The 113,138-nt window shown below is 39.5% G+C and overlaps 4 protein-coding genes across 4 annotated transcripts; 1 reads left to right on the top strand and 3 right to left on the bottom strand.

Moving 5' to 3' along the window:
* The first annotated feature begins 21,253 nt into the window (after nucleotides 1-21,253).
* LOC147609537 (uncharacterized) lies at nucleotides 21,254-21,750 on the top strand. Its single transcript, XM_086787619.1, has one exon. The coding sequence runs from the start codon at nucleotides 21,378-21,380 to the stop codon at nucleotides 21,600-21,602; it is 225 nt and encodes a 74-aa protein (XP_086643745.1). The 5' UTR covers nucleotides 21,254-21,377; the 3' UTR covers nucleotides 21,603-21,750.
* A 30,002-nt stretch (nucleotides 21,751-51,752) lies between these two features.
* PSBX (photosystem II subunit X) lies at nucleotides 51,753-54,327 on the bottom strand. Its single transcript, XM_086787564.1, has 2 exons — nucleotides 54,048-54,327; nucleotides 51,753-52,091 (listed from the first exon to the last, which is right to left on the bottom strand). Exons 1-2 carry the CDS (start codon nucleotides 54,215-54,217, stop codon nucleotides 51,875-51,877), a joined length of 387 nt encoding a protein of 128 aa, XP_086643690.1. The 5' UTR covers nucleotides 54,218-54,327; the 3' UTR covers nucleotides 51,753-51,874.
* Nucleotides 54,328-70,581: 16,254 nt separating this feature from the next.
* LOC147609535 (large ribosomal subunit protein eL6-like) lies at nucleotides 70,582-72,464 on the bottom strand. The gene is made up of 4 exons (XM_086787398.1): nucleotides 72,149-72,464; nucleotides 71,228-71,334; nucleotides 70,975-71,153; nucleotides 70,582-70,872 (listed from the first exon to the last, which is right to left on the bottom strand). Exons 1-4 carry the CDS (start codon nucleotides 72,397-72,399, stop codon nucleotides 70,717-70,719), a joined length of 693 nt encoding a protein of 230 aa, XP_086643524.1. The 5' UTR covers nucleotides 72,400-72,464; the 3' UTR covers nucleotides 70,582-70,716.
* A 7,294-nt stretch (nucleotides 72,465-79,758) lies between these two features.
* Nucleotides 79,759-82,925, bottom strand: LOC147609534 (uncharacterized). The gene is made up of 5 exons (XM_086787859.1): nucleotides 82,642-82,925; nucleotides 82,013-82,153; nucleotides 80,698-80,766; nucleotides 80,420-80,604; nucleotides 79,759-80,305 (listed from the first exon to the last, which is right to left on the bottom strand). Exons 1-5 carry the CDS (start codon nucleotides 82,816-82,818, stop codon nucleotides 80,143-80,145), a joined length of 735 nt encoding a protein of 244 aa, XP_086643985.1. The 5' UTR covers nucleotides 82,819-82,925; the 3' UTR covers nucleotides 79,759-80,142.
* Between the last annotated feature and the right edge of the window lie 30,213 nt (nucleotides 82,926-113,138).

Raw genomic sequence — 113,138 nt, 5'->3', positions numbered from 1 at the left:
CTCGATATGCTAGTGCTTATAATGTCGTATCGTGCCATGTGTTTAATAATTCCATAATTTACTAGGGTGCTTTGGGAGGTAGAAAGGTGGATAAGGGATAATGTCTACATTTACTTCAGAGAGTTGAAAAGTCCTAGAAAATCTCAGCAACTATAGTTATGGCTAGTTATGCAATTGTATGCAGGGTTGGCTTGAAATATTTTTAAGCCCTATGTTTTAGGGAGCGTGTATGTGAGCTTAAAAAATTAGTCAAGAGTTTCTGCCTAAATGTATTTACTTAAAACCTAGCAATGGTGGCTTGATTGGCATCAACATAGAACAAATGCACTTTTGCTTGGGGTGTAAGAGGATACGACGTGTGGTATACAAGAGAACACTCACAAGACGTAGGATCTTTCCTAGCATAAAACTTTAAAACATGCATTGCACAATTACAGAGATAGAGAAGGAATATTGTATTATTGAAATGATGCAGAATATGTCAAAGCCCACACCCGTGTGCTCTTGCGAAGGGTATCAATGCTCCACCCATATTTTTGTATTGTCCAGGCACCCCGCCTAACTCGTGCTTGTATGGCCTTCCATTATGAGGAGTAGCCATGGTTGGGTAGCTCGGGTTCTCGACATTCTTGTATTCAAATGGGAAGATGGCGTAGGATGCCAGATGGTTTAGAGATGGCTTAGACTCAGCACATTGCCAAATAGGCTACATGCTACACTGGACCGTTCTCTCATAACTATATGCACATGGAGTGGGTAGACTTTACACTTAGATACCTTGTCCTTAACATTGCATGGCCCAAACAAGACCTAAGATGAGCTCGGATTTCATCTTTATGGACCGAGTCACCGTGGTGGTGGCACCAACTATGATCCTAGATCTACACGTTTGTCATAGTTACCCCATGTATAAGAATACACTCTGAACCCCTTCTCCATACATAAGTTATCACTATGAGTTTACTCCCCAGCTTCTATTGGCATAGAGCCTCCATCTTAGCAATTATTGATCAGCCATCAAAGCTCCCTTCATAGGAGCACATTGGTGTGGAGCTTTGTCATCTATTGTATCACTTCAGTAATATAGTATTTCTTTTGTGTTATTGTGCAATTTGCGTTTTAAAGTTTTGTGCTTTGAAAGAACCTACTTCTTGTGAATATTCTCTTGTATACGCAGCATGTTGTACCCTCTTACAAGGTATTAGAGCTCTGGCTCAATTTTAAACTTCTTTGTTAATTGTTGTGTAGCAGTCCCTTAGAGAACACCACACCACTATATTCAGTGCTCATGGAAAGCATAAGGACACCAATTATTCTCTTTGAAAATTCAAACTTAAGGTTATTTTTTCCTCCTGTGAGGTTTGGGACACCGTTGGTGTTGTTCACACCACATCAACAAGGAATGCAGTCTTAGTGATGACCTTGTCTAAAAGCTTGGAGACGAAGGGATTTAGATGCTCCATAGGTATAGAAGCATGGGCTTTGTTGTAGAGCCAATACGAGACCACAATTCCCTCAAGGATTCCGAATCTTGAAAATCATCTTCAACAAGAGAAGTTGAATGAAGGGAAAATGGTGGAGGTGTTTTCCTCAGTAGAATCAAAGATTTTCGTGAAGAGACAATCGGCATGAGGGTGGTCTCGCCAAATCTCGCTTGTCTCATTGTCCAAGGGTATTGTTGCCTAAGTATGATAGTTTTGTTACATCTTTGAATGTTGGTGTCAAGCCTACTCCTATCATATTTGAGGAGTTCATCTCGGGATGAGGAGATGAGGATGCAGAGTCTTAATGGTGTCAACTAGGCTTTCTCTGCTAACACAAAGAAGAAAGGTAATGATTCTAACTCTTCAAATCTGAAGAAAAAGGTTCAATGCTTTTATTGTAACAAGAAAGAGCACATAGCCAAAGAATGCAGGAAAAAGTAATCATAGCCAAGAATGGCACTCTAGGAACTAAGCAATAATCTAATCATAATGCTAAAATAGAGTTGTTTGTTGCCATTGAAGAAGTGTGCATGAGACAACTAATGTTGTAACACATGATGATTCTTAGATCATCGACAGTGGAGCTTCTAAGCATATGTGTTTTTCCAAACCCAATCATTATTTTATTTCTCAACCAATTGTAAGGATTAGTATTCCTTTCTAAAGGCATGTGGGAGATAACATCATGATGGTAGTGAGAAATGATGTGAAGTGTTCAATAAAAAGTTCAGGTACAATTTTACTTATGTTTAAAGAAGGTTGTGCAAAAGGTATTTTAAATAGTATTTGAGTTAAGAGAAACCTCCTTTGTGGCTTGACAATCATGCAGGGTGAAATGCGGGTTCACTTAAACAAGCATAGCACAAGCATTTTTGATGGAGATGATAGATAAGGTCATTGCAAAGGGCATTCGAAGGAACAACTTGATACCTAAATCCTTTTAAGTTGAGGCAATTAACACATATGTGTGTATTCTTAATAAATAAAAGTGCAACAAAGGTTGCCAAAGAGAGGAGTGCAACAAAGGCCGTCAAAGGTATGGCTCTAGTATGGGTCTACTCAAGTAAGAAACCTTCAACTACATACTTGAAGGTATTCGGATGTGAATGTTAGTACATGTTCTAGATGCTGTGAGGACCAAATTGGATGTCAAAAGCCAGAAATGCATTACAACATGGAGTCGAAGGGATATCGACTCTAAGGCTGTCAAGCAAAGAAGATCATAGAGAGATGTGATGTGGTAATCCATGAACAACCACTCCGAGTGGAGGAGGAGCTTCCTTCTTCTTTATCATGCAACAAGAAAATTACCAAAGCAACACAACCTCCACATGTAGCACGGGCTCCCTCGCATTCTAATGGAGGGTAGTCGGTTCCATTTTCTATGGACATGGATTTTGAAGATGAAGAACAAGAGCACGATCTGCCACAAAGAGGTAAGCCATTCCTTGAGTGGTACATACAAATTTTAGATGGATAAAAACCTCCAGCCATCGAGGATGCGCCTCAAAATGTTCGTAGATCCAGAAGGTTAGAGGAGCGAAACAGGGTTATGAAGAATCTTGTGAATTTTGCTCTTATGACAAGGTTCAGGGGTAGTATGATATTTCATCTCTGCAATCAAGCACTAGTCCAATTTAAGTAAGCATACATCCAGAAGGTCATCATCAGTTATGGTGGTAGAATCGCCATTAGGAATTTGTGACGTGATCTGCTAAAACATGTTGCGATTTGTTATTACAGGACCATGGTACATGGAGATTAGATTATTTTCATAAAATTAAATAATAAAAGAAATTAACCAAAAACATCATAGCATAAATCAAAAACATGAAAGATCAAAGAACATAAAAATCAAAGAACACAAGACTGGGTGCAATCTCCTCCTCGACGTGTGGCTCCACTCCCACACGCGGTATTTAAATCATATTAATAAATTTAGCCTTTGGAGCCATTAATAGCATAGCTTTTCCAAAATTGGGCTTTTTACAAAATTGAACCTTAGTACAATGCTTTTTAAAGCATCTCATAAAAAATAAACCTTGCCCAATATATGTACAATGGACCAAACCATACAAAATTAAATATTTAGCACACATGTGCTTAGCTAGATAATCTCGTCCGATGTCCACCTTAGTTGTCTGGAACTCATGATCTATACTCACCATAGCCCGCAATGCTAGATCACAATTACTTTGGAATCACTCACAAAAATAATTATAACAAATAGAAATCATTCATTACCATGCTTCACACATGAATAAGGCATCACATAATTATTTGGATTCACTCTCATGATATTTTTTTTTGAAAAAATCCCACTCCCGTGATGGTCCTCCCGGTACCATGACGGGAGAGATTTTTCAGAATATTTTATCATGGGAGTGAATCCACATAATTATGTGTGAATATAATAATGAGATCTGTCCACATGCCACGGCTCAATCCACCATCCATGTGTAACACCTAAATCGGTACCCTCACACTGTGCAACACCTAAGTCGGTACCCTTGCACACCTCATCACCTAAACTCATAAACATAAACCATGTCAGTAAAAATGAATTGACATTGCATCAATCAATCCTAATGCATTCATGAGAAATAGGCATCATCATAAAAATATAAATCAAATACCAAAATGTCACCAAATACACGTGGGAGTCCACCCACACATGGAAATCCATCTATTACTGACTAGTAAAAATACTCGGGCGTCCCTGTCAAATAATAAATAAACATGACTATCATCCATTAAATAACATGGATCATAACACGATCCCTTTCTTACCTTTCTTACATTGACCATAAAGTTAAATTCCAGAAGTAAAAAAAGGAGCCATTGTGTAGTTCTTTTCATGGTGCAAGGCTTGTTGACAAGATACATCATCTGCTTGTGGTCCACGAAGAACATAAACTTGTTAGCTAATAATATTCAGACTTTTTCACAACAAAAACCATGGCCAACCTCTTTTAATTGTTGTTTTATAGTTCATTTCTGCATGATTAAGTTGCACGCTAGCAAAACAAATAAGGTAATCCAGCTTGTATTCCCTTGGTCACCAGCACACATCTTAATGAAAAAATTTGAAGCGTCAATGGGCACATGAAAGATTAGGTTCTAGTGGGAGGTCTTAGAATGGGTGCACTTGCCAAGGAACTCTTCAATTTATCATCCCCCCTGTCATTCTTCAGTCTATTCAAAGACTATCAATAGTCTATACACAATAATCTAGTAATTTTCACATAAAATATGATAAATCATTAAAAGTACTCGACCTGTCCCATAAAATGTTATACTCCCTTTTGTAATTTATGGGTAGGGATAGTTCCAAAATTATTTTAACTTAGCTCCCATTCGTGGTGGATATCCCATTTTTGGAAGAACTCCATCCTTTACTCAAAATTGACATTTCAATGGGTTTAAGGATATTCGATAAGTCAATACCTTAGAAACACATTTTTAAGAAGGCAAGTTGATCTTTTTATTTGAAATGAGCACATAAGTCATCTATGAATACTTTCAACCATTTTTGTAGATAATCCTTGAATGTTGTACACATTAGCCACCATTGAAATATTTTTGGAGTATTTGTTACTCCAAAGGGCATAACCCTATAAAGGTAAATGTGCCTCCAATAGTCATAAATACAATCTTATGTTGATCTTCAGAAGCAATACACACTTGATTGTAACCTAAGAAAGCATCCATGAAGCTGTAAGCTTCATCTCTTTGATGACTCTTTCCAACATGTGTTTTGTGTAAGGTAAGGGGTAGTGGTCCTTGCATATGGATATTGAAATTCTGTAAGTCCATACACACCCTTAGCTTACCATTCTTCTTGGACATGATGATAATTGGGTGATACCCACTTAGTATACTTAACTTCATAGATGAATCTGCCAATTTTCTTCTTTACAATGGTGAATATTTAGGATTCATTTGGTAGGGTCTTTGGTCTTGAACTTTGATGAGATAGGAATCTCATGGTACAAACATGACATTTAGTAGGGTCTTTGGTCCTGAACTTTTGATGATACACATGATTATACACATGCTCCAGTCACAAAGTAGCCACATATATTGCTGTGCTTTTAGCTGTAAAACCTTGGGATAATCCATCCCCCAAACCTAAGAGGATAGATACAAACCCTAGTATAATCTCCTAAACCTTGGGATAATCCCCCAAACTTGAGAGCATAGACATGAAACACTGGGATAAGTCCTCAAACCCGAGAGCATACCTATGAAAATGCTGGGATTATCTCCCAAACCTCAGAGTAGGGAGCAAAGTTTGCAAGAAATACATGACAATTATTATTATGCAAATTCTACTTAAAATTTTCAAGCCAACAATTATGAAAGTTATGTAACAATAAAATAAATGATTTGTGATTAGTTAGGGTTTCTCTTCATCGATTATGTCTTGAATCAAATCCATACATGCTAATGAGCCTATGTCAAGATCCATGGTGCTAATATCAACAAAAAGGTCCATTCCACTATTGGTATCACCTTCCTCCACATACGAGCATCTTCTGATGTCGTCTTTTGATGCGTTTACTTCATCATCTTGGATGTGGGAACCATCTAATTGATTGGTAGCATTTCATGTTCTCTTGCTTCTTCCGCATCCACAACTCTTCCGCATCCACAACTCTCGTCCATGAGCTCCTCAACCTCCTTATTTCGAAATATCATTCTTGATCGGGGAGCAATTTGTATGACATACCACATTACTAGTATCTTCTAATGTCATCTTTTAGTATATTTGCTTTATCATCTTGGATGTTAGGAACCATCTACTTGATTGTTATATTTGGTGGTATCTCATGTTCTTCTACATCTGCATCTGTTATGGGCTACCACACCTCTAAGAAGGAACTCAATGTTAGGAACCATCTACTTGATTGTTATAATTGGTGGTATCTCATGTTCTTCTACATCTGCATCTGTTATGGGCTACCACACCTCTAAGAAGGAACTCAATGCATTCACCTTTGGAGCAATAGAACACAACTATCGTAGGGCACTTACCAATGCTTCGAGCTCATGTCCCTTGAGGTCTCCAAGCTCACTTGAGAAGCTGCAATTCTCTAAGCTCCACCTCCACGCTGTCATCGTAGAGTCGCTCACACCACCACACACAAGGCAATCACTCTCTCTCACTCCTCCACACAAGCATATAAGCATACAAGTATAGAGAAGGTACTCTCTCTCTCAAGACAAAAGTAAGAACTCTCATAGCACAAAGGGGGATTGTGTCCATTTATTATATGAGAAAATGCCTTATATACAATTGGCCCTTATTCACACTTGGGCGCCTAAAACTTACTTAACTAAGGCCTTGGGTGGCCAATATCTCATAATGTACAACTTTTATAGTGCCTTTGCATGACACTTATTAATGTCCTCAAATGGAGGAGCATATTTGCTAATCCAAAATGGGATTAACATTCCCCCATACACCTGTTTGTTGGTTTTGTCCCTCGAACCTGTCATCGAGGTCTAAAGACCTGGTCGCCAAACTCGTGAGGATAGAAGTTCCGGCGTGATTGAAGCTTTTTGAGGGTTCTTCTGAATGTAGCGTGTGATCTCCAGAGCCCGGTGTCAACCATATCTTTGAATGTTACATGCATGTATGCAGGTAGACACCTTAGGGACGATGATAATACAACATCATGCCTCTATCACTAGGTCCTTGATTTATGTTAAATTGTAGTTGATCCGCATCATATCCATCATATCTTTCTTTAGGTTGATCTATGAGGACCACGATCAATTTCAGAAATCGAACACTGGAGATAATTTTCGGGTCTGGAATGCGGCGCCATCATGCATGTATCCAAGTTACCAATTGCTTCCTAAGTTTGCTCTCTTATATCTGTAATGTTGCTGGCAAGAATAAAGGAAAGTTGTAGAAGACGTGAATCCCTTTGCTTTGCCTCTTGGAACTCCAATGGTGTCCACCTTCTTTTCACTGGCATATACAAAGGGTCCACTCTCTGTGGTGTTGGTGGTGCACACAGATACTAATAACTATATTTTGGAATGGTAAGATACTCTTTTCTCCATGCTGGCTGTATACCAAAATCTTCCAGTTTAGGGTTGGCATCATCTGTGGACAATGGTTGTATATCCCCCTCGTGTATGGACTGGATTTGCTTTTCTCCACTTGCTGTGTGGAAGCAGTAACTGATCATGAATGTAACAATTTTGATTTCAAGTAGATCTGCCAAGTGTGGGTTTGCCAGCTTTGTATGTCGTGCCACATTTGACCATAATATGTCCTTTCCAGCCAAGGGTAATAACTCTTCTAATTCTAGCTTTGGTGCTCGGAGAGAGTATGGTACATATGGCTGCTTCATTGGAGTAACATCCGAATAGGCACGAGTAGGTTCAAAAGGTGTTATTTGCATTAACACTTTGAACATTAACTTTGGCTTGAGTAGAGGATTCTCTGCTCTGATTAAACCCTCGTACTTTGCAGCAGACAAAGACTCAAGAATAGAATTATCAATAAATGGCTCAAAAGTATCTTGGGGTAGAGTGTGACTAACCACTTGAGTTGGCCGTAGTGGAGACGGGTCGGGTGCCGGCAACTCCTCAGGGGTGAGAGTGTTAGTGGGAAAATCTAAAGGTTAAGAAGTCTAGAAAATATATAGTCAGCCTGGGATTTGTTGTAGGAGGACCACTTGGGTATGGATTAAGTAATTTACTTACAACATTTGAATATACAGGGTGAGTTGGATTAGGTGATGAACTTAATGCTTCTTCTTGACCCTCTCCGGAACTAGGGGGTGGGTGGCTGGGTTTGTTGAGATTCATAAATTCTTGTAGCTCAGTGATATCCTCCAGACATATGTTAGGATATTCAATATGTATTTTATCAAAATTATAAAGTACGGTGGTCAACATGGCTTCTAGATGTTTGTGGATATTCTGATATAGTTTAACAATGCCAAAAGGATGATATAGTGTAGAATCACAAAGATTTAAATGTTGGTGAGTATTATATACTTCTAACCACCCATGGATTATGATCCACTGGTAACTGTGAGCTACAACCTCGTAATCGGCCGGTGTATCAGGAATATCATTTGGAACAAACATATTTAATTTGTCGACACTGTTGTCCAAGATGTTTGAGTTTTGTAGCACCCGACACCAGCTACAAAGATTGAGCACAATGGGGTGCAATGGATAGAAGAAAATATCCTTAGAATTAGTCAGCACTAGGTCCCCCCCGAAAAATCCCCATGGTTACAGTAGGGTTAGCATCACGCTCTGTATTTTGTTTAATAAGTGTTAATTCTCCTAGGCTCAAATCATCGGATAGATTGATATCATATTGTAGTAAAGAGAGTGTTAGTGTAGACAAAAAGAGAGTCAAAGTTTGAGGAGGGGCTCGAGGAGTTACTGGTAAACGAACCAACCTCCGAGGCTCGCTCAAGGAGTAGTTGCAACTTGTCAGTTGGCTCTTGTCTTTGGCTGTGTTCCTAGATTGCCCCGCCAAATCCTGTCTGTGAGAATCCTTGGTGATGAGAAGATGTGATATATTGGTTTCTTGCACCATTCTTGTGGCATCCAATTCTTCAAATCGTCATGTTGCTACCTCTGTGTTTGTTTGGCTGCAACTTCCATTCCTTGAGCCTCTGCAATCTTTTGAAGTCTTTCCGTTACCAAGGCTTGACTAGCTTAGAGCTGTTGTGTAATCTTTAACATTGCTTCTTTGTGTGTATCCATCATTTTTTGCATTTCCAAGTTTTTGGTGTTGATGGTTTCATTTAGTGCTCGTACTTTTTCTGCATTTGCTTTATTGCTTTGTTCTCTTTCTTGTTGGAGTTGGGGCACTCTTTGTTCGGCATCCTTAAGGGTTGTGGATAGTAATTTCATGTTGCCTTGTAGTTCTTCTTCCTTAGCCTGGAAGGTATTTTGGAACTCTTGTAGCTGTTTACCCCCTGTATGGTTGCTTGTTCCTTGTTATGTGCCACTTCTCTTTGAATCTGCTCCTTTGCATGTTCCAGTTGCGCTTTCAAGTCTGTATTTTCCTTGATTCTTTGTACCAAGGTTTGGTTGAGAACAAGATTATTATTTTCAAGTGTTTGATATCTTACTTCCTGCTCCTTGGCAACCTTTAAGCTTTTTAGGATCTGTTGCTTTTAGATGCTCTTGGAGTGTTTGAACTTGATTGGTTGCATCCTAGACCTGCTGCCACAGTGTTGTATTTCTATCATGAAGCATATGAGTTGTCAGGAGATGGCATCGCCACACTCTCTGCTCTTGTTCCCACAGAGAAGCACTTGTTTTCGTTGCTCCTTCAAGTCTCGAGTGTGGCAACGGACCGTCCAAGCGTTCCACAGCCTCATGAAGGAATTTGTCATAATCCGTGTTATGAAGGAAGGACGTCTCTGGAATCCCCTCTACATCATCCAAACGTTGTCTCTTGTTGGGGCTTGGTGTCTCTTCAATTCTTTGTTGCTTGCTCTTCGGGGAGTCCTTCTTGGAGTGATGTGGCTTCTTCATGGCTTTGGTGCTCTACTTCTAGCAATTTTTCCTGTTGAGTCTGTTTATGCAGCTCAACGGAAGCTGGTGTATCTGACATTGTTGAATTCTTAAGAGGGGAAAGGTTTTTGAAAATCAATTATGCCGGATTTGGAGGGGGGTTTGATGATGTGTTTGTGCAGTCGTCCCTTTTGGAGGTGATGATAAGCTAAGACTTGCTGCTTCCTATTGCCCCAGTACTTCCTGGTAAGATGCTATTTCCTGGGCTAGCTCGACCTCTATTCTTTGTGTTTCCTTTGCAACGTCAGGCATAATTCCTCTCATCTTCCTTTCAGTTTTCTTCTTTCTGCCTTTCTTGAGCTCCTTCTTGAGCTCCTTCATGATTTCCTTTGTGACAATTAATAATGCTTTTCCTTCCTACATTTCTTCAGAGTAAGTGGTGGTGGTGCTATCTGTATTGCCAGTTGCATCTGTTCTTTCGGTTTTGGATCTGGAAGAAGAGGTCGCTGAGCTATGTGATTCAACACCTTTGTCATCAAGTATCGGTTGCATACCTTTGACTGGTGTGCTTTTAGATAATTCTCCATTTCTCTATGGGTGTAATATGCCAAATCATCTTCTCTTTTTTCATGTACTTTGGCTATCCTATTAACGAAAACCCTGTTGTACATATCTACTAGCTTTACTTGCATTATGAGTGACATTGCTCTGCATGCCTTTTCTGTCACCTCATCCCTGATGTTGTCATACTCAGCCCCGTTGGAGTTGTAAGAACTTTTCTTCAGCATAGCATCCAAGGGCATCTTTTTGTAATTATGAGAGTGTATCTTAAGAGATGGTGGTAATTGTAGGGCCTCCCATATCAAATCTTATGAGATTAAAACCTGTTTTGTGGTTCCATCGGCTTTAGTTACCTTTCCCCTCTTAGTGGCCTTGTCGTATGACTACACAACTCTGTATCAATGGTTCGGGGGAGACATTTTGCCATCTACCCTAGGCCAACTTTCTCTAGTTTGTCCTTGCCTTATGTATCCTCCAAAATCTGCAATCACTCAGGGCTGTGGTATTGCAGAGCTATCTTTCCATAAGCAGTGTGGACTTCTTTGCTTATGATGGAGCCATGGAATGCCTATGAATACTGATCCAAATAGCTCAATTTCGGGGCCCTTGTGGGTCTTTGCCTTTTGCTAACTGGTGATCTAGTTGCATTGGCTTGTGTCACAGCCAAAGTCTCTTCGGCTTCCGGGTCAAAGATAGCTGAGGTTGACATCTATAAGAATGAGAAGAAGGTCATTTTGGTGACTGGCGAGAGCATGTGACATGCCTTGTTGTTTTCTCTTCTTCTCCTTCCTCTTTTTTTTTTTTGGAAGTGTATGCAAGGTTATATTTGATGAGAAGTGTGTTAGTGGTGTGAGAAAATAAGGAGGTATGAATTTCTAGGCGAGAAGGTGCACATCGTGATAGTGCAGGTTAATGTACTATGAGATGATAGGATACAAAACCCGTGAGGTGGGTAAACACCGTGAAAGTGCAGGGTGTAAAGCCGTGAGATGTTTTTCTGTGAGTTAGCTAAGACCATGAAATTTTAGGCTTTTTGTTAGACGGGGTAAAACCGTGAAACTACCTAAAACCATGAGACAATATAGACCCATGAAATGTTATTTTTGTGAAAGTGCAGGGTCCAATCCTGTGAAACAATTTCTCGTGAAAGTGTAGGTCTCGTGAAACATTTTTCCGTGAAAGTGTAGGGTTCGATCCAGTGAAGCATTTTTCTGTGAAAGTGCAGGGTTTGATCTCGTGAAATAATTTTTGCTTATACCCTATTTAAGAGTTAATTGGTGAGTGTAGTTAATGAAGTGGTAGGTCAAGGGAACAAAAGACTCATATGCAGTAATCAGTTTTTGTGAAAATATAGTACTGTGAGAGTGTAGGGTGTGATTTACCAACGTGATTGCGGGGTTTTGTAAAACGATGAGAATGTAGGCTTTTGTAGATACGGGGAGCAATCAAACACACCTATGCAATTAAATAAACTCTTGTATTTGTGTGAATTTTTGATCATGCAATTTATGCTCAAGAAGAAAAGAACTGGAAAAAAACGAAAAAAGAAAATTCAAAGGCAAGGTACAAGTTCCCACCTCAACTTGGATATGTCGATTTTGTAGGCAGATAATCAAACGGGAATAGAAAGCGTGGAGATGTAAGCTTGGGGATCACATGCATAATAGAGAATGACGAATGCATAATGCACGAAAAGGGAAAGAAAATTGATTTTATGGTGCGACCGTCGAACTAGGCGGTTGCCTTAATGAAGTATGCCACATGGCTTTCCATGATTGGTCGAAGAAAATGTGACTGTTTCATGGCCATTGGGAATCGGTTCACGTCGTGAATTGTTTGGATTGTTTCACAGCGTGAACTATTTGTAACCAGTTCACAACGTAAACCATTTTGAACCAGTTCATGGCATGAACCATTTTGAACCAGTTCATGATGCGTACCATTTTGTGTCGAGTGTGTGCAAGGTTGATACCCTACATTCCTTTCATGATCAAACACTCAATCATGTATTCAAAGGTTGGCTAGATGAAGTGAATGATCTCTCTTTACCCTTTTTAACCTTGTATCCATTTTTGAGTAATGGATACCTTTGTACTTCCATTTCTTTATTGCCATGGAAGCCAAGGTGGTACTTTGGCACTTCTGGGCATTTGTTGTTTGCAATCGTTTTAACTCCGTGTAAGAGTGCTTGATCTTTCCCTCCATCCAACTAAAGAGTGCTTCTACTGAATCTTGTTGATTGGGATTTGTATTTGTGTCCATTTGTTGCACCTTTTCCTTCTTCTTCTAACATTGCCTAGCTCCTCTATTGTGGTGGTGGGTACAAGTAGCGGGTTTGTTATCTTTAGTTCATCCTATTGAATTGGCTTCTTTCTCCAGACCAATGTTTGTGCATTCCTAGCATTTTTTAAAACCAAGATTTGGCTTTGGTTGCTCTTACTGTCCTTTTCTTTGTTTCTAATGGTATTTGCACAACGATGGGCTTTGGGTGGGATTTGGGAACCCATATTGTTGTATTGCCCTGGTAATATCCTTTTGCGAACACATTGCTTTACGGGTACCTTGTGGAGTGCGGTTTTGTTTGGAATACTGCCAGCTTAACTTTGAAGACCATTTCTGTCCCTTGTCTGATTTTAAAACTTTTTTCCCTGATTCCTTATTTACTCCCTTCGCATCATTGTATAGCTGCTTTCCAAATTGACCCTTAGGCACCCACTTTGAGTACCTCGTGACTTTGGTTGTTTTTTACATATGGATTGTGGGGTTGATGCCTTTTCTGGTACATGAGCTGCTGTTACCGTGCTTGGTGTTTCCATATCCTCAATCATGGCTTGCTTCTCTTTGTTTATTGGGCTCCATAAGGGCATGTAAATGACATTATTGCCCTTGTTCAGTTGTGTCGTTCTATTTTTTCATTTGATATTACAGCAGTTATACTGGCGTAACATGATCATTTCCTCCTCCATAGATCTTGCAGGCATAACAAACACCTTCCCAACCAAGGGATTATTTCTCATGGAAACATTAACACTTAGAAATCCCTCAGCTTTCATAGTTGTCAAGTGCACACTTCGTATTTGTGCATTGGTGGCCTTAAGGTGTGGTTTGTCTAGAGCTACCCATGTCTCATATGAGACCAGATTATGACTTGATCCCGTATCTATCAATGAAATGCTTGTCGTATGACTTTTACTTGTAGAGACTTCGACCCTAAGCCATGCTCGCTCAATGTCCAGTTCATCCTCATCATCAAGGAGGGTTAGTGAAGCCATGTTCACATGCAATACCCTCTTCTGGAGTATTTGTTTGGCCTTGGCCTCTCTTGCCTTAGCTTCTTCCTGAGCTTGCTTAATTTTTTCTTTTGCGAGCTCCTTCTGTTGTTTTAAAAGATGCTCTTGCATGAGCATCTCTTGGGTCAGTGGTCCAAAATATTTTTTTAAGCTTGCTCCCATTGATGTAACCCTCCATTGTTTCAATTCTAACCGACCCTTGAGGTGTGATTTCAAACACTCAAAAAGGTCTTAATCCTCTGTGCTTGAGTTTCTTTTTTCTGGTGCTTCCTACACCACACATGAGGACAAGGTCCCTCGTTTCTAGTTCCTTTTGTTTCAAGTTATTGTCAAACCAACGTTTTCTTCATAATTTTTTGACCATAAGATCATGTGATGCAATTAGTCGAGTTTCATCAAGTTTCTCTAAGTTAATTAGCCTTTCAGCTAATGCATTCTCAGTCAATTGTTCTTGCACTGCAATTCTCAGACTTGGAACTAGATACTCCATAGGCATTACCGCTTCAACACCATAAGCTAGACGGAAGGGAGTATATCCTGTCACTACCTTATACGATGTTTGATATGCCCATAGAGCTGCCGTTAGCTTATGTTCCCAATCCGTTTGACTTGCTTCTAATGTTTTTGTCAAGATAGTACACAAAATCTTGTTTGTACTCTCCGCTTGACCATTAGCCAAGGGATGACTTCCAGTGGACTACAAGGAATTTGGCAAGTAAGTGATCAATTACATCATTAATGAAGTGTGAACCACACTCACTGACTAACCCTAATGGGCAGTCGAATCTCGAAATGATTTGTTCATATAAGAACTTAGCTGTTGTTTGTATCATTAATGAAGTGTGAACCACACTCACTGACTAACCCTAATGGGCAGTCGAATCTCGAAATGATTTGTTCATATAAGAACTTAGCTATTGTTTGTGCATCAGCTCGCTTAGAAGCTCTGGCCTCTACCCATTTCATGAAATAGTATGTGGCCACGATCACATATGGGTAGTTGGACTAATAGGTCCAACAAAATCAATTCCCCATTTCTCAAAAGTTTGTCTTACAACAATAACAGGGGTGAGTGGCATCCTGTCCCTTTGTTGCGGAATAGCAAATCGCTGGACACTCTTTGCACCTTTTAACAAACTCTATGGCATTCCCGAACAATTTAGGCCACCATAGTCCTGCTGCTTGAAGCACCTTGCAAGCTGTAATCTCCCTAGCAAAATGTCCTCCAGCTATCCCTGAGTGTGCTTCATCTAATATTGTGACGAATTTCTCTTCCTGCACACGCATCTCCATGGCCAACCCTTCTCATTTTGTGGTGGTATAATTCACCTTTGCATCATTCAATTGGCGACTAGCGAGACAGACTGGGTAGTCCAACACTAGGCTACGCTAATACGCATCCAATAGCAAAGTTCGATGCATCGATGTGCACATGAAATATAAGGTCCCAATTATGTGGTCTCAGAATTGGTGCACTGGCCAGTGCTTGCTTCAATCTATCATATGCTTCCAGTTAGTCTTCACTCCATTCAAAGACAATGAGTAGCTTATATAATGGTATGGCAATTTTAGCATAACATATTATGAAGCGGCGATAATACCCAACATGGCCCATGAATCTCTACACACCTTTGTAATTAGTGGGTGGGGGCAATTCCAAGATCAACCTGACCTTGCTGTCGTCAGTGAATATACCGTTCTTAGAGATAATGTGTCCCAATATCACACTGTGCTTGACCCAAAATTGGCACTTTAAAAGGTTTAAGGATATACAATACAATTGACATTGCTCAAATACGTTTCTCAATCAAGCAAAATGGTCTATCCATCGAGAGTGTGCACACAGATCGTCAATGAGAATACCTCTAATCACTTTTGCAAGTAGTCCTTGAAGGCTATGCACATTAATCGTTTAAATGTTGCTGGGGCATTGGTGAGCCCGAAATCCATGACTTTATAAGCAACAAACGTCCCCCACATTGTATTGAACGCTATCTATGTGGGTCTTCAGGCGCTATAGACACCTGATTGTAGCCTGAAAATACATCTAAGAAGCTGTAAGCTTCTTCACCAGAGCTACTCTCTCCAAAACATGTTTTGTATAAAGCAATGGGTAATGGTCCTTCTTAGTAGCTGCGTTGACCTTTTTGAGATTGGCAAAGACCCTAAGTTTCCCATTCTTCTTTGGCACTATTACGATTGGTGACAACAAATCTGTATGTTCTATCTCGTAGATGAAATCCACATATTTATGATTCATCTGGTATGGTTTCTACTTGGTCGGTCTTGATCCATCCATGATTAGGATCGTGTGAGTTCCAGGTGAAACAATCCTTAAACTCCTTAAGGAGAGCAACAAGCTCCTTTTCTTCAGCCCCCGCAGTCAAGTCCTTAGCGATATAAACAGGTTTGGTTTCCTCCCTTGGTTTTGCAATATCAATTTCCTTAACTTCAGGTGGGCCATCCTAAGATGTGGATAACCCATCTTCCTTAACTCTTTTTGCCATCAATCAGACCACCTTTCGTTCGTCCAATTGTGTTTGTTTTGAAATGGTCTGGTACTGAAAGCAGGTTTGGTTTATCCTCATCCTCACTTTTTGTTTTAGCCATCACCTTCTTAGTCTCTCGCTTGGCTTCTACCAAAGCTTTGTTTCGTTTTTGACGCCCAGCTTTCGTAAGCTTATGCGTTTTTGGTTCTCGAAGGGTGATTTCCTCCCTATGTTTCCCTTCAAGGGATATCTTGCTCAATTCCTCACCCTAATTCTTGTGTACCTTAGTAGCTTCGAGGTATCTCAGCTCCGTAGTAAGAGGAATATCAATATCCACAGTATGTAGATCTTCATAAGGCTCAAGATCTGCAAACTGCATTTCATCACAGGGAGGTCCAAAGGGAGGCTGAGGTTCTCCAGACGCATCCACCACTCTTGGGTTTGCTGCCATGTTTTTCATTCCAACCTCTTGAAACTCGTTCGGCAATTCTTTCATTGTTGCAGTGACTCGTTGTTGAATAAAACGAACTTGAACTGGATCTAGCTCAACAGCAACAACATTTCTTCCTTTTTTAAGAGCACTAATAGTGGTTGTTCCTTAAAAAAAAGAATCAACATGGTAAAGCTCACTTAAATGAGCAATATAAAATATGTAAAAAGTTAAGGTTGCATGATTACCTGTCCTCGCAAAAAGATCCATGATCCACTCTCCTTTTAAAGATAAAAGCTCAATTAAATCCATCATCAAAAGTTATGGTTTTTGATAAGGATTCATGATCTCATTTGAATCACCAGAAAGATCCCTAAGCTTTCGACACACGCCTGGTCTCAAAAATATTTGTTCGGTTAGGTTTCGAAGCAAAATTAAAATTTCATTTACTGTTCAAACCCATAGGAGACTAGAAACCAATGGTAGTAAACTTGGCAGCAAAAGAAAGTCTATCAAGCTTATAGCTTTTGATGTTAGGCTTTGTCCTACAAAAGAAAACGTTAGGCTTTAACTTAAGCTTTTATAACTTGCAAAAGAATCCTTGAAATTTAACATACCATATGCATAGCTGATGGACCATTTGATTGTCAAGGAATGCTTTCTCTGCAAGCAGAGATTTGATCATGAGCATGAAAATTACTAGTGCCCATGATTCAGCCGTTGTGACCTTCTTGAAAGCATCGATGACTCTTTTATATGCACTTACACCATACTTTACTTCGTTGTGTATTGAGTGTGGTGCCTTAAATCCATACAGAGCATCAGCAAAACAATGGCTAAAGTAAAATGTTGTGCAATCACAAACGATTCCATGTTCTCTACCTTGCCTTCATGAACAAAATATTGAACTGGTTCTGCAGACACATCATCAGAAATAAAAATATTTGCCTCTTGAATGGTCTCCAAAGTTTGTGCCTCTTCTAATCTCTTCCGCTTTACCCTTGTGCGACTCAAATGTTGCTCAAACTCTTGAGGAATGCTCTTTATGGGAGCATGAGGTGCTCGAGACTTGTTAAAATGAAAATAAGTAAACATTAAATGTATTCTAGAATACACATTGACTGGATTACAAAAATCAAAATCAAAATTTTAAAATATTTGATCTAAATTTTTACAAAACCTTCAAAAACACTCAAATAAAAAAAAATCTATTCAAATATGTAGTTTACTTACCGCATTTTTGAAAAGATAAATGAAACGCTCTAAGGAGCTTGGCTGACTAGTGATGGGATGAAACATTTGAACCTCGTTCCAATCCTTGCAATTAAGTTTTTCAATCATGTACAAGAAAGTCTTTTGCCTATTTCAAAAAAACACAAAATGAAAAAATAACTTTAGATCAAATAAAATAAGTAGATTTAAAAAGAAGAATTAGCAATGTAGTGTTCTAATTCCTTTGCCATTTCATCGAGTGTCAAAGAACCTCCTTTCACTCATGCCAAGATGGGTATGATAATATTTTTCTCTCGTATTCCTTGCATTGCTCGCCAATTTGTGATACGCATTTCTTTAGGAATTGGCTTCAAAGTGTCCTCATTCCCTGTGCCTTTGCCCTTTTGACTTTCAGGTGGGAGATTTACTTTTTGCCCTTTGATTTCACCTTCCTCCCAAAGCTTGAAAACGTCTTCTTGTAGATCCCATATCTCTCCATCATGAAAGGCCAACTGAAAGAAATTGTCATGACTTCGAACATTTGTTTTTCCAGAGCGTCCAGCTTTGCTTGACTTCTTTGTGACAAGGCCAACTTGCTCACAAAACTTGATTTTGAAAGCTTCATCAACTTTATGACCTTGCTGAATATGATTGATCCACTCGTTGTGAAAAAATCTTATCTTTTGTAAGAAAGACATGGATAGTCGCATCTCAGAATCAATGTTGTGATCAAGGGCAAGTAGCTTTGCATCATCATCACTTAACCCAGCATAGACCCATGCTAGGACTGTCTTATAGCTCTCTACATGAGGATACTCAGCACATAACTCTTTTTTAGCACAATGAGAGAGTGAGTTTTCCCCAAGACAAAGTATTTGTATTGATTGATTTTTGATCTCTCAAAACTCTCTTTGTTAACACAAGAAGACTTATCCACAAGAACAAGAAGGGGTAAAACATTTGTTGTTGGTTTCTCCTTCATCATCACTTTAAGATTACTCACATGTCCAGGGACAATGGTTTGAACTTCTAGTGGTCTCTTATTTGAAACAGGATCCAGATCTGGCCTTCCCGCACACTCTGTTTTTTACACACAAAACAAGGGATTATTTTGCTAATCAGTGATTAATCAATACTAATCACTATATTTTAGTACAATTGAGGGTTTAAGTTTACCATTGGATATCTAATACAGATCCCTACCACTTCAGATTACTATTCCGAGATGATTTGATACTCCAACCATTCAGTACAGATTTGTTACCCTTGGCTTTATGTAATTTTTGGTGAATTTATGCTGATAAATCTGTTGTGATCATCACCTAAACACCAGATTGAGTTGTATAAGGGTAGACACTACCCTTGAATCTTGAATTAGATCAAGAGGTAAGAACCCCTTGACATCATCATGAGCACGGCACAAGAGATAGCTAAATTTAATGGGAAGCAGTTTTATACATGGCAAATAAAAACCATGTATTTGCTCATGAGGAAAAATCTATGGGGGCTAGTTGAGGGAAGAGATGAATGCCCAGAGGTGATTGGGAAAAATGAGTGGAAGAGCAGGAATGAGAAAGCATTAGGACTCGTCGCACTTAGTTTAAATGATGAAATCATTCACCACATCACATGGATACAAAGGGCAAAAGATGCATGGGATGAACTCAATAAATTATTTGGCACTCAAGCAAAAAATTCAAAGATAAATCTGCTAATGCAATTCTACAAACTTGATATAAAGGAAAGTGAACCTTTATTCACACACTTGAACAAATACAAAAGCATTAAGCAACAACTGGCAGCCATTGGTAAGAAGGTAGAGGATGATGAGGCACTAGCAGTGCTTCTGAAGAGTGTGGACAAAGGTGAATATGAAAATATCGTGGCAACCTTAAAGAATGTACCTGAATTGAAGCTGCATGAGATAGAAGGAGCTCTACTAGAGCAAGAGACCAAGGTCAAAGAGAAGAAATGGGTGGACTCAACAGCTGGAGAGGAAAAAGCATTCTTCACCCGAGGAGGATTCTCACGAGGACGAGGACGAGGAAGAGGCAAAGGAGGAGGAAGGACCTTCACTTGCCACAATTGTGGGAAGCCAGGACACATGGCAAGAGACTGCTACAGCCAGTGGAGAAGGAACTTCATCGGCAAACTTCATGGAAGTGGAGTCAGATCATCTTTTCTAAGAGAGAGAAACCCCACAACCCAATGTAACTAGCCCCAACAGAGTAAAACCACCTTTGAGCCACCGATGATGTAGGCCATGTGGTAGATGTATGTGTGAGCATTTTAGTCAAGGTCACGGGCACTTGTAGTAAGCCTTGGACATATAGAGAGAGAGAGTGTCAAGGACTATGAGTTTAGGGACTTGAGGCACTGGTCTCGGGCTACCAAGTAAGAGGGAAACTTGGTATAGGGTCCAAGTGTGCTAGGATTATTCACTTGAGGGGAGGTGTTGAAATATACAAGTGAATGGGTGTGTGCGGGAACAAGCCCTTAGCAAGAGGAACAAGCCCTTAGCAAGAGGCTATAAAAGAGAATCTGTAAATGAGTGAGAAGCAGTGAAAAGGCGAGAGGTATCTACTGGGAGAGAATAAAGGGTAGCATGAGAAGATTTAGGATGTGTGGAGATATTCTGGGAAAAGTGAAGAGGTGGAGAGAATCAAGCAAAAGAGGTGGAGTGAATCAAGGAGAGATCAGTGGGATTAGATGCTTGGCATCTTGTGGATGTAAACTCTATAAATTGAGGCATTGGCCTAATGAGAATTTGCTGATTTTTGAGTATCCATGCCTACATTAAGCTATCAGTTAATTGCTCACTAATCTCGTCTTAATCATCGTGTAATCTCTTTGTTAATGATGTTGATTCTTGCATTTGATCCACCATAGCTCATCACTTTGCTTGTATTTTAACAATCTTGTCTTTTACGTATTCCATGCGAGACTAGAAAAAGAACAGCGTAGCACATGTCATTGTGACGACGATTGGTGCAACCCAGACCTTGTTGCCCCTGCATAGATGTACTATTCTTGAGGGGCATTCCACGCCCACCGCCCCATTTGCTCCTAAGGGCGTTCGCTGGGTGGGACAGGACGGCCGAGAAAGCTTCAATCAATGTGTGTGGAATGTGTGGTATGGTTGGGTGTGTGCGGGTCTCTAATCATCAATGGAGGAAGATGATGTGTTGTTGGGATGGGCATGAAGGCCGGACGGACGGCAAGGATACTGTCCGCCGCTATAGTGTGAAGCGCCCGTGACAACATCAAGGCAGTAAAGGGAGTAGGGAAGCCATACAGCTGTGTAAAGTCTGTCTGTTTTTTGATGCGCAAACGGTCTGTGGTTTTTCAGCAGATCAAACCCTAGTCGGCTCTGCCGCAGCCTCGGCTCCGATCAAACCGAGCCAACATGCCGTGGGTTCCGACGTGCATCGAGTGCGGAGTGAACGACAACCCGTGCCGCTGCAAGATCTTCGGGCCTTCGCTGGGGCTGGTGGCGCTCATCGTGGTGGCCGTGTTCGCTTGGCCCATCGGCGCCATCATCTACCTCTGCCAGCAGAGTAAGGGCAAGCAGATCATGGGCCACCCCGTCGATGTGGTCTACCCGGCCGTCAATGGCGCCATCCCCATCTGATGATGATACCAAATAGCTTTGTAAGATGGGCTTTCTTTTCTAAGTGATGAGATGACCTTGTGTGCCTTGACCTGTTTTTTTCTATCATGTTTGATTTTAGGTTTAATATTGGTTTGGATTTTCACATGGTTCAATATATATATTCTAAGGTATCGATTCTTTAATGATGCTAGGATTTTTTGTAGTCTCTGATTGCTTTTGGTGCCCTCGTCTTAGATTAATTTTGTTTTGATCAAAGCCTTTAATACGGTTGTAGAGCTTTTTTTGTAAGCCCTATCTATATGGTTTAAGCTTAAACAATTTTTGGTTTGTAAAAGCAATCAAGAAGCATTTAAAAAAATTAGTTTTATAGGTTTAATACCTTGTATGTAAAGACCTATCAGCTTTTATTTTACACCTTTTGCTCATATTTCAAAAAGATCTCATTGCTGCCATTTTGAATGCTCATGCACCGTCCTTGTCAGTGCACAAATTGAGATTTTCGGTAGGTACAATTGTTTGGTTAATTGCTAATGGTAGAGAAAGCAAACCCAAGAGCCGAGTAGTTATCCTTGCACATAGGAAAAAAATACTTGGATGTGATGTTTACATGTGAGTTGTTCATGTGTCTCCTTCTATTTTTGGTATGTTTGCACTGGGAAAAGTGTAGATTTGATTTGCATACAAAAATGTGTTCTTTTATTACCACCACATGCTCATATTTCGAAAAGCTATCATTAAAGATATTGTCTTGAATGTTGCATTGTCCTTGTCAACACGCAGAGATTGAGAGTTTAAGTAGGTAGAGTTGTCTTGTCAACCGACAATGGTAGAGAAAGCAAACCCAAGAGCCAAGTAGTTACCCTTGCATCCACCATATTGCTTCATCGGGTCTTTGAATTTGCTTATTTTTTGTGCTCTTTCTCGCACCTTGTTGTTTGTTGTTGTCGTGTTTGCGAGCATGAAGAGACCTACTAAACCAGTCAACTTTGCCCATCCACAACCCCTCATCTCTATGGTCAATCCACAATATTCGAACAATGGTTGCAAAAAATAGGTATGAAGAAATTTTACAGAGCTACCGTTGAAGTAGTGCAAGATTACCTCAAGAGCATATGCTACTATTTATAAGCAATTAGATAGAGGATTTAAGAGGGTTAAGAAGGAAAAAAAGGTTCTCTCTCAAATCGTGTAGGATAAGCATGGCAATTATTGAATAGCTCATTGGTGAGTCTATGCATCTATGCCAAACACATACAAATAAGTCAGAGATTATATCAAAATTTAACAATTGTGTTATATGTATGTAAGGTGCAAAGTGCAATGATCAAGTTTTATAACATGACAGCTCAAGAATGTGGTTGTATACTAAAGTTTGTATTAAAATTTGATGAATGTGAGATTGTCAAAGGACAAAAGTTTGAGAGGGCAACTTTGATCCTTAATGAATAGAGCCTTAGGAACAGATATTACAAAAGAGAAATTTGATTATTTTGGTATTCAATAAAAAAATGAGATATAGTGGCTTGCCACTTTCGAAATTCTAAAACAAGACCATGAAGTATTAAAGGCTTTCTTTTAGTATACCAAATGTGGTCAAACATCAGATAAGGTCAAAAGTCTTAGAAGTAGATGAATTTGGTGAATATACAATATATAGTTGTATCTTACATGGGATTTGAAAGCTCTTAAGTGTATGTTTGGTGCATCATGTAGATCCAATGGAGAATTTGCATGTTTCCCCACATACCCTTTTTAAGGTGTGAAAGTAAGGGACCTATTGTATAAAATTTAGAAAAATGTCAAAGAATGGAAAGAAAAAATGGATTTCAAAGACGAAAAAGGAGGGTGTCCCAACTCGTAACCATGCAAAACGGTCTACTTGGATTCAAAGTGTGATCCTATTCTAAAGATATTCTTAATAAGGGTTCACTTGTTCACTTTACATACCATGGTAAGGAAAAAAGTTGTTATATTAATGTGTGTTTTGTCTATAGGATGCGTCCAGAGAGTGATGCTCAAGAGACATGCAAGAGAGTAGAAGAGGTTTTGCCAAACATTGGGTTACAGAGAGGTCAAGAGACACATGCAAGAAAGTAGAAGAGGTTTTGTTAGACATTGGGTTACATAGAGGCCAAGTAAAAATAAAAAGGATGAAAAAATGTCACGGGCAAGTGAAAACTTATCTTGCAAGCCATGCTTTGGTGGTGCAAAGGTGTGAAAATTTCTTTCTCCATCACGAAATAAAAAGGGAGATATTGGTGAAGCAACGAGAGAAGTACAATGCATGGAAAAAGTTGCATATGGTTGTTCTTGACAAGAGCAATGGAGGAAAGACTCGGATGACAAAGGCAAACGTACGGATAGCACTTGACCAGTTGTCGAATTTTTTACAATGGACGATGCACTGAATTTCAAGAACGTTATTAGAAGCTTGGGGTCATAGTAGTATCATCAACTACATGATAAGAGTTTTTCAAATTTGTATAAAACTATATCTAAAAGTACTTTTAAAAAAAAGTATTAAAGTACTTATGATATGGACCTTACTTTGTAGCATTGTTACATGCGAGGTATACTCTCTCTATGGTACATTGGGGACACTTAGTGTGTCATTATTTAGCTTAGTATCATTGGTGATTCTATCTTATATTTGATGTTGAATATATACTTGTGGAGAGTGAGGTTGTTATGTTTGTGCTTATACTATACATGTGAGAGTTGATTTGTGGACTAAGTGCAAACATGTTGAGTAATCCCAATTTAATTGTGACCTGACATTGTGGATTGTATGAGTATAGGATATGAGTACAAGGATGACAATGATGGTGGACACTAAATGTGAACTCTTGACCATGTGCTTGTATTATTTTTGGCTTAGTGCATATGTGTGAATCATTTTGGAATTTAGTTAGGCCTATTTGTTGGATGACTTGCAGATTTAGGGTTAGGATTTGCAACATCAAAGCACACACACACAGTGATAGTCTTAGAAGAGAGAGAGAGAGAGAGAGAGAGAGAGAGAGAGAGAGAGAGAGAGAGAGAGAGAGAGAGGCATATATGATAGGAAAATATACCTAAGAATAAAAGATAAAGTATACCTCATAAGTGGATAAGAGGGTGTACACATGTATGGGAAAAAAAACCTCCTAGTGAGGAAAAAGTACTCCGACAGACTAAGTGTGTTCACACACATCACTCCAATGATATAAATGTCTACAAAACCCTCTAGACTGATGATGTGAACATGTATAGGGATATGGTTGATCAATCTCCAAAGAGCCTTCATGAATAAATTTGCCATGTTATCATGTGTAGACACATAGATCAAGTTGATCTCTCCTGTAGAGAGCCTCTCCTTTGTTGAGATAGTGATAGTGCACCACCTCAATGTCCTTAGTATCAACTGCTAATGCTCCAGTAGATACAAGTGGAGAACATGTATCCAACACTCAAATTAGCCAAAAGGCATTTTGTCACGTAGGCTGTAACGCCTGTGACCGACGGCAGACCGGATGGCCATGTCCGGGGTTCAGTGGGAGAGGACGCCCATGCGGAGTCATGGGCGGCCAGGCTAGTGTGGACGGCGGCAGGCCACACACTATATAGCCTGGGGGATGAGGGGCAATCCTCATTCTTCCTCTATGGCTGGGTGGTGAGCCAGAGGCCGTCCCCTCTTGTGGTAATGCCCGTAGCGGCGTTACGGGAATGTAACACTGGTATCAGAGCGTGGTTCGATGGGATTGTCAGAGCCCGCGCGTGACCGGGGGACCGGAGCCCACTCGATGGTTTTCGACCATTCGTCTCCTTATCCTTATCTCGAATGGAGGGTGTGGAGGGAGGCAGCCATGGAAGAATGGAAGGGAAGAATTCACTCTCTCTCTCTCTCTCTCCCCCCGTCACACACACGAAGGAGCATCGCAGGTAAGCAAAATTTTTGTTTGCTTTCTTTTTGTTTTCTGCGTTGAATGGCTATGAATGCTGCGAAAACCTCTCCGTTGAATGCTTGCGAATTGAAACCTGTGTAGAGGTGGGGGGGGGGGGGGGGGGGGGGGCGTAGACCAACCCCACGAAATTTAAAAAAAACGGGAGTGTGTGGGGGGGGACGAAGACCACCAGCCCACGACCCGTGCTGAAGGGGGGAGGTGGGGGGGGGCGAAGAGCAGCCCCACAGCCCTACGCTTTGCAACGTTTGTATAAGCTTTGAAGCTTGGGTGTGGAGGAAGCGACACCAGCCCACGACCTGTAAAAGCAACGCAGGTGGGGGCGTAGAACCCAGGAATGCGGCTGGTGGCGAAGACCACGTCGAGTGGGTGGGAGCGAAAGCTGACCCTCTTTGAAAGGGGGGAAGCGTAGCAGCAGACTCCTTCTGCACCGTCGAAGACCACTTCGAGCGTGTGGGGGCGTAGAGCCCAGGCGTGCGGCGCGGCGGGGCGACGGCCAGCTAGGCCGGCCAGCCAGCCAACCAGGCGGCGGCGGTGCCGGCGCCGGCCAGCCAACGCCGGCCAGCCAGGGGCAACGGCAGCCAAGCCAGGGACCGGCCCGCCATCAGCAGCAGCCAACCAGCGCTGCAACGGCCAGAAAAAAAAAAGAAAAAAGGGTTAAAAAACCTATATATTTTTTTAAATATTTTTTTATTGTTCATTTTTATGAAATTAAAAATGAGAAAATTTCAAACGAATCCTCTCTTGGATGGGGAGGAAAGATCCGGCAAGGCACAGCCTCTCGACAATTTTTATTTTTTTTTGAAGACTCTGGGAGCGTAGCCTCACCAGATTTCAGTTTACACTTTTGCGAATGTCGTCTTGCTAGAGTCAAAGTTTTTGTTCGGACAAATTTGTGTTTGTTCTGTAGTGACAAACAAATGTGTTCTTCTGTAGACACACCCCACGAAACAAACCCAACACGGCCGTCGCGCCGTGTGGCCATAGTGCCCGCTTTCCACGAAAGAGACCCACCTCACATGGCCGTAGCGCCGCGTGCTAAGAGAGCGACAAATCCCACGGCCGTAGTGCCAAGTCCTTCGAGAGGGAGCCGTTCTATGGCCGTTGTGCCTAGTGAACACGTCTATGGCCGTAGCGCCTCGAGAATAACACATGTGGTGATCACACATTTGGTTCGGAGAGACTAAATTTAAGCTGAGCATACACTTAGTATTGACCATCAAAGTCACGTAGTTTGGCTATAGTGTAAATCTGAAACCGCGGTGTGTTTAACTCGGGCTAAGAGGACCAGCAATGGCGCAGTTGTGCCAAAATTAGACGAAGTGCTTATCACGAGAAATCAAGGTAAGCCTAATTGAGCCGTAGTGCTCATAACCCTTCACAATCTTTTAACAGTTGCTAGAAGATTGTGATAAACTTTGGCAAATGGGAACCTTGTACAAGCGTAGTCTTGATGTGGTTATGCCTTGTGTCCAAACAAGTTGCTTACTGTTTGTAGAAACAAAAGGCTTTGGCCCGTAGAGGCAAGCTGGCCCTTGTTAAAAGTAACAAAAAAGTGTCACTACTTGGGCCTCGAGATTAGTGACTAGTTTTATTTAGTCACGTACATTGCCTGGTAAAAGTAATCCCTAAGGTGTGTATTACTTGGGATTAAGGGGCTAGTAGTGCTGCTAGCAGTACTCAATTGAATGGTTTATCTAGGAGTACTAATCTGAAGGATTAGCATACGCCTAGATAATAATAGCAGATTTAGGATTGAGATGTAATGCTCAATGCCCTTATAGAAGTGATCGAAGAGAACTGTTCTTAAACTCACTAGCATGGTTTTCTCTTCTTTTTATTGCCATGCGTCGACATCCCACTGCTCGAGAGTTTGTGGTGATCTTTCGAGGGGGGAAAGAGCCTTTTTATATGTCACATCAATTGGTTTGGTGGTAATTTGATGGTATGGGACATCAAGTTCTCACGGAATCGATTGTAGTCTCGGTGGAATGGGACGCCAAGGCTTGTGCATGTAACTTGACTCTTTGGCAGGTTTGTATGTACACTTGTCTGTAGTGATAAAGTGTGCAAGATAAAATTTGAACTTTGAAAATTACCAAATATAGCCATAAGTTGGGATAAAACCCAGTTACAGAGTTCGGAGAAGCTCTAGGTAGCAAGACCATGATGGTGTGCTAGTGCTAACAGAGTGATTTAGTTCCGGAGTGATCTAAATCTAGAGGTTAGTAGTAAGACTAGTTTGGTTGGATAGTTTCATGCATGGGGGACGCCCTATAGCATTTTGCAAGTGTAGTCTTGCCTATGTTCAACATAAATGTGCGTTTGTGAGCACATTTTAGTTGCTACCATATGAATTTGGGAAATATATTACTTTCCTACATAAGCAATTGTAATATTGCATGATAGGCTATTTTGCTTACAAAGTTCATGTGCGTGTAAACCCTATAAGCCGTATGACCCCTGGGAAATGAGTGGAGCATTTCTAGGATTTAATAAGGTTTTACATGGCAATAGTGCGTAGTATCTCACTCCAGATGAGCCTGGTTGTTGTTAGTATCGGATCCGACATATGAAGTGTACATAAACTCGGGCTAAGTTAGGATAGGAGGCTAAGCCGGAGAGCTTAGTGGTAAATCCTACTGTATCTGGTGAGTTTTGACTTAACCGGAGTGTTAAGAAGTAAACTCAAAGTCTGGGGCTGAACTGGAGTGTTCGGAGGCAGACATATCTTTTGTTAAATCGGAGAATTTAGCAAAAGATGAGCTTGGGGTGAACCATGGTACCCAGGAAAAAAGCTCTTCACACTAAAATAGTGCACAATAATTTTAGAGTGATAAAATCCATCGCATGAATGTTTTACAACTTTCCATAGATGATAGATGAAGACCATGTACTTTACGGAGTTAAAGTACCTAGGTGGTGACTTCGGCACCCATTTTTTGTAGGAAGTCACCAATGGTGTGGTTAGGTCAGCCGAGACTCCACAAGACCTATGCACTAGTTTTTAAGTTGACCTCTATGATAAGGACGTCCAAAAATTCGTGTTGTAATACCAGAAATTGTACTGCAATGTGCAATGGAGGGGTCAATTTGTGTAGTCACTTCTTAGCACAGGTGACTTAAGCATCTTGTTATAGATGGTTGTATATGGTACTCCCACTCGGGGGAGGTACGCCATTGGGTACGGAGTTACTCACTGACTAGTATGGAGCTACTAGTGTGATGATAGTGGGTACGTAGTTACTCACTACTAATACATAACTGCTAATAACATTAAGATCCTCGAGTGAAAGATACTCTAGATCAACATTTTAAATTACCGAACCACAATCCATGAGTATCGAGGTACTCATAAATATGTTGACGTTGCTCAAATCAAGGGACCGATTTGTTCGATGGTATGGAATAAGCAAGGAGAATGGAGTAACTTAAAAGTTACACATCACTAGTCCTAGTGAGTTGTCAAGGTCATCCATAGTTTGATGATCCCTTCTACCTATAACATTCAATTTTGCAAGCCCTGGCATTTAATCCGTAGTGATTATGAGTTTGGTGTGAGATATGGTTATGAAGTTCTTACAAGAGTACTCGTTTATTTGCTTGTCATTGGTTATAGCTTGGTAGAGATTGCCACCTGTGATGGGTAGGTAGCTTTGCCGCTATAATGAGGAGGCAGCAAATAATGTTCTCATAGTTATACTTCATACCAACACCAAACAGGGATAGGATGAAATTCCTAAGTTCATCATCACGAAGTACTGTGATGTTTGCATTTATATTGAATGTATGATGTAATGAAACATTGGACTTGTGTAATTACCATCAATTATCTAGCAACCTATGGCTTCGTAGCAGCAAGCTCAGTCATTATCTCTGGATTGATAATGTGGTTATTTGTAGTTTGGAATTTTCTTGATAGATGGTACAACCCACCCACATTATTCATAAGTGTGTAACCGCTTATGAAGGGTAATAATATGCAACAATGAAGCACTTTGTTACAAGTGTGAAACCACTGATCTGTTGCAAAACAGTTTATCAATAGTACCACCATATGTGCGTAGACACTATACCACATCTTCGGTGCAAGATGTTTAAAAGTTTCTTGGAAGGACTCAAGAATAAAAATATATTTAACACGGTCTAGATTTGTTCTTGGACCTATGACACTAGCGCGTAGTCCGCTTGAGAGTAGAGTTTTTGAGGACAAAAACATTTCTTGAGGGATATCCTCAAATATCACATAAACTGGAATAGTTGTGTGAGTCCAGACAATACTTGAAAGGATGTGTCTGGTAATAGCAACAAAGAGTTGTAAGTGATTGGATGTAACTCCAGACACCCGTAGTGGTGCAAAATCTTTATCAAACATCTCCACATACTATATGGTCCCCGCATATATAGTATGGCATAAGAGATAGGAAGTTTGATTGTTATATTTGAAGGGAAATCTTCAAAACTTACATTTACTCTGAGTTAGAGTAGAGTTTAACCATCCGTAGATTGATGGTAGTTAGAAACTCAACAAGATTCTAGAGCATATGCTTGTGCAAAGAGGTTACTCTAAGAGAGAAAGTATCTCTCAGCTTTGGAACTGATCCTTGTGATGCATGATTAGATTGGCTCTAGTTTATTTCTCCTATGGCCGTAGAGCTTTCCAACGAGAAGTTTTAACAAGTTGGTGATGCAACATGGTAGTGTAGTCTACAAATATCTAGTAGCATAGTCTAAGAACTTGCGCTACTAGAGTGCTCTCCAGTACATTAGCTTCTGTGCTAATGACATGATGCAAAATAAGGGATGAAATTTGCCTTAAGGTTTTGGTTGAAATACCAAATCATGGTTTGTGTGAGCATGATCCTGTCTTTACAGAGGTCTGGCGTGCTGTACGCGTACGCACTTTGTCACAGTCGCGCCCACCTTCCTCGCGCCGACACGTAATGCTAGTCCGGAGAGACTGGCCGTAGTAGGTGCGGCGGGTAGCGAAGCGAGAGTTAGTCCGGAGAGGCTAGCTGAGTCTTCGGGGTATAGTTATGATAGTCCAAGTGCGGGTCATCCTGGGATTTAGAAGACCTATGCACTATTAAAAAGACAGTTTTATTGGCCTGGTTTATTTAAGAACGCCCAAACTTATGTGCTAAAATGCAGTAAGTACCAGGTCAATAAACATGAACGTCTTAAGGTTGGAGGACTACTCCGTCCACTGGAGATTCCTCAAGGGAAATGGGAAGCATTTCCATGGATTTCATTACCGGTTTACCCAAGACGAGTCGAGGGAATGACTCGGTGTGGGTGGTAGTGAACAGGTTAACTAAAATGGCAAAGTTTATTGCCACGAAGAAAACTGTTAAAACACCAGAGTTGGCAAAACACTTTATTGAACATCTCTACAAGCTATATGGCCTGCCCGCAGATATAGTGTCAGATAGAGATAAAAAGTTCAACAGTCATTTTTGGAGGGAAATCTTCAAAAAGTTGGATACTACTCTGAGTATGAGTACGGTAGATCATCCAGCGTCTGATGGTCAAACAGAAAGGGTTAACCAAATACTCGAGGATATGTTGCGTTCTTATGTCAGTAAGAAGCAATCTAATTGGAAAGAGTACTTGCCCTTATTGGAGTTTGCCTATAACAGCTCCAAACACTCAGCGACTGGATTTACACCATTCATGTTAATGTATGGATTCTAGCTGAGATCTCCGATGGCTGTAGGCCTAGAAAAGGAGAAGATTCAATCTGTCAAGGATTCCCTTGAAGATATGAATGATATGCTCAAAGCTGCACGCGAGAGCATTCGTAGCGCACAGGATCGCGCTAAAACATTTGCCGATAAAGGACGCAGACAAGTGACCTTTGCAGAAGGTGACTTTGTATTTTTAAAGGTTCCTGCGCAGTCAGCAACCATGAAAACGGAAAGTGTGATAAACTTTCTCCTAGATATTGCGGTCCTTTCAAGGTCCTTAAGAAGATTGGGGATGTAGCCTACAAACTTGAGTTACCCGAGAGTTCTCAAGTTCATCCTGTCTTCCATGTTAGTAAACTGAAGAAATCAGTTCACGGGTTAGAGAACGTAGTTTCTCTAGATATTTTGGTGGAATTGATCACTCCACCAAAGATACCACATGAACCGGAAAGGATTCTTGAGTATCGTGACAGACAAACCCGACATAAAGTGTACCAGGAGGTACTTGTTAAATGGACAGATAGGGATGAGGAGGTGTCAACCTGGGAACGCCGTAGTGCAATTTCCAAAAGATTTCCCCAGTTTGTTTTCGAGGACGAAAACTCTTCTTAAGGGGGGGGTAATGTCACGTAGGCTGTAACGCCTGTGACCGACGGCAGACCGGATGGCCATGTCCGGGGTTCAGTGGGAGAGGACGCCCATGCGGAGTCATGGGCGGCCAGGCTAGTGTGGACGGCAGGCCACACACTATATAGCCTGGGGGATGAGGGGCAATCCTCATTCTTCCTCTATGGCTGGGTGGTGAGCCAGAGGCCGTCCCCTCTTGTGGTAATGCCCGTATAGCGGCGTTACGGGAATGTAACACATTTGATCCATATACACTCAATTATTGCTGTAAAATATGCCCTGTGCTCAGCTTCATGTTCAAAATGGCCACTCTTGGTTGGTCGCTATGATATACATGAATCACCAAGATGGAAGCAAAAGCCGCTTGTGGGGATACCTTGGTATCATAACATTCTACCCAAATCTGAATCACTAAAAGCATGCAATTGTGACTCACCCCCTTGGGATATCTAAGGAATTGGGTGCCTGGAAGTAGCGAAAACTCGCTTGACCACCTGCCAATCCTTGGTACATGGGCAATGCATAAATCAACTCAACTGTGACACCCCATATTGAATGTCTGGCCATGCATTGCATAAGTAGATTAAACATCCACAATAACTTGGTAAAAGACTCTCTAGAATTTTGAATGCTAAGCCTATAACTTATCTCAAGTGGTATAGAGAGATGCTTACAATCCTCAAGAGTGAACCTTTTAAGTAGTCTCAGTATGTACTTCATGACAATCCCATCATCACCCTGTAAGAGCTGAATGCCCAAATAATGATGCAATGAGCCCATATGTAACATGTCAAAAGACGCCTGTAATTCAACCTTGAAGGCTGAAATCTGGGCATGTTATCAACGTATTAAATGATGACCAATAAATCCTCTTTTATCTTTTTGACATAGAGGGTTCTCTCTATTGGACTATTGCAAAACCCATGTGCAACCAAGTATGCATGTATCTTCTTGTACTATGCTATGGAAGCTTGCTTAAGGCTATATAAAGCTTTTAGTAACCTGCACACTTTGTTCTACTAACCCTTTGAACAAAACCACGAGGTTAATTTCCTCGGCAGCATCGCCTACGAGGCAGGTAATTAAGTGCCTACGAGCATTAGAAAATTGGTAACTATAGGAGGATCTTGGGCCAAAGGCCAGTAAAAAAGAACCATGAGGTTGAGATACATACATCTCCTCATGCAAATCATTGTTCAAGAAGGTGGTTTTGATATCCAACTGATGCACATTCCATCCATGATGTGTAACCCCCATGGCAATACACCTAATGGTAGTCATGAGAAGTGGGAGAAAAGGTCTCATCATAATCAATGCGCTTATGCTGAGCATAAACCTTTGCAACAAGACTCGCCTTATAGCGGTCAATGCTACCATCTACCTTATGGTTGAGCTTGTAAACCCACTTCATACCAATGAATTTCTTGCCATGATGCAAATCAACCAAATACCAAGTGTCATTCTTGAGGGCGCATCATGTATGGAATGCATCCATTGATCATCTTCATGTGCTTCCTTAAAGGAAGTGGGTTCCTTGTCACATTATAAGTGGTGGAAATGAGAGCATGATCCACATAATATCTAGATGCATAATCACATGTCATGGAATATATCTCACAACCATCTTGGCACCTATTTGGATGCTTGAATGGCTGTCAGTTCCTCATTCACCACATCATCCACAATAGCCTCATCTAAGGCCTAATCTATGGGATATAAATGGGCTAAATCTCAGCCAAAGCACGCTAATTTTCACCTTTTGGGGGCTGAATTTCGGCACCCTATTGATGAGCACCAGAATGCTCCACATGTGGCAATCCCAGATTGTGCAAGGGAAGAAAGGCATTGAAGAGATATTGTGAGCATATAACTTGCTGTTCCTTCACAAGAAGGCATGGGATGAATTGAGCTTTCCATAAAACCACATCTCTAATCACCAAAATCCACTTTGTAGCCAAATGGTAGAGTCTATACCCCTTGCCTTTTCCAAATTGTATCACAAAAATGCATTTTACCGCCTTATCATTAAGCTTATTTTGGTGTTGCTTAGGTGCAAGAGCATAAGCAAGACACCCTAACACACACATTTGAGCCACTGAGGGCTTCTTGCCATTCTAATCTTCATAAGGAGTCAATGTCCGCAAAGCTTTAGTGGGGCACCTGCTTTGCTGAGCACATAAGTGACACACATAATGTCCTCCATCCAAAAACTGTGAGGAAAAGCTTGCCTCCTCACCATGCAACATGCCATATCCACAAGAGAATTGCTTTCATTTACTAAGGTGTGTAGGGCACCGTACATTGGTGTTTTATGTCTCTCTCAAACATATATGCAGTAAACTCTTTGACATATACTCCCCCCGTTGATCTGTATGAAGGGTACCAACATTGCATGCAGACACATTTTCTGCCATAGAAAGGAAGTGTCTAAAGCATGTAAAAACCTATGAATTTTGCTTCAAGGGATACATTGAGGCATTCCTGGAGTAGTCATCAATGAAATTCACAAAATAGAGGTATCTCCTAATAGATATAGGACCACATACATCACTGTGTATAAGTTATAATTTCTAGACATCCCCTATTGATCCATCTTTTGGAAATGATCTTTCAAGAATAATGACCATTGCATCTTGCCCGAAATGCACCCCTCATATATATGTTTTATGGGGAGCCTCAAGATGCGACAACTCTGACACCATTTCTTACCTCGTAAGGCACAAAAAATTACCAAAATTCAAGTGACCAAGGTAGGCATGCCATAGCTTTGCGTCACTTATAGCACATGTGGCAATAAAATTCAATAAGTGTCATGTGACAACCTTTCATATACATCCACTTCGATCATGAACTGTGAATGTGTTATATATGAATCTAACAACTAGACCTCTGCTAGTAATGGTAGAGACTGACTGTTTTTTTCCTCCTCCAGCCTCTTCTTGCATTCATTGATATAATGCATATTTAGATGACTCCTTCTTAGCACTAGGTATTGATGCATCAACTACAGCCATGATTGAATCTTTCTTCTTTTCCTTCTCTAGCCTCTTCCTACATTCATTGATGTAATGCCTATGTTTGTGGCAATAGTTGCACTTACCCTTCTTCTTTAGCTTCTCGCCCTCTTTCATCGCAACCTTGCCAAAATATTGGGCTGAATCTGACTTTGGCTTGTAGCCACCTTGTGAAGAAGCTTTGCCTTTACATTTTTAACTAGCAAGAAAATACTAGTCAATCATGATTGCTCTTCTTGCAAGAGCACATAAACTAGCTCGTTCATAAGAGAGGGCACTAGGATTACCCTTCATTCATGAGCCAAATGGTAGAGGCAAAACTCTTGTAAGAATTTGGAAATACATTGAGAACTATAGGTAGCAATGAAGTGTCAGGATAGATCTCATTAATGTTAGCAAGCTGCTCTTTGAAATCTTTGATCCTTGTGTATCCACCATAGAGTCTCCCCTCATTCACGTGCTTGGACTCCAATTATGTGCATTGATAGGCAACTCTGCGTGCCTTATTACACAATTGATAAAGTGCTGCAAGTGCATCCCAAGCCTGGTTGGCAGCCTTGCATAAACAAGTGTGCAAAATAATGGCCCACTTCATAGACAAAGCAAGCAAAGCATGCGCTTGTGCATTTGTGCCATCATATCTGACTTGATCCAAAGTAGGAGGAGTAGGTGGAGCTATGACGTTAGAGTCCTTTTTGTATTTGAACGACCTATTATGGTTGTAGCATATTGCTGTAGTAGTGAGGTAGGAGGGCATGCCTCAATTGCAATAACCACATTCCATAGCCCTTTGGCAACCAATACATGATAGTTGGTGCCATCTCTAGCATATTGCTGTACTAGTGAGGCAGGAGGGCATGCCTCAATTGCAATAACCAAATTCGGCAACCAATACATGATAGTTGGTGCCATCTCTAACTTGTCTTTTGCTGACAACATCCCAAATACATCATTGCCAGCCATGTCTCTCCACACACTTGTCTACCCCATATAAATGTCACAACACCAATGTACTATAGATACACCCAATATACACACTGAATGACAACTGAGGAAGGTGCTAAGTATACCATTGATGTAAGGACCTGCAAATATAATGACAAGAGAATGGGTAACAGAAAGTATCTGAAATGAGAGTTATTGATGAAAGAATGCCAAATTTAAGAGTGATCAGGGTGTCGAATGTTGATGCCATCACCACAAGAAGGTATCCCGCCGAAGAGTCCCGAATGTATCCCCGAGCTTGGTTCAGCTTTGTTTTTGAAAAGTTGAAAATTTACAGGAGGTTTTTGGATGCCCAAATGAACTTCGATTTGTGAGTTCTTTGGCTTGGGAGAATATATATATTTTAAAAATATTCTTAAAATCTAGCTCTACATAGGTGGCAATGTGGCTGAGCCAAATTCAGCTTTGCACAGGCACACGGTCGAGCAACATCGTGGTTGAATTTGGCCGAGCTGCCAAAATTTGGGTGTCGAATGATAGAAATCACAAAATACCCAAAAAAAAAAAATTTTATTTGAAGGTTCTCAAATTAGATATGCTAGGCAAGCTGCTATGTGTCTATGGCTTTACTAATCCCAAAAAAATGTAAAAATCTTCTTTCGAAAATTGAGTGCTCCTAATAGTGTTTGCATGGACTGAAAATCAGCCCCTAGCTACACCAAGAGTAGGGTTTTCCAATGGGAACCCTATTCATGGGGCCTATAAGAAGCCTAATAGGATCCCTTTTTTTGAAGCCAGGAAAGGTGACAAAATAGGCTACAAATACAAAAAGGAGCTACAGCTTGTAGCACACTTGTGTGCACTCCATTTTCAACAGCCAATGAGCTGAAAATTGAGAGAGCATCCAGTTTTCAAGATGTAGTGAGGGAAAACTGAGGTAAAATAAAAAATACTAAAAATTTAGGAAACTCTAAAACTAAAACCTTAATGTAGTCATCAGGAGGGAAGTCCTAACAATGGAGGAGAAATCTACTGTGATACCAAATGTTGGATGACCTGTAGATTTAGGATTAGAGTTTGTTATTGTAAACCCTAACCCTCCAGTTTGAAGAACCTCGTTTGATCATCGATGAACAAGAAGAAATTATTCCATATTCAATCATTGACCACCATCAACAGACTACAATTTTCAAGAACCATCCTATTGAAGATGCTAGGTGGATGCCTAAGCGGTTTTTCTATCAATATTATCTAGATCTTTTTAGTTCATATCAGCAGACACACAACTAAGGTCAGTTGTAATCCAAGCAAGAGGGAATGTTCCACGCACGATGTGTACTCTCTCTCTGTGGTGCACTGGGGACACCTAGTGTGTCATTATATTTAGCTTGGTATCGTGGGTGATTCTATTTAATACTTAATGCTGAATATATACTTGTGGAGAGTGAGATTGTTATGTTTTTGCTTGTACCATACATGTGAGCATTGATTTATGGAGTGACTCCAAACAATTCCATATTCACATGATACATGTTAGTATTGTTTTATTGAGTGATTCCAATTTAATTAGACCTAACATTGTGGATTGTATGAGTATAGACTATAAGTACAAGGTTAACAATGATGACAATGATGGACACTAGACGTGAATTTTTGCCTAGGCACGTATATTATTTTCGGCTTAGTGTATATATGTGCGCCATTTTGGAAATGTTTTTGGCTTAGTGCACATATGTGCACCATTTTGGAATTAATATGGCTAGGCCCATTGTAGATACTTATTGGGCAAAGGATTTATGAATTTGATACCTTAGAGTTTGAACAAAGGTTACAACACCATTTTAGATAATTTGGGAAAATCCCACAACTTTGGGACCAATTTCAAAGTCTCCTCACCCCTTTTTTCCCATTAAATTTGGAAAAATTTCATATAATTTGGGACTTTTAAAAAAATTTAACTTAGAAAGTTGTGTGTAGGATTTGTTACTTGGTTGGTCACTTTGCAGGCAAAGAGATAGATAAATTCTCATGAAATTGGTGGTGTTAAGAAACACCTTTTTTTGTTGTTGTAGAGAGTCGATGTTGATTCAGGTGTTGACAAACACCTCATACAATGATTTCCTTTGATAAAAGAGTTGATAAATCCCTAGCATCCATATATGATCCATTGTACCTACATATTGTTATAAAAGCAACATCCAAGAATAGCACACAACAATACCCCAATTCAATTAAGAAAATAAAGGTCATATGGAGTGTACAAATAATTAGATAAAAATCTATATGACCATGTGGTCATAGGCCTTACCATTCACCATACTTGAAAGTAGAAATAACAGCATATGGGAAACTACAAAATAAATTGGGAATTTTCTAGAATAAAGTGTGAGCCAACACATATCATAAGAGGAACACAAGTAATCTAGTTTTCAATTGCTACCAATAAGCTAGTCTACACTTTCTCCATTGCATTGGTTGGGATATTAACTATTTCTGGAATTCTTTTGCCCCTTGGAATCCATGACCAAACCACAACATCAACAAACTCCCATCTCTTTGGGTCAGCTAAGTTGCAGCAACAATTCTTTTCACAACAACCTTCATATAGTTTGGCTATTGTAGGGTTTTTCTTCCTATTTTTTGGTGCTCAATACTGAATGAAAAATTTCTTGTAGTTAGGGGATGAGCTATCCAGCTCAACATTTCCTAGCCATATTGGGTACCCAAGCTCTCCTGGCCTCACAAGAACAAAGTCACCTTTTTTCACATCAATATGTGGTTTAAAACCATCCTTGGGCCTCCCACTTAGAGGACCACAATAGTGGTCATTCCACTCCTCGTATCCTTGGAACTCATCTAGCTCTTCTTCTATTTGTTGCATATGGTGGGTTCCTGCAGTCTTTGGCCAAAACCCTCTGTAATTCCCAACGCACTTGTTGGTGGGCTTCTGTAGCTCATCAACTATATTCTTCCAGTATGAAATAACCAGCTCAATGTATTGTGTACATGCTGCTTTCTTTCCCTTCTTCTACGACCACTTTTGCCAAAACTCTAGGTAGCCCCTGATCCCTTGAACCACCGCCGGATTGTCCCTCACATAGTTAGCTTTAGGCATCACATCAGGGAAACCTGATGGTAGCATTGGTTTCCCTTCATTGTCTCTCTTCCACAACTCAATTTCTCCTTCTTTTTGCATCCAATCGAGTGATTTTGGGTGGACTTTGTACTACATTATCGGAATTTCCTCTTGCATAAAAAAATGAAATTGTAAGGGTTTTGAGTGTCCCACTAGATTGTCTTTCCCATCGCATATGTACTCGTTAACAAAGGCTTTGAAGTCTGGAACTTGTGCAACTTCTCTGAAAGCATGCTAAACAATGCGTGTATGTCCTCATGTGTATGAAAAAGAAACCCAACTGCACTATTTTGAAAACCCCTCTAGCAACTAGCAAGGACAAGTAAGCAAACAAATAACGACTCTTATTTTCAGCTGCACAATTATCCAATTGTAGCAGAATATTCTCTGGCAATGTGTGAAATGTAGGCTTGGGTTGGGCATTTGAAATAGACTCATCAGTAGATGTTGATTGTTGGAGTTGAGAACCTTTAGTAACCTCTTAATGATCGGATTCTAACGACTGCTGAACACTTGAAGCTACCTTATTACCTCCTTCAATAGTTAATACTGACCTTTTAGTTGTAGAAACAACCAAGTCACTCATGCCTCTCATTTTGTAATGGTGGTCTAGAGCTTTTCTTGAGTTCAATGCTTTGAATAATGCGATGTTGCTACATGGCATACCATCATTGCATAGATCTCCTAGGTCATATGCTTCATTCCTTTCCAAATTTTGTAAGCACAATGCAAGTGAACCAATTGTGGCATTGGGGTCTGAGGGCCACAAAAACCGATAGCAGTCAATGATACTTGTAGATGATATGAACTATCATACTCTTTTGATTTGGTATTGCAGTCTTCTTCTTGTCCATTTTATCATGAATAATGCACAAATATTTAGCACGTTGCATCTGTGAGAACTTACGCCATGTGTAGTAGACATTTCTACAACTTTGTTGTTGCATCATGTGTACTCTTCGATCTTCCTTTAGCTGCTCGATCATGTCCTCGTCCTTTGTTGATTCTTCCGATTGTGTCATGACAACATAATTATCGGGAGCCTAGAGAGCTCAACAGTCCAGGCAAGGCCCGGGCGGGGTTTAGGAAGAGTGGCCGGGCACTAGTGAGAGTGGCCGAGCACGTGAAGAGGTGACTAGCTAATAAAAGAGGGGCATCTAGGTACGGAGGGTCTAGAGTTTATTTTGGGTATGGTTGGGAGGAGAACCAAGAGATCTCAGCACCCTTGTGTTGGCGAAGAAGTCGTGCAAGTGAGGCTACCCTTACACTGGTATCAAAGCTTACATCTTGAACGTGTGGATCACTATGAATTCTAGAGGAGTCCGCCGTGTGTCTGCATAAGTCAGTTGGAATTGCTTAGCATTGTTGCTAGAACTGCCATAAATAGCATCGCAGGAGCAGCCAAAGCTATTGTTGGCGGCGGGCAAGCAATTATAGTAGCCAGCTTATGCCCCAACGCTATTGGCTAGCACAAAAGTGTAAGCGTAGCCAAAGCTATTGGGTAGCATAAGCGTCAGCGCCTTGGGGAGACATACGCCCTCGCCTGTCATCTTTGAAGGGTCTTAACCTTTGAAGTTTGGAGGCCATTCCCACAGTGAATTGTTCCAGAGGAATTTTGAGCCTTTTTACGACGATCGAGAGGTGTTTCACCACACGACAACTCTCAGCTTTGCATACCGTACTGGTGATTTCACTTTGAGCTAACAATTTGATTGGTTTCCAAGAGCTTGGACTTGAGATTGGTGCTTGTGTTTATTCTCTTGCATCGAATTTAGAGGGTTCATATGGAGTCTAATAACCCTAATGAGTCCGTAAGTGGAGATCCTAGTCGTTTGCTCGACACGGAAAAGACAGTGACTAATCCTGATGTCGCGATGATCGATGATGATCTTCTTAATGATAATTTGGTCATCACAAAACAATTTAAGGCTCTCGAGTCCCGTACTTTTTTGGACATTGAGGGCAAGTACGATAAGATACTCCTCTTTCTTCAGGAGTTAAAGGATAATATGCAAGCTTCTACCACTGTAAGTGCTTTAATGGGAGGGATGACAGTGGCTCCCACACCCAAGGGACAACGTGAATGTCGGTACATCTCACTCCAGAGATGCTGCTGTTATTCTAAAAGATCTAAAACCTCAGACTTTTAATGGGGAGGAGAAAGAACGTAATAAGGATGCGGTCAACACTTTTTTACAAAGGTGGTAGGATTTGCATCAATTGCGTCATACTCCAGAGGAGATACGCGTGCTTGAAGCGAGCTTAACTCTTGGAGGTAAAGCATACAAGTGGTGGAAGAGCTTGGAGTCCGAAAATCGGCCTACTATATGGGCTGAATTTGAAAGTGCATTCATGAAAGAATTTCTTCCCGAAAATGAGATGGATCATGATTGGGAAGCATGGGACAATTGTGAGATGAGAAATCTCACATTGACTCAGTATATTTCCAATTATAGAGAAATAATTCTCAAGTTGAAAGGTATAGATGACTTTCAAAAAATTTGTGGATTTATTCGTGGATTAGACTTGGACTATAAGAATCAAGCTAAGCAAAATGAGCTGAAAACTTTATAAGAAGTAATTAAATTTGCTTAGATTATCAATGACACTGTCGCTCAGAAAGAAAAAGCGTGCGTAGAATGCACAATGGACATCTAGTGTGTTCCAGGGTTCTAAACATCAAGTTAAAAATAAAAGAAAAGGACCTAACCAAAAGAACGACCAAACTAAGAAATCTAAAGGACCACAAAAATTTTTAAAGCATGAATATTTTGAAAGAGCTAAAAAAGAAAATTTATGTTTTCACTGCATGGAAAAGGGTCATAGTAAACTACAGTGTCCTAAGCTAAAAGAAAATGACAAGAACCAGTGTGATCAAAATAAAGAAAAGAAAGTGCACACTATTCAAGTACTCCCTCTAGCGAATTCTCGTAAGTTTAAAGAGGTTCAAGTTTATCATGCTAATTCTACTCATGCGTGTTGTGTCATATCATTGATGTGGGTGCCAAAATTTGGACCACATGAGTTGGTTCGAATGTATGGTCACGTTAAAGGTCACAAGGTACAAGTTATGATTGATGATAGTGCCACACACAATTTCTTGAACTATAATTTAGTCAAGAAATTAAAGTTGCCGCAAAGTTCAAGTGATCATAAGTATGTGGTTTCTTTGATTAACGGCTATGAATAAAGATGTCTGGGATACAGTAGTTTATAATCTCCCATTAGTCATTCAAGGTCATGAGATGCATTTGGATTTTCAAGTTATGCATATCACTCAAGCGGATGTTATTCTAAGTCATGAGTGGTTATATAACATTGGTCCATCTTTCTCTAGAAGTTATTTGCATAATTCTTTTGAGTTTGAAGTAGATGGAAAGAAAGTGCGCTTGTAAGGTGAACATGTTGTACCCTCCTCACCTCTTATATGCTCCATGTGAAACTTAATCGCCTTGTACAAGCTAATGAAGTAGAAAACATCTTTTTGTGCTAAATGAGTATTGATGATGTCATTTCCTTTTTCGCATGTGAAAACATAAGTGGTTTGAGTGAGCATAGTGTTTACGACTTCTTTTCAATCAAAGCATGTTAACAAAAAAAAAGTTAATGAATCCTTAAAGCAATTGTTACAACAATTTAAATGTGTTTCCAAATGAATTACCCGAAGGATTACCTCCTATCCGCAATGTTGAGCATCCAATTGAAGTAATACCTTGCTCAAAGCCAATAAGTAAGCCTCCTTATCGGCTTAGTTTTAAGGAAGCACAAGAAGTAGAATGACAGCTAAAGGAATACTTTAAAAGTGGATTCATTCGACCTAGCGCTTCACCTTGGGCTTCACCAATTCTATTTGTGAAGAAAAAAGATGGGTCTATGTGATTATGCGTAGACTACCGTGGTTTAAATCAAATCATGATTACGAATAAGTACCCTTTGCCACACGAATAGATGAGTTGTTTGATCAACTCCAAGGGGAAAAGTACTTTACGAAAATCAATCTACAATCCGGATATCATCAAGTGAGAATTTGGGAAGCGGATGTTCAAAAGATTGCTTTTTGAACTAAGTTTGGTCACTATGAGTTTTGAGTCATGCCCTTCGGTTTGACTAATGCTCCAGCCACATTCATGACACTCATGGATAGTGTCTTGAAACCCTATTTAGGAAAATTTATCGTGGTTGTCCTAGACGATAGCCCGATCTACAGTTGTACTAAGAAAGAACATCTCGAAAACTTTACGGCAAGTATTAGAGTTACTTAGGAAGCATTCACTTATGCCAAAGAGAGTAAATGTGAATTCTTCATAAAAGAAATTCAATACTTAGGCCATATAATCTCAGAAGATGGCATTCGTATGGATCCAACAAAAGTTGAAGCCATATTGAAATGGCCACATCACACAAACTTAGAAGAATTACAATTTTTTCGTGTTTTGTCTGGATTCTATAGAAAGTATGTTCGAGATTATGCTAAGATAGCTGTTCTGATGACGGATCATCTTAAAGGAAAGGAAAAGACCTCGTTTGGGGAGATTCCCAGCAAAGAAGTTTTGAAAAACTTAAGGTCAATAAAGCAGAATGCCTAAAGGTAGGTGGCTTACTAAGTCGACTAGAGATCCCAAATGACAAGTAGGAGAGTATCTCAATGAACTTTATAGTTGGATTACCTAAAACAAATAGAGGCCACGATTCGGTTTGGGTGGTCATGGATAGGTTGACTAAAATGTGTCGGTTTATTCCGACAAAAAACGATAGTGACTAATGCCTCAATTATCAAGGCTATTCATTGAAAATATCTATCGATTATATGGCTTACCTACCGATATAGTTAGTGATAGAGATACAAAGTTTAATACTCATTTCTGGCATACTATGTTCAAGATATTGGACACCATGCTAAGTATGAGTACGACTGATCATCCTCAAAGTGATGGTCAATTCGAGAGAGTCAACCGAGTCTTGGAAGACATGCTATGAGCATATGTAAGCAAAAAGCAAACCAATTGGGTAGAATATTTGCCCATATTGGAATTTACTTATAATAGTGCCAAACATTCAACAACGGGATTTAGTCCATTTATGTTGATGTATGGTTTTCAACCATGAGCTCTAGTGGCCGTTGGACTCGAGAAAGAAAAGATACAAAAGGTTAAAGATTTTCTTCAAGATCTCTAGGAGATGACGAAAATTGCAAAAGATAATGTTAAGAGAGCTCAGGATTGTGCTAAACATTATGCAGATAAAGATCGTAGACAAATCATCGTTAAGGAAGGTGATAAAGTGTTTTAAAGGTTCCCGCACACTCCGAATCTTTAAAAATGGGGAGAAGGCCGAAGCTATCTCCAAGGTATTGTGGTCCATTTACAACACTTAAAAAAGTAGGTGGTGTTGCTTATAAGTTAGCTTTACCAGAAAGCTCTAAAGTTTATCTAGTTTTTCAAAGTCAGTAAACTAAAAAAGAAGTTGGATGATAATGATAATCTCGTCAGTCAAGAGACATTAGTAGAACATATCGAACCCCCATCCTTACCACAACGCGAACCAGAAAAAGTCTTGGATTTCTGTTAAAACCCTAAAGATCTCTCTAGCTAATAACCATACATAAACATGCATGAACCAGACATATACTCATCCACTCGACCACCCCCGAGCCCAAGGGTGCACACATAAATACAATGAAGTATCACATATCTTACCTTAGTGTCCCATACCACCAAGAGATATGACTTCACTCCAGCAGCACATAGCTCTAGCATGAAATGGCAAGAGAGTAGACATAATGCTCTACATAATAGAACATGCCCCTATTATATACGAGGGCCCTCAAGTGACTGTTGACTCTCCATTTCCATGTGTGACCCTTGGTTGCCTAACCCTAACCTCAACCCAAGATTAGACCTAACCCTTGACCCACTAGAGCATGTTCCCATGCTCCTATGTTCACATGCCTTGGATGGGTTAGACTCCTAGCATATGCACATATAATACTTCCCCTCTCTCAAAACATTTCACTCTTGCAATGAAAAGAAAGAAAACTGCGCTGAACATTCTCAACTGACTCCCAAGTTGAATCCTCAATTTCCCTGTCTTTCCACTTAATTTTAACCTCACGGATTAAGCGACTACGAAGTTTCCTTTCCCTGAACTCAAGTACCTTTTCAAGTTCATGTGGAACATAAGACAAATCTTCAACTTCAACGAGTTCTTGAGGAGTAACTGTGTTATCCTCACCTCCCAGTTTCTCTTTTAGTCTACTAACATGAAAGAGTGGATGAACTCTGACATGTGGAGGTAGTTTTAATTCATCCGCAAACCGTGCCAATCTGACGTATAACTCGGAATGGACCATAATATCTAGGAGATAATTTTGAGCACTTTCCTGTTGACAAAGTCTGAAAATCTTTAGGAACTTTTAAATAAACCAACGCTCCTGGCTCAAAAGACCGAGGTGAGCATCCCCTATCAGCATAAAACCATGCTCTATCATCCTGAGCACTCCTCCTGATAGAATCTTGAACTTGGGTCAGTATTTCCTGCATATCTTGCAAGAAATCTAATGCATCAAGCTCAATGTCCTTAAGAGACCAGCATCAACAGGTGCCTTGGGTTGATACCCATACATAAGCATGAACGGACTATAACCAATAGTGGCCGAATGCTTATAATTGTTATAGGCAAATTCCATCATTGGAAGATATTTTTCCCAACTTGATGGTTTTCCAAAGACATATGCACGAAGCATATCCTCTACAATCTGATTCACACGCTTTGTTACTGTGGGTGATCAGAGGAACTCATACTCAAAGTAGTTTCCAATTTCTTGAAAACTTCCTCCCAAAAATGAGCCGTGAATTTAGAGTCTTGATCGCTCACAATATCAAAAGGTAGACCATACAGTCTAAACAGTTTCTCGACAAATTGGTAAGCCAATTTCGAAGCTTTAACTATTGTCTTTGTGGGTAAAAACCTAGCCATCTTTGTCAATCTATCCACACGACTACCCAAATGGCATTGTGACCCCTGTTGGTACATGGAAGTACCATAATGAAATCCATGGAAATACTTTTCCACTTTCAAGACGGAATATCTAAAGGATATAATAACCCAACAGATTTAAGGTGCTCAGTCTTATTAATCTGACACTGATGACATTTGACCACATAATTCTGAACAAAATCCTTCATTTTTGGCCAATAAAAAGTCCTTCTAACCAAAGCCAAGGTATGCTGTATGCCCGGATGTCCTGTTGATGGTGCATCATGGCACTCAAATAGGATCCTCAGTTTAATTTCCAACACATCCGGTACACAAACCTTATCATTTTAGAATAAAAGACCATTTCGAATAAAAAATTGGTTGGCCTTTCCTTGATTCACCAGGTTTTGATCTACCTCAGAGTTAGACCTTAATTTTGCCAAATTCCAATATTTTCCAAAAGGAAATATCTATAATGCATCTTCCCCTGAGTGAATCGTACAAGTTAGAAGTAATTTTGTGAAGCTAAGTTCATTAACTTCACTAATTCAACTCAACGCATCAGCAATGCTATTCAAGCTACCTTTTCTATATTTAATCATGAAATCAAAGTGTTGCATCAATTCAGCCCATCTGGCCTTTCTGCCCTTCAAGTTTGGTTAATCACAAATGAATTGCAAAGATTGATGATCTGTCAAGACCATAAATTGAGACCCGTAAAGATACTATCTCCATGCCTTTAAAGCATAAATGATCGCATACAACTCTTTCTCCTGAACTGGGTACCTAGTTTGTGCATCGTTGAGTTTCTTACTCTCGAAGGGCACATGCTTCCCATCCTGGAACAAAGTTGCACCTACCGCAAAATCACTAGCATCAGTCTCTACAATGTAAGGCCTGCTAGGATCTGGTAAGGCTAACACAGGAGCATCTCAAACTTTATATTTCAAAGTATCAAAAGTTTCCTGTAGCTTCTCATTCCACTCAATCGGAGAATTAGACTTCTTATTTTTACCCTTAGGAAGGTTGGTAAAAGACACTGCCAACTTTGAATAATCCTTGACAGATTTTTGAAGAAATACCACGAAACCTAAGAAAGATCTTAACTCCCTGACTGTACGTGGAACTGGCCATTCCAAAACCTCTTGGATACAATCCAAATGTATACTTAAGCTATCTCGAGAGATCTTATGACCTAAGTATAACAATTCCTTTTTAAAGAAATCACACTTAGATAATTTACAATATAATTTCTCCTTCTTTAGCCTTCCTAGAACCTCTTTAAGATGATTCTCATGCTCAGCCAAAGTTTCACTATATATATCAAAATATCATCTAAGAAAAATACACCACATTTTTCTAACAGATCGCGAAATATATCATTCATCATCTATTGGAAAGTTGCTGGTGCATTAGTGAGACCAAAGGGTAACACAAAAAATTCATAATGGCCATAACGTGTCCTAAAAGAAGTTTTAGGAACATCTTCCTTTGCAATATGGATCTAATGATAACCGATTCACAAATCAAGCTTTGTGAAATACTTAGCTCCTTGCAACCTATCAAGAAAATTGTCTGATCTAGGTAATGGGTATTTGTTTTTAATTGTATTTTTTTAAAGACGTTTGTAATCAATACACATCTGCCAGGTACCTTGATATTTTTTCTTAACCAAAAGAACTGGTTCCCCCAAGAAGTCTTACTTGGTCTAATTTGGCCCATCCTCAAGTATTTAGCTAGTTGCTTTGCTACCTTGTCTTCCTCAGTTTGGCTAAGTCTATATGGAGGAATACTAATAGGTTATGCACCTGGCACTAGCTTAATTTTATGGTCCACCTCTCGTTTAATTGTAGGAGGTAATCCATGAGGTAACTCATCATGAAATACATCCTGAAATTTGCTCTTAATGGAATTTAACACTTTACTTTCCCAAACATCCAAAGAAACAACGTTTACATCAAAATGAACACATAAAGACACTAGATCCATAACCAATTGGAAAAGTTCATAGTTAAAAAGCTTTTTCATTAACTCAAGCTCATTAATAAAAGTTTCCTTGGGTACAACAATGTTTCCCTTAAGAGTAACAAGGTTTCCATTGTCATGGAAAGACATCAAATGTTTGACTCAATCAACAGAAAAATCCTTATTTTTTTATGAAACCATTCCATCCCTAGAATGATGTCTACATGACCCAAGCTCATGACATGAAAATCAAGTCTATCTGAGTACAACTGGATTTCTAATGGTAGTTTTGACACCTTTTTGTCCTAGAATTGGACTTGTCCTCCAGCCATCCTAACCTTGTATATGTGATAATTCTGTGTGGTTTCCAGCTTCATTCTCTGTACCATAATATTGTCAATATCAATAAAAATGTGAGTACTACCAGGATCAAACAAAATATGAACCTGACCTCCATTTATTGATCCATAAACACGAAATAATTTGTTCGGACAAAAACGTCTTTACTGAACGTACAATCTGAACATTGGCTTCCTTCAAGATGCGTAATATTCACCTCAGAAAATTTACCTTGGAGTTCTGTAATGTGTACAAATTTCTTTAGTATGAACTTCTTCGCGGTGCCGCCTTTTGTCCAGGTGCCGAAGGTGCTGTAGCTCCATTTCAAAGAACAAAATTTCTTCGTGTGTCCCTTTTTCTTATATTTGAAACATGTGATATTATCCTTGCTCACAAATTTCTGCTTCTTGTTGGCGTTGTCAGAATTCTTTGGTTTTGGTGGGAAAACCAACTTTCTTTTTTGTCCACTATTTGAAAAAGTGAACGTGGATTTCTTTTCATTAGACGATGGTTTTTAAGTGTTGGCACCAACCATAGTCTTATGAAAAACTTGAGCTGCCTGAATAGCATCCTCAACCATTTTGACCTTGCATTTCTTTACCTCGTACAGTGATAGTCATGAGCTAGACCATTGATGAAAATCCCACACAAGGTAGGATCATTAGACTTGGCTTTGGCAGCCAATTGTCTAAACTTCTGCACATAATTGTCAAAAGATTGTTTTCCCATGCTATTTTTAACAATCTTGGAAATTATTTTGAATTCATCCTCTCGTTGGACAAACTCTTTTTTAAAAGCTTCCTCAAAACTTTGCCAAGTGGTAGGAATGGAATCATCTTTGAGATCCTTCCACCAAGTTAATGCCTTTTTGTTAAAACCCTAAGATCTCTCTAGATAATCAACATGCATAAACATGCATAAATTAGGCATAAACTCTACCACACCCAACCACCCCCGAGCCCAAGTATTGCACACATGAAATATAATGGAGTACCACATACCTTAACCTTGGTCTGTTGCTGGTATATTAGTGAGACCAAAGGGTAACACTAAAAATTCATAATGGCCATATCTTGTCCTAAAAGCAATTTTAGGAACATCTTTCTTTGCTATACGGATTTGATGATAACCGGTTCACAAGTCAAACTTTGTAAAACACTTAGCTCCATGCAACCTATCAATAAGATCATCTGATTTAGGTAATGGGGTATCTATTTTTAATTGTAACCTTGTTAAGACATTTATAATCAATACACATCCTCCAGGTACCTTGATCCTTTTTCTCAACCAGGAGATCTGGTGCACCCCAAGGAGACTTACTTGGTCTAATTTGACCCATCCTTAAATATTCAGCTAGTTGTTTGGCTACCTCATCCTCCTCAGATTGGCTAAGCCGATACGGAGGAATACTAATAGGTTCTGTCCCTGGTACTAGCTGTATTTTATGGTCCACCTCTCGTTTAGGAGGTAATCCATGAGGCAATTCATCAGGAAATACATCCTGAAATTTGCTTTTAATGGAACTTAACACTTTACTTTCCCAAACATCTAAAGAAATAGTGTTTGCATCAAAATGAATACACGAAGACACTGGATCCATAAGCAACTGGAAAAGTTCATAGTTAAAAATATCTTCCATTAATTCCAGCTCACTGCTCATTGATAAAAATTTCCTTGGGTATAACAATGTTTCCTTTAAGAGTTACAAGGCTTCCATTGTGATGGAAAGACATCAAATGTTTGACCCAATCAATAGAAAAATTCTTATTTTTGCTATGAAACCATTCCATTCCCAAAATTATATCCACATGACCCAAGCTCATGACATGGAAATCAAGCCTATCTGAGTACAACTGGATGTCTAATGGTAGTTTTGACACCTTCTTGTCCCAAAATTGGACTTATCCTCCAGCCATCCTGACCTTGTGCATGTGATCATTCTGCATGGTTTCTAGCTTCATCTTTGCCTCTAAGAAAAATTCATGTTTTCTACATGAAAAGGAGGGGGGGCACTTTTTATACTTAAAAATGATTTCATACCTCTTATATCTTTACGTAACTTTACCATAGTCATCTCAAGTTGGTAGCCCACCATATCTTTAAATAACTTCACTTTAATCCTTATTCAAAAAACATTGATTTTCTCATGCACTCAACCACCTTACCTACATCCACACATACATCTAGTTATGTTAAGCTTAGCTTGTCAAAGTGCATTGTTTATCTATGTGGAGCCTATAATAGTGAAGTTCAAGCTAAAGCCTCATCTCATTTGGATTGTGATAAAGTCTTTAATCTCTAGCTTAAAGGTGACATTTTCTTCCTGGTTCTATCTTTGTGGGGTCTATATTAGTGAAGGTGGAACTAAAGCCTCAACCCATTTGGATTGTGATTAAGTCTTTAATCTCTACCTTATAGGTGACATTTTCTTCATGGTTCTAACCAATCCCTTATCAAAGTTGAACTCTACTTCACAAAAGATTGTTACATGTTTGTTTGAGAGCTATGTGTTATCTAGTTGGAGGTTTAAAATGACTCTTGAACCCTTTCGCAGATCAAACATACAACTTTACAAAAAATGGCCATAAACAAACTACACAATCATTCTAAGCGTTTAAAGTGCAATTACTCCATTACTTAATACATAGATATATGGTTTTCTCATAGGTTCCACTATCTAGAGCTTACACCCCTCTCTCTCTCTCTCTCTCACACACACACACTCCCCCCACACGTGTGTAGTGTCATAATCTCTTTCACACTCACAAAGTTTTCCTTGATTGTTGCAGCTTATCTTGTTTTTGTGGTGATAAAACTTAAAAACGTACATTCTTTTCACATATAAATCTTACGAACCTACATTTTATTCACATATAAAACTTATGAACCTATATTTCATTCACATATACCTATTTAACTAATATGTTTTTCTACCAGCAACGATAAAATAATGCGCTTGTTATTTATGCCGAACATTAGATTATATATATATATATATATATATATATATATGTACATTTACATATCTTTTGATTCTACCACCTCATATATCTTCTATTTTGGTATGGCTTCGTATTCTAGTATTGGTAAAAGAATATTTGATTGATATTCTCCCAAAACAAATATATGAAAAGTGCTTGATTATTAATTTATCGTAGGTATTAATTAGATGGGCTGATTAACGGCATGACCTTAAGTCAACCATAATCAAACAGGCCTCACACAGCAGAGGCTCTTGCAAGATAAGCTTAATCAAGATACTTAAATGAAATTTGAAGTTGAAAGAGAGAAAGAAATGCTTGATAATCTCAATCAAAATGGTTATGTAGACATGCATGTTCTAATTTCCTGTCATGAACACACCTATGGATGCATGTAATAGCTACCTCTGCAAAAAAGGACTAAACTACTTACAATGCAAACTGGCTGGCACTTGCACATTGCTTGCAAGAAGATGCCTTCCCACGTTGTTGAAAGATTTATTCAATAGTAATAGATCAAAACAAGTCGCATTGGGAGGTGAAAGAAGCCCAAAGGGGTAAATAAATCAGATAATGTATTGCAAGCCCTGGAGTTGCACAAGTACTTTTACATTGCCACTAGGGGAAACCCACCACTTCCATTGGGAAAAATGCGCCATTTTCCGAGCCTAGTCGTACATTCACTTCCTCTTGACAGGGTCGAAGGTGGACACTGCCGCGACGGCTCCCCCTATCACAACAAGGACAACACCCCCTGCTACCACACTGAGAAGCAAGTTTTTCAGCGAAGGCGAGACTCCGGGAGCCGCAGCTTCGGCAATCTCCGGAATCACAGCTGCTGCTAGTAAAGCAAGGGCTGTTGGGCCAGCAACATCCATTTCTTTCCTGGACCCAGAACTGCACATCAACAAACATGTGATAATCATACAAACTTATCAAAACCTGTCAACTTAATCCATGAAAATGTATCCTAAATACGCAATATCATCAAACTTGACCCTTAGCCACGTGTCTTAACACCTCCCCATGTATCATACACTTAGCAGGAGTAACCACGTGCCATAAGAAACAAGCTTTAGCATAGATATACAAGCATCAAGACACCCAGTGACAGTAGATAATGCTCATCAAAACTATTGACAAATCAAAAAGCCTTAAAATAGGAATGCCCCAAATAATAGCTTAGTATGACCCTTATGATCACAATGCATAAACTGCATCATCCAAATCATGCAACTCTGGTACAATTACTTGAGTAAGACCCTCATCAAGCTGCAATGCACAATCACACATCATCTCCAACATGAAACCTCACCCTGAACCCATGCTATGGTATGCACGACTACAGTGAAACATATCCTGCATCAGATCCAAAGGACAGATAAACCTGCACTACAGAAACAACCAAGGCTAGGCAGCAATAGCTAGGCAGCAATACCCAGAGATTGACCTCAACCTACCTCCCTAAGCCTGCCATTGCTCAAAAGCTCGGAACCCTGATGCCAAGGAATGACGAAACTCTAGAACATCTGAGCAAGGGTAGGAGGCAATAGCCAAGGAATAATAGACCTCACGTGTGAGGTATGCCCAGGACAGCTGAGCAAGGGTATGCCACAATTGCTATGGCCCCATTTAAAGACACGGTTAGACACTGTCCCAACAAAGCTCCCACATCAAGACACACACCCAGTGACAGTAGATATTGCTCATCAAAACTATTGACAAATCAAAAAGCCTTAAAATAGGAATGCCCCAAATAACAGCTTAGTATGACCCTTATGATCACAATGCATAAACCGCATCATCCACATCATGTGACTCTTGTACAATTACTTGAGTAAGACCCTCATCAAGCTGCAATGCACAATCACACATCATCTCCAACATGAAGCCTCACCCTGAACCCATGCTATGGTATGCACAACTACAGTGAAACATATCCTGCATCAGATCCAAAGGACAGATAAACCTGCACTACAGAAACAACCAAGGCTAGGCAGCAATACCCAGAGATTGACCTCAACCTGCCTCCGTAAGCCTGCCATTGCTCAAAAGCTCGGAACCCTGATGCCAAGGAATGACGAAACTCTATAACATCTGAGCAAGGGTAGGAGGCAATAGCCAAGGAATAATAGACCTCACGTGTGAGGTATCCCCAGGACAGCTGAGCAAGGGTATGCCACAAGTGCTATGGCCCCATTTAAAAATACGGTTAGACACTGTCCCAACAAAGCTCCCACATCCTTCACGCTACTACCTTTAGCCTGCCATTGCTCACAAATGAGGAACCCTGATGCCAACAGATGATAAGCTCACATCTGAGGCACCCCTAGAACAGCTGAGCAAGGGAATGTAGCAATCGCCATAGCCAAATCTAACATGGGAAAACATTAGCTCAACGAGCCCCTGATACCAACAGATGATAAACTCACATTTGAGGCACCCCTAGAACAGCTGAGCAAGGGAATGTATCAATCGCCATAGCCAAATCTAACATGGGAAGACATTAGCTCAACGAGCCCCTGACATTCTTCAAAATCGTGCTGAGAGATCACGTACACAAAGAATCTCAATAAATCAAGAGACACTAAATCCTCACATGCCAGATAAATGAGAGACAATAGCAGCCCAGGGCGTAGTTACACCTAGCTCTTCCTACATACATAAAACCCTCTCCATACCTCTCACACCGAGACCCTCTGACAGTAGACACAAACCCTAATCATTGACTGCATCAGTAGGGAATGTAGAAAAGCTTCGCAAAGCCATTACATGCCTCAAAACTATGAAAAAAATTCTAGCAAAATGCAGAATGTAGCATTAACAAGAGGATTAAAATAATGAAGTACATGCCTCATGGAGACGCGGCAGCCGTTGGAGACGAGCTTGAGGGGGGAGCAGACTTTGGCAGGAGCCAGCGAGCTGAGGCCATGGCGAGGGAGAACTCTGGATTCGATGGTGCTGCTGGAGCACGCGAGGTTCAGGGAGGTAGAAGCAGCAGAGGCAACGGTGGAAGCAGCCATGGCAACACTTCAAGGGTTGGTGCAGTCTTGGTGATTGATCCTGGACTATCTTCCTTCCCTTTGCTAAATTTTCATGTTTTGTGGGCCTTAAAAGCAAAGGATAAGAAGCCCTCCAATCAACTCCCTCCCATATTCGCCCATGTGATAAGACTTTGCCCCCTTGTAGGCCTTGAATTTTTGTTGCTCCACCAAAATAACTATTATTGGGAACTTCAAGTGGCTTTCACACTTGTCCTTGGACTTTCCATCAAGCGATCACCATGCTTGTTGACAGGGCTGGACGGTGTTGTTATCCCAAGTGGCATGCCCCATCATGGCCACAAAAAGGTGATTCTTGTCGGACGACCCAACCCCGAATACGGGTTGGGGGCAATGCATAGGGCCAATAGAGCTGCTCCTTGCCACGGGGCGAGCGAGCCTAGCACAAGGCACATGGGAGGGAGCCACTTTGTTGCTGTTCGAGTGTTGCTTGTGAAGGCCTTGTGGCTTTTCCACAACCAAGCATGCGCCCACTGTAAAGGTAGGCTCACAACATGTGGGGACGTTGTGGAGCCAACCTTAGCCCACATGGCATTCTGTATATCCAAATGTAATCAAATGTAAGTAGGTGATCTCAAATGCAAAAGTATGATGCCAATATAAAAAAAATCTCCTTGCAAGTAGGTCAATGTTCAAAAGAGTTTTTAAGTTGAACCTTACATGAATACCTTTCACTATGTTTTGAAGAGGTATTAGTTTGAGCAAGCATTTTCTTCATTCTTTTTCCCAATTATAACTTCTTGTTGATTGTGAGTGATGACACTAGTTAGTGATGTAGTTTTAGTTACATACAGCACATGATTGTGTAGTAGCGACGACTATGGTGAGCTAGACTATTTATCATGATCATTCGTAATCTTCATCTGCTTGTGCATAAGGCATTCTTAGCCACTGCGTCTCTTTGAGACTTTTGTCTTGCCAGTGGACTTGCTTCTTAGTGTTAGACCTTGAAAGCATGGAATTTGGCTTGCTATTTGTGTCATAATTATAGCTAAGTCTAAAATCAGTTGTCTTTGGAAGCACATATCTGTTGCCAAATCCTTCAATTCTTCCATTCTATATGCTTGTTCTAATACTCATGTTTAACCTTGTAATGAAGTGCTTCTTCAAACCATTATCATGTGTCTTCTCATGATCTTGGCACTTTGTAATCAGGTTTTCCACCCTTGGAGTGTTGTCATTAACCTTTCATTTCCTTTGCTCCAATTGTAATTGAAAGGAAGATTGGTCCTAAAACCCTATTGGGTGAAACCTAGTGAGACGAAGGCTTCCCTCAACTTGTCCCATACTTGAGTTAAAGTCCATAACCACCAACATTTTGGAATGCTATTGTATGAGTTCCCTTATTTCATGATGGGTAATGACAATGGTGAATCCATCCATGACCATTTCATACGTAATTTTAAAGTGTTGCAAAATTGTTTTCTTGGATTAATCCACTAGGTTATTGGTCATATGAAATTTTTAGTGGTGGTGTAGGTCATTCTTCTTCTTCATGTATAATGGATAAACTAGAGGCTCTAGGTTGCCTTCTTGGGTGTGCAAGGAGCTTGCAATTGTCTAGACCTTAATCTCATGGATATCCTTACGTGCCAATCCTCAAACTAAGGATCCTTGATTTTTTTTGTGGTGGTGTAGGTCATTCTTCTTCTTCATGTATAACATATAAACTAGGGGCTCTAGGTTGTCTTTTGGGGTGTGCAAGGAGCTCACAATTGTCTAAACCTTATCCATACGTGCCAATCCTCAAACTAAGGCTTATTGCTCCTTTTTTAGATTGATTCCTAGGTTGATGTGGATTTAGGTAGGCATTAGAGTGCCTTGGCCTTGTAATGGATTTGTTTTTAGGAGCTGGGGTTTACATGGCATAAAATGTGTCCCGTAAATTCATAAGAAGAACACTTTTGTCACTAGTTTCATCTCTTTGCTTACGCTCTAAAAGTTTATAAAAGTTTAATAACCCAATTGTTATGGGTGCACAAGTGCCTTTCTTATAGCAAATGATACTAAAAGTTTATTAACCAAATTGTTATGGGTGTACAAGTGTCTTTCCTAGGGTTTACTATTACTAGCCGTATGAACAACTACACTATTAACCCAATTGTTATGGGTGCACACGTGTCTTTCCTAGGGTTTACTATTACTAGTTGTATGAATTATTACATTATTACCAACCATATGAATAACTACACTATTACCAACCTCACCCTCCCTAATGTCCTAGCACCCTCCTAACCTTTGCCTCCCTAATGGCCACCCCACCTCCATCGTTCTACCTTGACATCCTATGCCCAACCTCATGCGTGGGTGTACAAAGTCATTGGAGAGACTACGTGTTATCTTCCCTACTTACCCATTATTGAGCATGGCCATCCTCCCTTGGAGTCCCTGATCTATATGGTTATACCTCTATGCCTTCTAGTGAGGGCGTTCCACACCCCACTGTGCTATGCTACTATGCTTCTGGAACCTAGAGGAGAGAAACATATAGCGCATGGGTCCTCATGAATGCTAATAGGCAAAACCTATGGGGGGAGAGAGAGAGAGAGAGCATGGTTCTAATGGTGATTTTGCATATGCGATGGTGTGCCCTTAATAGTGCAGCATGGTTGCAAAGAGCAATGGCATGCCCTCGATAGTGTAGCGGGCAATGGTGGAAGAGACATAGGATTTTATGGCCACATATACAAGGAAAATGTCACGTATACCAATGAAAATGTATGGGTACATGCCACAAAGAAAAAAATCCCCAAAATCAAGTCTTTCTAATTAGGTCTTTAGAAAACAACTTTTAAAACATTAGCAATAAAACCTTAGTTTTAAAAAATTTCCTCCTATGGTTCAGAGGCTTAAACTTTCCTCCTATGTTTCAAAGGCTTGAACTAATTAATTGATGGGGGGAAAATACTTTGGGTGCTAGTAGGCCTGGACAAGGCCTATAGAGGTCTATTGGGTTTTACCCGTTCCTAACTCTTCTATCTCTCACCTATAAAAGTTATGCCTAATTAAAGTTTGGTGACACCTCCACAAAGTTACTTACTCTTATTCCTACTTTTGCACGCTTTCACTCATACTTGCCTATAAAATTCCTTTTGCATTAGTGCTCACATGCAATATGCTAGTCTACGAGTAGTGGAGCCAATTCTATTTTCCCAATAAAGACGGTTAAGATGTAAGTGAGAAGGTGTGGAATGGGCACATAGGTAGAAGGGAGAGCAGTGTGGGAAGAGGTTCCAAAGTAAAAAGGGATCAAGTGTGCAAGTAAATTTAGGGCAGGGTATGGAACACATTGGGGGGGTGGAAGAAGGTCAAGGAGCAGAAAGGGTTAGACTTGAAGGAGATGATGGAGAAAAAAGGTGCAATTGGGATTTCACAAGTGTGATATGGGATGGTGTTACTTACTCCTTCTCCTACTTTTGCACACTCTCACTCATACTTGTGTCTATGAAATTCCTTTTGCATTGGTGCTCACATGCCTCTCAATATGCTAGTTTATGAGTAGTGGAAGCAATTCTATTTGCCCAATAAAGATGCTTAAGATGTAAATAGGTAGAAGCCGAGAGAACAATGTGGGAAGAGGTTGCAAAGTAAAAAGGGATCAAGTGTAAGAAGATTTAGGGTAGGGTATGTAACACATTGGTGGGGGTGGAAGAAGATTTAGGGTAGGGTATGGAACACATTGGGGGTGGAAGAAGATCGAGGAGCAAAAAGAGTTAGATCTGAAGGAGGTAAAGGAAGAAAAAAGTTACAAATGGGATTTCACAAGTGTGATGTGGGATGGTGTTACATGGTAGAAGGAGATCGACAAGCAGAAAGGGTTAGAGCTGAAGGAAGTGATGGAGTAAAAAGGTGTAAATGGGATGCCACAAGTGTGATGTGGAATGGTGTTACATGGTGTGATGTGGGATTTTACAAGTGTGATTTGGGATTTCATAAATGTGGTGTTACATGGTGCCATGTAGTAGGAGGTTACATGGTGCCATGTAGGAGGTTATTTCATAGTGTAAAATGGTGTTCCATGGTGGAGTGCAAAAGGTGTTTTGAATTACAAAAAGGCTAGGAAAGGCATTCTATGGTAGAAAAGGAAGTTTTGTAATACGATGCAAGATGGTGGTCACATCAAGAGTTATTTTATTGATAATCAAGTATGAACCCACTCTTTCCATTACATGCTTTGATCCATAAGGGAAATACTTCCTTGTGTATAATCTTCCTCCATTCTACTCAATGGTAAGCACAATGTGCGAGGAGTTATACTAGCATGTTCTCATTCCCACCATTCAATCCCTACACTCCTTAGGTCGGTGTTTCACTAACTAATATCAAATTTGTTATTCTGTAATGTTTGCATGAGCCATTTTGGCATACTCTTGGACACTTGTATGGCTTCCCTTTCCTCATCCACTGGATCATCCACAATTGTTACATCAATATGCTAATATGTGGGCTGAAGTTTGAGCTGATTTTTAGTCAGTGTATAGGTTGATTTTGCAGCATCGTGTTAAGCATTCATGTGCTCCACATATGGCTTCTCAACATTATCCAAAGGTCCAAAGGTCCAAAGGTCCAAAGGTCCAAAGGTATCAAAGAAGTCATGTGAGTATACATTTTGCTATTTTTTTGTATAAGGTAATGGGCTGAAGTGAGTTTTTAACAAAGAACATCTCTACTCACCAAAATCCTCCTTATGGTCAAATGGTGGAGTTTATACCCTTTGCCTCTTGAGCTGTGTTCTACAAAAATGCATTTTACTACCTTATCATCTAGCCTATTACGTTGTTGCTCAGGCACAAGAGCATAAGCAAGACAACCAAAAACATGTAAATGAGCCACATAGTGCTTCCTACCATTCCAAGATTTAGAAGTAAGGCCTTGGTGGGGCATTTATTTAGCACATAAGTGGCAAAGTGGCACACATAACTACCTCCAACCAAAAAAACATGAGGAAAATCCTGGTCTTTAACCATGCAATGTGCCATCTCTTTAACCATGAGAGTATGTTCTTCCATTCAGCCACCCATTTTGTTAAGGTGTGTAAGGCACTGTGCATTGATGTTTTATGCCTCTTTTTTTCAGCCATATATACATGAAATTCCTTCAACATAATCCCCCAAAAACCCCTTGTTCTATACAAAGAGCGCCAACTTTACATGTAGGTGTATTTTAGCCATAGAATCAAAGTGTTTAAAGCACATAAAATCCTCTGACTTTGCTTTCAACAGATACACCCAAGTCTGCCAGGTTTGCTTGGAGTAGCCATCAATTAAAGTCACAAAGTAGAGATATCCTCTAATTGATGGTGTCTTCATAGGACCACATACATCACTATGTATAAGTTATAATTTTGGACAGCCCTTTAATGATCCATCTTTTGGGAATGATGCCTATTGTATCTTGCCTAAATGCACCCTCACATATATGTGTTTGATAGGGGCCTCAAGCTTTGGCAACTCTAACACAATGTCTTACCTTTTAAGATGCAACAAACTACCAAAATTCAAATGACCAAAGCAGCATGCCGTAGCTCCACATCACTCATAGCACATGTGACAATAACTAAACAAGCATTATGTGCCAATCTCTCATTTACATGTCCAATAAGTAAATCCCATGGCTTAGAGTATTGGATACCACAATAATGTCCTATCACTTTGATCATGAACTATACACCTGGTATCAACACAAATCTAACACTAGGCCTGCCCTAGCAATGGCAGAGGCTGATAATAATTTCAAGAACAAATAAGACTTCTAAGAGAGTGATTGTCCCACCATTTACAGTAGTCACCATAACCTTACCAACTCCTTTCACTGGATATGAGGAGTTATTTGCACATGTGGCTATGTCTCCTACTAAAGGATCAGACTCAAGGGAGGAAAACAAATCATGCTGAGAAGTAATGTGCTTACTAGCACCACTATCAAAATACTAGACAGATCTATCACTAGCATGTATACATCATGGATATAAGGGTCATAACTATACTACATAATGAATGCATAATCATCCTGTGTATAGCTCAATGACTCCTCCTTTTTTACATCACCACCACAACCATGCCTAAATCTTCCTTCTTCTCCTTCTCCGACCTTTTTTTGCTTGATATAATGGCCTAGCTTCCAGCAATAGTTGAATTTACCTTTCTTCTTTGGCTTGTCATCCCCCTTCTTGGCATCCTTGCTAGAAGACTGGGTCGAGTCTGGTTTTGGCTTGTAGCCACCCTAAGAAAAGGCTTTGTCTTTACCTTTTTGACTGGTAGCAAATGCTTGATCTCCCACATGCATACTAGTTTGGTTTTCTTGGGATTGCTCTACTTACAAGAGTACTATAGCCAACTCATCAAACATAAGTGTGGATGCAAAAACCTAATACGAATTCGGTAAAGCTATGAGAATAGTAGACATTAATGAATTTTCTGGATAGACCTTATTACTACATCCAAGCTACTCTTTGAGATCTTTGATCCTTGTAAAAAACTCATCAGTTTGCTCGGACTCTAATTGCTTGCATAAGTAAGCCACTCTCGTGCCTCGTTACGCACCTGGTAAAGCATAGTAAGCATATACCAAGCTTGCTTAGAAGTTTTACATGAGTGAATAGTGCTCCTTTTCTCATAGAAAGTGCCACCAATGCATGTGCTTATGTATCTGTGCCATTATAACTAGCTTGTTCTGATGTTTGAGGTGTTGACACGGATGCCACAGTTACTTTTAAACTAGTATCACTATCCAAAGTACCTGTTGTATTGGTGAGATAGGGTGTGTCTCAATGCAAATAACAATATTACAAAGCCCTTTGGCAACCAATACATGATGCATCATATAAGACACAGCAAAACGGGGGTAGTTGGTCGTCCCAACAAGCTTATCCTCAGCAAAAAGCATCCCAAATACATCATCGCCTACATTCTAGCTTGCAAATAATGAATCTCTGACAGAAAATGCAAATGTCACAATTTATGAAATAAGTTAAGCGCTCTTTACACATGTCATTACTCCATAATCCACTTATATCACTATTCTTAATAGCTAATATTCAAAGTATTATCCTACCCACATTTATGGTCATGTGATAAGGCATCGATAGCTAGAATTACTGCTACATTCAATATTTAAGTCAAAATGACTTCCCATTTTCTACTCCTTGAGTATTGACCTCCATCTTTATTTAATATGACCTTATAACCCACCTTAATATGTCATTTTTTATATCCCATTAATGTCAATTTATGCATTGTGTAGTAAATATTTGCACACATCATCAATAAGTTAAGTTCTATGTGCTTGAATTCTCTTGAAACAACTCTAAGGCTTACTCACAACATGCCTGCATCCTGCATCAATTGTAATATCATCATATTACCTTATTATTTACTTACTCTTTTTAGAGTGGTTGATTTTTTCATCAAGTTTCTTATTGATTGAACTAAATAGGTGATGTCCATTTGATTATTTTCTTAATTGCTATCTACCAATAAATACTTTTAGGTGATGATTTCCTAGGTCCGAATATGAATAATGATGGAACCCACTAACCTTTGTCTAATATTTCTTTAGGATTGACATGTGCCTTGTGATCTTCCACACCTTCCTAGTTATTTTCTAAAAATAGTAATTTATTACTTTAAGTATATAATTGTGTGATGTTTGAATTGATACTAGATCCAAACTATTGTTGTTTCTTTGACTACTTTTTGTGCTTAATAAACTTCGATAAGCCTTAATAAGGTAAATAGTTGATACTATCCTTATTTCTTAGTAGCTAGTCTTTAGTAGCTTAGATAATTAAGATTAGTGAAAGGATTGAATGACTAACAAGACGAGATCTTAATAAACTCAATAAGAAAGATGTAAAGATATAGCATGGCAATGTTGATGATCCTGCCCTCAAATTGGTTTGATGTCACTTAGCCAATTCATACTCACATCATCTCTTGTTTGGCCTCTTATGCTACACATCATACAACTCAAGTTGAACCTCTTCATTGTGGTGTTGCTTGAAGCTTTTTCTTGTTCAAGCTTCCATTAAAGCTTTTTCTCTGAACAATGAAGGAGGTTCTTTCTTCTTCAATCGCTATTATCTAAGCTTTTTCTACTTCAATCAATAGCACTGCTATAGTCCATTCACAAGCGATTCAACTCAATAGCAATTGGCCTAGTTTACAACTGTTGAATCATCGAATATAGTCAAATCGTTCAACTTCATAGTCTAAGTGATCCTACTTTTCCACTGCTTCACTAGCGTGCGACATGTGGCCGGGATAGAATTGCATGTTTCTATGATCATTTTTGAGTGCAATCACCCAATTTTGTGATTGTTTCTAGGTTTATAATCGATCGATCCAACTGGTCAATCGACTAATTCTACTCTATCTTATCGATGACCGATTCCACTTTTCGACAATTCTACTTTTCATCGATTCCACTTTTGGTGATTCCACTTTGTATCGATTCTACCTGGAGATTTATGGTCAGAAATGTCCTTGTTGCAAAGGGCTCATGGGATCTTGTTGATGGTGATGAGACCCAACCGAGTGTAATTGCTCCTACTACTCCTCAAAGGGGTCAAGGCCAATAGACCCAGCCTCATGCTCCTCAAACTACTGCCGACTAAAGAAGATGGGATTCACATGATGCTAAGCTTTGGCATTGGTTGCCTTGTCAATTAAAAGGTCTATTATTTTGCACATTCGCTCTTGTAAAACATCCATGCTTACTTGGAACACTTTGAAAATTATGTATCAGGCTAAAAATAATGCAAGGATTGCCTATCTCAAAAGGTAACTTAATAATAAAAATATGCAAAAAAGGGATCTATGAATGAATATTTAACAAAACTATAGGACTTAAAAGAATAATTTCTAAATATCATGATGAAGGCTTCCTGAAAAGAACATGATTAACATCACCCTTAACTCATTGCCTGAATCTTATATAGGTTTCAGTACTTCCCTTCGGCTTTCTTTGAGAGGCAATGCAACCCCTTTTACCTATCAGAAGCCTGTTAGCTTATTGTTGTAGGAGGAATAGTCTAGAAAGTATATCTCTTGAGAGAGAGGTGATCATGTTCTAACAGCCAAGGATAATTATATCCTTGAGAGGTGTTCAGGTTCTAACAGCCAAGGATAATTATATCTCTTGAGAGGTGATCAGGTTCTAACAGCCAAAGGGCAAGAAATTTCAATAGAAGAATAATTCAAATAAAACTTATGAGGCTAAGGGTGATCTTAAGAAAGTGACTTACTAGTATTGTAAAGAAACCTGGCCATGTCATTGAAAATTGTTTCAAACTTCAAAACAAGGAAAAAAGAATCCAACAAGGGTTCCAACAGTTCTGCGTCTAAAAATCACAGTTCAAAGAAAGAGGACTCTGCTAATGTCGTTTTCCATTAAGACTTCTCACTAATGGCTATTTGCAATTATAATCCTAAATAGGATGCATGTCTCAGTGCAACTAACTCTGATAGTTGGTTTCCTGATAGTGCTTCTAAGCACATAACTTCTCAAAGAAGTTTGGTCAAACATATGGAGACTACACAAGGTGGTCACACTATTACATGTGCCAACAATGCCTTTTACTTGATATTGGTGAGATAGTTCTCACTACTATAGTGGTGCGGACCTTTGTCTTTAAAATGTACTTTTTGCTCTAGGAATTCACAAGAATCCACTTTCTGTGCCTGTTCTTAATGTTGTGTGGATGACAGAGAACATGACAAATAGATTATACTTACTAGATCTTTACCCACCAAACTGGTGGTTTGTACAAATTGGACATGTATGATAAGTGTGATGTTGCTTGTAATGAAATGAAAGATGCCAAGTTGTGGCGTGCTAGGTTTGGTGACATATATTTATTGTTTGATGCTTTTGTAGAAACATGGGATATTAGAGGATCTTCCTTGATTTGATCCACTACCAAGATATGTTTGTGAAGGATGCATTATTAGTAAACTTTCACGCCAACCTTTGCTAAAGAATGTAATACATAGAACTGATCACAAATTGTAGCTCATACACAGTGATGTGTGTGGTCCAATGTGGACTACTTTTTTAGGAGAAAATTTATAATTTGTTACATTCATTTTGATGATTATAGCAAGCACGACTGGTCTTACTTTATGAAAGAAAAATCAAAGGTATTTTCTCATTTTCAACACTTTGTTGCTATGGTTGAAAATAAAACTAGCTTGAAAGTATAAACTCTCTATTCAAACAGAGGGGGAGAATATATGTCTAATGCATTCAGAGATTTTTAAGCATACAAAGGCATTAAGCATCAATGTAAAAGTCCTTATACACCATTAAAAAATGGGGTTGCTAAGAGGAGAAATAGAACTCTCATGGAGTCGGTCAAATGCATGATTAAAGGTTAGCAGTCTTCCACACAAGTTTTGAATGGAACCAATTCTTTATGCTACCTATGCGTTGAATAGGTGCCCTAGTACAGCTTTGAAGACTATCATGGAGATGGTCAGATGCATTATTAAAGGTCAGCAACATCTTTCACACAATTTTTGGATGGAAGAAGTTCTTTATACTACCTATGTGATGAGCATGTGCTCCACTAAAGCTTTGAAGACTATCATGGAGATGGTCAGATGCATGATTAAAGGTCAACAGCCTTCCACACAAGTTTTGGATGGAAGCAGTTCTTTATGCTACCTATGTGCAGAATAAGTGCCCCACTAAAGCTTTGAAGACTATTACTCCTTATGAGGCTTGGTTTAATCAAAAACCTTAGAATGAATATATACATGTTTTTGGTTGTTTGTGCATGTGCCATCACAAAGCAACTTGATGACAAGGCAATGAAACTCAGTTTTATTAGTTATAGTGTTGAAAGTAAAGGTGATCCTCTTTATAATCCTCTGACAAAGAGGATTATTTTTAGGAGGGATGTTGTTTAGAGAATTTTGTCTATCCAATGATGGAGTGAATTCAATAAGCATGCTTATGCTAATTCTCCAAACACGTTTGATGGGTTGTTACATGTGCCAGTATCTGTTGATTCTCAATAGATTTTGCCTATTGATCTTGTTTGTTGTTTGTAAGGAGGGGAATGCTCAAGGATTTGATGAGGTCGATGATGCACTGAAAGATCAGCAATGAATCTAGGCTTATACCTAGATGGTTAGAAACAGCACCTCGCATGATAGCAAATTGTATACTCCTTTATAGTGTAGAGCTAGATCTTGTGCTAGAACCACTTCTTCAATAGATAATGCTAAGTTCTTAGTTCTCTACATGATATGTAGATGAACTTGAGTCTTTTGAAGAGGCTCAAGAAGATCCAAATCGGGGGTGAAAGCCATGCATGATGAAATTCATTCTAGTCAAAAAAAAGGTACTTAAGATTTAGTGGATCTACCACTTGGCAAGAAAGCTATTGGTACTAAGTGGGTTTTCAAAATCAAGAGAAAGGAAAATAGATCCATTGACAAATTCAAGGCCAAACTTCTTGCAAAAGGTTTTGCCTAATAGAAAGGGATTTATTATGATGAAACTCTTGCTTTCACTTCTCGTATGGCCACTATTCGATTTGTTATTGCATTGGTAGGCTATCATGGATGAAAAGTGCACCAATTGGACATAAAAACATCATTTTTAAATATAGGAAGAAGTTTATGTGAGTCAACCAGCCGGTTTTGCCCAACCTAGTCAAGAACAAAAGTTATGCAAGCTTAATAAAGCTTTATATGGTTTGAAACAAGCTCCCAGAGCTTGGTACCAAAAGTTTCATGCTTATTTGACTAGACATGAATTTTAAAACAGTCCTATGGAAAGAACTTTATATGTGAAGAAGGACAAGCATGATTTGCTTGTTATCATTCTCTATGTAGATGGCATGCTCATGATAGGCACCAATGTTGTGAGGATTTCATTACAGCTTTTAAGACTGACCTTACCTCAAATTTTGAGATGTTAGATCTTGGTCTTTTGCACTACTACTTGATAGTGTAGTCATTAAACACTCAAAGTACATCAAGTCATTGTTAAGTGGTTCAATACAGAAAGTTGTAAACCAATCTCTACGCCAATGGAACCTGGTGTAAAGCTTAGTCTGTAGGATGCTGGTGAACTATTCGACACAACCACTTATGAGCAAGATGTTGTCAGATATCTAGTTTGGTGTGACAACTTTCAAAGTTCATGCATTGCCAATGCACTAAGCATCGGTAAGCAGCTAAATGTATCTTGAGATACTTGCAAGGCACTCAAGATCTTGAATTATTTTATGCTAATGGGGGTGGTTTACAATTGCAGACCTTCATTGCTTCTGACTGGGCAAGCGATTATGATACACGATAGTCCACATCTAGAAATTGTTTCTTTCTTGGCAATTTGTGTATATCTTGGCTAAGCAAAATGCAACTAACTATCGGTAACATCATCCTGTGAAGCTGAATACAGACCAACATTCACTATGACAATTAAGTGTGTATGGTTGAGAAGATTGATGGAGGATCTTTGTGTCCCTTCAGACACCCCTACTCTTATTCTCACTAACAGTCAAAGTATAATGGCAATCGCCAAGAATCCTATCTTTCATGCTAGACCAAGCACATTAAAGTGTATTACCACTATGTCAAAGAGAGGCTCCATGTAGAAGAGATGAATGTGATCTATTGCAGTACACATGATAATGTGGTAGATCTTTTCACTAAAGCCTAGCTCCATTCTGTGAGCTAACATGAAAGGCCTCAATTTAGATGGTGATGGGAGGCAAAAGTCGTGGTCTCATAGAGGTGTAGCGCGGTGCAAGGAGTAGACTATAGTTAGCTCCAGACTATCATGGGGGTTGAACTCGACCTCTGGTTTTAGGGCCCAATCTGGCCACCACTTGGGTTGCATTTTCTACCCCTATGTGATGCCCTAATCTCCTGCTCTAGGTGCATTTTGCTGCTGCAGATATGGCTTCCATTGTTGTGAGTTACTACTACCCTGATATGGGTTGCATGCATTTAGGCCATGCTAGATACCCTCGGGCAGAGCATTATGCTCCATGAAGGCTGCCTGAAGATGATGACCTGGTCGTCCTCTATCTACAGTGGGTTAATCTCTCTTTGGTTGCCCTTGTTTGGAAGTACTACTCCCTTAACTGAGAACTTGGTTGTGCTCTACTAGATGCCAATAGGATGAGAAAAAACACACAGCTTAGTAGAAAAATGTAATAAAGACGATGGTGGCAACAAAAAAATACAGAGAGCTCATGAGAAAAAAATGCTGATGTGAAGGTAGGGTAGTAGAGAAAAACATGGATGTGATGATGGATTCACCCATGCTCTGATACCATGTTGGTATTCATAAGATCAGAGGACATGCTATGCTGGGTGGAAGATATCCATGATGTCATTATAGGAGTAGATCTTGTGCAAAGAGAGATGGAAATGGAGGTTCAAGCCATGGAGATGGTGCTCAGAGAGAGCCAACAATAGAGATTGCATCGTACAATAATAATTATATTATGATAATACTTCCACCATGTACAATGTTTATACAGGCAGCAAGGCCCTTTCATATGTTCTTTAGATAAGAGGGCGTTCACAGACCACATGACATTTACTAGACTCCGAAATATCCAACATTCACACACAACATAAAGATAGTACCAAACATGAAAAGCCTTAACATCAATTAATAAACCTCTAACATAGGCCACACCCACCACAAATTGTGCATCTCTAGAAAACCTCAAGGAAGATTAAGCAATGTCGGGTATACTAGAAGCTCAAGGCTACGGTACAACATAAATCTAGATACTTAATCAAAAAGAAGATCACAAATAAGAGTACTATTAGAGTCCTCTATAGCAAAATTATAACCAAAGAGGGAGACCTAAAGTAGAAAGATCACAAATAAGAATACTATTAGAGTCCTCTATAGCAAAAAAGATCACAATAAGAGTATTATTAGAGTCCTCTATAGCAAAAGTATAACCAAAGAACGGAGACCTAAAGCCCACCAAAGAAAAAAAGTGTTGGAAAAACCCACAAGAACTTTCTTGTAACATCACTAACTCCGAATCAAAGGCTAGAGTAAAATAGGTAACAACTTAAAAAGCTTGCTCCAAATCAAAGGTAAAACAAGTAACAACTTAAAAAGTCTACTCTGAATCAAAGGCTGGAGTAAAATAGGTAACAACTTAAAAAGCCTGCTCCAAAGGAAAGGAAAAAGTAGCAAAAAAACAATCTCGCATTTTGAAAAAAGAAATGGAACCATAAGAACCTTCTATAATGTTGATGGGACATTCTAATACATTGGTAAATGAAGGAAGAGCTAGAGTGTTCAAAACAAAAGCTAGAATACCTTCAATTATACTTGTCGTTAAACTCTAAGGGAAGTCCAAACACTCGACACAAGCATCATGATACTAGAGAACCAAGTCGTGAAAAACTAGGGATGTTGGAGAACCATAAAGAGAACGTACAAAGTCAACCATGAAAAACTAGTGAGTTTTTCACAACTATGAAAAACTAGTGTATTCACCAAGTATATGATTAGGCCCAAACACCTTACATAATCATCAAGACACTAGAGAACTAAAAAGAGAAGGTGCAAAGTCAACCGCGAAAAACTAGTGAGTGTTTCATGGCTATAAAAAAACTCAGAGGTTTTTCATGCTACAAGGAGGAACACACAAAACATATTCTAAAGGCCTGCTTAACCTCTCCATCATCTCAATTATCTTTGTTCTTTGGTTGTAGTTCTTTAGAAACTCTACATACAAGCCTAAGTTGATCTACTTAGGTACTTGCTTAGCATACTCATCCAACACCATGGCTTGCACCTCTACTTTTACATCCGGGTCCTCTATAGAAACAATAGGCACTCTTGGGAGTGGTATTGCCCTTTGGGGTATCCACATCATTTTACAAAATGTAACTAGCCACTTGGTCCATGTATGGACCAAGTGTGTCTTCTTTTGAGACATTAATGTGGACTTCTTTTACTTCTTGTGGTGGGTGGTTATCTCTTGAATGGGGACTCATACTCTGATTTAGTTTCCATTTTCTTAGGACCCATCTTAAATGGGAACTCGTACTTTGATTCAGTCTCCATTTTCTAGGACCCATCTTAGTGTAAGTGTATAGCACACTCTTTGCCGATGGTAAAATGGAGGTTGGGTGCTTAGATCCACACCTTGATGACTATGATAATGTAACCAAAATGGGGTGTTCGTCTAGGGTGGTTATCTCTTGAATCGGGACTCGTACTCTGATTCAGTTTCAATTTTCTTAGGACCCATCTTGGTGTAAGTGTATAGCACACTCTTGCCGATGGGGAACAGAGGTTGGGTGCTTACATCCACACCTCGATAATGATGATGATGCTGTAACTTGTGTGAGCAATGGAACTTGCTGATGAACACATGACAAAGAGAATACACAAAAGCAATGGTGAAAAAAAGTATGAAACACAAAAAAAAGTAGCAATCAATTGAAAGATGTGACGAATAAAAGCACCAGATTTAGTAATGATAATACAAATAAAGTATAACACTGCTCAACGGTCGATGCTTTTTTGAAGTCACTGAGAACTGGGCATTGCCGTGACAAACCATAGTTCTTCATGGCATGAAATACTTAATATTTTTATACCCTTTTGCATTATGTGCTTTTAAATTTGATGATCATGATCATGATCATGTGCATAAAGTAGGGGGCATGTTAACCCCATTTTGGGTTAACACACTCTCCATCATACATGTGAGTGTCATGAGTCTATGATAATGCTTGTATTAGATCGACCATAGAGTGCTCTCAAGGATTTGGTGATAGCCCTTCCCAAGGCTTATAAAACCCCTTATAATGCAAAGGGGACCGACTTTGATGCTACCTCTGATGCTCAGTAAAGCAGCAGTATATGAACGTGTAGTAGCAATCATACAATGGTCACATGCAACACAATAGCCAACAAAATTGGCATTTTAAACCAGTCAAAAACCTTGATTTACAAGGGCATGTTGCAGGGTCAGAAGATGGATTTACTATGCTAAATATTCACAGTAAGACAGCCAAGGATAGTTCCCGAGAGTTGCAAGCCACAAGGGCAGCACACAAATAAGGCCACAACTCCTTGCTGCTGCTTATGGATCTCTCTCTCTCAGGCCACAACTCAATGCTGCTGTTTATGGAACACAAACACTCTCTCTCTCTCTCTCTCTCTCTCTCTCTCTCTCTCTCTCATAGTACTTGGTGGTACCACAAAGAGACCATGATGGAACACTGATGATTCTGACACAGTAATTGGTTGTGAAGTACAGAATAGAAAACACATCCCACAGCAGAGAGACTAGACAACATTAAAGACTCGCCACAACAGACTATAATCTGATTCTAATATAGCACCAAAACACACAATGAAATGTTTTGCTCATTTTCACAACCCGAGCCTAATCAACAACATATCTGTCGCCATTGCAATATTTCACTATCCAACAAAAAAAGCCTCGTGACTTAAAATACCAACTCATGTGGCTTCACTCCTGACTTCAAGCTAAACCTAGCACTCAAGTAGGCTTTCATGTCGGGGGTGCCCTCAATAATTGGTAAGACCTGTGCATCTATAGCCTTCTGATCATCCTTTCTCTCTGCTGGCAAAGTTTTCCCCTCCTGGAAAGCAGCATTATTACATCATTAAGACCAGTCATACAGCACATATGAAATTGAGATAGACAAGTGAGAAGTTTAAGGATATAATTACTGGTTGCTCACCTCCTTTTCAGCCTCGAAGAATTCGCTTTCCCCTTTCTTCTTTTTCAAAACTTCCTTCTTAAAATAGCTGTCAGAAATCTTACTCGCATCCACAGAGCTTACATCCAGCTTGGTGGATGTTGCTATGACATAGGCTTGATTTACTCTACGTAGGGGTACACCATTCAGCTTGAATGGGCCTGCAGACAAATAGGCCACAATGAAGAAGACAAAAAAAAGACATCACATGAGTGAGGAGGCAAATGTTAAATACCTGTTACCAAAAGCAAGCCAGAATCCAGCTGCTTCAGAAACACTACACGCTTGCCCTTGAAATGTCCAGCGAGTAGGATTAGGACAGTGCCAGGGGTGATGCTTGACCTGCAATAGACAAGGCGACAAATTCACATTATCGACAATTACAGGAAGAGCATCAAAAAGGGGGGAAACAAGCCGTAGGAAGATGCTACAAGGCATTCCATGGAACACCTATCCCAATGTGCATTGATCTTATCCAAAATATGACAAGACTTTCAACTATTCACATAGGCTTTCTATTATGTCAGTATGCAAACCCACTATAAATTACCTGATGTTTTCATCATTTAACATCTACTAGTATGTTCACAGAGATGCAGCCAGGTTTGCATCCGTGGTTGGAAAACTGCTAATTTTCCCAGGCCATTGACAATATTGCAAAATTATAAAACTTTTTGCAAAATATCATAAGAGTGTGCAGTAATTCATGTAACCCTTCACATTCGTTGATTCAGAGGACTAGATTTTCAAACCTTCCTAAAAGGAGACTTTAAAAATGGTTAGAATTTCTGAAGCCTGATAAACGTTCCTGCAATTTTAATGCAGAACGAATAAAATGCCAATCTATTCATCAGAGGATTCTCATAACTGAATAATCTAAAGCCCTGTAGATAACCCATTGTTCTGTACCTAAAAATCATCCACATTTATGGCTACGCATCTGAAATAGAGTTTGGGCTTTCTAACAGCTTCATGAAAGACGGCTATGGGCCAGAGAGTTTTTCTTTGCTTCATGCTAGCGCTACCAGTGATTCCCTGACTATGTGACTGAAATACCTTGGAAAACTGGGTTAATGTCTGTTGATTGGGTCTGGCTTTGAAGCTGATCATCTCTGTGGTTTCCTGGACCTTATGCAGATGAAATGTGAGGGCTTACCTGAGCTTGGTCCTCTTGACGACGCGCTTGTTGCATAGGGGCTGGGGCGCATCGTCAGCGGGGTAGAACTTGGGGGGCTTCTGAGCGGAAGGGGGGGGTGCGACCTTCTTGTCATGGGTGGGGAAGGATCCGCCGTTCTTGGCCTTGATTGCCCACAGGCCTCGCTTGTGGTAGACGCGGGATCGCGAGAAGCACCCTACTCCTCGCACCAACTCCTTGTTGCGGGGGGCTCTCGCTGCAGACTTCGCCATGGCTGCTGCTGCAGGGAGCTCTCACAATGACCCAGAAAACAGAAAGGAGGTTTCCTTTCCTTCAAAAACCCTAAAGGATGTAATTTCTACACTTGGGCATCTTTCACACGTGACCGACGCCCATTTCCAAGGCTTGTCGTAGACCTTAGATTAGCCTAAGCCAAGTTTAATTGAAATCTTCAGCCAATGAGTGTCCCCTCATGTAAGTGTGGTACATGCTTTTTTGTCCACTATTAGACCCTTTTGCAGGCATTCGATCGAATATGTGACCTGCCTGAGGGCATAGCACTAGCAAGGTTTGAATTTAAGGGGGGCCCCCTCTCACCGAGTGAACCCCACAACCACTAGCTATGCCACCATCGAGGTCGTATGAGTCATATCTCAATTAACTAGGTCATTTAACTCAATGGTCTATGAATTGAATTGTTTTGTTGATCAAAAAGGCAATAAAAGAAAGCAATCGATAGTCATCATAAGAAAGAAATCAAAGTTAGTGCATCAGAGTTCTCTTTATCAATCTAAGTGAGAGAGATTCAATACTATATCGACTATTTTCTACTCTTAAACGTGATTTTTTTCTTTGAATTTTTGTAATTTATTACAAAGGTTTTTTTATCTAATGAGTTGTTCACGAGTGAACGGACCCGCTAGACTCTTAGAAGAATGCCTCTTATGATAAAGTACACTCTTTTTAGAGAGAACTTGCTAATTCTTAGCCTATCTAATATTGGGAATAAACACATGTGAGACAGGTGTATCTTTTTGGCAAGCATTTTTTAGCGAGTGCTTTTTGGTTTTAAGGTGAGCGGTTTCTCTCTCTCTTCCTTTCTTTCTCTCAATTTACTACAATTTCATAGCATGCTTTAAAAAAAAGATACCATACAAAGATGAAACTTCTAATATATTCCAAAGAAAACTACAAGACTTTGCATATTACAACCACCACCTACGAGATGTAGAGCACAAGTAACAATACAAGAAAGCATTTGAGACCTTATAATCTATTGGGACTCGTCTATCATCTTTCTCTCTCTCTCTCTGTCTTCTCTCAATTTACTACAATTTCACTGCTACTTTTGTACAAACACACCATAGAAAGATGAAACTTCCATTATCTTCCAAAGCAAAATTACGAGACTCTACCATATTATGACAAACACCTACGAGATGCTAAACATAAGAAACAATATATAAAAGCATGTGGGACCTTATAATACTAGTGGGCCTCAACTATCATCTTTGACTATTACAACTACCCCAAATTTGAAATAAAGGTGGCAACTTCTCCTCAAAGAGGAGCCTCGTTTACCTCTTTAATGATGCCAAAGGCTCTCCACGTCCCAATGGTTGCTGCTTTCACCTCTAGCATATTCTTATCTGCAAGGTCTACCACCTTCTCTGTTTGCGAGCTTCTTGTAGAGCTCCTGCACTTTTGACGTTGTTGTCCATGCCTCCAAAAAGGCATCCGATCTTGGCTCCTTTTCTTTGAGGTACATGAAAGATGCAAGAGCTTTGATTAAGATGCTTGCAAACATCGTATTATTAGAGGGATTGGTGGATGAAGCCATGAAAATAGAGTGTATGCCCAACCTATGCCAAATAAGGAGTGGGTGGGGTGGGATGTATCCCTCAAATAAGAGTAGTGGTTAATGACAAACTCTATTCTATTTATAGGTTCCAGAAATATAATATAAAAAATAACTTTTGAAAGCATATAAAAATATCGAATGTCTATACGGATGACTTATTAAAAGACAACAACACAGACTCTCTCTCTCTCTCTCTCTCTCTCTCTCTCTCTCTCTCTCTCTCTCTCTCTCTCTCTCTCTCTCTCTCTCTCTCCATCTTGCTCCATCTCTCTCTATTGTTAACTCAATTAACTAAAATGTCATAGCAACTTCAACTACAATGTCATAACACCAAGTTAAGTGTACAAAACTGCATCAAAATAATGTGAAAATCAACAATTTTTTGTCATTACAAGAGATGGATTATATCAAAGACGGTACGCAACTGATGATGAAAGCAACGTGGCTACATAAGGGGAGCTCTACCAAATGGTGCAAGTGGGAATAGTGACCTTGCTAGTTCGAGACGTTATGCCCATGATGAGGGCATCATGTGAGGAACCATAAGGGACGTATGAGGCATAAGAGGTCGAAATGGAACACCGGGTGGCCATGACAAAGCACTCAACCTTGTTGCGGGCTCATGGTGGGCAATGGGATGGGTGGAGGAAAGTGGTGGTGGTGGTTGTGTGGAGACGAGGTCCCCACATCCCTCTATTACTCTCATTGAGCATAATCACTGATGTTTCCCTTGAAATATCGTTGCTGCTCTAAATCATCGAGAACGTGCAAAAAAGGCCATACACAAGAACTAAAGCACACCTCGTCCCACTCCACACTGATGCAATGCCAATGTAGTCCCTTGCATGCTCTAGCAAGGGTCCCGGTTCTGGCAAAGCAATCTAAAATTGCATCCCCTTGATCAGTAAACGTCTTGAGTAACCTACCTGCCATACATGCTTCTTTCATTTACATATATATATGAACGAACAAGAATACAAAAGACAATGAATATAGAACAATTACACTACTTATGAAGTGTGCCAAAGACGAGGCTCTAGTCTTACCTTACAAAAGCCTCACTATGCTTAGCAACATATCGAAAGGGATTCCCGTCTACATCCAACATGTATGGGTGGATTCCCTCTCGGCGGTTTAGTTTCTATGAAGACATCGTCATCCACCTCAAAACCTAGGTGATCGCTACCTCACTGCCCCTCCTATCATACTTCGGTCGACTAGACGCAGTGTGATGGAGGTGTGTAAATATGATGATGACCAAACATAGACCTACATGCACACAGATTATGGAGTTCATGGTGGTTCACTTAATATATAAAATGAGTACAATCCACTCTTTCATTCACCTCTTCTCATCCATCTTCTAACATGAGATACATGTATTGTGAGAGATGCATGAACAAAGTCCTACACAATGTTAACTTGCAACTTTCTACCTCTTACACTGCAATCTCCAAGTGCTCTGTATGTAGAGTACAAACCATAGTGCCGTCGGCATGTAGAAACTCTGTTGCAAAAAGTACAAAGGTTGATTCCACAAGTACCTCCCTAAACACATTCCATCGGGGAACTACATGCTCTGACTTGGAGAGAACAAGATTTGTAGGAAAATCTGCCCACAATGATCCCATGAATCATTGCAATAGTATAAGATTCCTGGAACACCACAATATATAAGCTTTTTGCACACTATTCCGCAACAATGAATGGGTTGAGTAACTGGCCGTGGGGAGAGATCACACCTATGTTTTCTCTTTCCCAAAAGCACAAAACGGAGGTGATCAATGTTGGAGTTGAGACCCAAGTGGAGAGGGTCCACCACTTCTAAATTAAAGTCTGCATTTTGACAAGAAGAAGCAATGTTATTCCCAATGTTCAAACAATAAACTTGTGCTATAACAAAAAGATGTTGAATACACTTACTGAATCCTAAAAGGTCTATGTCGTCTTTCTTTGGACTCTTCACACCCCTATCTCTTCGCTCTCATCTTTTGGGATCATCTTCGCTCTCATCTTCTGCATGGGCCTCCCACCAATCAACACTCTCGTCATCCTCAGCATTATCAGGGGTTCTCTCCTCATCATCATCTTCCCCTTCCCACTCTAGCCGTGTCCTCTTTTTGGGCATTTTTGTCATGGCTACGGATGATGGAGACACGGTTGGCTTCTTGCCCCTGTCCTTGGGTTGTTGCTCGGTGGCCGACTTCTTTGCTCCTACATCCAATGCATATACAAACTATAAACTCCCAATACAAACTTCAGAGTTCATATGGAAATGCATGCTACCATACACAATGTTACTTATTCTGAAATTCCTAAGCTTCACTAAGAGGAAACTCTCCTTCAGGGTAGTCTAGCCACCATTGGGCAAGATGTCCATGTCTCCTTACCCCTAACTTGTCGATACAATCCTCAGGGTGCAATTATGTCTTCTCTCTCTCGAACTTCACCCATGTGTCAGCTGACAGGTACTCAGGAATACACACACAATTTCTCCACCACTTAATAAAAAACATTTGAATACTCTTTCAATACGATAGACTAGCAATAAAATGAGACACAATATCGATTATGCTACTACATACCTGTACAACAGGTGTCGTGTCATACATGGCAAGTGTGGTTGTTGGTCAGGGTCAAGGGTGACTCGCATTTGACCTTTTCACCTTAAGAATGCCTTTTCAAAGTGCATCTTCCTAAAAGCATTCAAGGCGTCCACGATACCCACCCTAGAGTTGCGTGTCATTCTTTCATGCTACCTGCTATGGCAGGTGAGTTCACCCCCAGTTTCCCATAGAGCTATAGTGTGTGTACTCTGTCAATCAGAACCAATACAAATGGTGATGTATCCATGTGAAGAATGCTCTGTCTGAAGAAGGAATCTAGATGTCTCTCATTGTGAACTCGCCTACATTAGACGAGCACCTATGCAAAGGTCATATCTCAGAGAAACACGAAAACGACATAGAAATCGAAAGGCAACCCAGCGAATAACGACACAGAAATCCAAAAACTATGGAATGGCATGATCCAATCTTGAAGTGGTTGCTATTGCCAAAAACCCAATGCACATCACTGTAGTACCTGTGCGGGGTCGTCCCCACGAAACAACGTAGTCATGAGGACGAAGATGAAGACAAAAGCAACAGAGGTCGAGAGGCCCACGATGACGAAAGTGATGGCATGCAAAATTAAATATAACATTAATTGGCATTGAATGTGCCACGTGAAAAAATTCTTGGTTGGGAGGCCTTCGAGGACGTCAATTGCATCATGCACTTTTCATCAATCTTGGGCCACGTGGAAAAAGTCTCATTCTTCGAGCCCTTTACCCGAGCCTACCCAACGTTCCCACTCTCATTCCTTTTTTTGTTGTTTCCTCGTCAGTGAGTCTTCGTCTTCGTTGAGTCCTTCACTACGCCTTCGTCAAACCCTGAATCCTTGTCATCCATTATGGAGGTAACTCTTACTCTTTTATGTGTTTCTGCCTTCCAATTTCCTCATATTTCTCTTTGTTTGGAGTTCTGCCTTGAATTATGCATATTACCCCAAAATGACCATAACAACGCGAGGAAGCATATTCTTTCCATTAAGATAAACTCCCGTCACATTGTTGTGGTCATTTTTTAAGAGAGAATGTCTACTACGCTCAGCTTTTTGTCACGTTCTTGTTTGCTTAAGCTTCGAGTAGTTGTTTACTACTCTTCCTATAAGGATGCCACCGTCGCGCTTTGGTGGTCGTTCTAAGGTGTAGTGTCGGTATATCTCGCATTTTGCCATCGTTGAGGGTTATTTACTTAGTTGAAGAAACGACCATAACAATGTGATGAGAGCTATTTCTTCACGTACGACACGCTCCCTTCGTGTTGTTATGGTCGTTTCTGTTCTGTCACCATTTGCCGATAAATTCTTCACATTGTTCAACTTTGGTGCTCCTTGACGGCTTGTTTGCTATGATGTTGGTTTTTGGGCGAATATAGGCTAGCCCTAGCAATTTTGTAGTTGTGGAGGAGGAAGATGAAACTGTTGCTGAGACACCTGAAGTCAGGCTGTTTGACTTTATCTACAAAGTCAAACAGCACCATCGCCAACCAAGAGATTTTAAAAATGGTCAACGCTGAGTTTGTTCTTGCAGACGTGTTGAGGTCCCTTGATTCCCACTTGCTACTCAGCACCTTGAGTTCATAAATGTTACTTCTGCTCTAGTCAAGTGGAGTTTGAAGGTGTTCTGTTCGTTCATTCCCTTGACCTAAAGAGGACCAAGGAAATCGTACAAAAGGGTAGATGCCTTCTTAGCAGGTTGCCACATCCAGTGCTCTTCGTGAGGAGCCAAAATGCCCACTCCACAAAAGAAAATGTAGCTTTGTTTGCTTTCATGAGGGATTCATCATCTACCTTCATCTGCAATTGAATGAGCACTCTGAGGATTCGCCTGGACCTCAAGGTGAGGGTGGTCTTCTCCAAGATGGAGCTTAGGAACCTCTGGAAATAGAGAATAATTGATTGGGAGGAGGAGAGGAGGGAGGCCCATAATGTGGACATCGAGACTCCTCGTTGTGACACCACCATTCCTGTGTGTGTCAAGTAGGACACACGCCAGCATACAGATGAGGATGTTGGGAATGTGCCCTTCTCAATTTTAACCTCATTTCCGATTGAGGGTAGGCATTATGTCCTCTTGACAAACATACAGACTCTATTCAATTTGCGGTAGGATTGTTGCCTTGCCATCATTGCTCAGCATCTCGACGACGAAGATGAAGGGTTTTTCAGATGACAGATACCTCGAAATAGATAGAAAACCTAAGGAAAGGCAGTTCTTGTCTGTGGGTGGCAGATACCCTTTGTCCAATGTTTCAAGATGCGGCTGCTTTTATTTTACGAGTCCACTTTGCCCTCCGAAGAGACAAGTTTAGGGCTTTCCAGGAGAGGCTAAACATTTCCCGTATGGGAATGGATGCTGCAACGTTGAGTTGCGCGGTTGACAGCACAAGTGTCAATCTATGGAAACCAAACATTGTTGTTGTGGTGACGAAAATCAGAAGGTACACATTGCTAGTAGCTCTATTGATTTATAGCGATTCAGTTTGGCAAGTTTTAATCATTTCTAAAATTTTGTCTTGGAGTTGTATGTGGAGTCGGATCCATTTATCCTTCATGCCTCTGGAGCTCGTCATGCGGCAGGACTGGAAAAGGACTCCTCGCTAGGCAATTACCTGAAGTCCCTTAGATATCCCGAGGTACTGGTCTACCATTCAAGGTTCTCGAAGGAGAACGTTACTTTTGTGCTTAATATATTGAAGGTTCTTTCAAGGTACCTAGGGGGATATCCAATAAGGTGGAAGACTATAGCATGTTCCAAGTTGGTGTTTAGGGCTGAAAGAAGACTCCTTGAGCTTCCACATGTCACACGCACAGAGTGTTGATGCTAGAAAATCACCTATTAAGAGTACCACTAGTTCTACTACTCATTTAAGAGTACCACTAGTTCTACTACTCATTTAAGAGAACACATGAAATAGGAAGAGAGTGGTGAAAAGGCTGACCTCTTGAATTGAGAGAGAGAGAGGGGATAGATACGTAGACTAACAACATTAGCTGAAATACTGATAATTGCATGGCACCTTCAAGACAAAAACCTTCAAACAGTGCAGGGTAGTATGCAGTACACCATTATGCCAAAAGAATGAATGCTCACTGCAGGACTGAAGACAATGTGCATAGTCCATGCTGAAAAGAAGGTACATCTTCTTAGTATATAACAGACACATTTAAGCAAGGAAGCACATTTTTGCCAATTGACTCAGGATCATGCATGTTTGTAAAAATACAGTAAAGCTGTGTAATACATCTTGTCTTAATTGTTTTCTCAAAAAATGCCAGAATAGAATGGAGGTGAGAATGACATTTTTGGTTGACAGAGAGACTCAAAACTGCAACATCTAAACTAAGTAGTTAATTGGGGTTTTGAATACATGCCGCTTGACATGTGAGCCAGCATAATAATTTCTGTCTTCACAGTGTGTCCTCCTATGTCTGCAGTACTTGCAAAAGTTAAACTTTCATCCAACTAGCTTCGTGAAGGCACTTCTTGCACTCAAAACAGTGTCCTTCTCAACAAGTCGTCACCTCTGCATCTTCATTTCATACACATTTAAGATGCTTGCATTGCGTCTTTATGATACTTATCCAACTCGGCATCTAGTTCACTAGCAAGTTCTTGTTTTCTTTGCTCAGAGAAGGGTAATCTTCGACCACGGCCTCTGCCACGACCTTGAAAACGCCTGAATCCAATCCCCCGACCTCGGCGAGCTCCACTGTTCAAAAGCGCTTGTCAAAGATGAGTCATTAAATGCACATTAAATTACTGCAGAACGAAAATAGAGAGACCAGAATGTGTGGAATATAACCCTGCCACATCAGGACTCTACCTCATTGATGCAGAGGGCACTCCCCTGCCAAACACTGCCCTATTCATTACTCGAGGGACTGGAGGAAGTAGATTTCTACCAATGAGCTCTATCTTTAGAGGCTTTCCATCAAGTAAAACATTGTTGTAACGCTTCATGGCAGCAACAGCATCCAGCCTCCTTGTGAACACTACATTAGCAGTCCCCTACAGAAAACCAAGACTTTACTCAAATACAAACTACCACAAGCGACTTCAATATTCGGAAAACTGTTGAGTAACCCAAAATAGAAAACATACAATAGAGCGGCCACTCCTGTCATAGTGAATGCCGCAGTGCTTCAAATTGCCCATTTCTGCAAAAAGCTCCTGCATCCAAGCAGAAAAGATGACTCATGATAGGTTATATGCCAGCAAAATATCCACATGCATCAACTGTTTTATCCCCACAGTAATTTCAAGGAACTCTAATGGACAGGAGAGGGATGAAGGCAGATTAAAGCTAACTAGAACTTAAAAGGCCTCGATGAAATGGAAAAACAGTTTGTGAGGGTATATCTAGACCAAAGAGCAAATAACATTTATACCCATATTGGAAAGGAGCTTTACACGACAGCCATGATGAAAAGTACACAACAATAATTGGTGGTGATCTCCCAACAACATGCTGATGAAAGGGTAGACAACAATCCTTGGCAGTGCTCTCCCGATGATATGCTGATAAAACCCCAACTAGTTTGCTACCAGAATGGTCATTGATGGACAACAAATTAGGTAGAATAGATATAGATTAAGGGATCCAAATTGTGTGCCCTCCAATTCTTGGCGGTGTTCTCCCAATGACATGCTGATGGACAACAAAATAGATCAAATAGATAAAATTAAGGGATCCAAACTGTGTACCCTCCAATTCTTGCCAAAGCACTAGAGTTCTAATTCAAGCCAGATGCAATTTTGTTGTGTTAGATGGAAAAGGGAAAGACCTGACTGTAGTCAAAAACGCTAACCATAATACATACACTCTAGGTACGGTTGAAGTCTACAGTAACCCTGCAATCTCCATCCCTTCCTATGCATGATGGATTGGCAATCTACCATCTCCCTTATCTAATTTCCTAGGACCTATGAGACCCCCCTCAATCATACTTTCCAAGTGTTTCAGAGTACAAAATATTTCAAAAAGATCTGGGGCAGGTTTCATGTTTTAATGAAACGTTTCATAGAGGTTTAATACAAAGGATCAAATTCAATATTTTAACAAGTGTATCAACAAAGGATCGCAAAAAGCAAGCAGCTACTTCAAGGAAAATGGAAAATTGACTCCAAACACAAGTATTATGAAGTGTAAACTCAAATAAAAGCAGAATTTTCACAATTCACGAATCAAGAAGCCAGACAAAAGTGACACCAGCAAACACCAAATGTCACAAGTCATGACTCATGATGATGGATGACTGAAGACTAAATATAAGAGATGAAATATGGCGACTTGACCCTGGGCAAGTTTCAAGAAATGGGTCGATTTGACCTTGGCAAGCTGGAGCTGATGTAATGAAATCTCCTGTTAACCAATGCTTTCAAATTTGACGATTGCAATACAGATTGGAAGGCTTACCTTGATGTCCTCATTGGAAACTCCGTAATCTAGGTTGGATATAAAGAGCTTGGTACTTGTCTCGATTCCAAGTGCACTTCCCACAGCATCTCCGAACAAGTCTCGTCTCCATCCAGCAGCAGGGAGTCTGCTGATAAAAGACTGCTTTCCAAACATTGCACAGAGGCCATCACAGGCAGCATGTCAGCAAACACAAACCTCGCCCGGAGATTAATCTTGATGCTGCTTAAAAAACACTGCAACTAGGGTTTGCTTCTGCTTTAAAATGCTAAATTTAGCCAGCCTTTCAGAAACTCAGGCTAGGCCTTTCTTCTGAGTTCAGCTAGGTTTTCTCTCTGCTTTAACAGAATGGATAGGCCTCTTCGTAAAACGGCTACGATTAGCTCCTGCTTCTGCACATTGCAACTAGGATTTCCCTCTGCATAAACAGAGCGACTAGGTTTCGTTCTGCTTGAAAACGCAGCGGCTAGGGCTTCCTTCCTCTTGAAAGCAGAGCAGCTAGGGATCCCCTCCGCTTGAAAAAAATGCAGCTAGGTTTTCCTTGATTTAAAAACACCCGCTAGGGTTTACTTTCTCGGGGAGACGGAAATTGCCCTGTAAACAACAAAATCCAGGTGATTTGTGCTTGCCTTGGCTGCTTGGGATGCCGATTGACGCCTTACGCGAAGAAAACTCCCTGTTCTGGCTCCCCTGTTGCCGGAGAAAGCACCGCCTCTTCTGCCTCTGCCTCTGCCTCGCCAGCCCCCTCTTTTCTGCTTGTTGATCTCGATGATTTGGTCTAGCGCCATGTCGAGATTGTTGCTCATGGTCTTGGAAGTACAAAACCTAACAGCGAAGCTTGTGCAGAGGGGAAGAAACAGCTAAGGGCGCAGTCGCAGACGAAACCCTAGAAATTATAAAGGGTATTTCCGGGCAAACATCGATCCTAAAATAGAAGGGCACCAGATTGCATTTGAGCGGGAGATTTGAAACGAGGGCGCCCAACAAAACCTTTGGGCGGTACATAACTCAACTAAAAGACTAATACATGGGCATTGGGTACTGAATATTGAATTGAAATGCTAGTCTCACTGAGTGGGGTGAATCCAAACCCTCCCTCATATATCAAAGAGGTGTGGGAGCTACCGTTGGGCTAAGGGTGTTTACAGACTACGGGCCTGCCCAGAAAAAGGTTGAGAGCTATAGGCAGGCACCTTTTTGATAAACAATTGCTGGGCGACAATACCCTTCTCACAGATCACGGGCATGACCACCCACAGAAAAGGCATCCTACAACTGAGAGCTGTGGGCAGGCTATTCCACTTGGAACGGTGGTTGTTGGGCTCCAGTCAGCAAACAAATTAGCGTTGAGGGTGCATGGGCGTGGTCACAATCTGTAAAGAAATGTCAGACGAGCGGGTGATTGTGGTGGTCTGATTGGTTGGGCAAAACTTTTTCGTGGGCTTCCACTCGAGTCTATAAACACCCTAAAGCCCTACTGTTTTTTAGTACTAAGACAGTCGGAAAAAAAAAGACAACCCATTAAGAGTTATGGTCCATACGATTATTTTAATCGTTAAAACCGTTAATCAAGTGGTCCAAAATTCGAAAGCCTGTAGCACAATTTATCATGCAAGCCATCCAAACAAAAGCAAATTCTAACAACATATCAGCCCTAAACGCCAACTCACAGGGCAAAAAAAAGCATCAAGAACTTCTAAAATTTGAGAAAATCTCTCTCTCTCTCTCTCTCTCTCTCTCTCTCTCTCTCTCTGTGGTAGCAATGTTAAGAAACTCTTTAGCTTTTTTTTGGTGCACGCAAAGGAGATAGACTCTTTTTGGAACAAAGCTAAAGAGTTATAAGGCTATCGTGAGCAAGGGGGAGCTTGTTTGAGAGTCATGGCACCCATAGGCTGTAGAGGCTCATTTATGGAAGGTTAGTTTGCAACCATGGACAGAGATCGGCCAAACTGAGAGATGTGCTAACCACCATGGCCAACACAAAAGAAGAGCTACTCAAAAAAAGTGAAAAAATACAAAACGATAGGAATATGGATTTTTGCAGCATAATCATGTTAATTGCATTCTGGTTGTTCAACGTTTCACTTGGGAGCTATGGTTTTAGGAATGCAAAGGAGCCATTGGTGTAGCCCTTTGCAAATGGATGCCATGCCAATGTATTGGTTGTGTTTGTAAGTGGGTTTATTTTTTTATATTGAGTGAAGAGATGAGGAATGTGAAGGAGCCATTAGTGCACCCTTTTGCAAATGGATGTCGTGGTGCTAATGTATTGGTAGTGTTTGTAAGTGAGTTTATTTGTTTATTGAGTAAAGAGTTGAGTTGTTAAGAGGATCTTTTCTCTGAGAAATTACCTAAGCTTTCTCACTTAAATAATAACATGAAAATTACATAATCAAAATTATCACTTCACCAAAGCTTAGCATAAAGAAGAAAAATACTCAACATCACTTAGAACAAACTCATTGGGTAAAATCTCCTCCCCGACATGTAAGGTTCTCCTCCCACATGCGGTATTTAAATCATATTCATATTTTTACCCCATAAATACTACCTATTCCACTTTTGGGCTTTTGCTTTACATCAAGTAACTTTTCTAGAGTTCTAAGGTTTACATATGATAAAACCATGGCCCAACAACATATACAAATAGATGAATGCTTACAAATTCACTTGTGCTCGTACACACATTAGACTATCTTGTGCACATATGTATGTAAAAACTCTAGCTACAAAATAATCAATGTCATAATTAGCACATGATCTTCTTCTTCACACCACCAGTCATCCACCATCCATATGACACCTCACTCGATACCCTCGCATAGTGTGACACCTCAATTGGTACCCTCGTACATCATACCACCTATACTCATAGACATGATCCACGTTAGTTAAATAATTAATTGAAGTCATACATTTATTTCTTCCTCTAGTCTAGCTCCCCAACATGGCAATGAGTTAATTGTGCACAGTAACCACAAGCTCCTTCTTAAGCTTGACAACTAAAGCAGAGTTTGTAGGATTCATCAATAAAAGCTAGGTTTTATCCCTCTATCTTATGCACACAAAAATCAATGATTTTTACAAATGAGTATTCGTCAAAGAATGGAAAAGCCTAACTTGTTTTCTATTACTCCTTGGTTGAAGAGGATAATGATGGCATGGTTGAGCTCCTCCATTGTCTCCTCAAAGGGAAGTTATGACAAATATGAAAATATGCATATGCCTTAATGAGAGCACTAACTCAAGAATCAATGACATTTAAAAAATGAATCTAAAACATATTCAACATCCATAAAAATAAACTATTGGAACAAATACATAAAATGCCACCATTGGATCACAAGGTTGTTTACCCCAACAAGGTGGAATCATAAAATCCACCCACTCCCATAATGTCCTACAAAGAGAGGGACCCAAACAAAGAAAAATAGCATAGCTTTAGTAAAGGCAACAAACAAGAGAAGATTTATCTATTTGTACATAAATAAGAGGTCAAGGTTTGAAATAGAGGGATGAAGGAGAGCTTCATTAAACTATACCATTAGAAATTTATCATCTTACCACACTATGAATTTGTTCCCTATTAACATGGAGTGCTCTACCAGTGCATTTACAATCAATAATTACATTGGAAATCATTCAACTATACCATTAGAAATTTATCATCTTACCACACTATGAATTTGTTCCCTATTAACATGGAGTGCTCTACCAATGCATTTACAATCAATAATTACATTGGAAATTCATCATCTTACCACACTATGAATTTGTTCCCTATTAACATGGAGTGCTCTACCAGTGCATTTACAACCAATAATTACATTGGAAATTCATCATCTTACCACACTATGAATTTGTTTCCTATTAACATGGAGTGCTCTTCCAATGCATTTACAATCAATAATTATATTGGAAATTCATCATCTGACCACACTATGAATTTGTTCCCTAATAACATGGAGTGCTCTACTAGTGCAATCAATAATTAGATTATAAATTCATCATCTTACCACACTATGAATTTTCTCCCTATTAACATGGAGTGCTCTACCAATGCATTTACATTAGAAATTCATCATCTTACCATGCTATGAATTTGTTCCCTATTAACATGGATTGCTCTGCTAGTAATTACATATCACAGTGCTTGACAACTTGATTCCACCAAAGACATCTTCATCACGTTGCCATAAATTATTAAAGCATATTTGTAATGTTATAAGTGTTTAAAGGATATCTACACATCTTAATAGAAATAGCTTATACCAATGTGAAAATTCAATATGAATAATCACATATCATAGTGTCCAGCTTAATTCTGCCAAAGATGTCTTCATCATGCTACCATCACATATAAAATCATCTTTACAAAGTTTTAAGCATCTAAAGGATATCTACATATCTTGGATATCAACAAGTTTGTACCATGAAAAGATCAACAAATAAGGCCAAGTACATGTAAAAATCTAGAACTAGCAAAAGAGGCATAACCAATAAAGATGCATTTCTATGTCTTTGGATTCAACTTGGTTCACTTCATCAGGAACATGTACATATATAATATATCTAAACATTTCCAAGTGAGACACATATGGTTTTATGCCTATAAACTTTTGTTCAAGCATCTTGCCCCATCATAAGTCGGCTGCAGTGGTGGGGATTCTGTTTATAATGTAAATATCAATTGATGTTACTTTGCGTAAAAATAATATGGCATATTCTTTTTTGACATGAAGGCATGTTTTTCCTTTTTTCACCACCATTCTTTTGTGGAGTGTACCTGCATGTGAATTGCCTCTTGATTCCCTGCTTTCTCAAGAAATCACTGAACTCGTTGGAGAAATATTCTCCCCCACCACCATTCAATCTTAGACATTTGATCTGCATACCTTTTTCCTTCTTAACCGAGGCTTTAAATCTCTAAAAGTGAGCAAACACCTCACTTTTCTCCTTTACAATGTAAACCCACACTTTCCTACTATGATCATCAATGAACGTAACATAGTGCCTACAACATGAAACTGTTGCAGTCTTGGTCGATCTCCATACATTATAATGTATAACATTAATGAATGTAACATAGTGTCTAACAATTGTTGTACTATGTCTTTTAAATTTTAAAACTTGGCGGAGATTTGAATTACTAGAAATATCTCAAAGAGATAAGAAGAATACAAAAAAATTTGACCGTGTAGTGTCCATTACAAAACACAAAATCCAATCCGGACTAAGGAATATAGACCGAAAATCTAGAGATGGGAGATTGTAGGCTGTAATCTTTTTGTTCCAGACTCCGGAATTCAACATTGGATCTCTAGATTTCGGCTCCGGAACTCGGATTACCTAGATTCAATTGTTCACGTTAACGATTGCAACTCCAAATTCTCCAGATCTCTAGATTTCGATGCTCTCCATAATTCTTGCCTATAGTCTCCAGTCTCTAGATTTCCAGTTCCCAAGCCCGGATGAAAATTTGGGCTACAATTGTTGCAGTCTTTGTCGGTCTCCATACATTAAAATACAATGGCCTTCGTTGACATGTTTTTCATGTAGGAAAGCATGCTTTTCTGCTTACTGCTTACCAAGCTAACATTCTTCACATGTAGGAAAGCATGTTTTCTGCTTATTGCTTACCAAGCTAACATGCTTCACATACTTTGTGTATACATCAACCTTAAACTTCAACAAACCTATAATAGAATTTTGGGCTCGTTTAGACTTCAGCCGCTGTATATTCATATGACCAATGCACTTGTGTCATATATTTATATCTACATTGACACACATGTTCCATGTGTAAACATGGATACCTTCACCTCAAGCATGTTAATATCCAAAGTAAATATCCGACCATTTATATTACCATTTGTAACCAAGCAACACCGAATTTTAAGTTTTGAAGTCACTTCCCATAAAGCACCCTTGAGGATTGAATCTCACTTGTATACCCAACTCAACCATGTGTCTAATAGAAACGAAGTTTTTCATAATTTTAGAAACATGAACTACATCTACCATGTACTTCATTTTGCCATCCTATTTAGATAATGGCACTTTACTAACATGCATAATGGGGTATGCAATATCATCGCCTAATGGGGTATGCAATATCATCGCCTGTTTTCACATACCCTGAATTTTTCATTTTCTACATATCTCTAAACCACACACTCACCACCATGACTGCTCGTGTGGTTAGAGGCACTAGAATCCACATACCAAATATCTCCCAATACTGAAACATCTCCTGTCGTGCATGGAATTTAGCATGTGCTACATCACAAATAGTTGCTCACTTCGCCCTGTTTACTTGATGATGTATAGTTGCCTTACTATAAATTTCCACTTTTAATATCATTCTAGTTTTTATATCAGTTCTTTGCAATGTGCCCTTATTTGCCATAGTAATAGCACTCCCTGCTATTTACATTTTGATTTCTTTTCCAAAACCACCTTGACCTCTCTAGCTTCCCTTGACCTTTAGAGTGGCCTCATCCACTGGTATGAAACTCATTGCTTTTTGTTGTTGTTGCCTTTGGTTTTGATTTCCAAATCAAACACCACCACATCCTCTAGATAATGATCTACCTGCACATGTACCTGTACCTGAGTAGAAGGCCTACTCATGTGAATTTCCAAAGGATGAACCTCCCCCAAGATTCATCTCATCATCACACGAACGAAGAGAGTAATCAGTTTTTTAAAATTATAAAAGTTGTCTCAAACTCCAATGGAGGTCTAAAGCTGAATGTATTTCTTGCCAAGACTATTCACGTCACCGTGACACCATATCTGACACTTCTGCTTACTCAAACAGTCATAGAAAAAGTGATTATAATCCTTGTATATATATCCACCAAAACCTGTAACTCTTACAACATGTGCACAAACTGTCTGTGCACCAAATTCACACTACTACTCTATAGAAAACACACTTGTAACTCTTAGAACATGTGCACCAAATTAACACTATTGCTCTATAGAAAATATAATTCATACAAAAATAATCCCAAAACAACACTTTCCCACAGAGCCTGCAAAAATCTTGCAATGTCCAAACGAGGCCCAAAATGTGTCTAAAATTGCCTCAATACCTAAAGGTGTTGCTAATCCAAAATCAAAGAGGAAAAGAGATGGAATTGCCCTTACCCATGTACTGGTTCCTTGCTTCTCTTGAGCTCTTCAAATGAACCAGCACTTTGATACCATGGGAAGTATCCAGGGGAGAAGATGAGCCTTTAGCAAACACACATACACAAGAGTAGATGGATAGCTGAATTTTCTTATATGCTTTTCTCTTCTCTACAACCATAACATAAAGACTTAAGAGAACATACAATAAGGGAAAGTACTCTCCTTCTATAACATAAATAGATAAGAGTACATATATTAAGGGAAAGTGCTCTCCTACTAATAAGAGTACATACAATAAGGGAAAGTATTCTCCTACTATATCATACAAAGGTCAATCCATAGTGTGAACACGACTATATGAGCTCGTGTTATAACTATGCCATAACTCTAGTATACCAAAGTGTCTATTACACATCTTGTAAACCAATGGCACCATATCAACCATAATCTCACCAATAGCATAAGTGTAAAAGCTATCACCTAGACGGGTCATATATGTTTGCAACCCTAGTTGAGCTCGATATCTCAATAACTTAGAGCCACCTCTCGGAGTGACAATGAGCATAAGACAATGGGGCTTTCAACACATGAAGGTGAAACTCAACCATCAGCTTGGTAGTTCAGTGAATCCCTAATGACGCTTACACAATAAGGCTAAACACCCTTACACTCATTGCTGGACATTTTAATTTCATATCCTTTTGTTTAGGAGTAGATTTAGGCTTAGTTTCCTCTTGATTTGGCTTAGAGAAGGTTAATTTTATGTGTTTTCTTAGTAATTTCATATTCTTTTGTTTAGGAGTAGATTTAGGCTCAGTTTCCTCTTGATTTGGCATAGAGTAGGAATTAGTAATTTGTTAAAATAGATAATAGGTTTGATTTGTGTTTAATTAATTTAGGAAACTAATTTTCTTGGTTAGCATAGGCTTTAGATTGGTTTTTTGTCTTAATTTTCTTGCTTTATTTAGTTAGAAATCTATTTTTTGTATTAGATTAATGTGTGTTTTACTTCATGATAGTTCACTTCTTTTCAGCACCAAAAAACACCCAAAAAAACTGGTAGATTAGTTAAGTTTTTCTTTGATTCAATATTTTAATTAGGCTCTAATCATCATTCAATTTCTCTTACAACCCAAAATTCTGAAAAAACCAAGCAAGAAACCTTAAATTTACTGACGAAAAAGTATAGACATGAAAACCTAGGTTAATTCACGTGTAAATTAAATCAATTATGCACCACATTAGTAGCTCGTTATGCACGGCATTAGTAGGTCATGATAATTATAGTTAATGCACCGCATTAGTAGGTCATGATAATTATAGTTAATGCATTAGATTAGTAGGTCATGATGAATTATAGTTAATACATCACTTTTAACTTTAATTACCAAATTATAGTTAAGGCACATTTTAATTTCATATTCTTTTGTTTAGGAATAGATTTAGGCTTAGTTTCCTCTTGATTTGGCTTAGAGAAGGTTAAATTTATGTGTTTTCTTAATTGAGACTCTCAGTTAGTAATTTCATATTCTTTTGTTTAGGAGTAGATTTAGGCTTAGTTTCCTTAGAGAGAACCATCATGAAGGACTATCTCTTATTGCCTCCATATAGGCATAGAGAGCTATCCCTTCACCCCTCCATCGACAACAAGGAGCATTCTGGTGTGACAACGGAGTGAGGACTTTCATGTATGCTATTGAATCTTACATGTTTCATGGATGCTTGCTACATAGGATTGGTTGTAGTTTGTCTTCCTGTATTAGCTTCCCCTTTCATCCCTTGTCTTTTGTGAGAGAGAGAACCATTACAAAGGACCATCTCTTGTTCCTCCATCTGTTGTTGCCTCCATCTTACATGTTTGATGGATGCTTGCTACATAGGATTAGTTGTAGGTTGTCTTCTTGTATTAGCTCCCCCTTTCATCCCTTGTCTTTTGTGAGAGAGAACCATTACAAAGGACCATCTCTTGTTGCCTCCATCTAGGCATAGAGAGCTCTCCCTTCACCCTATCGGCATTTTAGTGTGATAATGGAGTGAGGACTTTTATGTATGCTATTGAATCTTGCATGTTTGTTACATAGGATTGGTTGTCTTCTTGCATTAGCTTCCCCTTCATCCCCCATCTTTTGTGAGAGAGAACCATCTCTTACCTCCATCTAGGCATAGAGAGCTCTCCCTTCACCCCTCAACAAGGAGCATTTTGGTGTGACAAAATGAAGTGATGATGTTGATAGGATTTTTTGTGGACCAAAGAACATGCACAATGGAGGTGCCTACCCAAACCCCACAAAAATAATAAGGCAAATAGAGTACGTATGAAGACATTAGGAAAAGGGATGTTGCATGTTCACCAACCTCAAGTAAACAACTGTTAACTACTGTAGTGAAGTGAAGCTAGAACTTATGCATGTGCATATAGCGGTGTGGTTGACAAAGACGAGCAATAGCTACGAGGTGCAACATAGTGGGTGACATTTGGGCCAATTGAAGAATTGGAAAACAATTGGAAGATACTGGTGAAGAAGGGAGAACCTTGAGAAGGGGAGGAGACCTAAGGTTTTTTTTTGGAAAGCATTTGTTGTTTCTTTCTGGTTCGTGTGGTTCGACGCGGGATTGATTTGAGGAGATTTGGGTTGGTTCAGAGCAGAGAGTGCATAGATGTGACAGAGGATCTTGTAAAAGGATTTGTGCCCTAGGATTCCTTGCTGCAGCTCTGTTGGAACTTGAACCTATCCAAAGATTGCTCAATTCATTCTCTGTTGTGCTTGGTCATGGCCTGTAAGTGTGGTTGCAGAGCCTTCTTGCATTTGGTTTTGTAAGATTGCAGAGATGAGACAATCTTGTTGTGGATCCCCCCTTACTCTTGTTGCTTCTCTTATTGTTAATATCTCTATGTCTCAGGGATGTTGAGACCCTGAACTTTCTTTGTCTATATGATGAAATCTGAGAGGTTGGTCTGTGTTAGTTGTGAGTGGATATAGAGACTTTTATTTTGATGTATTGTTGTGATATGGTGTTGTTTTGTATGAGTTGATGGAAATGAACCACTAGGGTGTTTGATAGCTGGATGTTGATTCTGAGTTAGTTCTCACTTAGTCAAAAATTGTTGGGAGGTACAAGGTCAAATGTATGTCAGCTGGCCATCGGAATGATCAGCAGGTGGTATAGGGATGTTGTTCTAACTAGTATTAGTTGAGGGGAAGTGATTCTATGCCCCAGCTAACTGTTTTAGATTTGTATGAGGGCCATTGTTAAAAATATTGGGTGTTTTACAGGGTTTTTGTGGTAACAATCTGACATTGGTGGTCAACTAATAGTTTCTACAAATTGGTTGAGTTTAAGTGTTTTGAGGTCCCTGTGGTGTTAGCTGACTCAAAGGAGAGATTTTATGTGTTAGCCGGGTTAGTTAGGCTAGTTGGGTGGAAATAGTCCTTTCGTAGGTAGTTGTGGGCTTGTAGTAGCCAGCAAAGAGCTTGGGAGGTGGTATCTTGTTAAGATTAGTGACATCTAAGGGTATGTAGCTATCAAAGGACATTTTGGGAGGTTTCAGATTAACTGTAGACTTTGGAAGCAGACAGCTTTGTGACAGAATCTGAGGCATAACTCTGTAGGAGGAAGGTGAAGAAAAGGTCAGAGGAGGGTCGACAAGTCAGTCTCAAGAAGGTCTAGGGAGTGTGTTATAAGTTCGTGGATGCTGGAGGATCGAGGCGGATACTAGAGGATCGGTTTTGGAGTGGAGTAAGCCATCTGATTTTGGAAGCAGAAGACAGACAAAATCTGACTTGTTTATTGACAGCTAGGAGAGTTTATGGTTAAAACAGAGGTCAATTGAGGGCAGATGCTTAGTTCTTAGAGGCTTTAGGACAAGGATTTGAGGCTAGCAGATGGTGGAGGACACTTTGGGACTTTGGAGAGAAGACTTCTAATAGGATACAAAGAGAGGACTTCAGAGGCAGAATCTGAGCACTTCTACCTCAGATTTTGGAGATGAGTTTAGTTAGTTGGATGTCAGCTATGGTCAGGCTATTAGGTGGTAGATCATAGTCATTAGAAGTAAAATCTGACCTTAGAGGACATTCTAGGTCAATTGTTAGATTGATTTAGAAGGTTGGAAGGGTATTGAAGTATCCCATTGGGGCAGCTGAGGACCAAGGGATAGTGGCTAGGTGTTCTGATGTCTTCTATTGCTATTTTTGATGGGCTGAGGTGCTTGTGATAGACTCCTCTCATGGTGGTGTGCTTTAGACAAAGCTATAGAGGTATTATATCCTAAAGCTATCAAGGTGATGGTGGATACGAGCTAGCACACCCACACAGGAAGCTGCAATTGTAGCCCTAAGGCAAGAGAGGAACATCACATGTTTGGATAATTCTAAGGTAAGCTCTTGACTTGAACATATTTAGTAGTGTTGTTAGGGATTAGCCTAGGGCTTAGCTCTATTTATCCACCATTATAAGGTATTGGGATTACCAAATATTGTGCATGGTGTTGATTGGGAGGTCACACTTTAAGACACATACGTTTTTGGAGCATTGGATGTGTTTAGTTATTATTCTTTATTTTGATTTAATGTTTATTTGCATTAGGGCATTCTAGTTTCATCTCTTGAAAGGGTAAAACCCTGATTTCATTGGTGATTTGCATAATTTTGGAGCCAAAGACAGATTTCATTACATTTTCCCATTGTGTAGGAGGAACCTAACTTTCTTCAATTGTTTCTTGTTTCCTTGATTACATACGAATTGGGAGGTAAAGAGGGAGAAAGCAGGAGGAAGAGAGAGTGAAGAGGGAGGAGAAGGGGGGAGCGAGAGCAAATAGGAGGGGGAGGAAGAGGGAGGAAAAGGAGCAAAGAAGAGGGAGCAGGAGGTGGCATTTTTTCAGAGAGAGAGAGAGAGAGAGAGAGAGAGAGAGAGAGAGAGAGAGAGAGAGAGAGAGAGAGAGAGAGAGAGAGAGAGAGAGAGAGAGAGAGAGAGAGTGTTATATTAACGTCTACAAAAGACCCCAAGGGCCTATGAGACCAAAAGTAATACAATGGGTACCATGGATATACTGAGCCATGGAAAACTAGAAAAAAAAAGTAAAATGAAAACATCTGACAGTACATGTGATCAACAGATGATCCTATGTAGAGTGAGATATGTTGTGATCAACTAATGAACGATACCCGCCTCGGCCATAACCGATCTGATGGTGGAGTGAATGCCAGGCCTCTATGATGGGAGCATGACATGTTGGCAGAGAACCTCACGAATCCGTCTCTGTGTGGTGGAGGGTCTTGATGCTTTGGGTTGGGGATGTCTGGCTCGCAGAATGGACCAAGCTCTCACTAAGAACTCCTCTTGAGGGTCTTGATGCTTTGGGTTGGGGATGTCTGGCTCGCAGAATGGACCAAGCTCTCACTAAGAACTCCTCTGGGGTGTGGAGCTGGAGCGTGGGTACGAGTGGTGGGCTCTGATGTCGTAGTAGAGGAACTATCGTGGGCAGTGGATTCCAATGTGGATGTATGTACCATAAAGAAATATCTGATGGCTCTCTGTGAGATGTCCTATCGGAGCTGGGGCTGTCTCTCAGCATGCTACCTCAACACTACATCCCTGTGTTGTCTGAGCTCCATCAAGTACATGCCCAAGCATCTCTGATCCTCAAACTGTATCACCCCGGTGAGTGGTCTGAATCCCTCTCGAAAGAGGCAATGGAATCTCCCTTGTATCTCATAGTAAGCTGGGCAACTAAGCATATAATGGGCCTCATCGTCTACTACTCCTGTGATGCATACTGCGCATGTCCTCTCCTCATGTGGGATATCCTTAGGCAATGGGAGGATACCATGAGCTGGCCGATTCGTGATACGCATGGCATGTAACATGTGTATCTGTATGTATCCTAGGATCTCAAAGAATCCATCCTCGGAGAGTCTCAAGAAGTGATCTCTGTAGAACTCACACTTCTTACCAATCTCTGAGGAGACACCCATGTTTGGTGTATGTGTAGTGCCCGAGTAGTTCTAACAGGATGATCCGGTTGATCTCCTGACATGAGAGATCAAGGTATGGGGAATCCAGGCTATACTGAAACGGGAGGAGGCGGTCCATCTGTATGCCATGTGCATGAAACCACTCGACTACCTCAGAGTACCATGCATGTGTTGGTAATGGTGGTGGCCGTGTCGTTTAGGAGGAGGGCAGTCCAACTCGTCTCAATCGCTCCCTCTCCCTCTCGCCATATAATTGCATAGAGGACTCTAGTGCTAGTCATGGGAGGCGATCTCTGTCAAGCGTGTATACATGCTGAATATAAGTGACAGTTTGAAAAAGGGCATCTGTAACCAGTGGGGTCACCCCAAACTCTGCATGTAGAATGTCATGTGGTACAGATGACTTACTCCTGATCATGCATGACAACATCATGACTTGTAGCCTCTCTATGCTCCTCCAATGATCCTTCCCTAGGCTTGGCCCCCAAAGGGCTGCACCATACATAGTTGATGGTCGTACTACTACTAGAGTGTCAAAGAGCCAACACTTAGTGCAGGGTTCTTGGAAATGTGAATGGAAACACTATCTCTCCATATGGGCTAGGGAGGCGTGCCCCCTCGCAAGTCGGTCAGTGTGGCAGCTGTGGTCATGCAAAAGAAAGGGCCTATAAAAGCAACTCCTAGATACACATACTTCTGCACAATCTCCACTGGGGCATCTCTGTATATGAAAGAAAATCATGAGGTGACTGCATCAGATGTGTTGAAGACCATAACCTTGTATTATTTTCTAAAAATTTTACCATAGCTTCGCTGCTATTACTGATAATTCTTAATTTTTTTCTGAAGAATAAAAGCTTGTAATGAAAATATGATAGTAGTTCCTCTTAAAATCAAACTATGAATTTAAATCATAATTTCAACCATAATCATAAACTTAATTATGATTATCTCACTAGATTAAGTTAATTCCATTATTTCTCTTTTCCCAAATTGATAGGATAATCTATTTCTCATTTAGAATCAATCAAAGTAGTTTTTAACTACTTATAAGTAATCTAAAAGAATTAACCATTATAATTACCATTTTCTTAATCTCTAGCTTATCAAGCTTAGAGTTTAGCTTTGAATTAAGAGACTATCATTGAGAAGCATCCTTTTTCAAGGGATTTAGCCATAAAGATGGCTATTCTTTTAGAGAGAGAGATTTACTTTAAAGAAAGCATTACAAATAAGCATAAAGATTAACTTTCTCTTAATTGAGCATTAAGACTTTAAGGGAAAGCTTGATTTGAATTAAAACAATCATTTAGAAAGCTTCTCAAGCTTGAGAGGGGTTGAGAAGAAGAAAGTTATTGAGATAAATTGAAAAAAACCATAAAAATTTGATTTTACCTCCAAGTTTGGCTTGATTCTCTAATTTGCAGGTGAGGGAGGCCACTAACCAAGTAGTCCAACTGGATTCTAGAATTTTTCAGGTTCACTTTGACTCAATTTGGACAAGATTTGGACCAGTTTAGCTCCCTTTTTGATTTGGTTTGATCCAAGAGAGAGGAGAGACAAAAATATCATAATTTTTTTGAATTAAAAATCCTTCCACACATGTGAAAGAGGCGCCTACCTCAAGAGTCCCCCTTTCCTTACCAAGGTGTCAAAAATGCATCATTATTCCAAAATATCTCATTTTTTTTAGTAATATCTCATAATTTTTAACTAATAAACCTTGTACTCAGTCAACTCTTCATCTTATGTGAGAATTTACTTATTTTTGGGTATTTTCTTTTATTCTTTTGGATTTATCTCATCCCAACACTTGGATTAATCCAATTGGCCCATTGGAACCTTAATTGGACCATAATCCAAAAATTTCTAAAAATGTAGACCCTTCGGCTAAGGTCCCTTATACCATTTTCAATTAATTCCTAATGCACATTGGAAATTTCATTTTGAACTTCTGTTTTAGGGGAATCCATTTTAGACACTAGGAGGATTTTTATATCCAAAAATATCTCAATTTTGGATTATCTCTCTCTAGGCCAAAATAGGGGTAAAACAAAATCTTTCTTCTATTTTAGAGGGGGGAATAATTACAAGAACAAAAGGGGAGGTTCTTACACCTTTACACCTCAAAAGATGGAGGGAGGAATCTTACACTATCAAAAAAACTAAGGAGCTTGTAGAAGAACTTGTTTTTGACATATCTTCCTCTAGCCCGTGAAAGATTCAAACGTGTATTACAAGGCAGCTTATTATTGATGCCATTGGTTAGAATAGATAATGAAATAAATAAGCAAATAAGCGAGAGGGAGTTACCTGACCTACTCTCACAGATGCATCACTTGTTCAAACAAATAGGTCACACGTTTTTGTAAAACATATCTAAGGTGATTATATATTTTCTTTAGTGTTGCTATTTAGGAAGAAAAATTGCTTAGTAGGTTCAAGAGAGGAGTCAAGATGTCAAAGCAAGGTGAGTGTGCATAAGGACTAGAGTCAAGTATACTAGAGTTAAAGAAGTAATGCACCTATGAGTTCTGTCATGGTAGCCATTTTCTAGGGGAAGCAGCCAAGGAATATGAACGATGTTAGGTTTCTAAGATATCAACAATTGGGGCTGCTTTTGGACTAGATTTGGTCAACTGGATGCATAGATTTGAAGAGGGCATGGGTTTGCTTTGATCACTGTAGAGAGTTCAAGGCTGGACCACTATGACCCTTCATGTGTACCATCTTAGGCGATGGGCATAAGAGATTACTTGCAGTGGAGACAAGTATTATGTTAAGAAAACACTAATACTATTTGGTGATGTAGTGTGTAAGAGCTCATGACATTAGCAACATGCGAGATAAAGAAGGAGGATACGGGTACACAAGTAGAATGTTAAATGAGATGGTGGAGAGGAAGGGATTTCTAGCACTAGATTTCTTCAACACACCTGCCTTATGGTTGATGAGGTGGGTGTGCTGATTGGAGGGCAGTATGAATTGTATATAGCAATGGTTCCAACAACAGCATGGAGGGTAGGGAACCTTCATGCATCTTTCATTGGGAGGAGTAGAGCCTATATACACACACAATGTAGTATGTTGTCAAGGCTTTTCAAGGTCATCACAAGATTCTATGTAGAAGATGGCATCATGCATCAATTGAGGATGGCACTAACACAGTATAGGTATATAATGGTAAGGGCATGTGGGGTAATGGTAAGATTATTGATGGAAATATTACTACCATGGATTGAGAATGATGCACTAACACAATACATGTATATAAGGGCATGTGGGGTGATGGTAAGATTATCGATGGAAATACTACTACCATGGATTACTGGCTAAGTTGGTGGAATGTGAGATTTCCTCATTGGATACATCACATGGTTAGGGTAAGCAACTTAAGTCCAATAGCTAATTCACAAGCAAATTGGTCAAAGGAACAATTTCAAGAACACCAATGCATCATGTTCCCAATGTAGTGGGTGACAACAAGATAGTAGAATGAAAACGCTATGCTCAATAGCCCCATCACAATAGAATATGATAATAGCTTTCATCGACCAGAGTATGTGGTGATAGAGAATCAACCTCAAAATGTTCATGGTTGTTGATGTCTATAATTAAACCGCGATGAGGAGGGAAATTAGTCTGTTGACTTAGACCAAGGTATCCATAGGCTTAGAGAGGTCAAGATTCATAATACCATGTGGGAAATTCGACGCACAAGTACTAACAATAGAGTTGCATGCCAAGCATGGTTAGGGGGGCAAATGGGTAAGTGTAAGAAACCAATCAAGCAATCAAGCAATCAAGCAAAAAGGAGTTCTGGCACTGAGATTCTACGGCTTACAAGAATGGAGTGGTAGACAATGGAGGTAGTTCATGTGGTTCTGTAACGTGAGCTAAACCACATGTGGAAAATCTACACAATGATAACAAATGATCCTATGAGGACATCTTTCGTATGGCCAATACTAAAGGGAACTATTCTAATGGAGATAGAGGATAGAGGTAGCCACACTAGGGAGGGCAGGTTTCATGTTGGAGATGGAAGATAGTGTAGGAGGGGAGCAAGCATCGAGGTATAGAAGCAGGGTGTCAGAGCTTGCAACAAAGAGGATTGACCATGCCTTGACATTGTCATGCACCATTGTGGCTGAACGGGTGATTAAGAAACTATAGCATGAGATCTTTGTAATGAAGATAAGTAATTTTGCCATCAGATGTGAAAGATATAATGTCACTATCACAAAACACCCCAGTTGCACTTGCTAAGACTTTTAGATCATGGTAGCTATGGGGATGTGCATTTGTAGCATGCAAGCACCTGTACTTTGTGTACCTTCAAATTTATGGCCTAGATGCACACAATAATATGTTCATAGCACCATCCCCAACTCAAAAAGGAAGACCTTGTAAGGATATTGTCTGGCCATAGGGGTCAAACGATGTTTACATTTGATAGGTCTTTGTTAATCCCATTTTGGATTAACAAGTATGCTCCTCCAATTGAGGACATTAATAAGTGTCATGAAACGGCACTATAATAGTTGTACATTATGAGATATTGGCCACCCAAGGCCTAGTTAAGTAAGTTTTGGGTGCCCTGTGTGAATAAGGGCCAAATGTATATAAGGCATTTTCTCATAATGAAAGGACATAATCCCCCTTTGTGCTATAGAGAGCTCTTCTTTGTGTCTTGAGAGAGATTGAGAGAGAGGGAATTCTAGCATTGTACCTCTTCTATGCTTGTATGATTCATGCTTGTGTGGGAGAGTGAGAGACAGTGATTGCCTTATGCGACGGTGTGAGCGACTCTATGGTGACAGCGTGGAGGTGGAGCTTGGAGGTTTGGAGCTTAACAAGTGAGCTTGGAGGCCTCAAGGGACTCAAGTTCAAAGCATTGGTAAGTGCCCTACGACGGTTGTGTTCTATTGCTCATCCTTTAGGTGAATGCGTTGAGTTCCCTCTTGGAGGTGTGGTAGCCCACATTTTTGGCGCTGCTGTGCCGAGGAAACACCTTTGTTTCTTCCTTCCTCTCTTGGAGTTTCAGCTCCCATTGCATAAGATGCATGATTGCCTTTGCATTCTGGTAGTGCATTGTGTAGGAAATGAATGGATAAGATTTGTGTGGAAGTAAAAAATCATGTGAAATTGGTTGAGTTTGTTGTGTATATGTGTGGTGGAGTGGTCTTAGAATAGATCTTCACTGTTTTTTCTAGTTAATTTTGATATTCGCATCACTAGAAGCATCAACGTGAATGAGCAGGTTGGTGTTATGTTTTTCTTCTTATCTAAAAATTCATAAAAATTAAAAAAATAAGGAGCCATTGACTGTGTGCCTTGAACTTGTATTCCACTCCTTAGATGTGACACAATCATTTTGGGAAACTGCTGGATAAGTATTTTGCACCTAGAATCACATTAGTCGATGCGGGAAGTTTCCATGTGAAACTGCAGGAGGAGGAAAATGTTCACGCCGTGAACCGTTTTCTACAACTTCACGCTGTGAACTACTTGTTAAAACCCTAAGATCTCTCTAGATAGTTGTTATGCATAAACATGTATAAATTAGGCATAAACTCATCCACTTGACCACCCCCGAGCCCAAGGGATGCACACATGAATTATAATGAAGTACATCATACCTTTACCTTGATGTCCCATACCATCAAGAGGTATAACTCCAATCCACCAGCATGTAGCTATAGTGTGAAATGGTAGGTGAGTAGATATAATCCTCTATACAAGAGGACATCATATCATAACCTAGCCTCACGATAACATCAAGAGACCATAGCCTATGCCTCCCTTGAGTGTGCCCCATATCCCTATTATATAGGAGGGCCCTCAAGTGACTCTTGACTCTCCATTTCCCATGTGTGACCCTTGGATGCCTGACCCTAACCTTAACCCTTAAGGTTAGTCCTAACCCATGCTCCACTAGAGCTTATTCCCATGTTCCCATGCTCACAAGCCTAATGTGGGTTAGCCTCCTACTATATGCACACATAATGTGCATATAACATACTTTCCCTCTCTCAAAACATTGCACTCTTGCAATGAAAAGAAGGAGAACTGCACTGAACAATCTCAACCGACTCCCAAGTCGAATCCTCTATTTCCCTATCTTTCCACCTAATTTTAACCTCAGGGATTAGTCAACTACAAAGTTTTCTTTCCCTGAATTCAAGTACCTTATCAGGTTCATGTGGAACATAGGATAATTCTTCGACTTCAACGAGATCTTGAGAAGTAACTATGTTATCCTCACCTCCCAGTTTCCCTTTCAATCTATTGATATGAAAGACTGGATGAACTCTAACATGTGGAGGTAGTTTAAGTTCATACGCAACCGTGCCAATCCGATGTATAAATCGAAATGGACTACATTACCTAGGAGATAAATTCGAGCATTTTCCTTTTGACAAAGTCTGAAAATGTTTAGGAACTTTTAAATAAACCAATGCTCCTGGTTCAAAAGACCAAATTGAGCGTCCTCTATCAGCATAGAACCGTGCCCTATCCTGAGCACTCCTGATAGAATCCCGAGCTTTGGTCAGCATTTCTTGCATATCATGCAAGAAATCCCTCGATGCATCAAGCTCGATGTCTTAAGACCGACATTAATAGGTGCCCTGGGTTGATACCCATACATAAGCATGAACGGACTAAAACCAATAGCCGTATGTTTAAAACTATTATAGGCTAATTCCATCATTGAAAGATATTTTTTTCAATTTGATGCTTTTCCAGAGACATATGCACGAAGCATATCCTCTACAATCTGATTCATATGCTCTGTTTTCCCATCAGACTGCGGATGATCAAAGGAACTCATACTCAAAGTAGTTTCCTCGTTTTGTAAACCATTCGGAATAAAGTAGGAAAACATGACATTATAACAACAGGAACCAGGTATCCATCGGCGGCCCGATGTACCCACATCTGCTCATGGAATTATTGGCATCCCAAGTTACCCATATCAACATAGAGTCATCAACGTCTCGATGAGTCACATATGTCTATCCGTAAACCATCAGGTTGATTGTATAAATAACATTAAGTACGGAACTAGAGAAAGAAATGCCAACAAAGGAAAAATCCAAATTTCCTTAATCCGAACACAACAAGATAAACTTGTTGAACTCTAAAGAAAGAGATTTCAACAAATAAAAATGCCGACGAGATTACACTCATCAAAACATGCAGGCTATAGATAAAAGAAGTTTATCTAGAGAATGCCCACACAACAACTTTAAATGAATTCAGAAAATGAGATTGTCTTTGAATGTTGAGGTCAACATGCTAAGTGACGTAAGCAAAGCAATAGTCTTGAGCCCAAATTATCCCATAAGATAATATACGTGAGGGATCACAAGCGTCTCATACTACCATGATACCACCCATACATACCTTAACAATTTGAAACTCCCTAGTATGCCGTATAGGAAAAATGAATAAAATCTTGTATAAAAGACATAAGATGGCCTTATCCCAGACTTTCACATACTAAAATCTGTCTCTATATACCTGAGACCACATCAAGGAATAACTCTTTCCGAGTACATCATTAGAAAAGAATTTGAATTATTGGCGCCTTTCCAATGATAACTACCCAAAACACAATAAAGTTAGGGTATAAAAATAACTCACCTAGATACATAAGCAACTAGGTATCCAAGTTGGAATATGTACAAGAGTACAAGGAACATAGTCCAAAATTACATGCAAAAAATGAAGGCAAATGCTACCTTCAAAGCACATAAAATTATCCAAAAGATCAAAAGATCCTTATAAAACTATGGATAAAAGCATAGAAGCTCCTCGAATCCATAAAAACCATAGTTGATCATAAAAATCAATGCATGCCATCTAATGTTCACGAAATTTCCAATTCCGCTCAATAATTCTCAAATCCAAAGAAAATTTATAATTTTAATGGATTTTTATGCAACCGAGGCTAGCAACAGTCTGGAGGCCCGTGAGGGTAGCTTCGTGAGACGGTATGGGATGTCATGAGCAGAGATTGGTCAATACGTCCATCTAGTTAGCTCAACTCATGGCTCGGTAGAGACAGCCAAGACTTGTGGGCTTGCCCACGGCTGTCAAGGTTGGCAGGTGAGTCAGGCCGGCACCCCCTTCAAGTTTACTAGGTTTTGTTTGCAGGTTTCGAGTCTCCCGTGCTTTTCGGGGCGAGGGAAGTTTTTTCGGGTTCGGTTTTGGAAGAACCGAGGGATTAGTCTCTTGTCCGGATATACGTGGGCGAGGCCCCGAGTGAGGGACCTTGCTCCATGCAAGAAGTGCTACTTCCACTGCTAGCACCCCAAAATTCGTTGCGCTGAGGGGACAGGGATCTTTCAGTCTCACCTGCCCGTTCTCTTTCAAAAGAAGAAAGATGGAACGTCAAGACTCTGTATTTACCACCACAAAGGATTGAATCAATTAACAATTAAACATAATCATATCCCGAGGATTGATGAGCTTCTGGATCGGTTAAGTGGGACCCAAATGTTCACAAAGATAGATCTCAAATCCAAGTACTACCAGATCAGAATCAAGGAACAGGACATCCCGAAGACAGCATTCAATACTCGCTATGGGCATTATGAGTTCACAATCATGCCATTTGGATTGACTAATGCCTCGGTGACGTTTAATCATCTTATGCAGGATATTCTCAGAGAATACTTGGATGATTTTGTTCTTTGATGATATCTTGATATAGTCAAAGAATGCTGCAAATCATGAAGATCATGTGCACAAGGTCTTGGAAATCCTAAGAAAGCACCAACTCTTAATCCACAAGATATCTTCTTTTATCCATTACATCCTATTGTGTTAAACCTTCGTAGTTAGTGTGTTGGGTACTCCAAAACTCTGAAATTTTGGACAACAGTGTCAAAAAATTAGACCTGTTTGTTCCAGATAACATTCCCGAGACACCAGCCAACTATGAGGTGGCAGCACACAGCTATCAGCGGATTATAAGCCATGGGTGGCTGGAAGTTTACAATACTCACCAACATTTAAACTTATGTGAGTCTACCTTATATCACCCTTTTGGAATCCTAAAACTATACTCTAATAGCCACAAACACTTAGAACCCATGTTAACCAATGGATGCCAAACATATTGAATATCCTACCATAAATCCTGAGGATATGCCTGACCTACAAGAGTTTATGAAATCTCACAAGCCTAGCCACCCACCCCCTAGCAAAGGTCATGGTCAAGAAGAATCCTCATCTTCATCTTCAATTTCCACTTATCTCGTATATTCTAATGTTGTTGTAAACTCCTTAATCCCTATCCCAATGCTCCACCTACTAACACATCTCAAGCCGACTGCATATTCTCCACTTTCACTCCACAGCAGTAGATTTTCCCACTGACACTCTCGCCCCCGAAGAGATACTAGCACCTCACTCGTCTCCCCAATGGTAACCTTAGGAGAGGTACGCTATCCTATTCCCCAAAACAATACTGAAATGTGTGTGTGTGTGTGTGAGAGAGAGAGAGAGAGAGAGAGAGAGAGAGAGAGAGAGAGAGAGAGAGAGAGAGAGAGATAAGAAGAGGCGAGAGAGTGGTTGATGTGTGTGTGTGTGTGAGAGAGAGAGAGAGAGAGAGAGAGAGAGAGAGAGAGAGAGAGAGAGAGAGAGAGAGAGAGAGAGAGAGAGAGAGAGAGAGAAGAGAGAGAGTTGTTGATGTGTGTGTGTGTGTGAGAGAGAGAGAGAGAGAGAGAGAGAGAGTGGAGTGAAGGTTGGGCTAGGTTGGGCTAGAAGGAGGGAGGATGTGGGGAGAAAAGAGAGAGAACAAGGGTGGTAGAGGGCATAGAGACAGAGTGGATATCAAAAAAATCTTGCTACAAAGATTGTGCCAAAAAGCTCGCTCCATGCCCATCCCCTCCAACCGCTTGTGTTGCAACTAAACCTTGAAGTAGCTTGCATTGTTGTAACCTGCAATGTTTTTTGTGGAACTCCCTATAAACCCCTCATAGCAAGAGTTTATGGTGGTATGGGATGATAGCCTATAAGTTCTCTCGCTCTCACACTCACTCTCACCACACACACTTTTAAGAGATAAGGTGAAGTAGAGAAGCTAGTGCTCTTAACCTCATACAAGGGAAATATCAATTTGCATTAGAGAAGTTATCTTTTATACAACTTACTAAGTGCCCCAGGCACCTATCGACCTTAGTCTAAACTACATATACGTGTGTCTAAGGCTATCTAATGTACATCCCTTTGATTTCGGCATTGCACTTAGCTCAGTCGTCCCTTGTTTATATCATTATGAGTGCACTGGAGTGGAAAGATTAACAGATTTACATGAAGTGCTAAAAAACCACTCACGCAAAATTATAAAGTGACCCAAGTGAATAGCTTTATTGATGTTGATCACTTGTAATGACTTTGACTTTGAAAAAAATGTGTTGAAAAAAACTTGTCAAAGGCGTTTTCCTCATTAAACCATTAAGTGGCTAGTATCCTCGCCTTGGTCAGACATTATTATAAAGTACCAAAAACTATTATCTCTTGAAACTTGGGCACTTTTTTTACATAGTTTTGGCAATAAAAATAATTTGTGATAGGACCCACTAGAGTCATCCACCTAGTTAACTACCAAAAATAGGCTTAACATCTTGCCTTGCTACCTGATGTAGGTCTATCCTCGAACCTATGCAATAAAGAGCAAGGTTGAGATGTTGGTTCATTTGTCAATATAGAAGAAGATGGGGACTCGAAGATTTATTCCCCCAATGTTGATAAAGTGTTTCACAAACCATTGATGCAACCATATGTGGTACATATAACTACTAGGGTTTTGTTATTGTGAGAGTTGGCTCTTGTTCATGTGGTTGTAGAAGTGCATAGGTTAAAAAAATGAATGCCTAATGTATACATTTGAAAAGTGCAAATGCCTATATGATTCACATAAAAGAAACAACATGTGGTGCAAGAAAAGCATATAGCATGGTAATCCAGGTGATAGTGGGTTGTACATTGGGCTAGGGATGTCCCCACTATTTTAAAACATACTTGGATATGGTTTTTGTTGTCAAAGCTTTTATTCGAGAAGGATTATACATGGTGTGTGTGTGTGTGTAGAAGTTCTTTTTTCCTTTTTCTTTTTCTTTTTAAATAAATAAATTAAAACAATATGCTATGCAAGACTATGCAAACAAACAAATTAATTAAAATAATATGCTATGCAAGATTATGCAAACAAATAAATAAATTCAAACAATATGCTATGTAAGACTATGCCTTTGACCAAAAAATCTAAGATGGATTTTATGCCAATACCTAGACTGGTGACTTTCTACGTGCTTATGCAAAAATAAGGCTATGCTAATGGTCAAAAAAATAATTGGCCACTTTGTGCATAAAATATATATGACATTTTTGATTGATTATGCAAGTGATGTGCAAGTAAAAGACTATGCCTTTAGTCCAAAAAGACTGATTAGTGACTAAGACTTTAAACATATATTAGGATATTTTTATGTGCAGGGATTGTACTCAGATTTACTTTTACTGGGATTTTGATTGATTTTGAAAATGATGTGCAAGTAAAAGAATATGCCTTTATAAAATATATATGGCATTTTTTATTGATTGTCAAGTGATGTGTAAGTAAAAGACTATGCCTTTAGTCCTAAAGACTGATTGGTGACTAAGACTTTAAACATATATTAGGATCTTTTCATGTGCAACAATTGCACTCAGATTTACTTACAAGGATCAATGTACTCATATTTACTTACAGAAAATGATTTGTGGAGACTTGCTAGTGTTAATGTCAAAGCTTTAGAGAGTATTAAGTTCTCTTGAATGCTTTGTAAGGAGGCCAAAACTTCGTATCCACCATTGTTTTAAAGTCACAAAGCATATGACTCGGTAAGAACAATAGATGGTGGAAGTAGAAAGTTGTTTAATCTAAATTTGTCCCTTCATTTAAATTAAAGAGAAGTTCCATGTCTCCCCATTTTGTGCCTTTTTGTGGTATACCTATTAGATTCATGATCAGCTATAGTAGGAAGCATGTAATAGCTACAAAAACTAGATCCGATATTTGATGCCATGCATAGTAACAAACTTTCACATGTTGGTGCATTTCTTGGTTGTTGTGAAGATAGAGGGCTTGAACTTAGGATAGTTCAAGACACAATGTGGGTTCTTCTACCTTTTTTAACAAAAAAGTTTTGGGTCCATGTCCTAGGGTTTGTGGCATGTAGCACAGGTCACCCTCAGGCTTCTGCCGAATAGAAGTAAGCATAAGTATATTGTTCTACCTTTAGATAGGGCATCCTCCATTCAAGCTGTTCACCTTGCCATCCTTCTGGCTATCTTTGTAGCTATGTGGCAAAGAGTATTCTCCTCTGTCTTCCACTGGATGATTCTTCTTCCACCTTTTAAAGGAATATTCTATCAAGAAAGCTACCACCTGAACATCCTAGTAAATTTAAGGTGGGTGTTTTTAAATTTAGGATTTTGAGCTAAAGGTAACCACAAGTCCCTCACTTTCCACCTATGGTTCTCTGCATAATCTTTCATTCTACCCCCGCTAGTTGTGGATAGGCTAAATATGGCCTCTTTTTCAATGAATTTAGTAGTTGGTGTCATCTAGACTCCTGGAGTGGGATCATAAGGACAAGTTAGATCAAAAGTGGTTACTTGAATTAGGGCTTGGAAAAGTAATTGATGCTACAAATCATGGGTTCCCTTCCTTGATCACTTACAAGTATCCCCTACCTAGAATTTGTTCCATTATATCTTCTCATGTAAATAACATTTCAACATTGTTTGGTACACTTGGGTGATCCTTGTATACCTTGTAAATGGAATCCTCCTCTCACATTTTATTGGTTGTATTTTGACGAATGGTAGTTTTATGTACTACAAATGCATGATCTTCCCACCATTCTTCCTCCTCAAGTCAAGTATAATCATAAGTTGTGTTCCCTCTCAGCACATATGGTAAAATTTTAAGACCTCATGTGTAAGTCAAGGGGTGTAACTTGAGGGAGCAAGAGCTTCTATGTTTTTTGTGTTCAGGTATGTAAGTTTTTCAAGTCTTTTTGCATTCCCCTATAATCCTGATTGATCCCACAAAGTGTAGTAGTTATCATGCAATTTTTATACTTATGAGACCTGAGGGTAGTTGAGTAGGTCTTTATTCACTTCTTCAGGCACTCTCGAGAGCATGTTCTTTAAAAAGTTTGGAATTTCATAAAACAATTTCACAAAAGCCAAAGGATGGTAGAAACGACTTCCTTCACTCACAACAACTATTCGTAAACTTCTTTGACTTTTTGCACTCCATAAGTTTCTAACCACAAAATACTATAATGTATCCATTTTGATTGATTATTATAGTAGCAGTATAATTTTTTGGGGGTCACAAGTACCAAGGGCTTCACATCTTCATTCTATACTTGTGTACATAAGAGGATTCTAGCCCAAGCTCTAAGATTAAGCAAAAATGGGTGCAGTGGAAGCAGATAATCCTCAAGATCTTTGAATCTATAATCTCCCAAGAATGATCCGGAGACTATTGTGGGCATAACATAATGTGAGAGATAAGACTTCAGAGTTACCACATTATCTCTTCTTAGATCCTGTAAGTTCAAATGCATAGTGACCACATAAAAACTCAAATAGTGTATAATCATTCTTATTCCAGTGTACACATTTTTGGGTGCTACTAGGACTATTGTCAAGAAATAGTTATCTGCCAACCCAATGTCTTGAGTATCTCTAAGGAATGCTTTGGTGTGCCACATTTCTCTCTCTTGATTGAAATCCTCCTACACGTCTATAATTTTTTGCTCAATTCTTAAAAAGAGTGAATATTTTTTAGCCTTTTTTTTTGTTTTAGCTTGGCTTCTCAAATCAAGGAAATCGTGACATTCTTAGATTCTTCTACACTCGAGGTCCCACTTTGGTCTCCTTCTATATTCACTTTCAGCCTCCAATAAAGTTACTCCAATTCAAACATCGCCCACTAAACATTATCTAGCCATTGCTTTCTTTATTTTGCTTGATATTCGCATGCAACCTCCACTAAAGTTTCTCTAATTCATAGATTGCCCACCCCACTAAACATTATGTAGTGATTGCTTTCTTTGTTGTGCTTAATATTTAATTGGCGCTTTGTATGACTCAATGTGAACAATTTGAATTTACAAGGAATCCTCAAACTGGCTTTTCCCTTTCACTTTAATGACGTATGTATGAGACTTGGTTTTGTAAGTTTGAGGTTTATCTTGAAAATATATTTGAATTGACTCCTCCAATTGGATCTCCTTATTTGTCTCTAAGATTGGGTAATTAAGATGAATATGATTGGACTCACTTATTGATACAATTTCCTAATTCCTAAAGGTTGATAAGAGGTACTTTATATAGCTTTAAGATGAGGATAATAGTTCCTAGCCTCATCATGTCCATAGGTCCTCATTGAGATCAAGCTATGTGAAATGTGCTCCTTAGGGCACTGAGACTCAAAGACTATATTTTTTGCCAAACCTAAAGAAATGAGCTCTTCATCTTCAGGGAGTTCTTGTGAATGTAAGAGGATTCTAACCCTCACTTTAAAGTTAAGTAATGTGGGATGAATTGGGGCCATAAAAGTGTCAGTAAGATCTACTATTTCGATGTCATTATGGATATGGCCATCAATAGTGTAGGTGTGTTATGTCTATACATTTTTTGATTCATCCACTTTATGTCTTTATGCTTCACATGTGACTCTAGGGGGTTTCTAGGGGCTACATATAATGTAGCTAACTTATTAGCATGGTAAGAAAATATTTCCAATAGAGTAGCACCCCTAGCTACAAGCTTTTATCTTCTTGATTAATTCTATCATCATCTCCTCAGCTTTAGCTTTGAACTTTTGAATTTCCTTCTTTGTTTCCTCTAGCTCCAGAGTCAGCTCCTTCAAATTTTCTTGAATCCATTGAGCACTTTTCTTCTCTTCTTTCTGAAGATTGTATTGTGAAGTTTTCCTTAATCTCTTGAAGTTTCTTTTACATGTCATCATAGTGTGATGACAACTTTGTCACCTTTAGGGATTCTTCCTCTAGTTTTAGATTCTTATCTTCTAATTCTTTCTATATTAGGCTCTTTTGTTCCAAGATGATTTTGAGCAATTTATTTCTTGGGCCCTCGTATTCATCCACCATTTTTAAGTGCAAGTAAAGATATAACCTGCTCGTTTGCCTTGCCCAGCACTAGGTCCTCTTCTTCCTTAATCATTCTTGATCTTTTCAATAGTCCTTCTGAGGACGCTATTTCACTAATATGTAGGCCTATTGGCATTCTTGTGTCCAATCCTTTATTATTATGTGAAGGGTTTTGACCTTTCCACTTTGGGTCTTTAATCATTCCCTTAGTGTCAACATTTTTTTTGCCTTTATCTTTTGTTGATGCTCCTGCTCCTGAAGAACAGAGAAGTAGGGTACCATTTAGGCATATGTCACAGCCACACTAACACATTAGGTGATGTGAGGGCCTTCTTTTCACCTAGTTGTCAACATCTGTTAAGCTAAGTTTGTCAAAATCACGTACATAATGCCCAAAACATGATAAGTTGACCTCTTTAATACCATTCATTGTCAAAATTCAACCAAATATGGTGAGCATGTAACCAAGCGTGGTGTGGACCTTTGTGTACTTGAGCTTGATGCATTCAGATGTCCAAAAAGGGTTGGTGTGGACCTTTGTGTACATGAGCTTGATGTCCAGAAAGGGTTGCAAATACCAGGCATAGACAAGTTTCCATCCATCCCTACATCCAGGCTTTGTGTGCATGAAGAATGGGTCAAAACTAACTTGTATACCTAGGCATACCTTGGATGATGTGAAGGGTCTTATAGAAGCAAGCATAGACATCTGTTAATTTCATTTTGCTTTTCTCTGCCACATGCTTAAAAGTAATGTAAAAAAATGTTTGAGTTAGTTAGCAAGTTAAAACTCTTCTAATGTGCTTTAAACTTCATAGGCAAGTGGTTTTCTTCAAGTATGAGGCCTATGCAAAGACTCATGCTCATTCTCATTGGATTACAAGAAGACCACTTTCAGGCTGGGGTGTAAACAACTTTTGGGTTCTAGACAATCATCATGACAATATCTTTGCTGTTGAGGGAGTACTTTGGCATGGTTAAAATTGTACTTAATTTTTGTAGTTTAGCATGAGGTTTGATCTGTACCAAGTTTGGACATCTTAAGTTTATGTTTGTAATCATGCTAGTATTTGAGGTCTAGAAGGTTGCTTTTTTACCATGCATGGACAATAGGTCCACCATAAGGTCATGCTTTGCTAGAATTAATCTATTCATTTACTAGTGTGGGGATCTCCCCTCATGAAGTAGGCGCCTTTTTCTCATCATTATTCCTAATTTTTAATCAATAAAATGAGATATTTTCATCTCTCCTCTCTCCTATTTCAAAACTAGATCCAAAAAGTAAACTGAACTGACCAAAAAATGGTCAAAAGTTGACCAAACTGATATGGGAAATTCTAGAATCAGTTTGCTTGGTTAGAGGCTCACTTTTTCCTATAAATAGAAGCCTCCCCCTTTGTAAAAGCTTAATGGTGTTTATGCACTGTTACTCTGCTCTCCTGAGCCATCTACATTAAATTTTTTAATAATTCAATTGTTTTTGGCCTAATCCTCTCTAAAGTGAATTGGTGGCCACTCTTGCTTCAAACAAGACTAGAACCCTCAATCCCTCAAGCCAAAGGAGAGCTTACAAACTCCATGTAAGCTAATTTTTTTACTTGTTTAATGAAGAATATATGGTTTTCTTACTTTTTTATGTTTTACAGTTGTTGAATTAAATTCAAATGCTATGCCTTTGATAAAAAGGCCACCCCCTTCTCCTCTTTACATTCCAACCTTTCTCAATCCTAGAAAGATTAACTAAAGGATTAATTAAACTCTTCTTATTATTTACTCTCTTGAATTTAGAAAATTATATAGATTATAGTTCTATAAATCTACTTTGGGTTAATTTAAGTTAAATAAAAAATTATAAAAAAGAGAAATGGTCAGCCATACAAAGGAGGTTATGGCAAAATTTTCTAGAATTTTGTGAAAAAGAAAGTTTGTTTTTATAATATTCTAAAAGAGTAATTCCCACCATTTTTACATGTAAAAGAAATATTCTAATTACTCCATGTACATATTCACCTATGAATATGCATGGATATCACTGATATTAATTATTAAAATTGATTTTTATGCATAGAAAGATGCATAAAGGATTTTTTTATTACAAAAGTGTTATTCTCATTAAATTTGATTTTTATGCATAGAAAGATGCATAAATGAAAATTTTTTATTACAAAAGTGTTATTCTTATTAAATTTGGATTTTATGCATAGAAAGATGCATAAAGGAATTTTTTTTATTACAAAAGTGTTATTCCTTTATGCATAGAAAGATGCATAAAGGAATTTTTTTTAATTACAAAAGTGTTATTCTCATTAAATTTGATTTTTATGCATAGAAAGATGCATAAAGGAATTTTTTAATTCCAAAAGTGTTATTCTCATTAAATTTGATTTTTATGCATAGAAAGATACATAAAGGAAATTTTTTTTAATTACAAAAGTGTTATTCTCATTAAATTTGATTTTTATGCATAGAAAGATGCATAAAGGAAATTTTTTTATTACAAAAGTGTTATTCTCATTAAATTTGATTTTTATGCATAGAAAGATGCATAAAGGAATTTTTTTTATTACAAAAGTGTTATTCTCATTAAATTTGATTTTTATGCATAGAAAGATGCATAAAGAAATTTTTTTATTACAAAAGTGTTATTCTCATTAAATTTGATTATTATGCATAGAAAGATGCATAAAGGAATTTTTTATTATAAAAGTATTATTTTTATAAAAATTAATTTTTATGCATAAATAGATGCATAAAGAAATTCTTTTTATTTTAAAAGTGATAGTCCTATTAAATTTGATTTTATGCATAAATAGATGCATAAAA

This window comes from Cibotium barometz, chromosome 51 (genome assembly GCF_041138505.1).
Source record: "Cibotium barometz isolate CiBa-2024 chromosome 51, ASM4113850v1, whole genome shotgun sequence".
Lineage (NCBI taxonomy): Eukaryota > Viridiplantae > Streptophyta > Polypodiopsida > Cyatheales > Cibotiaceae > Cibotium > Cibotium barometz.
Note: the sequence above shows the minus strand (reverse complement) of the source record. Positions and strands in the feature narration are given on the sequence as shown.

Bases quoted from the DNA above. Each gene is read 5' to 3' on its own strand.
- LOC147609537 (XM_086787619.1), top strand. From the start codon at position 21,378: ATGCCGTGGGTTCCGACGTGCATCGAGTGCGGAGTGAACGACAACCCG.
- PSBX (XM_086787564.1), bottom strand. From the start codon at position 54,217: ATGGCTGCTTCCACCGTTGCCTCTGCTGCTTCTACCTCCCTGAACCTC. The intron at 52,092-54,047 runs GCATGTACTTCA...GTTGATGTGCAG, and splicing joins GGCTGCCGCGTCTCCATGAG to TTCTGGGTCCAGGAAAGAAA.
- LOC147609535 (XM_086787398.1), bottom strand. From the start codon at position 72,399: ATGGCGAAGTCTGCAGCGAGAGCCCCCCGCAACAAGGAGTTGGTGCGA. The intron at 71,154-71,227 runs GTATTTAACATT...ATTTGTCTGCAG, and splicing joins TGGCTTGCTTTTGGTAACAG to GCCCATTCAAGCTGAATGGT. The intron at 70,873-70,974 runs GTGAGCAACCAG...GCTGCTTTCCAG, and splicing joins TCTTCGAGGCTGAAAAGGAG to GAGGGGAAAACTTTGCCAGC.
- LOC147609534 (XM_086787859.1), bottom strand. From the start codon at position 82,818: ATGAGCAACAATCTCGACATGGCGCTAGACCAAATCATCGAGATCAAC. The intron at 82,154-82,641 runs GCAAGCACAAAT...TTTGGAAAGCAG, and splicing joins CGGCATCCCAAGCAGCCAAG to TCTTTTATCAGCAGACTCCC. The intron at 80,767-82,012 runs GTAAGCCTTCCA...GCTTGGATGCAG, and splicing joins TTTCCAATGAGGACATCAAG to GAGCTTTTTGCAGAAATGGG.